Raw genomic sequence first — 131,801 nt, 5'->3', positions numbered from 1 at the left:
GGGGGACCCCTGAACTATGGCAGCCCTTCCAACCCTACTCCTTTTCTCCCCTCCCCCCCCATTTCCAGTTTATTTCGGGAGGGTGTGAAAGTTAAAACAAATACACTCATCCTGACACCACATACCAGAGAGAACCTCAACCCGTTCCCCCAAAAAAGCCAACGCAGGCACACATTGAGGTTTCTTAAATACATGGTCCGCTGCCCTCCTCCCCACCCTTTCCACTCTGGGCAACACAGCACCTGACCGGCCAGCGCATGTTCCACTTGCACGTATTTTAAGAACTAGAGTGTCCAACAGACCAAATTCCAGAGTTGTTTTTCGACTTCTTTGCCCGCAAAAATCGGGCCCTCTGTGGCCTGACCAGCATCCTCCCCTATCCCCGGGTGCCAACTCACTGGCGGGAAGATGGTTAGATTGGTTTTGCTCCTGGGAGGGCCTTCCCTGCTGAGGACTGTCGTCTCCTTAGAAACCCCCTCCTCCTGGCCCAGGTTTGGTAGGTCCCCACTGACAGGGCGCTCAGGCCAGACTGAGGGGAGTCTGAAGCTCGGTCCCTCGGCTGTGCTCCGTGGACAGTCTGTGCAGGGCCCACAGCAGCTGTGGGTACAGAGGACAGTGGCCACCTTTCAGCCTCTGGGAAGACAGGTGTGGGGGTGTCCGGTCTGGTCTGAGGAGGGAATGGTGGACCCCATTCTCAAGAGTATCTCAATCTTGTCTGGTGACACATGGGAGCACGGCTTACCACTGGGCTTGGGGCAGCCCCCCACAGACCTGGACCCTCAGCCTTGGTTGGAGGATATGGTGGTCCTTAGGCAAAGGGGAGGAGATGGTGCCACATCTCGGCTTGTGAAAGGTGAGAGGCAGAATGTACCTGGTCTGTAAAGCCAGGGACCTACCTCCCTGGGGGAGTAAGGGTCAGAGCTTGAGAAGCAGGGAAACACTGGGGCCCAGCAAGGCGGCAGAGGGAGAGGGAGGCGGACAGGAGGCGTCAGTCCTCACCTCACCCATTTTGGGTCCTCTGACCCCAACCTCTCCATCCAGAGAGAGGTAAAAATGGTCTTTTTAAATTTAGCTATTGAGGAGCTAATGGCGACACCTGGATGGCCAGGGGCAAATTTCCCGGATCTTCTGAATAAAGGGTGGTTTGGGGGTGTGGGCATATGTGTTTATAATAAACCAGAGAAGCGGAAGACTGCTGAGCCAGCCTGGGAGCTAGGTGTCAAAGATAAGCACATTAAAGGGGTGAAAACAGATTTTATTCCGTAACCACTGACAGTGGGGGGAAGAGCTGAGCTTCTTTCGACCTGCGCAGAGGTGACTGGGTTTTTCGAGGGAGGAGGGAAGGGCGAGTGGTGGGGTGGCTGGGGCGGGGTGGTGTCCAGTGGTCAGAGAAGTGCAAAATGAAAGGATTGGCCAGGGTAAATGCAATTAGGCCAGGGTTGCCTGCTAGCTGGCGATGATCAAAGTCCAGATTATATCCTCCCACAGAGACTGGGAGCCAGGCCCTGTCCTTCCCTACGATCACATTTCAAAGGAATGGCTTTCAGATCCTTGAGAAAGACACTCCTGCATTGCAGGAGATACAGATATACCTCAAGGGGATAGAGGAAGGAGCCATAATTGTAAGCCCTTTTAGGGAAATGCTCTAAGAAAGGCAAATGGAGGCCTATCAGCAGGTGTTTGCCAGAGCAAACACTGGATTCTTCGACAGGCACTTTAAAGAGGGGCTGGGGTCATCCTAGGGACTTTGAGGGATCCAGCCCTATGCTTCTAGAAGCTGTGCTAGAATTCGGTGCACGGGGCTCAATACATTTATTAGATGCTGGGTTCTGCTGTTCTTATGAGCACCTCACATCCCCTCCTTGAGATCAGGATGAGGGCCTGGTCCCTCTGAAGCTGGAGCGGGTGTTCACGGAGGCGGAAGGAAGCCAACAGGCCAGCACTCACCTCCCTGCTTTGCCTGAGGGCATGTGTCTAAGACGGATGGCCTGGCGTCTCCCTCCCCCACACTCTGCAGCAGAAGAAAGGTAAGCCATGGGAGCAGTGGTGGGCACCCACAGCTCCTGACCAATGCCATGGTACAAAATCCTCAGTGTTGGGGCATCTGGGTGGCTCAGTTGTTAAGCGTCTGCCTTCAGCTCAGGTCATGATCCCAGGATCCTGGGATCGAGCCCCACATCAGGCTCCCTGCTCAGCGGGAAGCCTGCTTCTCCCTCTCCCACTCCCCTTGCCTGTGCTCCCTCTCTCACTGTGTCTCTCTCTGTCGAAAAAATAAATAAAATCTTTTTAAAAAATCCTCAGTGTACAGTGTACAGAAAGGACTCCCTCCTTACACAGTAGGGAGCTGGAAGCATCTTCAGCAACCGCAGGTAAGTCCCAACCATTGTCACTTTGCCCCATGATACCAGGACCCTGAGGATGCTGGGTCCTCCTGGTTCCCAATAGGAGGGGGCCTCTCAAAATGCTGGGTGGGTCGGGTCATGGGAAAGGTGTAGGTGGAAGAGGAAATCGGAAGATCAGGCAGGAGCAGGAAAGGGAGGGAATGGGACTGAGAGTTGACTTCTGTTAGCCCAGGACCAAGATGGTGAAATTCTTCAAGCATCCTCAAGAGGGCGCCTGGGTCTCTTGAAAGGACCAATTCAGGCACAACCTGAGCTCACCCCGCAGAAGGCTGTACCCACTGTCCGCTCAGAGCATAGCCCACCCCCCCCTCCCAAGAATCTGGCAGTGGCCAGCGGCATGGGTCAGCAGTGATAAATGACTCGCCAGTGTAGAAAGAACGCGCTCTTGGCTAATGGCTGATCCCCACAACTGTCATGCATTAGAATGGGGTAAACGCAGTGGTAAACCCAGTGTAGAGCCGTCCTGCCCACATTCCCGCAGACTGCCGGTGCACTCGATCACTGGCCTCCTAGGCTTTTCGGAAAACACAGAGTCAGGAAACCCCTTCTTTAGGAGACCCAGGTGTCCCCAACCACTCCTAGCCACTGCCCAGGTGGGCTGGGGGGAGCGGTCAGGCCCCCTTTGCTTCCTCCCTGCCAGGTAACTGCCGGCGGAGGACAGCTGGTGCAGGACCCCCTTTCCCCTCCCCATAGCCATGAGAAGGGAACTTTCCCCTGGGTCTCCACTAACACCCGTCCTGCTTCTGCAGCCCCCAGAACTATCACACACCGGAGCGGGAACCATGACTGTACTTCACGGGACTAGGATCCGAGGGGCTGAGGGAATGAGCTATGGACTTCTCACAGATAACATTCTGGGTACCTGGGACCCTGGAATTCCTAATCAGCTTCTAGATCTTTCCCAGGTACACCCTGTCAAGGATGGACTGTGCCCACCACTGCATTTACCCCATTCTAGTGCATGACAGATGTGGGGATCAGCCATTAGCCAAGAGCCCGTTCTTTCTACACTGGCGAGGAGCTCAAGGGAGTGTGAGAATCCTAAATTCCAACTAGCCTTTTCCGGTCATAATGAAGTTATATTCTGTGAAGGCTGGAAGACAGACCATATTTTAAGCTGTTAGGTCTGCTTGTCATCGTATTTAGTATACGATTTATGGGCCCATTTTCTACTCCCGTCCTGGGCCATCCAAATGTTAAGGACAGGCCTGTGTAGTGCTCCTGAAGGGTATGGCAGGGAGAGTCCTCTTGTGGCCTCCTGGGAGGGATGAGATTTGGGATGAGATTGGGGACAAGAAGGAAGCTGGGCCAGGGCCAGCTTGTCTGGTGTGGGAAGGCGACTCACCAAGGACCCCTGGGGAGAGCTAGCGAAGGCAGGAGGTGGGGAAGACAAGTATCATTGGTCCTGTCTCCCTTCTCTGTCCTTCAGCACGGCATTCAGGCACAGGGTAGGCTCTCTCCTCCTAGCTGGGCCACCAGAGGCCACCACACTTCCCTTCTGCCACCTGCCAGGCAGGGTGGGCAGGGAAGAGCACTGGACTAAGAGCCAGGAGACCTGAGATCAGGGCCTGGCTCTGCAGTTTCTTCCCTTCCCATTTCCCCTTTGCAGAGTGAGCATCATAACAACAGCCCAGCTCCTTCTTGGGTTTTTCTCTCCTTTGTCAAAGGAGACCGTGGGACTCAGCATTGTCCCAGCAGTGGAGCACCAGGCAACTCTGGCTTGTGTCACCAGTGGCTCTGGGGCCCCCACTCCCAGAGCCCAACCCCCACCCCCTTGCAACGGCAGATGCTCCCTGAGAGAAGGGAGCAGAGTTGAGTGGGAGTGCACGGACTCCAGTTGCTGCACTGTTTCCCAATACTTTTGCCAAGAAAAGATGCAAAGCATCTCTCCAAATAGTGAGGGGGTTCACACATTGGTCAAGGGAGGGGGGCAAACCCCCAACTCTGTGGTGCCCTCACTGTCAGCCTCTAAGACAGAACGCAGCATCCTTTTGTCCTCGAGCTGATGGATCCCCTCCCCAGTTAGGGAGCCCCCCGGGGCCGTGGGAACTGCTGTCCCCCTAACACACGACCCGGGAAACCTGCCCAAACCGGCCAGACAGTCCTCAAGGCCGGGAAGCCAGGGCGGACAAAGGGGAAGGTCGAGGGGGCAGAAATGGGCAGGTGCTCCCGGGCATCCTATTGAGCGCGTGCGCTGGCACGGACACCGGGTGGCCGCGGCCGGCGGGTGGCCGGGGCGCGTGCTGGCCTCCGGCGTCATGGGAGCCCTTGGGAACTAGAGCCGTGCCGCCCAGCCCGGCGATCGGCTGCAGCCCGCACGGTGGCCGCGGGGCGGAGCCCGAGGACCGGAGACGCCCGAGCACCTGGCCTCCGCCGCGGGGAAGGAGCGGGCGCACCGCGTCCTGGGTCGCCCCTGGCCGCAGCGCCGCAGGGGCCCCGGTTGCCCCAGAGCGGGGCTGCGGGGCTGCGGGGCTGCGGGGCTGCGGGGCTGCGGGGCTGCGGGGCTGCGGGGCTGCGGGGCTGCGGCGCTGCGGCGCTGCGGCGCTGCGGCGCTGCGGCGCTCGGGACCCGCGGGGTGGCGGGGAGGCCGTCCTCGGACCCTGTGGCCCGCGGCGGGGAAGCCTGGCTGGGACGCGGGACGGAGGGCGCGGGGAGCCCCGACTCCCGGGCAGGACCGAGGAGGGCGGAGGCGCCGCGCACACTAAAGCGGGTCCCCTCCCCGACACGGGCACACGGGGACCGCGTCTCCCAGACGACACGCCGGGCAGAGAGAGCTGGCACTGCAATCCTGGACGGCCTCCCTGGGCACAACACCCTCTACTCCTCGCCCCCTCCTCCATCTCAGTGGGTTTGGGGTGTGTCAGGGGGTGACTTCTCTGAAGAAGAGTGTCAGGACTCTGGGGAGGATGGAAAAGGGAGGAACGAAGGGCCGAGGAGGTACAAGGGGTGAGAACAAGAGGCGTGGAGGCGGGATGTCTGAGGCAGATTAATTTAGGGCCCCGTGTCTGGAAAGGAGATGGTGACCAAGTTCTTTTTCTAGGTTGACGGTTTCACTTTGTAGTTCTTTTCTCTTCTTTTATTTTTTCTTTTCTTTCTCTTCTCTTTTTTCTTTTATTTTTCTTTTGACTATTACAAAAGTTTATTTAAACTAAAACTTTGGGTAGAAAATGCACATGACCTGATTTTTATGTTGTGGTGGAACAGGTGTTATGGAGCGGGGACATGTGGAAGGAGTTGGTTTTTCTGCTGAATACACTCATGGTTTATGTTCCGTTCAAGGCTTCTAACGTGATAAGACTATTTCTTCATATTCCCACCATTCCAATATTATTCTGCTGCTCACTAGCTCCCATCTCCCCACACTCATCTGGCACAGGATTCATAAAGGTATCAAACCCCCGACACCATTCAATGTTCATGATAATTTCTTGTCCATATATGTTTTCAACTCGGGAAGGGGAGCTTGGTTCATGGTGTTTATTTGGGAGCCCAAAGATGTCGCCAAAAGGAATTCATGGCATCCGTCATGGTCTCCTTGTATTTCTTAAAAGGACTGCATAGGGGTTCCTGGGTGGTGCCCAGTGGGTTAAGTATCTGACTCTTGATTTCCGTGGAGGTCATGATCTCAGGGAGCTGGGGCTGGTTTCGGAGGGAGGCTTCACCCTGAGCGGGGAATCTGCTTGAGATTCTCTCTCTCCCTCTGCCCCTCCCCCTACCCCCCATGTTATATATAGATAGGTAGATAAATAAATAAATAAAATCTTCTAAAAAACCACAAAACTCTGACAACATAGCACAAGTTTTTTTGTTTTACCATTTCTCACCCTTGTTAAAAGTAATGCATGTTCATTGTCAGACCATTAGAAAATAATGAAAAAGAGAAAAGCAAAAATACAAATAGTTCACCATCTCATATCCCAGGGACTATCTTTCTTTCTTTCTCTCTCTTTTTTTAAAAGATTTTATTTATTTATTTGACAGAGAGAGAGAGCGAGCACGCACAGCACAACCAGGGGGGAGGAGCAGAGGGAGAAAGAGAAGCAGACTCTCCACTGAGCGGAAGCCCACTGTGTTGGCCCCATCCCATGACCCCAGGATCATGATCCTAGCCAAATGCAGACCCTTAACCTACTGAACCACGTAAGCACCCTATCTGTTTCCTTTTTAAAGGTTTTAACATTTTTTATTTTTTATTTATTTATTTTTTTAAAGATTTGTTTTTTAAGTACTCTCTATACCCAATGGGAGCTTGAACCCACAACCCCGATATCAAGAGTCGCGGACTTCACCAGCCAGCCAGGCGCCTCCAGGGACTTTGAATCGTTCACATTTTCTGCTATAAATATTACACGATCACACCATACATGGTTTTCCATCCTAGTCTTCAAAACATGATTTTTAAAGTATGTGGAGTATTCCATTGGAGAACAAGAGGCTTGGGTTTATATCCTTTAAAATATATCATAATAATATGGTAATCAAAGTCCTTGAATCTTTGTCCTCGTCTGACTTTTTAGGCTAAGTTACTAAAAATGGAATTATTAGATCTAATTCAGTGGTTTCAAGCTTGGCTGCACATTCCATTGCTCTGGGGAGTTTTACAGAAGGCCATGGGTGGGGTCTGGGCCTTGTGTGGGGTTTTGTGTTGTTTCATTTATTTTAAATTTTTTTGAGTAAGGAAGCTCACCACCGGGAGATCAAGAGTCACATGCTCTCCTGACAGCCACCCAGGTGCTCCTGGGTCTTACTATTCCTGTGTGCAGTCCCAGTTTGCAGAGTAGGGATTTACGGGTAGAAACATTTATCTTAGTTTACTTTTATCCTGAAAGAAATATGTACTTCTAGAAAGATATTCAAACAGAAAGGAAGGAATAAAAGGCCTCAGACATAATACCTCAGACAAGATAACCAACCCAACCCACTTTCTCTCCTACTCCTAGGGGATCCCCGTTAGTTGTTTTGGGCTGGTGGCCCTGCCTTTTCGTGTGCATGTATATGTGTATAAATATACGTATATGTTTGAAAACAAATATGTATGTGATGGGTACACGGCAGATCAGGCAAATAACAGCACCCCCTTTAAACAAATAAATAAAATAATATCTACTCATTATTAAAAACAAGTCAAACAATATAGTAGTATAATATAATAGTGTACTCCAAAAAAAAAAAAATAGTTTCAGACAGCTGGCAATCTGAGTCCAGTACCACTGAAACTAAACCACAGTTCCCACCATTATCAGCATTGCATTTCGAACACTGGGTTTTGTGAAAAGATGGAATGAAGGGGACCCACAAATGTTTTGGGGAGAGTGGCAAAGAGCAAACTGTTCTGCTTCCTGCATAAGCTAGCACTCACTTAGCTAGTGCTATAAACCGAATGTTTGGGGCGCCTGGGTGGCTCAGTGGGTTAAAGCCTCTGCCTTCAGCTCGGGTCCTGATCCCAAGGTCCTGGGATTGGGTCCCACATCGGGCTCTCTGCTTAGCGGGGAGCCTGCTTCCCCCCTCTCTCTCTGCCTGCCTCTCTGTCTACTTGTGATCTCTCTCTCTCTCTGTTAAATAAAATCTTTTTATAAAATAAAATAAACTGAATGTTTGTGCCCCTTTCACCAAAATTCATATGTTGAAACCCAATCCCCAGTGAGATGGGATTAGGAAGTGGGGGGATGCCAGGCTGGTTCAGTTGGTGGAGAATGCAACTCTTGAGTTCAAGCCCCACATTGGGTTTAGAGATTACTTTAAAAAAAAAAAAAAAAAAAAGCAAGTGTGGCCTTTGAGAGGTAATTAGGTCATGAGGGTAGAGTCCTCATAAATGGGATTAGTGCCCTTATAAAAGAAACCCCAAAGAGTTGGCTTCCCCATCCCCCAGTGAGAGCTCCCGGCAAGATGGCAGTCTGTGAACCAGGAAGTGGGCTCTCACCAGACACCAAGTCTGCTGCTGCCTTGATCCTGGACTTCGGAGCATCCAGAACGGGTGAGAATTAAACTTCTGTGGTTGAGGGGCGCCTGGGTGGCTCAGTGGGTTAAAGCCTCTACCTTCGGCTCAGGTCATGATCCCAGGGTCCTGGGATAGAGCCCTGCGTTGGGCTCTCTGCTCAGCAGGGAACCTGCTTCCCTTCCTCTCTCTCTGCCTGCCTCTCTGCCTACTTGTGATTTCTGTCTGTCAAATAAATAAATAAAATCTTAAAAAAAAAACAAAAAACAAAAAACTTCTGTGGTTAATAATACACCCAGTCTATGGTACTCTGTTATGGCACCTGAAGGACTGAGTGGAGGTGGTGGCACTGTCACCAAGCCCATACACACCTGGTTCCCTCTCAGTTCCTAGACTCCACATTCACTGATCCGTCCAAGCCTCCCTCTAAACCCCTCTACTTGCTAGTCCCTCTCTTTCCTGCTGCCCTCCAACCTTGGATCTTCCCATAGTCTGCTCCTGCATGTGGAGCATGAGTATATGATAATTATATTTCAACTAATATTGTTGAAATAAATTCATTTGACAAAGAAAAAGTCTGGGTATATATTCCATCTGCAGTCATTATCTGAAAACCACTCCATACACATTTTAAAAATAACTTTATAATTTCTTTATTTTTCTTCCTTTTTTTTTTTTTTTTAAGATCTTATTTATTTATTTGACACACAGAGAGAGAGAGAGAGTACAAGCAGCGGGAGAGGGAGAGGGAGAAGCAGGCTCCCTGTAGAGCAGGGGAAACCTGGTGCGGGGCTCGATCCCAGGACTCCAGGATCATGACCGGAGCTGAAGGCAGTGGCTCAACCAACTGAGTCACCCAGGCGCCCCAAAATAACTTTATAATTTCTATTGTTATTTATTTTTTCATTTGTTCTGTGGTTGGACACTAAGTTGTTGCTATTAAAACCAATACTGCAGGGATACCTAGATGCTCAGTGGTTTAAAGCCTCGGTCTTCAGCTCAGGTCATGATCCCAGTGTCCTGGGATCGAGCCCCGAATGGTCTCTCTGCTCAGCAGGAAGCCTGCTTCCCCCTCTGTCTCTCTGCCTGCCTCTCTGCCTACTTGTGATCTCTGTCTGTCAAATAAACAAATAAGATCTTTTAAAAAAAAAAAAACAAAACCAATACCGCAATAAATATTCTTTGTTTGTGTTGTTGTTGTTTTTAAGATTTTATTTATTTATTTGACAGGAGAGAGAGCTCAAGTAGGCAGAGCAGCCAGCAGAGGGAGAGAGAGAAGCAGGATTTCCACTGAGCTGGAGCCTGATGCAGGACTCGATCCCAGGACCCTGGGATCATGATTCAAGCCAAAAGTGGCTGCTTAACCGACTGAGCCACCCAAGTGCCCTGGTTTGTGCTTTTATATGGGATGGTTTCAAGATCCAGGTGTCAGGGTCAAAGAGCACTTCTCTCCATGAGTGAGTGAGTCCAGGGGGTGAAGCTCTAAAGCCTGAGGGCCCGGGCAGGAGTGAGCGCTGCTCAAGACCACAGCAAAACTCTCCATTGTCACCCCTCAGCCCACACCACCCCAACCCCCAGCCTTGTAGAAATCAAGATGCTTCCCTATTGCCTGCCAGCCTTACCCTACTCAGGCTCAGACGCTTTAACAACGCTGACAATTAGTACACCACAGCAATTAAAGTAACATTCATAAAGCTTTAGTAATGCCTGAAACTTCCTGTGGAATATAAAATTTTACATCAGTATGACCACAGCAAGGAAAAGGGAATGCACTAAATAGAAAGAAATTATCTTAGAAGGCAGTATTTGTCATGGTTTTCAGTGGCGGAAACATGAAGGATTATTTTCTCCTCCTTGCATTTCCACATTTTTCTGTGCATGAAGAGGACCAGGTTATTTTTAAATGGTATGGTATAAATGAAAAGTTGGTGGGCGTCTTTTATAACGGAGGCTTCAGGTGATTACCAACCAGAGCCACAGATCAGTATTGGCATCACTAAGAATGGAACAACCTGACGGTATGTGACTTCCAAGGACATGAGATGTGAAGTACTTAGCACCGCCACTAAGCACCCCTGAAAGGTTCAATAGGAAACTTAAACCTGAATCTAATCAAGACTTTAGACCTAACTTTGTGTTCACAGGAAATACTGAGGATAAAGGAACAAGTTCAGTGCCATCGCAAAGGCACAAAACAGACAAATCTGGAATAGAGGACGTTGTACAGGATAACTGGGCTGTTTTCTTCAAAAAGGTAATAGTATGAAGAAGGGTGAGAGCAAGGAATGCTCTAGATTAAGAGAGCGTGGACTTGGGGTGCCTGGCTGACTCACCAAAGGAAAACGAGACGCTTGATCTCAGGGTTGTGAGTTTGAGCCCCATGCTGGGTGTAGAGATTACTTAAACAAGTAAACAAATACATAAAGAAATAAACTTTTAAAAAAGAATATCCAGGGGTGCCTGGGTGGCTCAGTCGTTAAGCGCCTGTCTTCGGTTCAGGTCATGATCCCAGGGTCCTGGGATTGAGCCCTGAGTGGGGTTCCCTGCTCAGCGGGGTGTCTGCTTTGCCCTCTCCCTCTGCCCCTCTTGGTCCCCCCACCCCCACCCCATGCTCTCTCTCGTTTACTCTCTTTCAAAAAAAAAAAAAGTGTGTGGACTTAACCAGATCCAGATTCAAATGAGGCAACTGTATAAAAAGACATTCTTGGAACACTTGGAAAATCTGGAAAGCAATGGACTAGATGTCAGACAACACCAAAGAATATTATTATTATTATTATTTTAGGCATCATAACGGCAGTGTGGTTTTGAATAAAAAATCCATATGTTAGAAATGTAGAGTTGAAGAGATGTGAATTCTGGAGTTTCAAACACTTAATAACAAAAAAGAATAGATTAGGCAAGTGTGCCAAAAGCTTGATAATTGCTAATTTTGAGGGACGGGAATATGGAGTTTCCTTGTATTTCCTCTCTACATTGTCCGTTTTATATTTTCATAGAAAAATTAATAATTTACATAGCAGGTGAAGGTCACAAATAGCTGGTGGGCTTCTGGGAGTGACATTTCCAGGGGGAGCATCTTGCATGATGCAAACAAATGACTTGTTTTCAAGTAGCTCTGATGAAAGTCCTCAACAGTCCCAGCAGTAAAAACAAGAATAATGATACCAAAGGAGCAATTTGGATCAAATAGTTTCATAAAATGAGAGAGCGACAAAGCAGTATTTCTAAATTCTATGATTCATCGTATTATTCCATATAATGCCTTTTAATAGAAAAGTGTAGTAAAACTAACTAGAGGTTATGAAAGAACTTTCAAAATTGCATAACGAGAGGCGCCTGGGTGGTTCAGTTGTTAAGCGCCTTGCCTTCAGCTCAGGTCATGATCCCAGGGTCCTCTCCCACTGCCCCCCTGCTTTTGTGTTCCCTCTCTCGCCGAGTCTCTGTCAAATAAATAAATAAAATCTTTAAAAAAAAATAAAAATAAAAATAAATAAATAAAATGCATATGGAATGTTTTCAGGTAGACTACCGAATGAGCTCGGGTACATACTTTTTCTCCCTGCCAAAGCACCAGTAAATAAAATGAAATACATTTAGTCGAAGTATAATTATCATGCAATAAAGTTTATCCTTTATGGAATGCAGTTCTTTTACTTTTTTTTTTAACAAATTTTAAGATTTTATTTATTTATTTGACAGAGAGAAATCACAAGTAGACGGAGAGGCAGGCAGAGAGAGAGGAAGGGAAGCAGGCTCCCTGCTGAGCAGAAAGCCCGATGCGGGACTTGATCCCAGGACCCTGAGATCATGACCCGAGCCAAAGGCAGCGGCTTAACCCACCGAGCCACCCAGGCGCCCCAGTTCTATAACTTTTGACAAATACATACAACGGGGAGACCACCACCACAATCACCTCCCAGAATTTGCTTTGTGTTGCCAACTCCTGCCCCTACCCCCAGCCCCCCACAATCATGGATAGGTTTGCCTAGTCCCCTAGTCCTGAATGGCCTATACGTGGGATGATATAATACTTAGCTTTTCAGTCTGGCTTCTTTCGCTTAACCATAATGCATTTGAGATTCTCGCGATTGTACATATCCACAGTTCACTTCCTTGTGTCACTGGGGAGTTTCCCCTTGTAAGGATGTACCGTAATTTATCTGTTCACCAGCTGAAGGACATTTGGCTTATTTCCAGTTCTTGGCAATTATGAATGAAGCTACAACAGACATCCTTGTACAGATTTTTGTGTGAACTTGAGTTTCCTCTTCGCTTGGATAAATACCGAAGAGTGGAGGGGCGCCTGGGTGCTCTGTTGGTGGAAGCATCTGACCCTTGATTTCATCTTGGAGTCATGAGATAGAGCCCTGCGTTGGCTCTGCCCTGAGCACGGAGCCTGCTTGAGACCATCTCTTTCCCTCTCCCTCTGCCGCTCCCCACATCTCTCTCTTAAGAAATCAATTAAAGGGGCGCCTGGGTGGTCCTGGGATCGAGCCCCACACCAGGCTATCTGCTCAGCGGGGAGCCTGCTTCCTCCTCTCTCTGCCTACTTGTGATCTCTGTCTGTCAAATAAATAAATAAGTAAATCTTTAAATAAACAAATAAATAAATGTATGTATACATGTGTTTGTGTGTATATATCTTCATATATATATATTGAGGAGTGAAATTGCTGAACCTCATGCTAGGAGTACGCTTAACTTTACGAAAAAACTGTTAAGTGTATGTTTAACTTTATTAGAGACTGCCAAACTGGGACGCCTGGGTGGCTCAGTTGGTTTGACGACTGCCTTCGGCTCAGGTCATGATCCCGGAGTCCTGGAATCGAGTCCCGCATCAGGCTCCCAGCTCCACGGGGAGTCTGCTTCTCCCTCTGACCTTCTCCTCGCTCATGCTCTCTCTCACTGCCTCTCTCTCAAATAAATAAATAAAAATCTTTAAAAAATTTTAAAAAAAAAGAAAAGAAAAGAAAAGAAAAGAAACTGCCAAACCGTTTCCCGGAGTGGCTACCCAATCTCTCATGGTGAGATCTGTAACTGCTCCACATCCTCGTCCACCGTGGTCATAGTCGAGAATTTGGTTTTTATGTTTTTAGCTTTTTTTTTTTTTTTGAGATTTCTATTTATTTGTCAGAGAGAGAAAAAGCATGAGAGGAGGTTGGGGGGAAGGGCAGAGGGAGATGCAGGCTGGGCTTTTGGCAATCCTTGCCTGGATTATCGCTTTAAAGTTCCCGTTAAAGCACTTCCGTTCTAATGCTGACTTTTAGGGCGATATTTTGTTTTATTTTTTCAAAGATTTCATTTATTTATTCGACAGAGAAAGCAGGAGCAAGCGGGAAGGAGGGGCAAAGGGAGAGGAAGAAGCAGGCGTCCTATTTTTAGCTATTTTAATAGACCTTGTGGCTTTAATTTGCATTTCACTAAAGAGCAATATCTTAGGATTTTTTCATGTGCTTGTTTACCATGAATAAATCTCCTTTGGGGAAGAAGCTATTGGAGTCTTTTGCCCATTTATTATTGTTTTTTTTTTTTCTTATTACTGAGTTTTAAGACTTCTTCATATATTCTAGGTCCAAATCCTTTATTGGATACATGTTTTGCAAATATTGTCTCCCAAACTATGGCTTGTCCTTTTTTTCTCTTGAGAATGTTATCTGAACAGTGTAAGTTTTTTGTTTTTTAAGATTTTATTTATTCATTTCAAAGAGAGAGAGAGAGCACAAGCACGGGGAGCCGTACAGGGCGAGGGAGAAGCTGGACCCCACTGAGCAGGGAGCCCGATGTGGGGCTTGATCCCAGGACCTGGGGATGGTGATCTGAGCAGAAGGCAGATGCTTAACCAACTGAGTCACCCAGGCACCCCCAGTGTAAGTTTTTAAGTTTGATGGAATCCAGTTTTTTCTCTGAGGGATCATGATTTTGGTGTGGTGTTTAATAGATTTCTGCCTAACCTAAAGTCAAAAATATTGTCTCCTGTATTTTCTTCTAGACATTTTTATAGTTTAACGCTTAGGTCTGTGATCCATTTTGGACTAATCTTTATAGTAAATGTTATTTAGAAGGATTAAAAATAAGGAAAAATGAATCTTACTGTCATTTGAATTTTTATGATTTCCACCACACTTCATTTTTTTTTAGGCGGAGCCAAATTTCTGTCTGTTTTTGACATCTACGGCATTGTTTTTAAAAGACATTTACAGGGGCGCCTGGGTGGCTCAGAGGGTTAAGCCTCTGCCTTCGGCCCAGGTCTTGATCTCAGGGTCTTGGGATCAAGCCCCACATTGGGCTCTCTGCTCAGCAGGGAGCCTGCTTCCTCCTCTCTCTCTGCCTGCCTCTCTGCCTATTTGTGATCTCTCTCTGTCAAATAAATAAATAAAATCTTTAAAAAAAAAGAAAGACATTACCGACATTAAAGACGAGCATAGTGATTGAGATGGGAGACAGGATCCATGACATTTTGGAAGCTGAAAACCAACAGTTAGTGATAGCCAACCCAAGAAAGCTGCCTGTGGACCTGGCAGGGGGAAAAGCCTGGGGTGACCCTGATTTTTACATGGTTCCCAAAGGCTCTGGCATGGAAGGTGCCAGGTACTTCTAGAAATGGGGTGAAAGAGAAGATTGGAAAAAATGGGGAGGGAGGATTATTTAAGAGAATATTTAAGAAACAGTTATATCCTCTGGGCACCTGCGGGGCAGTTAAGCGACTGACTTCAGCTCAGGTCATAGTTCTAGGGTCCTGGGATGGAGCCCAGCATCAGGCTCCCCACTCAGCAGGGAGTCTGATTCTCCCTCTGCCCCTTCTCTACTGCTTGTGTGCTTGCTCTCTCTCTCTAGCAAAGATAAATGAAGTCATGGTTTTTTAAGATTTTATTTATTTATTTGACAGAGATCACAAGTAGAGGGGGTGGAAGCAGGCTCACTGCCGAGCAAAGAGCCCAATGCAGGGCTCAACCCCAGGACCCCAAGACCACAACCTGAGCCAAAGTCAGAGACTCAACCCACTGAGCCACCCAGGGATCCCTAAATAAAATGTTTAAAAAAAAAAAAAAAAGAAACAGCTATATCCTCAGATTCTCTTCATACTCAACACGGCTTAACAACCTTCCCTTCCAATTCCCCAAAGAAAACTGGGAGCTTACTGTGTGGAGAGATTAGAATAAATGGTCTCTGAGCCGGCTGCTAGAGGCCAGATGTAGCAGAGGGCAGGACCTCCCTTCAAGAACCAGAAAGATAATCAGGACGCCTGGGTGGCTCAGTTGGTTGAGCGGCTGCCTCGACTGGGGTCATGATTCCAGCATCCTGGGATTGAGTCCCGCATCCGGCTCTTTGCTCAGTGGGAAACCTGCTTCTCCCTCTGCCTCTGCCTGCCACTCTGTCTGCCTGTGCTCACTCTCTCCAACAAATAAAAAAATTAAAAAAAAAAAAAAAAAGAACCAGAAGGATAAGTGATGTTTACATGTTAGATGTTGAGACCTTCTTCTCAAACCTCTTCTTTCATTTAGTGCCCAGGGTCTGGCCATGAGGCTTCAGCCTCATGGGCGAGGGGTCAAAGGGTCCTTTTTAGAGACTCTGACTAGCTCATGAGGATAGACCCAAAAGGGTTCCCCACAAAAGATCCAGCCTGACCTCTACACAAGTCCGCTGTGGATAAACCCACTCATGAACTCAGCTCTTCCAATATGTGTTTAGTGCCCCATTCTCAAACAGAAGCAGACAAAAGAGTCACTCAGTCTGCAAACCTGGTGGCAAGACTTTTCCAAGCGTTAGCCCATCCCCAAATGTGGATTTTTGACCCTCATATGTTGGAGCTAGCGGAAAGCTTTCAGAAGAGATTTCTTCAGCGAAGATAAAATAGATTCATATCAAAGCACATCATCACAAAACACACAGGCTAGTGATCTGGAGAAGAACCTACAAGCTTCCTGGGAGAGAGCAAAAAAGAGTTCACAGGTGAAAGATCAAAAATCAGAGAGGCTTTGGACCCCTCAAGAGTAACACTGGATGTTAGAAGGCAATGAACCATAACGTCTCTGAGGGAAAATTATTTCTTTGAATTTTGTACCCAGAAAAACTAGTAATTTCGTGTGAACTGAATGAAAAACTTTTGGGATGTGCAAATTCCGAAAATACTTACCTGTCACATAGGCCTTCTCAGGAAGCTGCTGGGGCATATACTCTACCAAAATGAGGGCAAAAACCAAGAAAGAAAAGACACGGGACAGAGGAATCAGGACTCCAGCTCAAGAGAAAAGCAACAGGACTCGCTAGGGTGATGATGGGTGGCAGTGTGGACAGGAATCAGCCCAGATCAGAGCAAGAGGGAAGATTTAGTTCAGGAAAGATACTTCCATCAGACAAAATGGATGAAAATTCTCGATGTCTCCAAGAGTATTGAGAAGAGATTTAGATAATTGGCAAAGTGTTTGGGATTGAGTAGTGATATATTCATAGAACAGGAAAACAAAAGCAATTACTAACTTCAAAGGAAAAAAAGAAAAGCTGTTTCAGGGCACCTGGCTGGCTCAGTTGGTGGAGCTTGTGACTATTGATCTCTGGGTTGGGAGTTTGATCTTCACATTGGGCACAGAGATTACTTGTAAAAATTTGTTCAGGAAAGTAATTCTATGAGTTTCAGTTATGAACAGGGTATTACATGGTCCCAATAATGTAAATATGGAATATTGATCTAGTGTATCACATTTCCAGCCATGTTTAGGATATAATTATATTGAGATTGTGTGGGGAAGCGAGCATATTCATGAGATAAGGATTGGAGATGAGGACAGTAAATCCTTATCTTCCATACTGGGAAGTAAATAGATCCTGTCTCCAGGCAACTGAGTGGCTCAGCTGGTTAAGCATCTGCCTTCTGTTCAGGTCATGATCTTGGAGTCCTGGGATAGTGTCCTACATCTGGCTACCTGCTCAACAGGGAGACGGCTTCCCTATTTCCCTCTGCCCCTCCCCACTGTCATTCTTTCTCTGTCTTTCAAATGAGTAAATAAAAACTTTAAAAAATAAATAGATATTGTCTCCAATGTTCATACTTATGTGAATAAGTAGCTATATAAACATGTTATTTTGAGCTAAAGGAATCAAGGGAGGTTGCCTCGAGAACAACAGAGCTTTTCACAAGCCTTCCAGAATAACTGAGCTCTTTAAACTACCGTATGATGAGAGTTAGAAAGAAAAAATAAATTTTAAAAATTAAATGATGAAGAATATTTATATTTATTGACCAGGAAGGAAGCATTTTTATGATTGACTCTTGAACAAGAAAAGCAAATTTCATAGTAATGTCAACCATATGATCCCATATTCATTATTTTAAAGTGAAAAGAAAAAAATCATGATCCCATGTATATGTTTCCATGTTTCTAGAAGCAAAAAGAATGGTCTGTAAGGATAACACTAAACTCTATAAACAGTGGTTGTCAGGGGGATGGAATAGAGTGGGAAGCGAGAGAAATTATTATAATCAGCTTTATGCCTTTTGCATTATTTGGCTTGTTATTACGAATATATACATATATTACTTCTGTAACAAAAAAGTTTAATGGCATGCTCTTTACAACTTGACAATGTGATTCTAAATGTTACTGGTAGTCTAGAAGAATAAACACAGGAGACCACTTAAGAAAAAAAATTGAGGGCGCCTGGGTGGCTCAATGGGTTAAGCCGCTGCCTTCAGCTCAGGTCACGATCTCAGGATCCTGGGATCAAGTCCCACATCGGGCTCTCTGCTCAGCAGGGAGCCTGCTAGCCTGCTTCCCTTCCTCTCTCTCTGCCTGCCTCTCTGCCTACTTGTGATCTCTCTCTGTCAAATAAATAAATAAAAATCTTTAAAAATTTAAAAAAAAAATTGAAACACAGTCCCCCCGCCCAACAATCAAATGTTTAATTTTCAGGACTTGTGCATGTGTGTGTGATGTTATCTTGCATTCTGTTTCAGTTATTTCCTGCTGTTTAACCAACTGCCCCAAACTGTGGCTTCAAACAACTATTTGCTCGTGGTTCTGTACCCTTGGCAGGCTCGGTGGGAGCTCTCTGGGTCTTGCCATTGGCCCATATAGCTGTATTCAGCTGGCCGGTCAGTTGGGCGGGGTAGTGATCAGCCGGGACAGTCAGGCTTCTCTCTCTCCGTGTAGCCTGGGGGACTTTCTGTTCCATCTCTACTTCATCTCCCCAGTGGGGGGTATCTGGACTTCTTAAATGGTGACTCAGGGCTGCCAAGAGCACAAACACAGAACACAAGATTGACACCCGGAGCTGGCACACTTCTGCCAAAGCGCACTGATTCAAGCAGGTCAGAGGCTAGCCCAGGGCCAGCGCGAAAGGGGGACTACCAAGGATGGGGACATCAGGAGCTCTGGTTCACTGGGGACTGCCCATGTGTCTCACTGCCAGTCAGCCTCCTGGAGGTACTAACTGTACTTCTAGACGCATCTCTTGTTTGCTCACTTAACTCTCAGGATGTGAGACCGTCCATTGGCAGCAAATGTGCTGCCAGGAGGGATGAGCTGGGAGTTCGTCTTCTGCACACGAGGACATCTAGATCCTGCCTTTTCCATCGTGGGGCTCACAGTCTGTTTCCACAGCTCTGCAGGTGGCACTCACGCGCGGGCCTCTCAGCAGCAGTGATGGGGGGGGGGGCGGTGCTGCCTTCCCCCTCATCGCTGCTGCTCCCGGCTCCAGAGGCAGCACTGCCAGCTACCCTGACTCACGCTCCACCCAGAGCGGTCTTCTCCAAAAATGTGTGTAGTGAGCTGCTTCCTTAGGAAGGCTGATTTCCATATTTTAGAACTTCTTCAGCATTTCCAGTTTGCAGGCACTATCCCTGCACTCCTGCCTCTCTCCTGTCCTTCCCTGAGATTTGGTGTGAAAGGTGCAGAGGTGTGCCTCCTCTACGCTGCCAATGCAACTCCAATGCACATTTGCCATAACCTATGCGACAGTTTCTTCCATAAAGCCCTGGCCATGGGTACTCCTAGGACAGTCGTTTTCTCAGCCCTGCCTGGCCCAGCCTTGAATCCTGATCCCTCCTCCCACTGTCATCCACCACCACCACCACTAACCCCCCCCCCCAAACTTGCGAAGCTGACAGACACGTCTAAGAGGGTGGTGATACTGAGCAGAATATAAACTATGGGGTGGGGGGCAAGCAAGCAGCAAGTGCACTTCAGAAGGCAATAGACTAGAAATGTTATCAGCCTGGACAGTCCTCCCTTCTGCTCCTAACTACGTGTCCCGGTCAAGTTTCCAGTCCCTCTGGTGGTCAGGCAGGAATACCAGATCCCGGCTTCAACACAATGCAATCCACGGAGAAAACAGGTCCTTTACGTCTAGTATCTTCTGTCGGATCCCCTCCCCAGTTAGGGAGCCCCACCCACCTCACACGCCCGGGGAAACCTGACCCAAACCCGCCAGACAGTCTTCAAGGCCAGGAAACGCGGGCGGACAAAAGGGGAAGGTCGAGGGGGTTAGAAATGGGCAGGTGCTCCCGGACATCCCCTTGAGCACGTGCTCTGGCACGGACACCAGGTGGCCGCGGCTGGCGGGTGGTCCGGCGCGTGCGGGCCACCGGTGTCGCGAGAGCCCGGGGTGGGGGCGAAGGTACCAGAGCCGCGCCGCCCAGCCCGGCTATCGGCTGCAGCCCGCACTGTGGCCGCGGGGCGGAGCCCGAGGACCGGAGGAACGGGCGCGCCGCGTCCTCGGTAGCCTCTGGCCGCAGCGGCGCGGGGAGCCCCCCCCCCCCCCGATTGCCCTGGCGGTGGGCTGCGGGGCTGGGGGGCTGCGGGGCTGGGGGGCTGCGGGGCTGCGGGGCTGCGGCGCTCGGGTCGCGCGGGATGGCGGGGCGGCCGTCCTCGGACCCTGTGGCCCGCGGCGGGGAAGCCCGGCTGCGACGCGGGACGGAGAGCACAGGGAACCTCGACTCCCGGGCGGGACCCCCGACTCCCGGGCGGGACCGAGGGGGCCGGAGGCTCTGCGCACACGAAGGCGCGTCCCCTCCCCGACACCGGCACACGGGGACCGCGCCCCACCCAGACGGCATCCCCGGCAGAGAGAGCTGCCCACCGCACCCCGGCCACTGAGAGTTACTGACGGGACGGAAAAGGCACCTCGGGTCCCACACATTAAAGGACTGAGGGTCGAGAGGCGGTTGGATTGGGGGAGGGGGCACTTTGGAAGAAAAAGGCTGTGTGCACGCGCGGGGTAGGTCGGGGGGGGGGTGCGGTGGGAGGTGTGGGAGGCACGAGCCACTGCCATCAGCATCTTACACCGTTTATACAGGGTCTGTCGACCCTTTCCAGGCTGAAATGCTCTTCGCATGTATTTGATTAAGTCGCTGCTGGCTTCTTTCTTGCAGATAAAAGCGATGCAAATCGATTGCAGAAAATTTGTGACAAGATTCAGAAAATTATAAGCTGCTCTTAATCTTACCACCCAGAGACAGTCATTGGTAAGCAAACTGTATTTAAATCCCTTTCCTGCTTTCAAGCTGTAACATGATCTCAAGATCACTTTCCCATATCATCAAATAATCGGTGAAGGCATGCTTTTTGAAGTTGTTCCCTATTTACGTGGAAGGCTATATGACCACTTGTTCAGCCGGAGTCTCTATTTGCTGGCTGGTGAGGCTGTCAATCTCTAAATAGTGTCTTGGAACCGCAGCCCAGGTCCTCCCACAGGGATCTGAGCCCACCGGGGAGCTTAGTCTTTTAAGCATGAGAACTAAGAGTAGGATCATTGAGTGACTATACAAATGCTCTTTCTCAAATTTATTTGAATTCTAAAAGAAGTACCAGCTCCTTGGGAAATAAAAAAGCCAAAGAAAATACAAATTCCCTGTAGACAGCAACAACTCATCAAATAACATTAGGAAAGAAAGCAGAGTCAGAACTGAGAGCATCTTCCTGACTCACACTGTCCCCATATCTGCTTTCATGGTCATGGTGGTAAATCGAGGCCCACTCTCTGTGAGGGTCTAGAGGAAAGGCCCTCAGACCCTTGAACCTGGGGTGCTGGTGGGGAGACCCCAGAGTGGGTTAGTGCAGGTTGGATGGAAGCTATGATGCCAGTGCCATTAGGACCCATGGTTCTAGAGGACAGGGTGCTGTGCTTTGAGTGTCAGTGGTGGTGGTGGTGGGGCTTTCAACAGGGAAGTCTGGGTTTCTCATGTGCTCCGGGGTGTCGATCTGTGTCTGTGCAAGAAATGCCCATCCTCTCCCAACCCTCGTTGCATATAGGACTGGCCCCTCCCATAGCCCTTTCGCAGGGCCTGGCTTTGGACAGGTTCGGAGGTGAGCCTAGGAGGGTTCCCTGGATCTCACTCCTGGTGCCAGGACTGAGCCAGTGTCCTATGAAGTCCTCTCACCTGGCTCTGAGCATACCCTAACCTGTCCTTCTGGCCAGAAATCCTCTTAGAAGCTTATGTTGTATCTCCTTATCCACCATATTCTAGGTGCCCCTGCCTGGGCCTGGCTGTGCCCTGCCACTCAGGGCTTATGTTCTGGTGAGGTGCCAAGGTAGATAATGATACTGAAAGATGTTGAGGGGTGTGGGGAGAATTTGGCCTTGATTTTGTACTTTTTCTGTGTAAAATGGGGCAATAGTATTCACCAAGTAGATTGGTACAAGGATTAGAAATAAAAAGGCATGTGAGGTACTTTGGATCCTCCCAACTGTGTTCCTTCCCTTTCTGGAATGTCTTTCCACCTCCTACTTAAGGGACTTTGAGATGACGCCTATGACGCTGTTTGCAGAGATCTGAGTTTTTCACACTGCCTGTTGACAGTGGCGGGTCTGATGTAGTGGGCTCCGTCCTGCCCTTTAGCTCTGAAGGCAGAGTTGACATCCCCCAGGGAACCTCTAGGGTGGGGTTACCCCCCCCCCCCAACAAGGCAGGTGAAAGGGGAAGAGAGTACAAGTCTCAACTTGGCTAGTTCCTAATTAAGTTCTCAGATGTTCATCATTATCACAACAATTACGTTCTTTCTTTCCTAATGTTATTTGATGAGTTGTTGCTGTCTACAGGGAATTTATATTTTTCTTACAATGATTAATTTAATTTCAAATAACTCTGACTTTTGGTTGTGTGATCTGCTGTTGCCTCATCATACACACATACACAGCTTAGGTGTGTCTCTCTCTCAGTGTCTACGGGAAAATCTTGAACCCTCTCTACAAAAGCTTCAACAGTGAGTGGCAACCCAGGGTAGTTAGACAAAGAGGGAAGGGGTAGGTATTTGGTGGTCTCTTTTGGCCCCTTAGGATGGCTTTTATATTTCCCAAGGAGCTGGTACTTCTTTTAGAATTCAAATAAATTTGAGAAAGAGCATTTGTATAGTCATTCAATGATCCTACTCTTAGTTCTCATGCTTAAAAGACTAAGCTCCCCGGTGGGCTCAGATCCCTGTGGGAGGACCTGGGCTGCGGTTCCAAGACACTATTTAGAGATTGACAGCCTCACCAGCCAGCAAATAGAGACTCCGGCTGAACAAGTGGTCATATAGCCTTCCACGTAAATAGGGAACAACTTCAAAAAGCATGCCTTCACCGATTATTTGATGATATGGGAAAGTGATCTTGAGATCATGTTACAGCTTGAAAGCAGGAAAGGGATTTAAATACAGTTTGCTTACCAATGACTGTCTCTGGGTGGTAAGATTAAGAGCAGCTTATAATTTTCTGAATCTTGTCACAAATTTTCTGCAATCGATTTGCATCGCTTTTATCTGCAAGAAAGAAGCCAGCAGCGACTTAATCAAATACATGCGAAGAGCATTTCAGCCTGGAAAGGGTCGACAGACCCTGTATAAACGGTGTAAGATGCTGATGGCAGTGGCTCGTGCCTCCCACACCTCCCACCGCACCCCCCCCCGACCTACCCCGCGCGTGCACACAGCCTTTTTCTTCCAAAGTGCCCCCTCCCCCAATCCAACCGCCTCTCGACCCTCAGTCCTTTAATGTGTGGGACCCGAGGTGCCTTTTCCGTCCCGTCAGTAACTCTCAGTGGCCGGGGTGCGGTGGGCAGCTCTCTCTGCCGGGGATGCCGTCTGGGTGGGGCGCGGTCCCCGTGTGCCGGTGTCGGGGAGGGGACGCGCCTTCGTGTGCGCAGAGCCTCCGGCCCCCTCGGTCCCGCCCGGGAGTCGGGGGTCCCGCCCGGGAGTCGAGGTTCCCTGTGCTCTCCGTCCCGCGTCGCAGCCGGGCTTCCCCGCCGCGGGCCACAGGGTCCGAGGACGGCCGCCCCGCCATCCCGCGCGACCCGAGCGCCGCAGCCCCGCAGCCCCGCAGCCCCCCAGCCCCGCAGCCCCCCAGCCCCGCAGCCCACCGCCAGGGCAATCGGGGGGGGGTGGCTCCCCGCGCCGCTGCGGCCAGAGGCTACCGAGGACGCGGCGCGCCCGTTCCTCCGGTCCTCGGGCTCCGCCCCGCGGCCACCGTGCCGGCTGCAGCGGATCGCCGGGCTGGGCGGCGCGCCTCTGGTTCCCCAGGGCTCCGGCGACGCCGGCGACCCGCACGGGTCCCAGCCACCGGGTGTCCATGCCAGCGCGCGCGCTCAAGGGGATGCCCGGGAGCACCTGCCTCCTCAACCTTCCTCGGGCTTCCTGGCCTTGAGGGCTGTCTGGCGGGTTTGGGTCAGGTTTCCCGGGGCGTGTGAGGTGGGGGAACAGCAGCTCCCAGGGCCCCGGGGGCTCCCTAACTGGGGAGGGGGTCCGTCAGCTCACGGACAGGAGGATGCTGCGTTCTGTCTCAGAGACTGACAGTGAGGGCACCACAGAGATGGGGGACCCCGCCATCGTTTGAGAGGGAACTTAAGTCTCTAGTCTTCTCTGTTCCGCCCCCAACTAAACTGTTTTTTTAGGAACTCTTTCTGAGTTCCACCTCTGGTTGGCAGGATTCCTATTCCTCTCCTCCTTCTGAGAGGGATTCCATCTCCTGCAGGAACCAGACTGCCACTGCATTGCCTGAGCTGGGAGATGTTGTTATCCCTCCCCACTCCCCCACCCAGACTTACAGAGGAAGAGACAGGCTCAGGGAGGTGACAGTGGCCATGTGTGGAAGCTGGGTCTGTTCTAGAGCCCGGTGTCTTTTCCTCTGCCCCCCCCCCCCCCCCACTCGCTCTGTTCTGAGCAGCAGGGCTGCATCCTGGCCTTGCTGGCTGCTGGAAAGGTGGCCTTGGGCTGGATTGTGGGGAGGAAGGGAGAGGAGGAGAGAGTTTGGGCTAGACCTCCCTTCCCTAACCTCCACCTTCCCTTTGTGACCCAGGGGCAGTGATGTCTCTAGTCAGTCAGGAGTTCTGTACAGAATCAGGGCCTGGGCTTGTTCTCCCCACCTCAGCCATCACCCTCTCAGCGGGCAGACAGAAATCTCCATCTCACCACCTCTTCATCCCCTCCTTACAGCTCTCTCTGAGAAACCATAGATGAGGACCAGAGCTGGATACAGCTTACCCAGCTCAGACTCAGACACTCGGGTAGCTAGGGGAGGGGTAGGAGAAGAATCTGTGATGGTGTGTTAGGACCATTTGAGGACCCAGCGGGTCTGATTCCTCCAGGGGAGGGGCATCAGAGTGAGGGGACAAGCATATCTAGGCATGGAGACACCTGATGCTCTTTTTCCTAAATATCCAGTCAGTCCTCAGGAAAACAGGTTCAGGAACAGTGTCTAAGGTTGGGGATATCTAGGTCTCTGAGTAGTGAGTGTATTGGGGTGCACACAGCCTGAATTTGGAGGTTTCCATATGAGTCATTTCTCATGACTGGGTAGCACTGTCACCCATTGCCACCCACTTGTGGTCTGGGTCTGACTGACCTGCCTTGGAACAGATACTCCAGTAGAAGTAAATGAAGGCCTTAAGGCCCATGGGCTCTCCATTATGAAGTGGACTCTTTTGCGCAATTGGGTGCCCTCTTGTGGATACTTGAGAAATTTCACTCTCTTCCCCCCCAACCCCCCATGCCGCGTAGTTCAGGGACCCTTTCTACCACCACCACCTCCACTACAGGCCTATCCAGGGGTCTCTTTATTAAGGGCAAAAAGTCTTCTGGTATCCCCAAATTGGATCTCCATGCATGAAATCCTAATATAGTCTGAACAAGCATTTGCATAGCACTTATTATAGACTTCACAAATAATAGCTCCTTTATTCCCTACAGCTAGCCTGTGAGGTAAGTAAGTACTATTATCATCCTTACTTTACAGATGAGGAAATTGTGGCCCAGAGAAGTTAAGTGGCTTACCTGAGGTCACACAGCCACTCTGGATTCTAGACTGTCGCCATGCTGCCTCTCACTGGTGTGGGAGGCCTCACAGAGCAATGCAGAGTCACACTCAGAAGACAGCTGTGTGTACACCAGAAAGAATTTCCCCAACTTCCCAGGCTTCTTCTCTGACTCCCCCAGAGCTCACCCCACACACCCCGGGGAGGAGTCTGTCCTACCACGTGAATAGAGGATTGGGAGATTTACAAGAACCCCTCTTTTGGGACCTTTTTGGTTCTTTCTACCACTGCTGGGTGGTAGAACGTGAGGGAGGAAGCAGGGCTGCTCAAAATTCAGAATCTCAGGGAGCATCAGAATTCCCTAAGACGATATGGTGCCATCACTAACTGAACCAGAAGCCAGTGTAGACACGGGCCAGTCAGGAGGCATCCACACTCTCTTTCCACTCTCGACCCTCTTGGCATGAACCGGGTCCTGGTGAATGATCACAGGACTTGCCTCTCTTCTGAAACTTGAAACATGGGGGTGTGTGGGCTCAGAAGAACTCCATTTCTACCATGTACAGATAAGGAAATGAAGCCTCTTCCTAAGACCTCCACTCACTCACCACATGTTAGCTGACAACCCACTGTGGGTGCTGGGAGACGGGGACACAGAACAGGGTGAAGAGCAGCTCTCTGCCTTTGAGGAACTCTGTCTAGCAAGCAAGAGACAAATGAGGAAACCATAATTGCAGTCAGGGTGCTGGTGTACAGGAAGCTGACTGCTACAGCAAAGGAGACTAGACCCTGTTTAGGCGGGGGCAGGGAGGCTGTGAAGGAGGTAGCCTTCGCGATTGGTCTTAGAGGGTAGATTGGGCTTCATGGAGGGGAGGGAGAGTACTCCTGGTTGAGGCTCCTTCATACATGCAACGTTCTGGAACAACAAGGCAAGTGCACGCAGTAGTGAGCTTTACCTGGCTCCCACAGAGGCTGCCTAGGAAGAGGACAGGACATTGGCTGGCAGTTGGGGTCAGCTGGCAAAAGTCTCACTTGCCAGGCTGAGAAGTTCCGACTCAACACAGTAAGTGCAGGCAAGGGCCGGTATTGTCCTCTCCAAAGAGCCTGGCTGAAGGGGTGTCCTGCCATGCTCAGAGGGGGTGAGGGTCAGGGAGACAGGCACTGGGGACAGTTCGTCCAGTCAGGTTTTCATTAAACTGTTATGGAGTTCTCTATTAGAACCCTTTCCCTTACAAGTGTTAAAAACCCACTCAAAGCAGTTTAAACAAAAAGGGAATTTGTTGGTTCGCATACCCGGGGGAGGTCCTGTGAGAGAAGGAGTGAGGAAAGGAGCCCAGGAGCCAACGGAGCTGGAACTCAGGAGTCAAGGCCATCAGAACTCCTTCCCTGCCCATGTCTTTTCTCCGCTCATCTCTGCCTGGCTGTGTTCTGCAGAGACTCCTTTCATGCGGAGGCACTGTTGGCTAAGCATCCGACTCTTGGTTTTGGCTCAGGTCGTGATCTCAGGGTCGTGAGATGCAGCCCCTTGTTGGGCTCCAGGTTCAACAGGGAATCTGCTTGTCCCTCTTCCTCTCCCCCCCCCCCCACCGCCCTTTCTCTCTCAAATTTATTTATTTATTTTAAGATTTTTTATTTTTTATTTATTTGACAGAGAGAGAGAAAGATCACAAGTAGGCAGAGAGGTAGGCAGAGAGAGAGGGGGAAGCAGGCTCCCTGCCAAGCAGAGAGCCTGATGTGGGGCTCGATCCCAGGACCCTGGGATCATGACCTGAGCCAAAGGCAGAGGCTTAACCCACTGAGCCACCCAGACGCCCCTCTCTCTCAAATTAAAAAAAATAAAATAAAAAATTAGCCAAGGGAAGAAAGGAAGAAGGAAGTTAAAAAAAAAAAAGAGGACTATATAGAGGTATGGACCACACAGAAAAGGCAGGTTTCTGTCATGGACAAAAAGGCAAAACGTTTCGTGGTTCCTCGAAAGACGGACGCAGAAGAATGTTCTGTTCAGTGAGAGGAAGTGGCGAGTTCAGATGGCACGTTTGGTGGGGAGTGGGGGGGGGCAGCCATGGGTCAGTCGGGTCAGTAGATGACTGAATGCTTTGGATCCAGAGGTTGAAGGAAAAGATGAAGCTGCGGAGATCATTTGGATTCATCCCAGTGGATGGCAGCCGGAGCCAGGGGAGGAGGCGTCACCCAGCGAGAGTGAGAGGAGAGCTGCAGACGCACAGCTGGTGAACACCCACACGGGCTGAAGGGGTGAACACAGAGGGCACAGGAAGGAAGACGTCTGCGAAAGGAACAAGTGCAGGTTAGTAACACATTGTGAGCAGATGCTCTGTCCTCCGCAGATGCACTTGTCTCTCATTTGAAACCATCCAGGGGATGATTACAGATTATCTTCAAAGGAACAAACATCAGATTGTCATCAGACATCTCATCAGCAACCTCAGTGCAAGAAGACAGTAGTACAAAGCCTGCAGACGGCAAAGGGAATGGCAAGACTACTAGTTGTCCCCAGTCTCTGTTCCCCCAGAGGCAGGCCAATAGGAGGGCGGGTAGATGCTCCAGCACGCGTGTAATTCTACTTCAGAAATACAACTTTGGGGGGTTGCCTGAGTGGCTCAGTGGGTTAAAGCCTCTGCCTTCAGCTCAGGTCATGATCCCGGGGTCCTGGGATCGAGCCCCACGTCGGGCTCTCTGCTCGACAGGGAGCCTGCTTCCTCCTCTCTCTGCCTGTCTCTCTGCCTGCTTGTGATCTCTGTCTGTCAAATACATAAATAAAATCTTTAAAAAAAAAAAAAAGAAAGAAAGAAATACAACTTTGGGTTTTTAGCTGGTCACGTCGCCTTCCAGAACCGAGGGTACATTTCCCGCCTCCCTCGAAGCTAAGTGTGTCCATGTGACTAAGTTGTGGCTGTCCCTTTTTCCTTCTTCGGACCTTCTCCCATGCATCCTGCTACCTGGAAAGTTAATATGAGGCCATCGTCTTGGACCATGAGAACAAGGACCACAGCTTGCATGAGTCAGAGTAGAAAACTGGGAGACGCCTAGCCCCCAGAAGTCTTTTACATGAGAAAAAAATAAACTTCAGCTTGTTGGAGCCACTGCTATTTTGGGTCTCTTATTTATAGATAATCCTAACTGATATTAGGGGGACATTATACCCAGCCAAAATATCAGCCATAGATGGGAATAAAATAAAGTTATTTTCACACAGGTAACAATCCAAAAAGAAGTTAGGAAATAGACATTTAAATATGTTATTTATAATATATATGTTATAATGTATATTATCTGGGAAACAGACAAAGGTCTCACTTAATAACCTTTTATTTTTTTATTTGATGTTATAAAAATGAGCACTTGTTTTTTGTTAAAAATTTTTAACATATATATGTTTATTTATACATATACATGTACATGTATATATGTATATTTAAATATATATATAAAATTTAAACATATATATATTTATTTGACAGAGAGAGAGACAGCGAGAGAGGGAACACAAGCAGGGGAGTGGGAGAGGGAGAAGCAGGCTTCCAACTGAGCAGGGAGCCCCGATGCAGGGCTCGATCCCAGGACCCTGGGGGTCATGACCTGCGAGGAAGGCAGACACTTAACAACTGAGCCACCCAGGCACCCTAAACATATATTTTTTTTTAAAGAGAATGAGGAAGGGAAAATAACAGAGGTTTACAGTCTAGAAAATACCACAAGCAGAAGGACAGGACCAGCAAGGACTCGCTTCCCTGGCAGTGAAATCAGGTGTCTCTTAGCAAGTCTGATTGCCCCTGATTTTGGCTGCTGTCTGGATTTATCTCATCGGTTGTCCTCCATGGCCAGTTTAAGAGAATTCCCCTCTCGGGAGGTGTCCTGCTCAAGTGCCCCATTTCCTGCTGGCATAGTTAGAGTTGGAATTATCTCAGGGCTGAGCAATCAGAGGCCCCCATTTGCCAGGCTTGGGATTTCTCTAGTGATACAACTCCCTTAAATCCTAGTTGGCTGTCTGCCATTTCAATTCCTAGGGATGCCATGTGCAAGTAACCAATGCCAGAAATCTTGCCCAGTCATGAAACTTGATTCTGAGCCCGTCTCTTGTGGTTCGTCTCTTAGCAACAGGCTCTGACTATCCATCTAGGCCTTAAGTTAAGGTTCTTCCTTGGTGTATGGACTTCTGGGGTTTATAGCATCCAAGGATGTTTATAGCATCCCTTCTGGACTGAGATCTTGAATTTCCTTTGGGAACCATCTCTGCCCATCTCCATCCTTTTCCAAGAGATTTAATCTGGGATTGCTTTCTGCCCCCACATCTAGAGGTATGTCAATCAGTATGTTCCCATGGACCCAGCCGAAATGATCGTTCAGGGAGGGACACATGATCTACAGTAGCCCCAATCAGAATAAATCACAGGACTGACTTTTGCTGAAAATGCTGGGACTTTTCTTGCTCTTTCTTCATGATATTGAATAAGGAAGCTTGTAGCTGTAGGAGCTGCTGTCAGCCAAGACGGCTGTGGAGACTGTGAGTTAAGTTACCCAAAGTGGCATAAGAGGTATGAGGTAGGATAAGACAAAGATAGGGAAGATAGGGGGAAAAAAATAAACAGATTATGATTATGATTACAATGGATTGTTTGCTCTCCCTCCTCCTAATTTTAGCATAGAAATAAAATTCAACTTTTGCAATTACATGTAGTACAGAATTATCTCTCGGTGGTCTTAGATCACTGATCACGAAGAAACTAGATGATCTTTCTTAACAAAGCAAAATTTCCAGTCTCCTTTGATGGTCCAGTTTAAAAAAAGGTTTTTGTCATCTTGTAGCACCATACTGAAGACTGCCAGTTGTATATCGCATTCAATATCTGTTATTTTTCTATCAAATCCCCAGTGACTTCAATACCACTGGGCAGTATCCACTTTATGAGAGCCCAACAGTACAGTAAAAACGGTAGCCTAAATCCCACACAGGTCAGCAAACACCGAGTGGGGAGTCTAGACTTCCAACCTTGCCAGGCTATAAAGAGGTGACTGACTCTTCCGTTCTTCAGCCCACTGGACTGGTGTCAAGGCAAGGCTAAATATAAAGTCAGAAATTTCATCCCCACTGAGGGCAATCCCCACCCCCAACATACACAGTGTCAACAGGAATGATGTACAGAACCTGGACATTCACCTCCACCTGAAAGTAAGGAAGGGATTCCACCTCTTTCTTTGCCTGAGCAGTGTCAGAGGAAGCCAGATAAAACAGAAAGATTAAATAAGATCCAGCATATCAGAACATAATACCCAAATGTAGAAATTTCAGTCGAAAGTCACTTGTCCTATCAAGAACAAGGTAGTTGTGAAACTTAATGGAAAAAGAAAATCGGAGTGCCTGGGTGGCTCAGTGGGTTAGGCCTCTGCCTTTGGCTGAGGTCATGATCTCAGGGTCCTGGGATTGAGCCCCACTTTGGGCTCTCTGCTCGGTCGGGAGCCTGCTTCCCCCCTCCCCCGCCTGCCTCTCTGTCTACTTGTGATCTCTCTCTCTCTCACTCTCTCTCTGTAATAAATAAATAAATAAAATCTTTAAAAAAAAAAAAGAAGAAAATCAATAGATGACAACACAGTTGACAGACATGTTACTATCATCCGACAAAGATTTTTTTTTAAGATTTTTATTTATTTATTTGACAGACAGAGATCACAAGTAGGCAGAGAGGCAGGCAGAGAGAGAGAGAGAGAGAGGGAAGCAGGCTCCCCGCTGAGCAGAGAGCCCAACTTGGGGCTCGATCCCAGGACCCCAGGATCATGACTCGAGCTGAAGGCAGAGGCTTTAGCCCACTGAGCCACCCAGGCACCCAGGCCGACAAAGATTTTAAAGCAGCCATGATAAAAAGAGCTCAACAAACACACTTGAGACAAATAAAAAAATACATAAGTTCATTAAAGAAATAGAAATGATTATTTTCTCTCTTTTTTTATTTTTGAGAAAAAGAGGGAGGGAAGGAGGGGCAGAGGGAGAGAGAGAAAATTTTAATCAGGCTCTGCCCTCAGTGCTGAGCCTAATGTGGGGCTCAGCCTCACAGCCCTGAGATCCTGACCTAAGCTGAAATCAAGAGTCAGACACTCAACAAACTGAGCCACTTAGGCTCCCAAAGGAATAGTAAGTTTTAGCAAGAAATAGAAGATATTAAGAAGAACCAGATGGAAGTTTTAGAACTGAGAAGTATAATAACAGAAATTTTTAAAACTCAGTGAAGGCAGGGCACCTGGGTGGCTCAGTTGGTTAAGTGGCTGGTTACTGATTTCAGCTCAGGTCATGATCTCAGTCTCCTGGGATTGAGCACCATGTGGGGTTCTGCTTTTGATGGGGAGTCTGAGGATCCTTTCTCTCCTTTTGCTCCTCCTCCTGCTCACACATATTATTTCTCTAAAATATATATAAATAAATCTTTTTTAAAAATAAGGAAAAATTAGGGGTATCTGGGTGGCCCAGTAGGTTAAGCATCAGCCTTTGGCTCAGGTCATGACCTCAGGGTCCTGGGACTGAGCCCTGCACTGGGGTCCCTGCTCATAGGGGGGGTCTGCTTCTTCCTCTGCCTCTCCCTCTGGCTGTGAGCTCTCTCTCTCTTTCACTTAATCTCTCTCTCAAATAAATTAATAAAATCATTTAAAAATAAGAAAAAGTTAAAACAACAACAACAACAACCCACAACTGAATGGATGCATTCAATAGCAAACTAGAAGGGATAGAGGAAAAATCAGTGAACTGAAAGATAGAGAAATAGAAATTACCCAGCTGTACAACAGAAAGAAAATAGACTAAAAACAAAAAACAAACAGAACCTCAGAGACCTGTGGGACTATAACAAAAGATCTAACACTCCTGTAATTGAAGTCTCACCAAAAGAGGAGTAAAAAGGCAGGAATAACTGAGGGACGCCTGCATGGCTCAGTTGGTTAAGCAGCTGCCTTCAGCTCAGGTCATGATCCCAGCATCCTGGGATCGAGTCCCACATCAGGCTCCTTGCTTGGCGGGGAGCCCGCTTCTCCCTCTGCCTCCATCTGCCAGTGCTCACGCGCACTCTCTCTCTCTCTCTGACAAATAAATAAATAAAATTTAAAAAAAAAAAAAAAGAAAGAATAACTGAAAATGTCCTAAATTTGGCAAAAGCCATACACCTACAGATTCAAGAAGCTGAGGGAACTCCAAATAGGGAAACTGAAAGGAATCCACACCATGACACGTCACAGTCAAACTTCTAAAAACTAGACAAAGAAAAAGTCTTGAAAGCAGCGAGAAGGAAATGACATCTTTCCTACAGGGGAAAAACAATTCAAATGGCAGCGGATTTCCCATCAGGAGCCATAAAGTCCAAAAGGAAATGTTACATTTTCCAAGTGCTGGAAAAAGATCTGTCAGCCCAGAAACTTATTAGTCAGCAAAAATATCCTTTAAGAATAAAGAGGAACTGGGCACCTGGGTGGCTCAGTGGGTTAAAGCCTCTGCCTTCAGCTCAGGTCATGATCCCAGGGTCCTGGGATCGAGCCCCACGTCGGGCTCTCTGCTCAGCAGGGAGCCTGCTTCTTCCTATCTCTCTGCCTGCCTCTCAACCTACTTGTGATATCTGTCTGTCAAATAAATAAATAAATAAATCTAAAAAAAAAAAGAAGAATAAGGAGGAACTCAAAACATTCTCAGATTTAAAAAACTAAGAGAATTTGTTACCAGCAGACCTACCTAAAAAACACAACAAAACAAACAAACAAACAAACAAAACACTAAGAGTTCTCTAAATAGAAAACTCTAAAAGAAGTAATTTTGGAACATCAAGAAGTAAGAAGATAATTTTAAAAATATGAATAAATTCAATAAGCTTTTCTTCTCTGCTTGAGTTTTCTAAATTATGTTTGATTGTTGAAGCAAAAATTATAACACTATCTGATGTGGTTTTAAACACACATAAAGGAGGGACACCTGTTGGCTCATTTGGTTAAGCATTCAACTCTTTTACTACTGGTCATGAAGGCCAGTGCAGGGCTTAATCCCAGGACCCTGAGATCATGACCTGAGCCAAAACCAAGAGCTGGCCACTCAACTGACTGAGCCACCCAGGTGCCCCTAAGCACTCAAGCACCCCCTAAGCACTCTTGATCTCAGCTCAGTTCTTCATTTCAGGGTTGTGAATTTAAGCCCTGTGTTGGGCTCCATGCTGGGTGTGGAGCCTACTTCAAATAAACAAACAAACAAGCAAACATAGAAGAAATGTTTCTGACAGTTATACTAAAAATGGGGAGAGTAAAAGGACATAAGGGTAGATAAGGTTTCCATATTTCATTCTAACTGGTAAAATAACACTGATTTTAAGACCATGAAAAGATAAACATAATGTGTGGACACCTGGGTGGCTCAGTCAGTTAAGCATCTGCCTTCAGATGAGGTCATGATCCCAGGGTCCTGAGATTGAGTACCACATCAGTCTTCTTGCTCAGCAAGGAGCCTGCTTCTCCCTCTGCCTGGCTCTCTCTCTGACAGATAAATAAATAAAATATTTTTTAAAAAAGATATACATAATGTATAATGTAATAATTAGAGCAACTACAAAAATAAACTATACAAACTGATATGCTTAAAAATACAATAGATGAGGTGGCTCAGTCAGTTAGGTGTCTGCCTTTGGCTCAGGTCATGATCTCTGGGTCCTGGGAATGAGCCCCACATCAGGCTTCCTGCTCGGTGGGGAGTCTGTTTCTCCCTCACCCTGTGCTCCTCTCCCTGCTCATTCTCTCTCTCAAATGAGTAAATAAAATCCTTAAAAAAATAGCTTATTAATGGGATTCCTGGGTGGCTCAGTTGGTTAAGCTGCTGTCTTCAACTCAGGTCATGATCCTGGGGTCCTGGGATCGAGTCCACATCGGGCTCCAAGCTTGGCAGGGAGCCTGCTTCTCTCTCCACCTCTGCCAGTCAATCTACCTGCTTGTGTGCTTGTTTTCTCTCTCTGACAAATAAATAAATAAATAAATACTTTAAAAAAATAGTTTATTAAAAAAACCACTATAGAGAAATCAAAATGGATTTTTTTTTTAAAGATTTTGTTTATTTATTTGACAGACATAGATCACAAATAGGCAGAGAGAGGGGAGGGGGAGAAGGAGGCTCCCTGCTGAGCAGAGAGCCTAATGCGGGGCTCAATCGCAGGACCCTGGAATCATGACCTGAGCCTAAGGCAGAGGATTTAACCCACTGAGCCACCTAGGCACCCCTCAAAATGGAATTCTAAAAATATTTTCAAGTAACCTCCAGGAAAGCAGAAAAAAGAAAATAGGAATGAAAAACAGAAAGAACAATCCTCCAACAAAAAATAAAATGGGAGATTTAATCCACAACATAGCAGTAATTATATTAAAAAAAATGGCATAAATACACCAATTTAAAGACAGAGATTGGCAGGGTGGATGAAAAAAATATGACCCAACTATATACTGTCTACAAGAAATTCACTTAAAATATATTATTATTGGCAGGTTGAAAATAAAAGGGTGGAAAAATATAAATCATGCGAACATGAGGGGCACCTGGGTGGCTCGGTTGGTTGGGCGACTGCCTTTGGCTCAGGTTGTGATCCAAGAGTCCCAGGATCGAGTCCAACATTGGGCTCCTGGCTCCACTGGAGTCTGCTTCTCCCTCTGACCTTCTCCCTTCTCATGCTCTCTCTTACTCACTCTCTCTCTCAAATAAATAAATAAATAAAATCTCTTAAAAGTCATGCGAACATTAAAAGAAATCAGAAGTGGCTACTTTAATATCTTAAAATAGACTTCATTTTTAAAAAAGATTTTATTTATTGGGGCGCCTGGGTGGCTCAGTGGGCACCCAGATCATAGTCTCAGGGTCCTGGGATCGAGCCCCGCATCGGGCTATCTGCTCGGCAGGGAGTCTGCCTCCCCCTCTCTCTCTGCCTGCCTCTCTACCTGCTTGTGATCTGTCTGTCAAATAAATAAATAAATAAACTTTTTAAAAAATATATTTTATTTATTTATTTGACAAAGAGAGCATGAGAGCACAGTCAGAGGGAGTGGCAGAGGGAGAGGTAAAAGCAGGCCCCCTGCTGAGTGGGGATCTGGATGGGGGCTTGATCCTAGGATCCTGGGATCATGTCCTGAGACAAAGGCAGATGCTCAACCAACTGAGTCATCCAGGTACCCCAGAACTGGTTCTCTGAAAAGATAAATAAAATTAACAAAACTCTAGCAAGAGGAAAAAAAACCCCTCAAATTGTCAATATTAGGAACAAAACAGAGGATATCACTGTAGACAATGCAGACATTAAAAGTATAATACAGAATACTATGAATAACTCTACACACATAAATTTGATAACATAGGTAAACTGGACCAATTCCTAAAAAAAAAAAAAACACTACAACTATCCCCATATAAAATAGGAAATTTAAACTGACCTACAACAATTAAGTTAAATGTATAAGATTAAAATGTCCAAAAATGAAATCTCCAAGCCAGATCATTTCACTGGACAATTCTATCAAAAATTCAAAGAATAATATAAATTTCATACAATCTCTTCCAGAACATAGGAGGAAACATTTTTCAATTCATTTTAAGCAAATATATCAGTAATTACACTAAATTTAAATGGCCTACATACGTCAATTAAAAAACAGAGATTACTAAAAGAGACTGAAAAAATATGATCCATTTATATGCTGTCTCCTAGAGATTCATGTTAGATATAAGGACAGAAAGAGGTTGACATGAAAGGATGGAAAAAAACATTCCATGCAAATGGTAAGCAAAAGAGAGCTATATTATTGTCAAAGTAGATTTTAAACTGTTTTATAAGTTTATAAGAGACAAAGAACATTATATACTGATAAAAGTTTCATTGATGATAATAAATATATACACACAGAGGTGCCTGGGTGGTGGCTCAGCCATTAAATATCTGACTTTGGCTCAGATCATGATCCCAGGGTCCTAGGATGGAGCCCCGATTTAGGCTCCCTGCTCAGCCAGAAGCCTGCTTCTCCCTCTCCCACTTCCCTTGCTTGTGTTCCCTCCTCCACTGTCTCTCTCTCTCTGTCAAATAAGTAAAATATTTAAAAATAAATAAACATATGCACACCTAATAACAGAGCTCTCCAAATATATGAAGGAAAATTGACAGCAATAGTTCTCTGGGTAATGCTCAGGGGTTAAGGAGGTAGTGGTATCTGGAAAGGAGTGAATAGGTCTATAAAAGGGCATCATGAGGGATCCTTGTGGTCATGGAAATGTTCTGTCATTTGAACTGCATTAATGTTGATATTCAAGCTGTAATATTGTATTATAGTTTTGCCAGTGTGCCAGTACAAGAACTGGGAGAAGAGTATATGAAATCTCTCTATGATTTCTTACAATGGCATATGAATCTATAATGATTTCAAAGTAAAGTATTTCCTTTTTAAAGTGTATTATTGGCATAGTAATAGGCAAATAGATGAACAAAAGGGAGAAAATATCTAGAAAGATATGTATGTATACCTTGGAATTTAACATATGATGATGATGACATTCAAGTGGGGAACTAGTGGACTAGTTAGGTAAATGTGAATAGGGACTTAATATGGGAACATATTGGGAATTACTGTTGATTTTGTTAGGTTTGATAATGACACTGTGACTATGTAAGGAAATGTCATTCTTTTTAAAGATTTTATTTTTAAATAATCTTTAACTGAATGTGGGGCTCAAACTTACAACCCTAAGACCAAGAGTTGCATGTTCTACCAACTGATCCAGACAGGTTCCCCCCCACACACAAAATTCTTATTTGTAAGAGATGTAGACCACAATTTTTGGAGATGAAATATCACGAAGTCTTAATTAACTTTACAATACAACTAACTGGTGGTAGTCCTCACCACCAAGCTAGAAGCTTCACTTTCTCTCATCTTTAACTCTCTGATCAGGAATTGGCCATAAGAGATGCTTTACAAGCTTTTGCTACTCATAAGGAGCCTGCACTTTAATACTTCACTAAGACCTAGGAATGACAGGATCAACCATCTCACAGATCAGAAAATAATTTCCACAGGGGCAAAAGGAGGATGTGGTCTCTGTCTCCCCACCCTAACCCACTTCCACATCCTTTCACCTTGTTTCCTAATCATCTGATATTACTTTGGGATGAGCTGGATGTACATCCCCCAACTATAGGAACAGAATGGGCAGCATTTTCTTCATCCTTTTACTCACAATGATGTGATTCGCTTATTACGACTGGGATTGGATGTCTTAATCAAAGTTTCCTTAGTAGTCTCAGACTCCCACTCCAAACTAAAGGAAAACTGTTAACACGTGGTTGTGGCTCAGCCTACAAAGAGAGGAAGTTTAGTAGGAACTTAAGAGGAACTGGAACCAGGAAGTTCTTCCTCACTCACACTCTCGCTCTTGCTCTCACTCTCACTCCCTCCCTCTCTTCTATTTTATTAATTTTTCTCTTCGCACATCTTTTGCTCCTGTCCCCACACACTCATTCTCTGCATCTTCATATATTTGGCTGCCCGGTTGCACCACAGTTTATACAACCCAAACTCAAGTGATATCCCAAACTAATGACTCTTTTTTTAAAGCTTCTTTTTAAAAATTTATTTATTTATTTATTTATTGGGGGGGGGGTGGCGGCACTACAAGATCCGAAAGAAAATTCCAGGGAATTATCACCATCAAAGAGATTTTAAAAAATAAAAGAAATCCTTAGGAGAGATACAAAAATATAGGCCAGGATGAAGGGGAGGTAGATGAGATAATGTGGGGTTGAAAAGAAAACTAAAATTCAGTAGAAGAATTTAAACTCTCAATGAAGGCTCTAAAGAAAACCAAGTCAGTGTAGCGAAAAGACCATTCTGATCTGGTGTGTTTAGATATGATTCTGCCACATATCTATGCCACAATTCCTCTTTCATCACAGAAGGATACTTGCCATAGGGGGCACCTGGCTGGCTCAGTTGGAAAAGCATGTGACTCTTGGGATGCCTGGGTGGCTCAGTGGGTTAAAGCCTCTGCCTTCAGCTTAGGTCACATCTCAGGGTCCTGGGATCGAGTCCCACATCGGGCTCTCTGATCGGTGGGGAGCCTGCTTCCCTTCCTCTCTCTCTGCTTGCCTCTCTGCCTGCCTCTCTGCCTACTTGTGATATCTGTCTGTCAAGTAAATAAATAAAAATCTTTAAAAAAGAGAAAAGAAAAGCATGTGACTCTTAATCTCAGCATAGTGAGTTCAAGCCTCACATTGGGTGTAGAGATTACTTAAATAAACAAAACTTTAAAAAAAAAGGATACTTGTCATATAAGGATATGAACATAGGCAGCTGTGTTTTCTTAGATATTTCCTGAAATAATTTTTGTGTCCCACTTTCCTACTTAGAAAAACCATTGGTAATTTAAGTAAAGTAACTCATACAAGCTGGGTTTGGCTGAGTCCGAGAAAAGATTAAACTAGTGCTTAATCTAGTTTTACATCTTAACCCTAGTAGTTACTTTTAAACCCAACTATTTTTAACTCCTGTTATTATTAGTTCTTATAATACAACTTTTAAGACATAGTTATAACCATTGACACTCACAAGGCATTCATATAAGTCATAAGTACAGGCATTTAAACTTCTGGATCACTGTCTCCTCAGAAATTAGTCTTCAGTCATCCCCAAGTTAATATTCCATTACTAAGATAAATTTGAAATTCTTTCTAGAGCACAGAATATAATTTTTATATATATTTTTAAAAGATGAAAGGAAAGAAATAGAAAAAGAACAAAGGGTGGAGATCAAGCCAAAGAATTACATATGTCCCTGAAAAATAAATACTAACTGGATAAGAGGTAATCAGAGGAAAAATTAAACAAAATTTTCCTAAAATGGGGAGGGAGGAAGGCCAACTTCTGAAGGCTGAAAAATTTACAAGCTTTCTCATTCAAAATCAATGAAGAGTATTTCGTTTAAATTTTGTATATTGCTTGCAAACATAATAATATAGCGATTTTCTTAATATATGGAACCACAGAAAAAAGGAGGAAAAAAGAAGCAGACAACAGATTTCAACAAATTTTTGGACTATAGGAAGCAGATAGAGGAGTAGTATCTGATTAAGAAAGATGGAACAACTTAAAATGTACACCCAGAAATGCCTACAATCAGAACTAGCAATAGGTAATTTATCACTAATTAACTCATAAGAAGCACAGGACTCAGGAGTGTCAGGCACAGTAGCAGGTGGAGTCAAGGCATGGTGCTGAAAATTCGTGGGTTGGCTAAACATCTGAAATTATGGTGCCCATGACCATTTCCTACCCTGAAGAAGCACATATGTCCTAAAAGAACAGTATTATTCTCTAAAGAAAATGAGAACAGATACGGGACTTGTGTATGCCAAAGACAGTGGCTAAGAAAGTGAGTCAAAGCTAAACACAAAAATTGTGTAAAAGAAAAAATTGGACCCCCAATTTCTCTTTCCACATCTCATTCTTAGAATGCTATCAGCTGGGGGCACCTGGGTGGCTCAGTGGGTTAAGCCTCTGCCTTCAGCTCAGGTCATGATCTCAGGGTCTTGGGATTGAGCCCCACATCAGGCTCTCTGCTCAGCGGGGAGCGGGCTTCCTCTTCTCTCTCTGCCTGCCTCTCTGCCTAGTTGTGATCTCTCTCTCTCTGTCAAATAAATAAATAAAATATTTAAAAAAAAAGAAGAATGCTATCAGCCAGGTTGATAAGTTGAAAGAGAATTTAGGAGATGTGAATAATATCTTAGGAGAAAAGACTTCTGTACAGCAGTCTTAGGCTTCATGGCGAGGGCCTCAACCTAATAAACCAGCTCCCAGTGTAGTGGCAATAAATGTTTAACAACCAGCAATCTGGGAGGAAGTGTGCCCTCACTTGTAGCATTTGCTAATGTGCATCAAAATGTCCATGGACAATGTCAATCTACCAATAGGATGTCACTGAATGCAGAACTGGGAGACAGGTGCACATTTAGCTTTTGCAAGCTGGTGTTAGCCAGCTCCAGCCCACCATTGACAGTTCCCCCATCTGATCATCCTTTCATGTTATCTGAAGTGAAGTTCACTGTTGATTAATCCCTCCCCCCTAGACACATACAAGAGTTTTCATGTAAGCTCTAGTGCCTTGTTCATTTTAATAATAATAATATATGATAATTACATTATTATATTATTTAATTTATTATATTTATAAATTTATAATTTATTTGATTTATTATATTTTATTATATATTTAATTAATTATATATTTCTTCTTCTTCTCCTTCTCCTTCTTCTTCTTCTTCTTCTTCTTCTTATTATTATTATTTTTATGTTTTTGTTCTGAAACATGAACAGTCAAGGATCACCAAATATTTGAGCAAGACCTCCAATATGAAAGAATCTAAATAAGCAGAAAAATAATTTGGAAAACAGAGATACTGAAAGAAGCAGAAGAAAAACTCCCTTTTCCAATGAATATACTTTGAGATATGAGAAGATCTTTCATCCATGAACATTTGGAGAGGGGCGCCTGGGTGGCTCAGTGGTTTAAAGCCTCTGCCTTCGGCTCAGGTCATGATCCCAGTGTTCTGGGATAGAGCCCCACATCAGGCTTTCTGCTCAGCAGGGAGCCTGCTTCCTCCTCTTTCTCTTGCTGCTTCTCTGCCTACTTGTGATCTCCGTCTGTCAAAAAAAAAAAAAAAAAAGAAGAAGAAGAACATTTGGAGAACAAGAAAGAATTCTTGGAATTGAAGGCAAAATAAGAGAAATTTAAAAGTCAATAACAGAACCAAAAGAATCAGCAAAAGGTATCTACTGTGTGATTAAAAAGAGTTGCCTAGTTCAGTTGATAAAGCATGTGATTCTTAATCTCAGGGGCTTGAGTTCAAGCCCCATGTTGGGCATGGAGTCTATTAAAAAAAAAAAAGACTTGAGGGAAAAAAGAATGAATGAATGAAAGGGAAACTTTCTATGAATGAAGAACAGAGTCTCTGAATTGATAGATCTCATTCAGTGCCCCAGAATTATAGATGGGGGAAAAGTATTTCAGACCAAGTCATATAATCAAAAATGTCCAAAATACTAGAGTTAAGGAGAGGATCCAAAAATATAACACAAAGAAACATTAATCACCATGATATCAGACTTTTTAAGTGCAATACTGAAAACTAAAATGGGGAAATGGACAAAGGAGAAATGCCTTGAAAATTCCACCCACCAAAAAAAAAAAAAAAAAAAAAAAAGATTTCCAACCAAAGTTTTATACCCAGTCAAGCTATGAATCAAATGTAGAAGTGAAATATAGACATTTTCGGACATGTTAAAAACTCAGAAATTTTACCTCCTGTGTACCAGAAAGCTCCTTCAGAAAAATAAAAGAATAGGGCCATCTGGGTGGCTCAGTTGGTTAAGTGACTACTTTCTGCACAGGTCATGGTCCTGGAGTCCCAGGATGGAGTCCTGCATCGGGCTCCCTGCTCAGCATGGAATCTGCTTCTCCCTCTGAACTTCCCTTCTCATGCTCTCTCTCTCTCTCATTCTCTCTCTCTCTCAGATAAAGAAATTTAAAAATCTTTTAAAAAAATAAAGAAAATAAAAGAACAAACAAATAAAAATATATGTATTCCAGGACACAGGAGATACAACACAAGAGAGACATGAAGGGAATCCCCAGATTGATGGTGAAGGAAAAAATCCTAGGATAATGGCTAGTCAATACATCCCATGGCTATCATCTAGCAGAAAAATTATTTCCCCTCTTCTTGTTTATGTGCTGGTTTTGACCAATAGAATGTGGTAAGAGTGATGCAGTTTCAGTTCCAGACCTACCCTTGGAGGCCTGGAAGCTTCACTCTCACTCTTTTGGAGCCCTGAGCCAAGAAGTTTGACTACAGTGCTAGAGGGGTAAGTCCAGTCATAATTTGGTGTTCTCCATCTGTTCAATTAAACAAAAGGAGGAAGTGGAAGAAAGTTTCCCCAAGTTAGTCTTACTAACTTAAAACTAACAACTTACTAACTTCAAACTCAAACGTGACCCTAGAAAGACCACCAAGTATGCAAGAAAACAAATCCACTATGAGTGATAGTCAGAAAAATCAACATATTAGAGAACACTCCTACCACACCCTCCACAAATATCCTTCATTATTATCTGGAATTGTCAAATACAAATACAAAATCATTATGTAAAGAATTTTTACAGAAATAAAGAATGCACTTATAAGGGAAAACATGCAACAGGAAATCATCAGGATCATATAATTTGCAAAAATAGAACTCATAGAAATGTAAAGCATGGGGCACCTGGCTGACTCAGTCAGAAGAGCATGCAACTCTTGATCTCAGGGTTGTGAGTTTAAGACCCACATTGGATGTAGAGATTACTTAAAAATAATAAAAAAAATTAAAAACTAAAAAATAAGTGTGAAGCATAACATTAAAAAAACTTAATGGAGATATACAAAATAACGATGAGAAATACCTTGTAAACTATGAAAAGAAATTTCAAGTGAGTGGGCTAATCAGCATATTAGATACCATTGAAAGTAGAATTAAACAAAGAGATATATCTCAAGAATTTATTCAGGAGGCGCCTGAGTGTCTTAGCAGGTTAAAACCTCTGTCTTTGGCTCAGGTCATGACCCCAGAATTCTGGGATCGAGCCCCACATAGGGCTCTCTGCTCAGTGGGGAGCCTGCTTCCCCCTCTCTCTCTCTACCTGCCTCTCTGCCTACTTGTGATCTCTGTCTGTTAAATGAATAAATAAAATCTTTAAAAAAATAAGAACCTATTCAGAATGCAGTGGAGAGGCAAGAAGAAAAAACCTAAGAGAGTTGTGAGACATGAATAATAAGAGAATGAGAATGTCTGACATCCATCTGATTGGAGTCCCAAAAGGTTAAATTGGAGAGAATGGAAAGAAGTAATGTTTAAAGATGGGGTGCCTGGGTGGCTCAGTGGGTTAAGAGTCTGCCTTTGGGTTGGGTCATGGTCTCAGGGTCCTGGGATCAAGCCCCACATTAAGATTTCTGCTCAGTGGGGAGCCTGCTTCCCCCTCTCTCTCTGCCTATCTCTCTGCCTACTCATGATCTCTCTCTCTCTGTGTCAAATAAATAAAATCTTTAAAAAAAAAAGAAAATAAAGAAATAATGATTGGGAAATTTCAGAATTAATGAAAACCATGAATACACAGATTCAGGAAGCAAAACATATCCCAAATATAATCAAGAACAAATAAATTCATACCTTGTCACATCATAACAAATCTGTTGCACATCAAATATATCTAGATCTGGAAAGCAGAAATAAAAAAACAGATGACCTACAAAAGAATGATAATTAGAGTAACAGCAGATTTCACAACAACAGAAGCCAGAAAATGGTGGAATAGCTTCTATAAAATAAGACAAAACTACTATCCACTTAAAATTTTTTGCTCAGCAAAATACTATCCAATAACAAGGGGAAAAATAATACTTTTTGTAAGAAACAAGCTTACAAGGAATTTACAAAGAGACCATCTCATAAAAAGTTACAAAATATTTAGTTTAAGATGTAGGAAAGTGATCCCAGAAAAAAACAGAGGTAGAAATTCAAAAAGGAATAGTGAACAAAGAGAATGATGCTATAAAGTTAAAGCCAAGCAACTACTAACTAAACAAAGTAATACAGGAGTATAACTTGTGGGGATTAAAGAAGAACTGAAGGGGTGCCCGACTGGCTCAGTCAGTAGAGCATGCAGCTATTGATCTCAAGGTAGTGAGTTTGAGTCCCGTGATTGGCATAGAGTTTACTTTAAAAATATAGAGAGTGGTGCGCCTGGGTGGCTCAGTGGGTTGAGACTCTGCCTTCGGTTCAGATCATGATCTCAGGGTCCTGGGATGGAGCCCCGCATCGGGGTCTCTGCTCAGTGGGGAGCTTGCCCCCCCCTCTGCCTACCTATGCCTACTTGTGATCTCTGTTTGTCAAATAAATACATAAAATCTTTTAAAATATCTGTATATATATTTTAATATTTTGTATTTTACCTTTTGAGTAAACGGTACATTGAATATTGGACAAGTAATAGTAATGAACCTTCATGAGTCAAATAACAAAGCATCAAAACATATGCCCCCCACACTTCTGGAAAAAGTGAAGTGTGTAAGGACAATTCCCTTCACTTATAGCTAATGAAGGGAACCAAAACCATTTAAAGACAGTGGGGAATGGGGTGCCAGGTGGGCTGGCCCAGTTGGAAGAGCACAGAACTCTTTTTTTTTTTTTTAATTTAAGATTTTATTTATTTATTTGGCAGAGAGAGAGAGAGATCACAAGTAGGCAGAGAGAGAGGGAGGGGAAGCAGGCTCCCTGCTGAGCAGAGAGCCTGATGTGGGGCTCTATCCCAGGACCCCAGGATCATGACCTGAGCCGAAGGCAGTGGTTTTACCCACTGAGCCACCCAGGCACCCCAAGCATGGAATTCTTGATCTCAGGGTCAGACTCGAACTCATTCGAGCCCCACTTGGGTATTGGGTATAGAGATGACTAAAGATAAGTAAATAAATAAACTTAAAAAATCAAAAATAAAACAGAGGGAGAGAGGAGTGCTGTGATTACAGACAACAGTTCCCAAGGTCTAATTTAAAACCAATACTTATAACCCTAGAGAGTGACCGCCAAAGGCCAAAGGCTTGGGGCTGGGAGGAATTACTGCATTCACAGAGCGCAGCCAGGGGGTATAGCTCAGTGGAAGAGCATTTGACTGCACAGAGCGCAGCTTAACAGAACTCCTAATGTTTACAACATATGAGCTTCCAAATCCAGGGAGGGTGGAACCAAATATGGCTTCCTATCTTTTCCTTCTTCTGACTTGAAAGTGATGAAAATGGCCTCTGGAGAGAGACCAAGAAAGGAGGGGTTGTGAACTGTGATAGAAATGAAGTTTTCCAAGCTCCAGCAGAAGTGAGAAAATACCCCAGGGCCCATGAGGACAAGCCCCCCTTAGAATGGGGTATGCCCTGAACTGGCCCGAGGCAAAGGGAGTAATTCCAACCTCTCAAGAGGGGAGGGAGTGACAAACAAACCAAAAACCCCAACTTATCTCTGAGTTCTGCGATCCCTTTGCTCACCTGAGAGTTTTTCATTATTGGACGGTTTGCTTGTTGAGGTTTTTATTTTTGTATTATTCAATCCTGTAAACTAAAATTCTATAGTTTTCCTGAAGAAAAAGCATTTTCAGGGGCACCCACCTGGCCCAGTCAGTGGAGCACGCAACTCTTGATTTTGGGGTTGGGAGTTCCAGCCCCACATTGGGTGTAGAGATTACTTAAAAATAAAATCTTTTAAAAAAAAGTATTTTCCATATGACCATATGATTCCAATGTTATAAAAACATATTTCTGTCTATCTATTTAACCCATTTAACATTTAGTGATAATTTTGGATGGGTGGTAAGATTTGGGAAAATTTATTGCTGTCTTTTTACTTTCCTGCCTGGCTTAACGTTCTTTAAGAGAAGCAGGTGTCATTTTAAAAACATAATTTAGCAGCCGCGTAAAAAGAGAGAAAAACAGAGCTAGAGAATTATAGCAACAATCACGTACAGGCTGAGGGCTTACTGTTTACCAGGCGCTGTTCTAAACCCTTTACAGACATTAGTTTGAATCACGAAATTGTCAATATTAGGCTGTTCTTGACCGACGGAAACAGCAATTTCATAGGGTTCAACTTGTATTTACTCCTCTAACTTTTGAACACCCCTAAGATGAAGATGGAAAACCAAAGCTGCTAGACATGTAGAGAGAAATCAAGGCTCTTCTTCCTCGCAGAATCCCCAGTTCCCTCACCCCCAGGGCCCGGTCTTCTGATCTTGCCGTCCATTGCCTCCTCCACAGGTCAGGTGCTACCCAGACAGAGGGATCGCTCTCTGTCCCCAAGATGCCTTATGAGGTGGAATCAGCCATCAGCCTGAGTGCCAAAGGTAGCACGTGTGGCCTTGCTTTGACTCTGTCTGTCCCCGGAATGAAGCCACTCAGGATTTCTAGGCAGCTCCCATTCTTGGAAACTTCTGCTGCAGCCGGGGATGGATGGTGTTCTCACAATTCCCAGTGGAGCCCCCAACCATGTCCCCTTTCAGGGCACTGAAGCAGGACACATTCTACAGTTTCACGTTTATTTTCAGAAAGTGATGAAAACAAAGAAATAGATCCAAACACCACTCTCTGTACAATAAATAGCCTCCCCGTTCAAAAAGGAAAAAAAAAAGAAAAAGAAAGAAAGAAAGAAAGCGTGCGCGCACACAACTAATCCCCACCGCAAGACTTTGCGGTGTGCACCAACCCCGCCCCCCTTTCCAGCCTCTTCCTCAGGACCCCACTGTCTCTGAGCAGATGGGGCCCAGGCCAGCTGCCCCAAAGTCATCTGAGTCCCCTCGCCGACACTGGCTGGCTGTCTGTCATTAAACCCTCAGCATCTTTATTTTCACACACCTGACCCCTCACCCCACCCCCCCACAGAAGCGAGGAAGCTCCTTTGTGTCCAAGACTTTCTTGTTCTGTTTTCTGTTCTCCAGCTGGGAACCCACAGCCAGAAGCAGCACCAGGTAAATGACCGTAGTTAGGGCAAAGGAGGGGGCAGGGAACACGTCTCTCAGGTTTCGCTTTGGGCCCAAAGCAGCAAGTGAACCCCAGAAGCCTACTTGGCACCCCTCTTCCTCAACCAACTACAAAAGGAGAAAGGACAGAGGGAGCAGGGGGCCTACCAGTCCTGAGTCACCTGTCTGCGGTATTTGGTGTCTTCCAACCTGATGACATTGTTCCTGTCATGTCATCTGTTCAATTGGGAAAGTAGCTATAAAACTGACCTTCAGTTTCCTTATCAAAAGGAGAAGGGGCCCCAGCAGGGGAGGAGCTGTCACCACTGGAAGGATAGGGGGACACACGCCTCCTCTTAGAGTCTCCTTCACCCAGTCCTGAGTCACTGGACTCTGGCCGGATGGGGGTGATCTCAGTCCACACCGAAGGGGAGCCCTGGTCCTCTGGCCCCCGTCCCTCAGAAGCTCCAGGACCAGGTTCCATGGGCAGAGTCCGCATGGGGCGGAACCAGCTGCCTGGGCCCATCTTGGGAGGGTACTGGGGGGCCATCGGCCAGCCAGCTCCAGGCGCCAGGACATCCTGGCCTCGGTAGTAGGACATGGTGGGTCCAGGGGCGGAGGGCAGGAAGGCAGGCTTCATGCTGACTGCTCGAAACTCGGCCTCATAGCTGTGGTCCCGGGGGGCCCCCAACCAGTACGGCTGGGAAGCCACATCCTTGGCCTGCCCAGGAAGGTCGGGGTAGAAGCGGCTAGGAACGGGATACTGGTTCGGTAGGAGAGGAGAGTAGTGGTCTCCGCCGAGCAATTGACAGTTGGGTCCGGGCGGGGAGGGCACGCTCGTGTCAACAGATGCATACATGCTAAAAAAAAAAAAAGGCAAGAAAACAGTGGTCACAAACAGAACCCATTGTCTGCGAGCCTGCCTGCTGCCTACTCCTCCCTGGACCTTCTTTCCCTGGCCTCACTGCCCTCCAAGCATCTGTCCCATCTCTTCCCACCCGCTCCCACCCCCAGGAGCAGAGAGGAGACAGGCTCTGCGCATGTCTGGAGTCAGGCCTCCGGAGGGACCAAGAGGAGGCCCTTGGTGAGCTGAACCCAGCAGCACTTACGACTCAAAGTTCTCCCGGAATCCTTTGGCAAAAGGGTTGTTATCAATTTTCAGCTGAGTAATCTAGAGAGAGGGGAAATAGAGGCACCTGAGTCCCGAGTCTGGGGCTAGGGAACTCCTGAATTTCCCGCCGAGGAAGACGGTGAGCCCCACTCTCCCCCTCCTGCCCCACGCAGCTCGGGCAGGCCGAAGGCCCTCACCTCCGCATTCTGGTAGGCGGTCACGGCGATGAACTGGGTCTCTTGGAAGGTGAAAACGTGCGTGTTGGAAGCGCTGCAGGCTGCCTCCGGCTCCCCGTCGTTCACCTCGACGATGTGCAGCCGAGGTTGGTACTTATGGAGGGACTGGAGCACGATCATCTAAGAGAGAACCAGATGCTTGTGGGGGTCGACGGCTCCTCTACCCCCACCCTGGCTGACCGATGGCCAGGCTAGAAGCGACCCTGAGGCCATCATGTCCACTGCCCCGCCCTGCTACCATGCAACTTCCTCCAGGCGCTCTAGCTCGGGTCCCCAGCCTCTCTAGGGCATCAGCTCTGCCCTCTTACCCCCTGTCCTACCCCCCAGATGCGCATTGCGACTGGGGTATTAGTACAAGCAGGGTTTTTCAGGGAGGGGGCTCTGTTAACAGTATTGCTCAACTCAGAGAGATTCTGCATCCATTGCCCGGGGCCACTGGCACCAAATCTATGCCCAGCATGGTGCACAGGTGATGGCAGCTTGGGGCTCGGTGAAGAAACCCCCAGGGCTGGTTTGGCGCATGTCATCCCGGACGCGAGCCCACATCTGCCCGTGAGAGTTAGCCACCTCCCACCTCATCTTCCCCCCCTGCCCAGGCGTGTGGAAAAGAACGAGTCAGAGAAGAAGGAAGGTGACTTTAACAGAACTGAATCAGCCAGGAGGGGTGGGGGTTGGCAAGGAGTCCCACCTGGGTCACATTGTTAGAGGCCCCTTTGTTGTTCGTGAGCTTTAGTTTCCCGAATGAAACTTCCTGGCGCATCCAGTGGGCCCCGGTATTGGGGGAGTCTGGGTGGACGTAGAGGCGGTTTCCTGTGGACAGTGAACCTCCTTGGCACGCAACCCCCTGGGGACCAGACCCCATAGTGATGTGGGGCTTCTTTGCCTGTTCTGAGGGGGATGTCAGAAAGGCTGCAGGGGAAAGGCCAGATGGGGCAGGGCAAGGGGAGGTGGGGGCAGAGGACTGAGCAGAAGGCACGCTAACGCAGAGCAGAGAAGGGAAGACAAACCCAACCGGAGTGAGAAGTGGGAGGGGATAAGGGTGGAATGGGGAACTCAGGTGTAGGGGGCAAGGGCTTGGGGGTTCCTCCTGGATCCACCAGGGGGCGCCCAGCCTCAGAGGAAAAGCGTGCCCACCGCTCTGCCGAGCGCTCCTACCTGGCATGCTGCCCTCAGCCTTTCCACACTGCACCCACTTGCCGCTCTGATACCGCCAGTGGTGCTGGTCCACCAAGACCACGTCCACGAACATCCGGTAATGGCTGGTGGGCTCCAGTCCCGCCACAGTAAATGACAAGAATGGGAACATCCGCCTGGGGAGAACAGAGAGACCCGCCGACATCCGTCAGCCCCCCAACCTCGCAGACGCATCCTCGCAACCTCCCCCATGCGGAGGCTTTCATTTCGGTGGTGTGCTGGCATCGGCTGGCAACCCGCGAGACAGCCGACTGGAAATGACCAGGACGTGTGCCAGGCAATTGTTATGTACCGGCAATATTTTAAAATTAAATTATGTAAACTTACAATTAAGTATACTGCCTTATAAGCCAAGGTAATAACTACTCAAAAATCATCACTTCTCAGTTCCTTTACCATATTTCACTATTATCTCTGCTTTTGAAGTGACTTATTGCTCTTGTTCCTGCAAGATGGAAATACTAGACACCACACGAATGCCCAACTCTTCCTGACTTTGCATTCAGTGATTCCGTGTGCACAGCTCAAAATCAGGCACCACAGGAGTCTTCACACCACGGAAATCAGCAAACACTATGAATCAGGGCTTTTTCAGTGTTTTTCGTCCTGAGGATCAGTTTCTAGACATTAGCTACACGGCACTGTCTCTAATCTTCGTTTGCTTCCTAGTGGAGAGCAAAGCCACAAGCCAGCCCCGCACAGGCACTTCCCAGTAGGCCCTCATGCCTCAGCTCCCCAAGCCCTGGGGTGGTCTCAGGTCCTGACACATCCTCTCCACTGCAGCCCTCACGGTGCTTACGCATTCCCGGCCCCGCGGTGCCCAGGCTTTCCCTGCCCCATCCTCCTGGGCCTGATGTCTATGGTATGGCCTGTCCCAGGCCTGAGCCTCAGAGAAGTACCTAAAATCCCAGCTGAAACTTTCCATCCACCTGAAAAAGAACTCTATTAAGCACAATTCTCATGCTCAAAGTCTTGCTTCCAGGGGAAAGCAGAGGAAGTCAAGGTTGGGATGCTGCATTATCCTCCCTTGTGCCAGAGTAATAGATCAAGAGAAAGAAATACTTCCCTACCCAACCATCTCTGCCACTTCCACCATCACCACTCCCACCTGTACCATCACTACAACCACCAGTGCACCAACACTCCCATCACCACCATCACTACAACCACTACCTCCACCAATACCCCATCACCACCATCACTATGACCACCACCTGCACCAATATCCCCATCACCACCATCACTATGACCACCACCTGCACCAATACCCCCATGAACACTATCACTACAACCACTACCTACAGCAAGAGCCCCATTACCACCATCACTACAACCACACCTCCACCATCACTGCTCCCATCACCAAACCGTCACCTCCATTATCACCATCACTACAATGGTCCCCTCCACCATTACTGCCCCTACTACAACCACCACCTCTACCAGCACCAGGCTAATGGCCTAGCTTTTCTTTCTTAACCCAAACAGGAAGAGCAGAATTTGCAGGATGGCAGAATCAAACTCTCATCAGAATGACTTTGCATTCCCACATATCTCTCCCCTCCTCCTACAAGAAGTCATACCAGATGGGAATAAAAACACCAGCCCATGTGTCAGGAAACCTGGAGAAGGGAGAGTTCCAGAGGCCTGGGAACACTTTTGGGTGCACCCTAGACCCCAGAAGATCCCAGAGCAACACCCTCGATAACGTTGGGAAGGTGTCTCCACCTTCTTGTCTTCTCCAGACTCTCCCATGCTGAGAAAAAAAAGGAGAGACTTACTGGCCCCATCCCCTTGCTGGCCTGGAGTAAGTGAAATCCCAAACCAAACCTCAGTTTCTTCACCCATAAATGGGAACAATAACTCCTAACCATTTTTCCTCTAAGAGCTGCGAGAAAGTTTGAAAGATGTGAAACTCAGCTCATCCGGTCCCTCCCCCACTATACCCTCTCGCTGGCCCAGAGCGATCAAAGCCCGCTGGGTCTGCGGAAGGACCCCTCCGCCAGGGTCCTGAGCTCAGCCTCAGGCTCCAGGTCCCAGGGGCTCAGGGGGCAGCTGACTTGAGAAATCAAAGGTTAGGAAGGAGACCTTAAATATTTAAGGCTGAAACAATATTTTCAACACGTCTCTACCAACATCTCATCGTATGACAGCGGTCGGGCTGTCCACATTTTCTGTATTATAACCAGTTGTTGCCTAAACCTGCAGGTTTAAAGGAAGGGAAGGACTATATTCATTGTGTCTCTACTTAGAAGCATCCAGTTCGCCCGAAATGTAACACAGTATTTCCGATTTTATACTTGAAGGAACCAAGGAGCAGAGAGTCGAGCTGACAGCGCCCTGGTGAGAGGGCAGAGTCAGGGTCTGCCCGGCTGTGCGTCCATCTCTCCACCCCGCGTATCTCTGCTGGAGGGACATGAAGGAGATGCCGAAGAGGATGGGGGAACGGGAGAGGAGTAAGGAGGTCTCATTTCACCCTAAAAGTCTAGAATCACCACCAGCTGGAATCCCAAAATAGCCCCTGATTTACATGACACTTTGCTGGGAAGCAACAGGGTCTGGTGCCAACCTCAACTCTCTCCAAAAAGACCAGCCTGCCCTCAGAGGACAGGGCCCAAGACCCTAAATTCCTCCACTGCCCCATAGGACTAACCCATCTCGAAATGATCTGCAGGGTCATCATACCCGTCCAACCTTGAGCACTTTTTTTTTTTTTAAGATTTTATTTATTTATTTATTTGACAAAGAGAGACACAGCAAGAGACGGAACACAAACAGGGGGCGTGGGCGAGAGAGAAGCAGGCTTCCCGCTGAGCAGGGAGCCCAATGCAAGTCTCTATCCCAGGACCTCCAGGATCATGACCTAAGCCAAAGGCAGACACTTAAAAACTGAGCCACCTAGGTGCCCCTGAACACTTCTGATAGGTTCCAACTCACCATCGTGACAAACAAATTACAAGGAGGTAGTTTTGGGTCTGTCGTGTTGGCAGGATGTTTTAAAATTAATCTCTAGGGGCGCCTGGGTGGCTCAGTGGGTTGAGGACTCTGCCTTCAGCTCAGGTCATGATCTCAGGGTCCTAGGATAGAGCCCTGCATTGAACTCTCTGCCCAGCGGAGATCCTGCTTCTTCCTCCCTCTCTCTCTCTATATATATCTCTCTCTGCCTGACTCTCTGCCTACTTGTGATCTCTGTCTGTCAAATAAATTTAAAAATCTTAAAAATAAATAAATAAATAAAATTAATCTCTAATGCTGATGAGTCTGTGGGGAAATGGGTCCTCTTACATTTTATTCGTTATTTGTGGGGGTATTAATTAGCAGCACCTTTTAGAACATTCCAGCAGTGCCTTGGACCCATGGAAACGCAAATGGTGCTCAGGCATCAAAGATCTCCTCCACCCACCAACCTCAGACCCAGCTTTGTGGAAATCGAACAGCCACTAGCAAACGGGCCAACAAAAAGTAAAGCTGTTTTCACCTGCCCTGAGAGAAATGAAGCCAGTGAATCCAAATTCAAGTGCCCCCTGCCCCACAACAAAAGAAAAAAAATAAAAGAAAATTGTTTTAAAGATCTACAAAGTTTGGGATGCCTGGGTGGCTCGGTTGAGCAGCTGCCTTCGGAATCAGGTCATGATCCCAGCCTCCTGGGATCTAGTCCCCCATCGGGCTCCTTGCTCAGCAGGGAGCCTGCCTTTCCCTCTGCCTCTGCCTGCCACTCTATCTGCCTGTGCTCACTCTCTGTCAAATAAATAAATAAAATCTTTTTAAAAAAAAAATAAAAATTAAAATAAAATAAAGATCTACAAAGTTCTAGGAGTCGGGATTGTAGGGAAGGCCACAATGGCTGTGAGACCAGTGATCCAAGATCTAGCGGCACTGAAATTGTTTCCTCCAATGCTAAATTCACACACACACACACACACACACACACACACACATACACACGCAAATTGAGCTACTTAACAACAGAACTACCCAAAGTTATCTTAATTATAATAATCAACTAATCACACCCAGAAAAGTGGGGACTGCCAGCCACGAATGCACTCCCACACACCCACACACGCAGACACCCGCCTCTCCCTTCCTCTGCTGAGAATGTCTACCATCAGCTAGTCCATGCCCACCAACACATTCACAGTACACACACAGTGCCACCCAGAAATACAGCACAAGTCCGCGGTGGGCACCCCGAATTTCCACAAACGCGCCAAATTTGAACTCCAACCTCTCCAGTTGGCCAGTCCAACATTTTACCTCACTTTCCCCTCCCCGCCCCACCTGAGTTGCCGGGATCAGTTGCTGGTGCTGGGAATCGCCACCCCCGCCCCCGCGCCCCACCCTGTTGCTGCCCATGGAGGAGAGAGTGATGGTGTGACTTGTCCATACTGAGGGATGGGTCTAGGGTGGGTGGGAGAGGAAGGATCTGGGAGAGAGTGAGTCAGCCCAAGGCAAAAGGCCGTGGAGCTGTGGGTGGGCCTGGCTTGGGAGGATTTTTTCAAAAAGGAAGAAGGCCGTGGGTGATGTGGTGATGACGGGCAGGTCACTGGAACCCACGGAGGGACGGGCCAGCCCTCCACACAGGAGAGAAAGGGTGCTGTTCTCTGAGCCCAAGCCGTGCTCTTTAGAAGCCAGTAGCGTAAGGAAATGGCCGCCAAGTTCCCAGATCACTGGAGCCTGAGCTCAGTGCCCGGTGATGAGGGCTGGTAGGACTGAATGGGGGACAGTGTTTTCTGTCCCCTCTACCCCACCATGGGGACGCTGAGGTCTGATTCAAGGGAAGGCATCAAAGAAAATGGTGAGGGGCTACTGCACCTTTCCAACGGGGACCCCATGGTGTCTGAAGCAGTTCCTCAGGATGGATGGAAAGCCTGAGGATAATCACACACTCACGTGCATGCACAGGCGATTACAAAGTGGTCAAGGAAATTTTTATGATATTTATGAATTTTTCCTCAGGTTTGTTAATGATATTGTGTTTACTTATCAAAAGCCATTTTTAGGGACACCTGGTGGCTCAGTCAGTTGAGCCTCCAACTCTTGATTTTGGCTCAGATCATAATCTTAGAGTCGTAAGATTGAGTCCCATTTCAAACACTGTGCTGGGCATGGAGCCTGCTTAGGATTCTCTCTCCCCCCCCCAACCCCCAGTAAATAAATACATAAACAAATAAATGAATAATTTTGATAATCATTTTAAGGGACACCTGGGTGGCTCAGTGGGTTAAGCCTCTGCTTTTGGCTCAGGTCATGATCTCAGGATCCTGGGATAGAGCCCCACATGGGGCTCTCTGCTCGGCAGGGGCCTGCTTCCCCTTCTCCTTCTGTCTGCCTCTTTGCCTACTTGTGATCTCCCTCTCTCTCTCTGTCAAATAAATGAATAAATAATTAAAAAAAAAAACCACTTTTAGATGTGCATAGAGAAATTTTCAGGATGCAAGAATATAGTGCCTAGGATTTACTTACTACATACTTGCTGCCGTCACTAATATAACTGCAGATTAGGGGGTGGGAGGCAGAAGCGAGGTGAGTGAGGATATGAAGAAACGAGATTGGGGGGGCGCCTGGGTGGCTCAGTGGGTTAAGCCGCTGCCTTCGGCTCGGGTCATGATCTGAGGGTCCTGGGATCGAGTCCCGCATCGGGCTCTCTGCTCAGCGGGGAGCCTGCTTCCCTCTCTCTCTCTCTCTGCCTGCCTCTCCATCTACTTGTGATTTCTCTCTGTCAAATAAATAAATAAAATCTTTAAAAAAAAAAAAAAAAGAAACGAGATTGGAACAAGCAGTAACAACTGTTGAAACTGGGTGATGGATAGGTTGGAGATTTTTCCTGCACTTTTGTATATATTGGAATTTTTCATATTAAAAGAAAGTAGTTTGGGGTGCCTGGGTGGCTCAGTGGGTTAAGCCTCTGCCTTTGGCTCAGGTCATGATCTCAGGGTCCTGGGATCGAGCCCCACATCGGGCTCTCTACTCAGCGGGGAGCCTGCTTCCCCCTCTCTCTCTCTGCCTGCCTCTCTGCCTGCTTGTGATCTCTCTCTCTGTCAAATAAATAAATAAAATCTTTTAAAAAAAAGGAAAGTAGTTTTATGGATCTGAAAGGGAGACAGCAAGACTTGTCAAGAGAGTATTATTCAGCAAGAATCTAAAGGAAGAAGGAAGCCACAGGGGTAGTGACGGCGACCTCACTGAGATGCATGCCCGCATCCCCCTGAGACACCCACCCAACCAGGTTGCAGGTGGCCCACAGCCAGCCCCGCACCCACCACCGGATCTCCGAAGTGCTGGCCAAGGCTCTGGGCAGGCCGGCCGCCCTTCGAGACTGAAAGGGCAGAGGCCTGGCAGCAGGTGGCAGGGAGACCCAGGCCAGTCCCCCGGGTGGGAGAGCTTCCTGAGCACCTGAGAGCAGAGGTCTGGGTTCAGGTCAGTTGTGCGACTAAGGACAAGCCACCAGCCGTCCTGTGCTACGGTGCCACTAGCTGTGAATGGGGAGATCTCTTGGCCTACGTAGTAGCACACAGTGGAAGAATGGAAGTGAAAGCACTCTGAACGCATCAAGGCCTTTGGACAGTGTAGGTGGCTCTTCTCACTCCCAGCCGTGACGGGCTGGAGAAAGAAGCCCAGGCAGATACCATCTGGGTTCAGGTGCCCGTTCTGCCTGCAACAGGTGGGCTGTGAAACCTCAGAGAGTCTCCTTCTGTCACTGAGCCCATTTCCCTGTCTGTGCAGGAAGGGGCCTGGAAAGGATCTTCTGGGTCACCTCCAATTCAGATCTGAGGCCTGGGCTGTGTCTGGGAGCACTCAGAGGGGACTGGGTTTGGGGGACGCAGAGAGGAATTCTCAGAAGGCTTAAGGGATAAAGGCCACACCTTTAAAAAAAAAAATGCCAACTTTCCTGGGCCCATCCCAGAGAAAGAGGTACAACTCAGCAACTTGAAGCTATTCGTTGTTGGTGGACAGGTCCCTCAATCCCATGCTACCCCACAGAACTCCCTGGAAAGGAAGAATGTCCTAGCTATCCCTAGACTGAATGCCAACACCCCTGGGGCCAGCATGGCCTCCCCCACCCCCGCCCCTGCTCCCTCCCCAAGCCGCACCCTGGGCGTCTGCCCTTTGACACCTCCTGGATGTGCTGATGACAGAGCCTGAGAGAGGTCCTCCCTGGTCCCCAGCAGGCCCCCACAGGGAAGGGTGGGTGCACACTCTCCCAGGCCAGACCCAAGCAGGGCCCACTCAGCATTGCTTACTAAACAAATACCAGTGGCAAGTTTCTCTTCCTTTCCCCACGCATGAGGCTCTCCCCGGAAGCAGCACCCTTGGCCCCAAACCCTACCCCGCATGCACTGGGCTTCAGGGTCCCCAGACGCATAGAAGCCATGGGTTCCCCAGGCTGGATCTTACACTGGAGAGTATCTGGCCAAGGGTGAGGCAGACTCTCGGGGTACAGAGGCAGGAAGGAGCAGAGTGGGACTGGCTGCCCGCTGGGACCCATAAGTTAGCTTCACCTGCTCAGGCCCACGGGCATGTGGGCTCTCCGGCGGGGCCTAAGCCTGGAAGCGATCTGAGCCCCCCATACACTTTACCACTCCCCCTAAAACACACTCACAGGAGACATACGATCTCAAAGTACTACCGGAAAGGAAACTTGGCGACAGCTTCTCCATGTCACCAAATCCCAGGCTTACCCACCTCCCAAAACTGACCTGTGCACAACAGCAGCAAAGAGGCTTGGAGAGGTGGGTGGTGGGAGGGTAGAGGTAGCAGAAGTTGGGGGGTGGGTTGTTGTGCTGGGTTGTTGTCTGGGGTACCAAGACCCTGCCTTCTTCTCCATTTCTCCGCATAGGGGCTAAGAGGGGTCCTGCCCTGTTAAATCCAAAACACAGTCCCTCTCTGCCCAGAGATCCCCATGGAGGCAGACAGTGAGGTAAGGGCACACCCCTAAACCACGATAGCTTCTCACCGCACCCATTCTCTTCCATCTCCCTTCTGAGTTCTGCCTGTTGGTGTAATGTCCTGGGAGAAAACAACCCCCAGAACTTTTCTGTCCTCGCTACAACTCCGTCCCCGCTTCCCCCAAAGCCTAAGCCAAACGGTGATGGGCGCCGTCTAGACAGGAGAAAAAAAAAAAAAAAAAAAAACCACGTCCTTGTTCCGGGCCCGCTCGCCTCGCGGGGCGCGCGTCTCACTCACCGTCCCTGCTTGGTGATGATCATCTCCGTCTGGTGCTGATTAAACTTGGACCACAACAGGTGGTTGTTGAGCGCTACTCTCAGCTTTCCGGACACTTCCAGCCCCGCGGGCAGCGCGTAGTCCTCGCGCGGCCCCGGGTACAGTCCCGAGCGCGGGTCCGGGGCCGCGTAGCCGTCCCCAGGCTGGTAGCCCTCCGCGCTTGCCGTCGGCGGGAAGGGCTCGCCCACCCCGGGGAAGCCGGTGGCCTGGGGCCGGGGCGGGTAGGCGTAGGCTCCGAGGAAGCGGCCTGGCGGAGCGGGCACCAGGGCGCCCCCTGCGTAGGGCGCCCCCAGGGTGGCGCCCCCGCGACGGTCGGCCGCGTCCTGGGCGCCGGGATCCGGGTAGAAGTAGCGGTTCTGCGGGTCGGCGCCAGGCGCCCGGCCCTCGTCGCTCGCCGGCATCGGCTCGGTACCCGTCAGCATGTCTCCGCAGCCCCGCGCCACGATGCCCATCCGGGGCGGGCTGGCACCTGCCCGCTGCCGTCGGTGACCGGCCCCTCTCCGCGCGGGGGGCAGGCGCGGGGGGTCGCGAGGGGCGGGGCCCCGGGGGCGGGAACGCGGGTGGGGGGGCCCCACCCGAGCCCGGCCTCGGACGCCTGGGTCCTGCGCCCGCGTTTGGCGGGCGCGCGGCAGCTCCTGGGCTCCCTCTCCAGCGGGCCGCTGTCACTAGCGGCGCGGCGCCTTTGCTGTGGCTTTATGAAGCTCTCCGGACTCCCCCCACCCCACCACCTCGGCGCCGCCCCGCTTTACCCCGCCCCCTCGTGGCTAATACTCTGCAAATTCTATGCAGTCGCCGAGGACTGGAGGCCCCCACGGTGTGGCGAGTCCCCAGGCGCCGCGAAATTCGCGCTTCAAGACTACCTTCTGGAAGAGTCCATCCGTCCACCTGAAAACGCCAGCCTGTTTCTCTCCTCTGGACCCTCGTGGAAATTCCACCCATCCTTCAGGGCTCAGCTCTAAGGTCCCCTCCTACAGGAAGCCCTCGGTGATGGCGTTGGCCCGGATGGGACTCACAGAGCCTTCTGGCAGCACTCTCGGAGCAACTAGCAGGGTCTGCACTCAGTCTGAGCTGCTCAGACGGGAAACATTCAACAGATCCACTGCTGCCCACTGTGCGCCCAGGCTCTGTGCTAAGTGACTTTGCCTGAAGTGTCTGTGTTCTTCCTCCAGGCCAGAGACCCAGGTGGGCTGTGTCCTATGCATCTTGTTCCTCCAGCCCCAAGGCAGACCTGGCAGCAGGTGGGCAGGGGGCAGAGATCCCCAAAGGGGACTGCATCACTCCAGTTGCAGATTTGCAGGGCCCTGGGCGTCCTGGGGGTTAGCGAAGGCTCTGGAAGCAGCACTGATATGTCTCTCCTCTGGGTCTTGGCACTGACTCTGCCTGTCGCTCAGGTACGTGTGACCTGGACAAGACGCTTCCCTTGCCTGAAAGTCAGCCTCACGTGCCTCCTCGTTAGAATGGGGAAAACTCACTGATCCACTTTTCCGAGGGGCTGTGCGTCTCACCTGGGAGGTGGAAGTGTGCAGGGCTTTACCCCTTTACCCCTGCTGCCCGGAACGATTCAGAGCTGGCTGACAGGAAGGACACCCACCTGTTCTGGGGGACTGCCTGCACAAGAGGACGACCACACCAGAGCTTTTCTTTCTCTATTTTCCTTTTCTGTTAACTAACACAGTCTTCTTATGATGAAAACAGTCCCCCTCCCCCAGTTGAAAATAGCACCTTCGGAAGTTTTCCTGCATACAAAGGTAAAATACACTCAGAAAAAAATTTAAGCAGTAAAAGTAAAAATGGGACTATATAAACCACCCCAAATTCCACTCCCCACCAGAGGCAAATTGGATTGACATTTTGGTGAATACCCCTCCAGATATTACCCCTCCAGACATCACTCCTTGTGCACAGCCTTTCTGTCTTTTGTGTACGTGCCCACACACACACACACACACACACACACACACACAAAATTTTATATAAACACCACATGTGCTGCTTTGTAATGTGTATTTTTTTTTCATTCAACAAGGTGTCATGGAATTTTTTACATGTCAATATATAGATAAAGATTTACATTTTTAAGAGTGTTTTGAAAAATACTTTCAATTTTCATCCTGGTAAAGGTTAACATCTCCTCTCACAGCACCCTCCCAGACCTCCTCACTTCTCCCCTGGGGGCTGGCCCCATCTCCCATCTCTGTCCCAGCGCAACAGGGCTTCACCCTTAGGGGTCCGTGGGGACTCTCTGTTCCCAACTAGAGCTGAACCAAGAGGCAGGTTGGCAGGAGAAGGCGAAGCTGGGGACCCCAGGAGGCGGGCATGACCCAGGAAGGGTAGGGGAAGAGAGAATCAGTACATCCCCCAGTGGAGACCAGATGCGGGACAACACCAGAATTGGGAACAGCCCCTCCCACCCCTTTACCAGCCATTTCTCCTCCCCCTCACCCCCCTCACCCCCCCCCCCCAATGCCTTAGGGAGGTGGGAAGTTTCTGCCTGCTCTTCCAAGTGAGGCAGCCTTGCCTGAAAGAGATGGGACCTTGAGATCCTTGGCTACTTTTTGAGAAACACGAGAGATTTCAGTATGACTCCCCTGAATTACTAATTTCCCCAAGAGACTTGAGTGCTGACATCTCTTCTGGGGGACATTTTTGCTAAGCATTTGGCTGTGGAAAGCCAAGTAGAGTCTTGTTCCTCCCTCTCGCCCCCCTTTTTTCCGCATTAATCCTCAGGTCTAGAGATGGAGACATTATCCCTCTGCCTCTGAACAGGATGACCGGAGCTCCCACCCAGGTTTCCAGGGGAGGCGGGATTTTGAATCCCCGACTCAGGTGGACCCGGAGACATGTCCCCGGAGGAACAGGGTGCCTGGGGGCAGTCCCTCTCTAATCCGATGGCCTGTCAGGGGACCATCAACTCCAGATTCCTCACCCCCTCACTCCAATTTCTTCCACCCAAAAAAGAAAGTGCTTGTGAAAAGCGGGGGCTGAGTGGCCCTAGTGTCACCACTGCCAGTCCCGCCCCTCCGCCAGCTCGGGTGAGAAGAAGAACCCTGGCAGTGACAGCTCCTCCTTCTGTTGCAGCATCACCCTCTTCCCAGGCCCCAGGGCTGGAGGGGTGGGGAAGGAGGAGCAGGAGACCAGGCCCCCTGGGATCCTCTCACTTCTCCATCACTGCCCCTCCCAGCCCCTCTCCCATCCCATCGGCCTGCTGAGCGTCCAGAAGGCTGTTCCACCAGGAGAAGCTACACAGGGTGTGAGTCCGGGATTTGAGAGGCACTGTCTCCTACACATATCACATGTGATGACACAAGCTGGATGGTGACCCCGGGAAACCCAGTGACCTGCCAAACTCACAACCCCACTCGTGGCCAAGCCAGGGCTGGAACCCTGGTCTCCGGACTCCTGATCCAGTGTTCTCGAGACTGTCTGCCTTCCCATTTCAAGTCAGAACAATAATATTAAATGAAAAGTCATGTAATCCCGTTGGAAGAGGTGTGGAAAACAGGAGAGAAAATTGCCCCTAACCCACCAGCTTAGACCCTGGTTTTCTTCACCCTGGGGTCCCACGCATGTTTTCAATGCTCCTTTTTCAAACTGTTCCAAGACTCAAAATGAGGGAGGCCACCCTGATGGCACTCAGCCCCTGCCACACCTGGGGGTCACAGACTGTGCCAGAAGGCTCTGACAGTGTGCATTCCTGGGACCTGCTTCTGGAGATTCTGATTCCCAGGCCTGTGGCAGGTTCCCAGAATCTGTGTGTTCCAGGAGGACGCCAGGTGACACTGGGCTCCGGGGAGTCCGCACAGCCCCCTCCCGTCTCCCCTCCCCCTCCACTCTTCCAGCCCCAAGCCCAGCACCATAGAAGGACATTCTGTGTGCCTGCTCCAGCTTGCATGTGCCTCCCTGTGGTGGATGGAAGGGCTTCGATGCCGGAGGATGGCTGCCCCCAGCATAAAGGCTTCCTTATCAGCTACAGGATCACATAATTCCTTCCTCACCACAGAATCCAACAGCCACCCCGGACCCTCTCCTTAAAATATGTGGAGGGACAGGGCACCTGGGTGGCTCAGTCAGTCAAGCATCTGCCTTCAGCTCAGGTTGTGATCTCAAGGTCCTGGGATCAAGCCCCGCCTTGGGCTCCCCGCTCAGCGAGGAGTCTGCTTCTCCCCCTCTCTCTGCCCATGGACTGTCCCCATGTTCTCTCTCACCCTTTCTCTCTCTAAATAAATTTTTTAAAAATGTGTGGACTGTTGAGCTCCCCCAGGACCCAGAAGGCTCCTGAATGGGCTCACACTGCAGGTGCAGGGAGGGTGGGGCAGCCAGCTGGGGCCCGGGGCGGGTGGGGGTAGGGGGGAACGGGAGTGGGGTTGGGGGGGAACTGTGGAGACTCAGAGGTACCAGGACCCAGGATGACTCCCCTCCACCCTGCTGGACCCAACCTGAGCGGGTAGCTGGGTGAAAGAGAGGGGATCAGCATGTCGGGGATGAGGCAGGAAAGGAAGGAGAGCCACTGTGAGACTTGGGCCGTTCTGCAAAAAGCATTGAGAGATGGAGAGGGGCAGCAGCCTCAGTGAGGAAGTCTCAGGTTGGGTCACAGGGGGTGTGGGGGCGCCTGGGTGTCTCGGTGAGTTGCAGGGTCCTGGGATGGAGCCCTACATGATCAGGCTTCTTGCTCAGTGGGGAGCCTGCTTCTCCCTCTCCTACTGCTGCTCCCCGTGCTTGTGTTCCCTCTCTGTGTCCATCCAATAAATAAATAAAATCTTTTTTAAAAATGAGGGGGTACAAGACAGAAGAGAGGGAGACAGAATAGGGAGAGGGTGAGGGAGAGCTACAGAGGCAGAGCAGCCTTGAGAGCTGGAGATAGGGCAGAGGGAGATGGGTAGGCTTGGAGCCCCAATTCCAACCCTCGCTGGCTGTGTGACCTGTTCCAGTAGCTTAACCTCTCTGGTTTCCTAGTCAGCAAAAAGAGCCGGTAGACCTTCTGCAAGGACAAACTGGGTGAACTGGATCCCAAGGGAGCTGTGAGGTCCTGTAAAGGGGAGGGGTTTTGTCCCAAGACAGGCATGGATCAGAAGTGCCTCTTCTTCCCTCTCTTCTGAGCCGTCCACATCCTACTCTCCTCCCTCCAGTGTCTGTGGGTCCCTCACTCAGGGTCCCTGAGGCCAGCCCCCAGCCTTTCACTAACGGCCCTGGGCCTAATGAGAGCTTCTCTGTAAGACTCCACCTCAGAAAGGACAGGCTTCCCCTCCTGAGATGCCCATCCACCATTCCCTAGAGGATCTTGTCGCTGAGATGGGCCAGCCGTCCCCACCCCTGGGACTCTGGGGTCACAGAGATCAATCTCAGTCCCAGCTCCTGCCCCTAAACAGCTCCTAGCCGCCTGAGGCCAGGGCCAGAGCTCTTGAGTCCCTCGGCACCCTTGTCCCCGAAAACCCACCAGCCTGCGAGTGTCCATCACCCACGTCTGTGCACATACAACCCACAGAGCTCCACTGGACAAACCTGTGAGCTGTCCCCACGGCCGCACCCCTTCTCTCATCCTACATCCAGCCTCAGCCTCCCCGGGGCTCTTGGGCATCTACCTCAGCTCACCCCTCCCCCGCCCTCACTGCCCTACCCCCTGGGGCCCAGATTGCCAGGCCTTCAGAAGAGCGGCCGGAACCACGGGATTAACAGGCAGGGAGGGAAGGAGGGGAGTGACAAGCACCTGTAGGATCCCCTCCCCCCATGACAGCTGCAGGAGTTCCATGTCCCCAGCAGACCGGTGGTCAGTATGGGCTCATCTCAAGGTCAAAGGCTCTGGGTTCTCACCCCTTGGCTGGTTCAGTGTTCCCCACTCCACACTCCTCAAGGTTGGACAGCCCTTACCCTTTGGCTCCAGGCCATGCCTGGGTCTGTCTGCATTTCGGTCCTTCACTCTCTGTGGGCACCTATCAGGGACCATCTCTTCTCTTGGTCGCTAACTCTTCTCACCCCCGCCCCAGCTCTTCACACAAGACCCACACCCCACACACCCCACATGCTACCACACAGCACCCCGCCCCCAGGCCAGGGTGCCCGTGCCCTCCTAAAGGGACCCTAAGATGTTGGGGCCGATCTGAGATCCGGGGGGCATGCCAGGTTGTGGATGGGCAAGCCCGAGCTTCAGGGAAGAGAGGCTGTGTGCGCCCCGCCCCCCTTCCTGGGGAATCTCAGCAGACAGGCCCTTAATCTCAGGCAGGAAGCAGGGTCTGGTTACCAGGAGGTGAGGGGAATACCCTGGGCTTTGGGTAAAGGGAGCTTGTTGGGGGGGGGGGTGCATTGAGGGTTGATGAGGGAAGAAAAGAAGGGTGAGTGGGGTCTAATCAAGTTAACCCCTTCACAGCCAGGCTTCTGTGCTCTTAGAGACGGTGTGACTCCTGGTCACAGTGAGGCTTGGCCAGCTGGGGGTGGGGAGGGCCTCTCTGGGCCTCTGGCCACAGGACAGCAGACTCCCTGCTCAGCTGCCATCTCTCCAAGGCCGGCTTCTGGCTTCCCGGGAGCCCGGAGGCACCCCTGCTTGTCCGGTGCCTCTATTAGCCTCTAAAGCTTCCGAGTCTCTGGTGCTCTGCTGTGGTTGTCTGCTGCTCGGCCCCTCAGGTCTAAAGCTTCCGAGTCTCTGGTGCTCTGCTGTGGTTGTCTGCTGCTCGGCCTCTCAGGTCCCTGTGTCTCTGCCAGCCTGGTCGTGTGTCTTCTTTACATCCAGCCGTCTCTGGGATCTGTGTGCTGGGCCTGAGGGCAGGCTCCGTACCAACCGCATCTCCTCCCTCTGAGCCTCCGTGTCTGCTTGTCTCTACATCTCTACATCTCTCTTTATCAATCTCTTGAGGTCTATCTCCATCGCGATGTGGCTGCTGTCTGGCGGTCTGGCTGTCTGTCTGGGACGGGGGGCCTCCATCGGTGAGTCTGCCCTGGGCCTGTTGTCTCTGGCCTGAGGCACTTTGGCTTGGCCCTCCGGTTAATGTTGTGGGGTGGAGATGAGATGGGGCGGGCTTATGGACTAGACCAGGGATGGCTGAAGGAGGGAGGGAAAAGGGGGCCATGGGGGAGGCAATGGAGTGGGATGTGATGGGGGAGATGAAGGGGCAAATCTCATTCCTAACCGGTGCCTAAAGCAAGCCGCGAGAGGAGTGCCAGATAAAGCTCCGCGGGCCAAGGGCGTGCACAAGGGAGAGAAAGACAGGGCAAGGAGTACCCGTGGCTGGGGCCGGGAGTGGAACTGCACAGAAACTGAAACAGACATCAATGGGGAGGACCGGGAAGCAAATAGACAGGCGGGGTGCTCTGGGTTCTGATCCTGACTCCACCAGCGGTCCCTAATAACCCTCTCTGTGCAGGGAGTGCGGGGAAGGGGGCAGAAGCCTTCCCCAAACCCAGGACAGGAGACTGCTTGGCCCCTTCTGTCCCTCAAGGGGTATCCCAAAGTCCCATCCAATCCCAATGTCCTCTGTGTCTGTGATTGGGCCAGGCGGCAGGTCAGAGAGAAGAATGGAGGTTAGATAGCAGGAAGGACTTCCTGCCATGCAGCAGGAGGGTGAGGAGGCCCAGCTTCTCCCCGCCGCCCCCCCCCCAGCGGTCCTGGGCCCCTCCATTGGGGCTGGGGGTGGGGCTCAACAGCTGGGTAATTAGCCCTCGCTCTCAGGCCCTGGGGGAGGGGCTGGCTGGACTGAGAAACCAACGCAAAGTGACAGGGGCAGTTTTGACACGCCGTGGAGCTGACGGGCCCAGGGGGCCGGGGCTTTGGTTTGGTGGGGGGTGAAATCCCATCAGATGATTAAAAAATAGGTCAGAGGGAAGAAGCGCAGCCGGCACTGGGTCCGTGGTGAGAACGCCATGTAGCTTCCCCGGGGGCTTTGGGCCAAAATGGGGCGGGGAAGCTGGGGAGCATTGGCAGGGGCGGGGGAGCTAGCAGTGAGGACAGGAAGGCTTCGGGGCCCAGAAGCTGGCCCTCTGTCTCCCTCAGCCCTGTCTCACGGGAACACTTTGAAATCCTATCTGCAATCCACCTTCTGGCCTTCCTGGGGTACCCGCTTCCTTCTCAAAGGCAGGAAGGTGCCGCTCTTCCTCTGTCCAGCCCTACCCTGCCAGATCTGATGCCCCCCCTGTCCCGCCCCCACAAGACCTTCTTACCTTCTCGCCCCAGACCTCCTGCTGCAAAGGCAGCCCTTTGACTTCCCCAGCATTTCTTGACCAGCTAAAAAATTCACTTACCCCCACACCCTCTTCATCACCTTGACGACTCTACGTCCTGCTTGGGGTCCACTTGGCCCTCCAGCTTTTTCTCAGAGCTTCCATTTCCCTCTTTCCCTCCTACTTCTCCTTCTCAACTCTTGCCATAAAACAAAACAGGGACCTGGGAAATGCATACGACAAAGAAAGGGCAAGGAGGAGCTAGGGCGGGGGCCCACGAATCTGGCCCAGGCTGCTGATCTCCACACACTTCATAGATAGAAGTGACTGTCTGGGTTGTACAGACCTCAGAGACACCTGGGAGTGTCCTGTCCCTTGAAGCAGCATAGAACCACCTCCCACTTCATCTACCTAAGGTTGGGAAGTTCTTTCCATTGTCTTCCCACAGCCCCTCATGCTGCAGCTATGATCCCCAGAGCCTATGCAGACGGAAGCACCTGCTCAGTGTTCGGGGAATGGCAGCTTGACAGCCGGTGCCCTGTTCCTCATCAATCTCAGGTGCACACAGAAGGCGGGCAGGCAACAGTGTCTGAGCAGCGGGACAAACCTGGCATGAGCCGCTTCATCTTCAGCGAGGGGGGCACCAGGGTCCCTCTCACAGCAGTGGAGGACACCCAAGGCCATGTTGGCATGAAAATGGATTTGGCTGGGTCTGACCTTGAGTTTAACCCCACTTACCAACCCAGACATAGATCCACTCTGACACGCAAGTCTAAGATTTCCCCGGGAGCCTGTCTTCGGCTGCCCACCCCACTCAGTCACCCACAAAGCGTCACGAGGCGTCCTGCCCACCTCCTTCCACCAGGGCCACAGGCAGGCGGCACTCCCCGCAGGGTCCTGAGATAAACCCTGGACCCATGGCTCCAGCCACAGGGGGCATGAAGCTGGGCAACCCTGCCCCCTCCCATTGCCTGCTTCCATTTCTTTTCAATCACTGGACCAGAACCTGACGAGTCCAGTGGGTTGGGGAGGGATTGCTGTGGTCAGGAAAGTCCTTTGCCTTGGGACGAGTGGCTGCAAATCAAGGTACTGAGCCCATGGTCTTCACACCTCTGCACCCCTCCCCCAAGCACCCTGACCTGAGGCTACCACCAAAGCTCAGAGCCCCCTGAATGGGCTGCGCACCAGGGTTCCCCAGCTCTCACTACCCCAGACACACGGCTGCTGAGTCTAACTTGTATTTTGTCTCATCCCTGGATTCCCAGCAAGCTTGGAAATTAGAAAAACCCAAATCCTGTCTGATTACCCAATTCTTCTCACTGCTGCTGGGGGTGGGGAGGAAGAGACAAAAGAGCACCCCAAGCCACTCATACCCTCGACTTCACTAGACACTCCAGGGCTGTGAGGTCAGCTGGGCAGGGGTCCATGGTCCTCGTTCCGCAGACAGGGAAACTGAGGTAGAAGTTAAGTACCTGGTTAAGGTCACAGAGTTAGAGACCCAATGCCAAGCTCTGCGCTTTCCCATGAGAGCAGTTGCAAAGAAGAAATTATTGTTCTTCCCATTTTGCAGATGAGGAATCTGATGCTTAAATTTCCCCAGGCTCTCTGTTGTTTTGTTCCCCTCTCCTTCTCTCCTTCCAAGGTAGCCTGCCCAACCCAATTCTGGCTCAGAGTCCTTCCCCCTCCTTTGGAGAAGGGCAAAACCCTAAGGTCTCCCCAGTCACCCTAGTGAGCGCCCCCCCTGTACTTTGGGAAGTCATTCCTTATGTCCTTTTCCATCTGATGAGCCTACAGAACTGAACCCCATTATGCAGCAAATCCCACCCCGCTTAGAGGCAGGAGCGGTGGGATGTAGAACTTAGGAACTGGAAGGGACAGGGAGAGGCTCAGATGCACGGCCACGGTTGGATGGGGCATGGCAGCAGCGGAGGAAAGCAGGACCCAAAGAATCTGGGAAGAATCTGGGAGTCCTGGTATCCAAGTGCAGGGGTGGGGGGGCAGGGGCATTCCTCACTTCTCTGAACTCCCTACCCCTTGAGACTGGGCTCCCTTCCAGACATCCAAGCTGTTAGGTGCTTGTCTGTGTTGGAGGGGACCTGGGCAGCTCTTAGAAGTGGGAGGAGGGCGCCACTGGTCATGCTGCCTGTCGTTCCTGCTCTCTGTCCACTCCGAGTTTCATCACACCTTCAGCTCTGCCCTTCTGCTAACAGAACCCGCACTCAATCTCCCTCCCGCTCTCACCTTGGGACCTGTGAGCCAGTGGCCAAGAGGGGGGCAGCAGAGCCAGCTGGAGAAGCCAGCTGCCCCCTCCCCTCCCCTGCCAACCCGACGGTCTGTGAGCCTAGGGAGCCCTGCCTGCCCCAGGCTCAGCCTCTGCGGTGGCTCTGAAGACAGCAAGCAGGACGTAAGAACTCCTGATCTAGGCTGAAAGTGAGGAGGGGGCTTTCTTTGACTACTTATGCGGGGAACTCGAGGGTCCCATCCTCTGGCCCCAGATCATCTCAGGATCTAAAACCACCTGAAGCTGCCATTCTTCTTTCACAAACCCAGGGAAGATTTCCAAAAGGATAATCTGAGGCAGAGTCCCATCCTTGCCTGGGCTGTAAGTTCTTCTTCGAGTCTAACCTTGGTCCCTTGCAGAGGGGTGGAAGGGGGCAGAGATGAATCGTAGTTTCTTATAAACCTGGTGGCTTCTTGTTCCCCGACGACAACATAGCGGAGGAGCTCTGTGGTTCTGGCTCTGAGTCAGGCCCCCTCGCCTGGGCGTCCCCAGTGCCATCTCTCTCCGCCCCGCCCCAGACTGGAAAATCAGGCTCATGCCTCTGCCCGAGTCAGTGCTTCCCCTCACGAATCTCGCTTTCCCCTAAAGGGAGGTATTTCCTCGAAGCTGGGAAAAGTTAAGGGGGCAGAGGACTTGCCAGCTATGGGGAGATGGGGAGATGGGGAGGCGGATGGTGGGCATGGGGCAGGGGGCAGGGGTGGGGCTACGCTGCCTTCCCTGTCCTCCCCCTCCCCCACTGTGCCCAGCTCCCCAGTCCAGCTCTTCTAGCTCAGGATGTGTGCACCAGAGCGCAGAGCTTGGTGTGTGTGTGTTCACACACTTAACACACATATATGGTTGGTATTGGGGGTCGGCCCCCCCAGCCCCCAACAGTGAGGAGGGGGAGAAGGCTGGGACGTGTCATGCTTCTGGTATGCCTGTGAATGGTCCATATTTTTCCTAAATGCATGTTCTTTATATGTTCTGTGTCCACACGTGCTCTGCTTCCCTCCCAGAATCATTAAATCTGGTCAGTACCCACCTCCCTACCTTACAGCCTCAGTCAGTAAAAGGATTCCCTCCCCCTCCTTAAACGAGAAGAAGCCCCCTGGCTTGGCCCGCCCCAAAGGTTGGGGGACTCGGGGATCAAAGAGGAGGTAGGCATTTCCCTTCTCAGAAAACCGACTCTTCCTCTGCCTACGGACCAGGGGACCCCCCAGCCCTCAGCTGCTGGGGGCTGTTCACAGAGACAGGGTCCGTGTGCAGACCCGCCAACTTCCCACCTGCACGAAGGCTCAAAGGGACAAGAATCCCATCCTGGTGGGTCCCAGACCCCAGGTGAGGGGAGTTTGGGGAAAGCGAATCCTGGGGAGAGTGTGGTTAGATGGCCTGAGTCAGCAATCTAGAACTCACGTGTGCCCACCCCCAGCCTGGGGCACGCAGGGGTAATGCGGGCACCGAAACAGAAAGGAAGATGGGGAGACAGAATGAGAACAGGAGAGAGAGAAACCGAGACGATGGCCAGTCAGAAAGAGAGTAAGGGGCCGAACGGGGACAGGGTCGAGGCTGGGCACTGGGGGCTGCAAGAACACCAGTGATGAGGGAGCCGGCAGGAGGGTCAAGCGCCCCTTTGCCCTTCTCTTTCTTCGCTAACCGCGCTGAGCCACCGAAGGTCAGCACTAGAAGAATCCGAGAATCCAAGTTTTTCATCTCAAGAAGGGGAAATGAGGCTTAATGATAAAGTCACCAAAAGGGAAAACCGGGCAGGGGTAGGACCCACCCTGTGCCCCAAATGGAATCGGGAGGACAGGCAGGGGGAATGTTCGGTCTCAGCCTTCTGGATAGGTGATGCTGAGGGTGGGGGTTGGGGAGAACTGGAGATTTGTCTTGACACGTACTTGCTTACCAAGTGCACTTCTTCCTTAGAGACGTTGCAGATCAATAAAAATAGCTAAACTTTTTAAAGGATGCTTTAACCCCACTTTACATAACATTGAGATGAAGGGAGGCGACCTCTTCCCTTGCGGATGCCCAGGAAGGAGGAGGGAAAAAAAGGGGCCCAGAGTGTTTGATCCAAAAGAAAAACAAAAACAAAAACAGTCCCTCTCTTACCCGACCCACCTCCCCCCGGAACTCAGGATCACCTGGGTTCTCTCTTCCTGACTCAGGTAAGGATGGAGAGATAGACCCTGTCAGCTCTAGAACTATCTGTTTAAATCACACGGACTGCGGGCCTGGGGCTGGGCATTCCCATTCACAGCCTGGCTTCTCCCATCCCCCGCCCGCCCTCCCCCACCCGAAAGACCACCAGCAGAACTTGGCCCGGATAGCAGAGGGGACCTGTCTCCAGGTCACATGGCCACCAGGTGTGGGGGAGAAGAGGGGAATTCCCAGCAAGCACTCTGGTCCCAGGCCCAGGCACCAGCTGGGCTGCCAAGCTGATACCCAGGCCTGCCCAGGGGACCTGCCAGTGCCCAGTCCGGCCCTCAGCAGCAGGCAGCTTGGCTCCTGGCTCCCTGGAGACTGGGAGCTGGAAAAGACAGATTGAGAGGAGACCCTCTGGGAGACCTGAGTGTCCTCATCCTCGGCCCCTCCCTGTTCCAAACTGTTGGATAAGGACAGTCCAGGAATGATATTACCCTCCACCTGGGTGACCTCCCCGCCAAGCCCCCAGGAGCCCACAGACACAGTGCCTGCCGCCCAACATGGGGCAGCTCAGATCTCATCCAAAGCAAACTACTTTTCCATCTCTGCCTCTGACTCCTCCGAAAATTTGGGGGGCTATTAAGAGGGGCTTCCAAACCCTTTAGTCATCCTAAGAAGCCAAGCTGAATAGCAGTGACTGATAGTCACCTAACCACAAGCCAATTCTGTGGTTTGAGTTGTTTTCAGGGGAGCAGCAATGCACCAGCAGAAGGCCCCGGGCAGGGGGGAGGTGCCTCCTGGACCCCTGCCCTTGCCCTTGCCCTTGCCCTTGCGCAGGGCTCCACACCCACCTCCCAGCTGCACAGAGAAGGCTCTGAAACCACCAGGAAACCCTCGCTCTCCCCTCTTGCCTCCATGTCCGCCTGGCACCGTGACTGGTTAGGGGAGCTGCTTTCTACGTCCACGACACACATTTTTCATCTCTTCTTTTCATTTCATTTCATCCATGGTTTTCCCCCTTTGCTTTCATTTCCTTTCCTTTTCCGTTCTTCCCTCCCGGCCTCCCTCCCTTCCTTTCCTACCCTCTTTCCTCTTACGTGTGTGTGGCAGAAATAATTTAGGAGCTGTAGTGAAGACAGCAGAGGCTGCTGGAAGGCTCCCAAATGTACATGGCCTGCCAGGCCCCAAAACCAAACCTACAGATACCCAGGCCCAGTCTCCATCTCCTTCAGCTATGGTACCCGCTGCCCCCCAGTCACAGAGCACATCTGTTCACCTCCCTCACAGGCTGGGAAAAGATCAGGATTAGCAACAAGGGATACTCGCCACAGAACAGATTTTAGAAGACTTTCCGAAATATAGAATGCCAAAATGTCAGAGCCAAGAAGGAAATTAAAGCCACCTGGTCCAGAACCACCTTTTTTTTTTCTCAAATTGAGAAGCGGAAGCTCTGAGAAGTGATGCAATGTTCCCAGAGCATGGTTAGGACCAGAGGTCCTCATTCTCAGAACATACTCTAACCGCCTCCCCTCACTGGGGAGCCGGCAAGCTGCGGGGTTTCTCGTCTTCAGGGAGCAGCATTGATCGGACCCTTTGTCCTGATGACCAGGTAGAAACATAAGCCAACCAGGGAACAGGTCAGGCACAAGGAGGCAGAGAGGCTTATATTTTTTCCAGAAACACACCGCATCCCTTTCCTTGTCCTCTTCCTCCGGGAAGTCTGCCTGGATTAGCTATGGGCCTGTCACCCTCCACACATGGAGGGAGAGAAGGAGGGAGCAAGGCTGAGAGAGATGGGCCTGAGTGCCAAACCCAGCTCAAAGCCCTGAGGGACAGGGAAGGAGGAGAAGTGAGAGGGGCCAGAAGTGGGATCTGGACAGGAGGCGCAGTGGGGAGAGAAGGTAGGGAAAGGAGGCACCCCCAGGGGAGAGAAGCGGCCCAGATGAGTCACGGCTGGTCAGGTGCAGCTCTCCTGGGGGTGCCCATTTTTGGTTAAACTTTATCATGTGATTTCTAGGAGTGGTGTGCTAGAGCTGGCTCCCACCAGCTTGAAAGAGCAGAGTATGCCCCCCTCTTCCCAGGGCTCTGTGCCTTCATCACGGCAGCTGAAACTGGAGAGCCCGTTGTTAGACACTGACCAGCCCAGCACTGGGTAACGGGTGCGACTTCCAAGCCAGGAGCCCATGCGTCGGTGTGCGTGTTGGCCATCATGCACCATTCCCAGGGTCCCCATGGGGTCCTATATGAGTGCGAGATAGTGCACTGTGACACCTGGGCTAGACCCGTGTGGCACTGTGTTCCCGGTGGTGTGAGACTCTGTGTGTGTGTGCCGTGTGTGTGGGAGGAGTGCGGCATCCTTGGGAGCCTGGAATGTGAGGAAGGGTATGATGTGTGTGTGTGTGTGTGTGTGTGTGTGTAACCAGGACTGTCATGTGCCTTGTATCTGGGGCTAAGTGTGACAGGGTGAGTCTGCTGGACAGTGGGGAAGAGACCCGCATGTGCCCACTGTTGGGGATTAGGACAGTGCCTGGGACCAGAGACCCATAAATCCCAGAGCTCTGAGGACTCAGAGTGGGTCGTGGCTGAGGGCCCATCTGTGAAGTCCCACTCAGGCTTCTGTCCCTGTTGGTCCTGGAGGGAGTCGGATGCCAAGGCAGGATCTCCCTGACCCCGGCAAGGATCTCTCTGATCCCAGGGGGAGATAGTCTTCTTCCGTGCCCCTCACCCACGTTTCAGAGTGAACCATCCCCTTCACACCATCTCCAGATCTTCCCTGTCGCCTCCCATCCACACTTGGCTTTTGTTGGGGGAGAAGGACAGCTCGGGGCCTGTAGTACCCACAAGGCCAAGGATGAACGTGATGGACACGCAATCAGCCCCGCCCACTTACCTCCCTTTGCACTGGAAAACTGGGCGGGATGTCCCTCCAGAGCAGGGGGTCCTGGCTGGAATGACGTGGGCTCCCCGCGTCGTCCCTTTGCTGAGCACCTCCACCCAGTCCCTCTGCCTCAGGGAATTTGAGTCCCACTACCTGAGAACCCCTGCAAGGGGTCCTGCCAGCCTTGGGCTCAGGCACTGGGGGAGGGGGCCAGGCTCCTTCACCACAGCCGCTCTCCCTGCCCCTGTCCCTCCCTGGTCCGAGGTTGGAAGAAAAGCAAGACAGGACAGTGGGAAGAGGACTGAGGGAGAGACGGCGTTCCCACTTGTGGCTTCGACCCAAATCCCACACTGCAGTCCGGCTTGGGGCCCTAGGTCTTCTGCCTCACCGTCCTCCCTCCCCCTCCTCCCTGGAGCCTTCAGACCCCCATCACCTGAAGTGGGTGACGGCTCAGCTCCTGCCTCTGGTCTGCACCGGCCCCTGGCAGTCCAGACTCCTGGCCTTGCCTCTGGTCTGCACCGGCCCCTGGCAGTCCAGACTCCTGGCCTTAGAGGGGGAGAGCTGTCTACTGTGGAAAACAACCAAGGAACCAGAGCCGTCCATTCATCCGGGCAACGCGCCAAGTGTTTTCACCAGAAATTCTTCCTAAAGTCAACCCTAACATTCCCTCTATGTGCCCTGCATCAACTGGCTCCAAGCCAGACTTCCTTCCCAGTTCATCCAGCCCTGCTCCTTCTGCTGAAGCGGGACTATCAGGCAGAGCAAGAGCCCAGTTCCAAAGAGGAAAACAAAAGTCTCTGCTCATTCCCAGCGCTCACCTTCTCTGTGCACCGTGTCCACCCCCGGCCACCACAGAAACCCACAGGGCATTGGAGCCTTCATCCCAAAATGAGTCAAGGCCCCTCAGAGGGGGTTGAACCAGGGTACAGGAATTTCCCTTCATGTCAAACAAGGGCTTTACTTGACACCAACTTCTGTCCAGCCTTCTTGGCCCTTGGAGCCAAGATTGGCTTCCCCGCTCAGAGGGGCCAGAGCTCCTGTGGGCAAACCCAGTTGTCCGCTGGAGATGCCTTCCTCCCTGACCTCTGTTAACACCTAACTCACTCCCTAAGTTCGATGTTAAGGTGGGGGGAACCCTAAGTCCTGGCTTGGGGGTGAGAAGCGCTCAGGCCTGCTGAGCTGTACTGCACACCCGCCTCACGTTGTGTCCCACAGTACTCTCCACATCTTCTGTCCAGGGAAGCAATGGAAATAGAAGCTTCTCCCTAGGTCTGAGGCCTCAGGGGGCTCTCAAATGGGGTGTCAAGAGGCCAGCTGCAAATCTCCTAGCTCATTCTTTTTCCCCTTGTGCTCAAGAGAGCAAGAAGATTTTCTTCCAGCAAGGAGGGAAGCGCTTGGAGGCGGGGAGAGGCTCCAGGGCCAGTAGGGATGGCTGGCAGGAGGAGTGGAGGCAGCGGGCCATCCAGCTGACCCCTAGGGGAGCTGGCATACCCCCCCACACACCCTGCCCCCTGCACTGCATATATTCTCTCCCTCCAAAATAGCATCTCTGGAGGGGGGAAGGGGGGGTTCTCAGCTCACTGTTCACTCCTTCCCACATTGTGTTCACAGCTCTCTGGGCTGTCTCTCGCGACCTGGTTTCCCTGCCAGGCCCTTCTGCTGTGCCTCCGCCCTCACCACTTGGCTCTTCCAGGTCCCAGACCCCTCTGGCCGAGAGGGCGCTCCTTCTCCTAGCTTGGCCCGTCTCTGTCCTGCAAGCTGTGCCTGCCACAGTATCCCCTTTGCTCTTTGAGACAGAAGTGAATTCAGTGCACATAAATGGGCACCAAATGCGTTTGTGGGGGGTCTGTGTGGTCGTCACGGGGCAGGGAGGAAATAGGGCACAGTCCTGGTTCTGTTCTCCACAGAGCTTACAAAGGAGAGGTCTGGCACGGGAGCCGCTTCCAAGTAAAGCTGGGCCATAGGCCTCTCCCAGAGCTGGGAGGCCCTCCTCCCGCTCACCCCATAGCCCTCAGGCCAGGGTCGCACACTGGATCCTGGTGCACCTCGCACCACTTCCAGAATCTCCTCACAAGCTCCCCTCCTAGCGTCTGGACTATTTCTCATGCCGAATGTTCCCTTGCACAGCTCCCAGGTGGGACCTGCCCTAGGAAATGCCCAATCTGACAGAGCAGCAGGACCCAGAATGAAGAGAACAAGGTAGGCAGAGCTGGGGCATGAGAGTCGCGAGAGGGTCCCCAGGGAGAGAGTTTCCAGGGGAGGAAAGGCTGAGGGGACACTGCTCCGGAGAAGGACTGCAGCAGGGCTGGGCGTCTGGGGTGTCTGGGCCAAAGGAAGTGGGAGGTCAGGATGGGGTGTCCTCCCGGTCTGAGGAAGGAGGAGCCTGGGGCCAGCTGTGGGTCTGGAAAAGGCCTGACCTCCTGCCTCCCTCCCCGCACAGGGACCAGGCAGAGGGGGGAGGTTGGAGGCAAGGAAAGAGAACCTCCAAGAGCCCCCCAGGGAACCACCTCAACCCCTTGTTATTTCTGGCTCCATTTTCTTGGTCAAGAAGGGTGTCAGTGGTAATGCAAATTAGGAGGTGTTGGCCAACACCCATCCTGTCCCCACTCCCAGCCTCTCCCTCCCTCCCCCCATGCCCACGCTCACACAGCCAACTGGAACATCTGTGAGGCATGCCTGGTGCCCTTGACCTTGGCTCAGTTGGTATGGAGGGTGAGTGAAGCGGTGGGTTCTCTGGCGCACCAGCCCCTGCCCCACGGACAGGACAGCCGTCTGATACCCAGGTCCTCCCCCTCACCGTGGCCCCCTCCGGCCCTTGACCTGGCCAGGCCTCCCTGGGTCATTACCATCCGCAGAGACAGCCAATGCCCAGACCAAAGCCTTCTCTCCAGGCAGCCATGGGAGCAGCAGAGACTGCAGCACTGTCCCCGGCACTCCCTGGCCCTACAGTTTTGGTTAGATCTCAAAGGCACTTGGGCAACCCCAGGGCACAGTCCTGAGAACCCCTAGTTTCTCTGGAATCAATACAGAGAGAAGGCAGGAAGAGAGCAGGGCTCTGGGAGGATCTCTCACACTCTCCCCCAGGAGCTGGCCTCTGCCCAGACACCTTGTCCCCCTCCTTCCCAGTTAGAATCCACCTTGTCCTTGATGGTTCATCCATGCGTCTGACCTCAGTTCTTCCTGGGGAAGCCGAAGTGGCTCTGTTCTTGTTCTTGCTGAGGGAGAAGTGGGACTGGGGGAGCGGCCCTGCTCCCCCCACCCTATATAAAGATGTCACCCCCTCTGTTCTTGTTCATTAGTCCTAATCAGCGGGGTGAGTTGTTTCTCATTAACACGGCTGACTCACCCACACACCCCTCCTCTTTGTTAGCGATCAGCTTCTCCCCTGACACACACACACACACACACACACACACACACACACGGTGTGTGTGTGCCCCACGCACGTGAACACACGCACACACCAACTTCTAGAAGGAGCTGACAGCCTGTACAGGGACCCAGAAGAGGGGCAGGGGTCTCCCAGAGAAGGGCAGCGGTGTAGGGTCCCCAGAGATGAGGCAGCTTGTGGTGAAGGAGAGACCGAAGGCAGAGGGGCCAGAGCCGGAGAGAACGTTACTGGGCGCCGGCCCTTCACGGAGCCCTTGGAGATAGACCTGTGCCGGCTTTGGTCCCTGTGCATCTTCCCGATCCCTACTAAGTCTGGCTTTGGGTCTGCGCTGGCAGGAGCCAGTGGGTCCCTTGGATGTCTTCTCCAGCCTCAACAGCGGTCTCCTCTCCATTCTGCCCCTGGGAAAGCTGTTGCAGCCTTCTCATCCTTCCAGAAGCCTCATGATCTGGATCCTTTTGTCCCCACACTCTCTCAGGCCCTAGAGAGCCCCTACGTTACTCCCACAGACTACCCAGAGTAGCCAAGGCCCTGTCTGATCCCCATTCTACTTGAGAAGAGAGGGAAGAGTGTTGGCAGGTTCCCCAGCCCTCCCCCAGCTCCCCGACCTCTCATGTCCTCTCCTTTTGGGGGGCATTAAATGAAAGCCTGCAGTTCTGGAGGACATGGGCTGGGGACACACTGGCTTTCCCCTTTTTCTCCCTTCCCTCCCAGCCCTCAGCAACTTTCTGCCTTGCACCTGAGCCCCTTCCCAGGTCCCTAGAAATCAAAGACAGAATATGCACCCTAGGGGCGCCTGGGTGCCTCAGTGGGTTAAAGCCTCTGCCTTCAGCTCAGGGTCCTGGGATCAAGCCTCACATCAGGCTCTCTGCTCAGCATGGAGCCTGCTTCCTCCTCTCTCTGCCTGCCTCTCTGCCTACTTGTGATCTCTGTCTGTCAAATAAATAAATAAAATCTTAAAAAAAAAAAAAAAGAATAGGCACCCTATGTCCCCATGCCCTCCTCACACCGGTGACCACAAAGATGTCCAGGCTATGGGATACCTGGGTTCCCTCTTACCTTCAGACATGCCAAGGACCAGAAGTGGTTCTCCAGGTCATGCCCCAGCCTATATAGTTCATTCCCAGGTCATCCTTTGCCTTTTTTCTCTCAACGACTGGGATTTTTCTTTGCCTCATGTCCTTGTACCAACCCTAATTCATTCAAATTGCTAGCAAATGTTTCCAGAGATGCAAGAAGGATCCGACCCAGAAACCTGGGTGCTGCCTTCTTCCATGGGAGTTGTCTGAGGTGGAAGAATAGCAGGGTACACTGAGTGCCCATGTTCCATAAGTCTTCAGAACCTTCTTTCCCACGGTTTATGAAGCCATGTCCCATAGGAATGGCTATTCTCACCTTTCTTTGCACTCAGGATTTGGCTGCAGACGGAGTCAAGTTTGGAAGAACTTTTAGAAGCCAGCTGTAGTTGTTAACTGCAACAGAGGAGCAGAGAAAGCTGGGACATCTCCCCACTGGGTTTGAACCTGGGCACTGTTATGGGGAGGGATGTTTGCCCTGGATCTGGAGCTGAACCTCAGCCTTCTATGAGCAATTGCCCCAGCCTTTTAAGTGAATTCTTGGCCTGCAGGGGTCATGAGGACATGAAAGAAACCAAGAGTTGGTGAATAGAGCTCAGACCTTTTCTGCAGACAGAAAGTCACAGGATTATGACCTGGCTTTGACAGCCCCCGTTGTGGGGCTTTCAAGGCAGCTGCTGAGCCTGGAGCCCAGCCCCTCCCCCACTCTCAGAACCATAAGGATGTGGAACATGGGTTCTTCCTTTTTGAGGCCAAGCCTGGTTCCTGGGATGCAGAAATCACTAGGTGAAGACATAGTGGGTCCCAAACCCCCAAGGCTTTGGAACGTCCACCTGCTGGGAGGGAAAATTCAAGAGTTCCCAACACCTGCTCAGGGATAGGCTGGCTGCTTTGTCACAAAGACATCCTCTACTGGGGTGCCTGGATGGCTCAGGGGGTGTAGCATCCTCCTTTGGCTCAGGTCATGATCCCAAAGTCCCGGGATCCAGCCCTCCCTCCAGCTCCCTCTCCCTCTGCTCCTCCCCCTGCTTGTGCTCTCTCTCTGTCTGAAACAAATAAATAAAATCTTTTAGAAAGAAGCAGTTTAAATAAACTCCATGTCACAAGTCAACTGTGCCCACCTCCATATGCATGTCTCCAGAATCACCCTAAAACACCGATGCCCCACGCATCCCGTTGTCCAGTGCAACCCTGCATGGTTGCGGTTCCTCGAGACAGTCTGCAAAACCTCCTGCTACCCAGGCTTTTCTCCCCGCCCCAGCCAGGGACAGCACAGACCAAGAGCAGATGGAACAGGTAAGTTTTATTTGGACTTTCAACTTGTTCAGAGAGCTCAGGGGCCCCCACCTCCCTCTCCAGGCCCCCTTCTCCATTTCCCCTCCCCACGGGAACCCTCAAGGTACAGTGCCATGTGTCTCTGGAGTCCTTGGTCCCTTCCTGCCTGACACACCTCTTCACTCCCCTGCACTGAGGGGGAGGAGAGGGGTGTGAGGAGGTGGGGGGGGGCGGCTGGAAGTGTTGGATCAGAATGGGACATGCACTGACAGGTAGCGCCCACTGCCCTGGGCTAAGACCTGGGAGAGGCTCGCAGCGGGGAGCGGTGGGGGGGAGTTGGATTCATCGTGGGGCAGCAGGCTCTTGCCTTAGGAAGCTCCCCACCTCAGCCCTAGGGACCCCCTGGCCTCCTGCTTACCCATCCTTCTGAGGGTACGACTCTGAGGTAGATTTCACAGAGGGAATGTGGGTCGCTGGGTATGGGAAGGGGGGTTAGCTCTTTTGAAGTTGATCTCCAACAGCACCCTGGGCCCAGCCGCAGCTTCTGGCCTGGGAGGCAGGGCTGATGACACCCACCCAGCTAACAGAGGCCGAGTCGCACACAGGCTCCAGGGCACCTGTGTGGTCAGGGACTCGAGTAGTGTAAGGGTGGAGGGGAGCATCTGTCTTAACCATCTGTGTCTTGGTGCGAGGGGCTCTGGGGGGGTTGCAGGGGCCTGGGAGGCTAGCACAGACACTCCCCTGGCCTGGGGGTCATGGTGCAGGGTGTCCCCCTCACCCCTCCCCCTGCCCTCAGGGCAGCCTTTTTAGGCTGAATCCTCCCAGTCCTGCAGGGTCCTCCCTCTCCTCTCTCACCCCCAGGGGGGCAGAGGAGAACAAGACTGGCCGCAGGGAATGGCAAGAAATGAGATGCCTCCTTCCCCTAAGGCGGTGGGGGGGACCATGCCAAGAGCCCAGAGCTGGCTATGGGATGGAGGAACCAGTATCATTGTGCAAGGCAGGCTCTGGGACCCCACCAAGAGGTGCTCCCTGGACAGAGCACAGCCTGAGAAAGATGGACATCTGGGGAGAAGCTAGGGGAGCTCCCAGAATTCTCTGATACCTTCCCCCTCCCCCAGGCCCAAGCACTAGACACTTCCTTGGATCCAACCCTGTCTTGAGAACAGAAGGGCAGAGGGAGAGGCTGGGCGGGGGATGCCCCTCCCCATCCCAGCCCAGATCCTCACCCCCAACCCCCTGGCAGAAACCAGGGAGCTGGGGAGAGCTTCGGCTGGCCTTTCGGAAAGAGCCAGGGCTGAGTGGTGCCTAGACCAGGGAAGACGGCACACACGTTGACTCGGTAGCTAGTGGAGGTATCTGGGGGTCGCAAGGGGCAGGGGCCCCCCACGAGATTCATGCAGCATTCAAAGTGAGTGAGTGTTTGGGGGTGATGAGAGAAGATGGAGAAACAGCCAGTGGGTGGGGAGGCACCCTAGATCTTGCTGTTCTCCAGGTGGGAGTCAATGTGTTTGATGAGGGCATCATCCGGGTACCCAACAGGGAAACCTAGTTGGCAGAGGGGGCAGCTGCGGATATCAGAGCCCACTGTCTCCATGAGAAGCTGTGGAAAGAGAGGGGAGTCAGGTAAGGTCCCCAACCCTCTCTCATGGTCCCCACAGCCCAGCCTGCCCTTTCCTGAGACCCAGGGTAGAGAGGACTGTAACACGCAGAGAAGGCCTGGTTACTCCTTGTAAGCACCATCCCTCCTCCCCTGCCCTCCCTGCCCACCTTCCACCGGTTTAGCATCCACTGCCCCAACCCAGGGCATAGGACCCCAGGAGGCCTGTATGCTCAGCCTGCCAGGGTATATGCAGTAATGAGGCATAATGCAGAAGCCGAGACCCAGACATGCCCCCAGAGTGACTAAGACACGGTTCCCACATAATTCAAAGCAATGGATAATCCCAAACAATGTACAACCCAAAAATAATTTTCTTTCTGGCTTTGGAATATATTTTGGTCCTTCCAGGTGGCAAGGGTTGGCTCTGACATTCAGGAAACTCATTATTTCAGTGAAATGCTAGAGCCCTAAGACAGGCTGCCTTCTAGGACAACCGGTAAAGAGCAGGGGCTCTGAGGCCAGATGGGGGGCACTGGATGCGCAGGCCCGACCCTCGTGTGGGCGGAGACCTGCAGCGGTCATCACGGCCCCCACCACTAGTGTCGCAACAGAAGGCTTTAGGCTCCCTGCCTCCCTCTCGGGAACCCTCTAACGGAATTAGATAAGAAAACTGAGGAGCTTGTCCGAGGTCTCCCGGAGGCTAAGCGCTGAGCTCTGGAATCAATCCCAGGCTGTCACTCTCAAGCCAGGCCCTTAACCTCGGCAATGGACGCGCCCCAGCCAGCCGTCAGGGGCCGCCAGGGTCCATGCAAGCCAAAGGCGGAGAGAGAGAAGTGAAGGGCGGGGGCAGTCCAGGGAGGCAGGGGGGCCGGTGCCCAGGGTGGGAGCCTACCACCACCCTCCCAGCCTGCGGGCGCCCCACTCACGTTGATGGACGGCCAAGACTGTGCGTGCTCCGCGTGGGCATAGGCAGCAGGCGACTCCGGGATGGGGAAGCCCGCGCAGAACGAGGCGCAGCGGATGGCGCCCGCTTCGGGGCTGGGCGGGCTGGTGGGCACGGCCCACTCCTCCTCCTCCGACGGCTGCTTCTCAAAGCGCAGCCGGAGGCCGTCGAAGGCGCGCCGCGGGCTGAGCGGCCGGCCGGGCCCATAGAGCTCGCCGCCGTAGGCCCGCGGCTTGGGCAGCGTGGCCGCCTCCGCCTGCAGCCAGGGCGGGGAGGCGCCCGCGTAGCCCGCGCCCTCGGCCATCTCCGAGTAGCTGCGGCGGCCCTGGAAGCCGGCCTTCACGTGGTGGCTGGGCGGCTTGGCGTAGGCGCGCTCGGCCGCCGTCCTCTCGCCTGGCGGCGGGGGCGGTGGGGGCCGGGGCTGCGGGGCCGGGCAGGCGGGGGGCCCCGGGGAGCGGCGCTGCGGGCTGGGGGACTGGCACGGCGGCGGCGGAGGCACCGGCGAGCGGCGCTGCGGGACGGGCGACGGGCAGGAGGGCGAGGCCGGCGAGCGGCGCTGCTGGGGCGAGGGGCACGGGGGCCCAGGAGAGCGCCGCTGGGGGGCGGGGGACTGGCACGGGGGTCCAGGGGGAGCCGCCCGGGCGGGCGGGGACGGTGAGGGGCACTGGGGGGCCGGGGAGTGGCGCTGCGACAGCGGCGAGTGTCTTTGGCCTGGAAGAGAAGCAGGAGAAGGAGAAGGAAGGACGGGGTGGGTGAGAGAGGGCTTCGGAACCGGGGGTGGGGGGGGGCGGCGGGGGGGAGAGCCACGGCGGCCCCCCAGCTCTCCTCGCAACGGGGGGAGGCAAGACCCAGCGGGGAAAAGCAAGGCAACCGTGGCCCCAGGACGCAGGACGGGAGCCAAAGCTGCCCTCCCGCCTCCCTGCGGACCCAGCTTCCAGGACCCATCTCACCGCCACTCCGGGCCTGCTCCTGCAGCAGCGTCCTCAGGATCCTCCCCTGCAGGGCACTCAACTCCCGGAGCCGGCCCAGCTCCTCTGTCAGCTCCGTGTAAGCCAAAGCCAAGTTCACCCTAAAGGACACCCCAGCCACCACCCCCCCGCCAAGACAAGGCTTGACTCCAGCCTGCTCCTGACCCTGAGGTCAGAGGGCATGGAGTGAGGAGGAGGTTAGCAGGTTTACGGTCACAGCTGTGGACAGAGAACTGCCCGTGCCCAGCCGCTGGCTCTCCCTTCCCTCCAGGGCCCTCCTACCCCAGCTGCATAAATGCTCTTGGGCTTTAAGGTCTACCTCAAACACCACCTCTTCCAAGGAGCCTCCCTCTCTTCCCAGTGAGCCTTACCTGGGGCTAGGGCAGTGGCTCCCCAACTAGGGGCTTGGGCTGGGGAGCTCAGTGACGCCAAGGGATCCCTAAATCCATGTGTTCACCAAGCACTGTCTACGGCCTGAGCACATCTGATACAGGTGTGTGCGAATGTTTTTCTAAGCTGAGCAGAAGCTGCGGTGACAAATAAAACAGATTCATCAAAAAAACGGCCCTGAGTTGAAAGTTTTCTCTATGTGTGAGTTTTCTCTAAGAGTGATTAATAAAAGCATAAGTACAACCTGTGTGTTGGGGGCAGGGGTTCACGGGGAGGCCTCCCCCTTTGTAGGACTGGGGACCAGTGCTGTACAGTTTTGTAGGTGAGGACGCGGCCTCCTGGCTTGCCAGAGGAGCCAACTGATAAACTGGAACCCGGGTCGGCCAAGTGCCATGTCCACTGCCCTCCTTCCACCTCAGCGCTGCCCCTGAGCTTCCAGTCCCGCACCTCCTGGGATCTCCAGGAAGCCCTTTCCAGGGGCAGCTGTGGAAACAGCTGTCCTGCACCACACACCCCCAGAGGGCGCCACCCATGAGACGCACTCAGCAGAAGTCGCCTTGCTCTGGAACTGCACGGGGAGTTCTTCAAAAGGGAGGATTGTGTTGCTGTATTTCTATTCCCAGCACCCTGTCCAGGCCTGGCCCCCAGGAGATGTTCCGGAAGTGAAGAATGAATTGAGCCTCCCCATCCATTTGCCTTTCTTCTTCCCTTTCTTCCTCCCACTTCCTCCTAGGCACCCACCTGCATGGAGCTGGAAGGGCTCTGAACTTAGCAAAGACTTCACCCACTTCCTTTTCTCTTCCTTTCTCTTTGGGTCACTTTGACCCAGCCCCGCGGAAGGTTCTCTCTCTCACATCTGCCCCTCCCCTCTCCCAGCCTGGGCTGCACCCCTCCAGGGAGCCCTTCCTGACCTCACAGGCGGCTCTGCGGTTGCCTTGGGTCACTGCTTTCATCTCTGTTCGGGCTTGGACACAGCCTGGGAGGCAGGAGCCTGGGAGGCGCGCGCGGGGGGGGGGGGGGGACAGGGGGGGGGTTGGTTTCCTTAGATGTCCCCACCCCCTTCCCAAGTCCAGAAGGGACTGTGGAGCTTCCCGGAAGTTGGAGCTGAAGGGAGGTGGCAGAGAGAGGCTCAGCCACTTCAGGTCGATCTGCTCTCAGGGGAAGCCCTCTTGCTCTAGGATCTGTAAGGTGCTGGGCATGAATAAGGTTGGGGAGGGGTGTCTTCAGGCCCTGAGGCCCTGTGCCCATCCCAAGGTCATGGTCATGGCAGAGAGGATCCCTGTAGAGGGGAGGGAGTGAAGACAGGAGTGAGGCCACTTGACTGTGAGGAACGGTGTGAGTGTGTGTGTGTGTGTGTGTGTGTACGCACATATGTGTGTGTGTCTGACCCTAGAGGAGAGAAGGGGAAGTCTTGAGGTTAGGGCTTCAGAGGGCAGGAAAAGCCGAGGTGCAAAGAGGGCAGATGATGACTGAGCTTCACTCTATGCTCACTGCTCACCGGCTGGTTCTCTCTCGCTAATCCTGGGGCTAGCTGGGTGATGGGGGAGCCAGATGCCCCTCCCATGACAAAATTATTTTTAACCCATCTGGGCCAAAGCCAAATTATTGCCAAGAGGCTGGATTCTGGGGGACAAGCCCACTTCCTAGGGAGAGAGAGTGCCCACTACCCATTTGAGGGTGCACAGGGATAGAGGGGAGCAAAGAGGAGGGAGTCCTTCGGGGAGCCCTGGCTGAGGTGCTGGAACCTTAATTCTACCCCGTCTCAGGCCTTACGTGATGTGTCCCGTGTTCCCCGACCTTCATCTCAGGGGTCTGTGGGAAGAAATGGCCTCTCTCCCAACAGACCGGAAGGTCCAGCCTGGGTGTCCCATATTTAATTGAGGACTCCCCAGTGACAGCTCCCCTCTTCCCTCTGAGTGCAGGAGTGAGGTCTCCCCCATCAGACTGGGGGTTTTGGAGGCTCCCGCTGACGGCTCTGTGGCAGGAGCAGGAGGGGGCTCTGAGCAGGGCACGGATGGAGCGTCCCCCTCTGACAGAGCAGGGAGCAGCTGCTAGTCTCGCTCCCCATCCGCCTTCACGGCCGTATCTCAGGTGACAGATACAGGTCGTCGCCTTCACACCCCGGCTTGGAGATCTCACCTGCCACACTCAGTTCCCAGGCCCCTATCTTTTCCCTACTTGCCTTCCTCTCCTTGTCAGGAGCTACCCCAGTTTCCAGCGCCCTGCTCCTGGCACCCTCCTCACGGATAAACAGATGGGCCAGCAGAAAACGGAAGAAGCCCCTAGTCCAGAACACCCCAGCTCTGACCAGGTGCAGGGAAGGGGGGAACTTGGGGAGGCCCATGAGTATGAATATCCTACAGCCCCAGGCGGCCTCACAAAGACCTCTGAGACCCCGGGCGAGGTGCTGGGGCCTGATCTGATGTCCTACGGCCCTTTCGGGCCGCCCCTTACATCAAGCCTCTCTTCCCACCTCAAGATGCACAGGCCCCAGGCAGCCAAAGATGCTGACAACTGAATGACTCACATTAGAACACACTGCCAATTCAGTGGAAAAAAATCTCAACTTCACAACACAACCAAGGCTTGCACACGTGCACCTGAACACACCTTCCGTTTCCTGGCTTCCCTGCCCACACCTGAATGGTAGTTCCCACGACGCAACTGTCTGGGAAGCATGGGTCAGGTAAACGCAGCAGATGGCTGCTCTGGGCAACTTCTTTATGGCTTAAATTATGGGAGAAAGGGGCGCCTGGGGGGCTCAGTCATTAAGCGTCTGCCTCTGGCTCAGGTCGTGATCCCAGGGTCCTGGGATGGAGCCCCGCATCGGGTTCCCTGCTCTGTGGGGAGCCTGCTTCTCCCTCTCCCACTCCCTCTGCTGTGTTCCCTCTCTCTGTGTGTCTCTCTGCGTCCAATAAGTAAATAAAATCTTAAAAAAAAAAAAGTTATGGGAGAAAGTTCTGTCTGCATCTCTCAGAACCTGGGATGGACCCCAGGTTGAAAAGAATGGATGAGGGGTTACCATGGGGCCGGGCATGATGCTAAAGAACGTTCCTGAATCCCCAGAGCAACCCCATCACATGGCTACTCCTCTCTCAGTGCTACAGATGACACAACCAAGGCTTACAGAGTCCTCAAGCCGAGGAGCAGGGCAGGTGCTGAAATGGAGCTCTGGTTCCCCAGACTCTAAGGTCCAGGCTGCTGACCACTAAGCTATATACCGCCTTCCAAGAGGAGCAGGAAAGCGGGGAGCTGGGGGGAGGGGCAGAAGGGAAAGAGGAGCAGGAGGAGGCTGGGGAGCTCCGCAGTAGCCGGAGCATCACCGACCCTGCCCTGGGAGGGGAGAGGAAGGTGCAAGACATACGTGGAAGATGAGAGCTGTTAAGAAGCTGGCTCAAGGTCACAGAGCAGCAGTGGCACAGAGCAGGGACTCAAACCTGCTCTTGGCTCCTCAGCCCGCTGAGCTGGCACCTTCGGGGGAGCCAGAGTGCAAACGGCAGAGCTGGCAGGAAGGAGGACTCCCTCCGCTGCAAATCTTTCCACCCTTCATTGACTTATCCTCCCATTCATTCTTTCCACGAATAAGTCAGGAGATCTCAAAATTCCATCTGGAAGCAATAATCTTCACTGCGACTGATAAAGCAACTGAGAGGAGGAAGGTCAGGGACCGCAGCCTCCTCCTCCTCCTCCGTAAAGGGGCTCTTTCTACCTCAAACCAGCTGGGAGGTACACGGACTCTGATGCACCTTCCCCAGGGAAGCTCACTGGGGGCCCACCCTGGGCCAGGTCACAGGAACGGGTCACAGGGACAACCAGCGCTGCACTATGGCACTGGAACTAGGGATGGACATAAGGTCGGGATTAAGGATGGGGTCAGGGTCACATTAGGGCTGGGGTTGACAGCTCATTTTCCATCAGGATTGTGGACACAGTTGGGGTCAGGAGGAGGGGTAGGGTTAAAACCGGGGACGCGATCAGTAGTATTAGGGTAGGATTGGGGTCAGGATCAGACAGCTGGTCAAATCAGCAGCTGACTCAGAATCAGGAGGAAAAACCAAAAGCCAGCATTCCCGGCCCTTCCATCTCTGCCCAGAGCTGCCCCCAGCTGCCCTTAGCCCCCTCACCCTTGTGGGGGAATTGAGGGACCAAACTTTCCACCACCCACGGGCACACCCAGCATCAGTCTTCCCGCCCGGCCCTCGGGGAGGGAACCACAGGCACCGGGCCGTGGAGCGGACTTGAGGCTGCGGGCCGGGGGGAGGAGGAAGTCACTTTGCAACAACCCAGTGCTCTACCACTTCCTTTCAAGCGCCTTGAGCCCCTTCACTCTCCTCGACCAGCTATGACTTGCGGTCCACAGAGCCTGGCTCCTCATGGCAGCCCTGCCGGGGTCCCAGCACAGCTAGACGCTGGCTGCATCTGGAAGGCCTCCTTGGAGACGGCCACATTGAGCAGCTGATGCCAGGGCTGGGAACCAGTACTCCTGTATGGGTGGGTAGCCACGCATGCCAGTGTGCCCAGGGCTGTCCTGGTTCCCCCGAGTGGCCCCCGCAGAATGGTGAGGGTTTCTGAAGTGTTCACATATTGAGATTTTTTACTTGCAACCCTGACCTGGTTACCGCAACAAATTATCCGATCATCCCTCACAGCAGAGCCGCCCACCTGAGGAAGAACCCAAACCAGACAACCACCAGAGAGACCATCGCCCCACCGGCTCAGGACCCGCTGGGTATTCACACTTAACTTGTCACTTAACTTCGCCAGTCACTAAACTTCTTTGCTCCACAGTAGAAAGGGGACAAGACCTTTGCCGTATCTTTGGTGAGAACAAGAGTCTGCAGGTAAACGGCCTCACACAGTGTGTGGCCTGGACGAAGGCCCAGGAGTGCCCAGGAGATGGGTCGAGAAAGAAAGAACCTCATGCTGATCCTTTCTTGGAGACACCATCCAGCTCACTGACCTTGGTTTAGGAATGATGGGAGGATGTGCAATTTCCCATCTAGGGAGACAGAGCTGCTCTCTGCCTTCCTGGCAAGGAAAGAGTCAGAGACAGATTCAAAGACCACCACCCCACCCCCGCCGGTCCCTTAGACCACAATGAGGTGGGAGTGCTGGGCACCGACTTCAGAGCTGCTCCCCCCACTCGGGGACTCCCAAGGCTGCAAGTGCTCAGGGTTAATTCCTGTGAGTGCCCCTGCCATGGCTGGAGGAGATTTGAAAGAAAGGAAGTAGGGAGGGTGAGAAGCGTGAAGGGGGAGGCCCTGGGCCTGCTGGTTCTGGGGCATGAGGCTCAGTTCAGGGTACACGGGGGTCTCCGACTTCCGTCCTGACCCACCCCACACTGCCCTTGACCTCTGTGCAGAGTTTCCATCCTCTCTCTCCGAGTTCACACTTCTCCCCCACCACTAACCGCAGCCCACGCAGAGGCTTGTGGGCGGAGAGAGGGGTGTGGGGAGGGGGGCGGAAAAGGGCCAGGGCTGCAACACTGAGCCCCCCACGTTGGGAAAAAAGCAAGCCCTATGGTTCTCTTCCTCATCACTCATACTGAGCCCCCATTTTCTCACAGGGGGCTCCCCTCTCTCACTGCACCCTCACTCCCTTCACTGAGCCTGCCCACCCAAGCCCTCAGCCCCCTCAAAGAACCCCCCACTCCACAATTTCCCCTCCACCCTCAGCACTAGCCACACCCTCAGAAAGGCCACACTCTGAACTGGGCTTCGAGGGGAGGGGTCTATGGGTTCCACAAACCGCTGCCCCCCCACCTCAGCTGAGACACTCTGGGGTCCTGACCTCCCTGTGCTTCCTAAGAAGCAGGTGGGTCTCCACTCCCACCCTCCCTCACCATTGCCTCTGGCCCTTGACTGACCTCCAACAGCTCTCCTCTGGGACAACCTGTCCCTGTGCCCTGGGCAGCAGCCACCAAGTGCTGGGGCTGACCAAACAGCAGGGCAACCTTGCCCAGAGGTCAGACCTGGAGGGTGGCAAAGAGGCCCAGTCTGGAAGGCGGCTTTCAGAGGAACACTGCCGCTGAGCACAGCTGGTGGGCTGGGGGCTCCAATGAGAAAGACTGGGAATCCTTGGGGCCAGGGCTGCCTCGAAGGCCTGTCTCCTCTGCATGGGTAGACCCACTGGCGGGAGTGGGGGGCCACGTAGGGTTAGCAGAGGCAGTTATGGGGGGGTCTATTTTAACAGTCAGGACTCCCATAATAAAACTGGCTGGCCTGGAGGTGTCCGAACAGAGACAGGTAAGCGCCTTTCAGGAACACACGAGACCTGCAAGGGGGTAAATCAGCCTCGCAGTCCTCTCCTGGGAGACCCCACAGGCAAAATTCCCACTAGCCTGGAGGGTCTGGACAAAGTGGAAGGAAGAGGAGGGGCTGGGGGGGGGAGTGAGCTGAGAGCAGGTGACTGAGGCCTCAGGTGGGAGGGCAGGGGAGGGAGCCCTCGGGAAGCAATTACCAAAAGGAGCTGAGTTTATAAGAAAATAAAACTGCCGGGGGAGTGAGGACTTCCTCTGAGAATTAACTCTTGCCAAGCTGGGGCTGTCCAGAGACGCTCCATTTGAAAAAAAGCATGAGGCTGGGCGAGACAGAGCCCCGCCGGCTCCGGGGTGAGAGATCCAGGAGGCGCCCGAAGCTGAGTCCCAACCTTCTAGGACAGAGGGGAGGAACTGGAGGTCACCCCAGGTAAGAGTGGCCCGGCCAGCCTCTGGGCGAAGCGTAACTTCCTCTGGCCAAAGGGACTAGGGTGGCATGTGCCCCGGGTGGGAAGGGAAGGGGAGGGGCTGTCCTGCCCACGGGGGCAGCATGGACCCTCGTCCTCCACAAGCCCCTTCTGGGAGTTCTCCTTTCCTGGCTCACTCACAGCCTTGGCCCCTTGCGGCCCACCAGTCCTTCTCCGGCCTCCCATCCTTACTGCCTTCCTCCCACACCTCTCGGTAACGACTGACCTCTGAGCCCAGGACGGAAACCTGGGGCTGCAGAGCCGAAGCCAGTAAAGCAAAGCACTCGGCATCCCTGGAAGGATTGACAGCCTGGCTGTTCAGATTCTGGCCCTGCCAAAAAGTCGTCTCCCTGGATGCACCCAGTTGGAGGGAGCCGTCACTGCTGGGCTGCTAAGAGAGGCTGGGACTCAGTGAGCCCTAGAGGCCCCTATGCTGTAATGCCTGAGGCAAGCTAGGCTTCTAGAAAGTGTGTGTGTGTTCGGGATGGTACGCATGGGTTCGCATGTGCCCAGACCCACAAGCTAGGGCGCACCTAACACCCCCCCCACCAGAAGCCAAGCTGAGGGATCCCACCCACCAGTCCCACAAACTGGGTTCTCACCCCCCAGATATCACAGCTCCACCCAGGCCCTCACCCCAGGGTGCAGAGGGAAGTGAGGGGTATCCCCAACTGGCCAGAAGCCTGGAGGAAGGTGAGAAGGAAGCCCACTGGAAGGAGGACCCCTAGGGTCCCATCGCTGGGTAGACAGCATGATGGAGAGGGGGTCTCTGCCCCTCTCCGGGCCTCGGTCTTCCCTCCCATGAAAGTAGGGAGTCTGTGCCACACGACTGGTTTCAGGGGAGAAGACTTAGGCGGAAGGAGGTTTGCGCTTTGTTTCTCAGAAAGCGGGAGAGGGTGAGTTCAGGGTGCGGATGTGAAAAGCGTCAGGCTCGCCGCTGTCAGGCTGCCGCTCGCCCTCTCCCTTGCTGCCCAACGCTGCCCCAGAGGCCCCCAGCCCTAGACTCCCCACTACTCCCTCCCTACTTCCTGCAGCCCTTCCTTCCCAGCGCAAGTCCCAAGGGACACCCCAGCAGAACAGGTTCTAATTCCCCTCCCTGCTGCCCCAGAACTCCAGGATGCCCCTCTTCTCAGCCTCAGCTTTCTCCTGAGACAGGAAACAAGGCACCACAAATCCTGGAAGAGACCACCTCCTTCCTCCTCACCAGGAAGGGGACAGCTAACCCAACTAGCTGGCCCTCTTACTGGGACAGAAAATGGGGCCCCAGAGAGGCCCAGGAACTCACCAGGGGACACAGAACAGAGCAGCAAAGCTGCTGAGATGTCTCAACTCGACACCACAAGGAGGTATGAGCTCGGGTGCCAGAAGCAAAAAGGACATCCTAGAAGGCCACCTCCTTTCTGTGAAGCATGTGGAGCCACTTGAGCACACCAAACCCTGCAACCCTGATGCTGGAAGAGAGGTCCTCCGAGCAACACAGAGCAGGAGAAGTGAACCGAAGGGGGGGGGGACCCAGGAAATGCCACCCCTAGGGCACAGAGGCAAAGAAAGAGAGGATTTCGGATGCGACTTACTGATCATCCCCGACTCTTTTCACCCACGCCATGTCCCTCTCTGACTGGTTGGAGGCGAGATCCTAGGGAAGAAGACTGAGGTCAGATGCCAATGGTCACCTTACCCAGACCCCCCAACCCCCACACACCCCTTAACACTCCCAGGGCCAGTCTATACCTAGGAAGAAAGTCCTGGGCCTCTAAAGGCTCCTTCCAGCAGCCCCCGGCCTCCATGGAGCTCTGGGCAGGGTTCTGGCCTCCAGTGTCCCTGCCCCTTACCTGGGCCCGGCTCTCCTGTAGCTGCTTCAGCTCCCCCTGCAGCCGCTCGCACTCAGCCTGGAGCTGCTCCTCCCGAAGCTGAGCCCCCCGGGCCTCGCCCTGGGCAGCCTCCAGAGCCTCTTCCAACCTCCGCCGCTCCAGCTCACTCACACTGGCTGTGGGGCCCGGCCAGCCTGCTGGCAGGACAGAGGATAATGTCAGGCTGGGTCTGGCTGCCAGGCACCCTCCACTGACTGACTCCCAGACCAGCAGAGACTGAAACAGGTGAGCCCCGCAGCATGAGAGATCCGAAAGGGCCGGCCACAGGCCGAGTGTCCCGAGAAGCCGCTACTGAGGGCTGTGAGGAAGGACGGTCTGAGCTGCTGCTTCTAATCTTCTTGGAAGCCAGGGACAAAGTAAGATGGCCTCATGAAGGACTTCCCTGGCCACATTCAAATCTCCCAGAGTCCTTTGGCCTCTGCTCCTCACCACCTGGGACAGGCCTTGGGGGGTGGGGGGGATCTGAGTGGAGGTGCCCTCTGCTGACACATATGGGAACTGCATGCAGCGGCCACCTGGGGCAAACAGGCAGTAAGCGGGGAGTGTCGATGGGAGAAACTGGGTAAGGGAACAGGTGGTAAAGAGGGATAGGGTAACTATGGGAGAAATTTAAGACATTATAATGGGGTGTTGACCCCCAATCCCAAAAGGGAGAGCTGTCCGGTGATGCTGAAACGGGGGTTAGGCTTGGGGACTTCGGGGTAGAGACATCGGGGGTCGCAGAGATCTCACCGTGACTCAAACCAGATCCCCCTCGCAGGGCCAAGTAGTGCAGGTCCAGATCAGCACATGGTGGGGCAGGGGTGGGCGGGGGGCTGGGGCTGGAGAAGGCGGCGTCCCGGAGGCCTTGCTGCTGCCGCAGCTGCTGTTCCAGGCCGCAGATCTGCCGCAGGTGGGTCTCTACCAGGGCCCGCTGCCAGGAGACACAAAGGGAAGGGTCTGCCCAGCACCAGGGAACCCTTGAGGGCTCCCCAGACCCAGGACTCCCACATGTCTGGGACGCCACCTCCCCACAATGAGCTGAGGCCCCAAGTCCCACATCCCAGCTGCAATCTCAGTGGCTGTGAGTGTGCGGTCCCGTCTCTCAGTAACTGCAATGCAGGTGTTTCTGGCTGTTGCCCTGTGCAAGGTCAGGGTTAAGGCCTCTTCCCTGCCCTAAACACACGGGACACTCATACAGACCACACCGTCTCATCGGTCCAGACACAGCCACCCCCTCAGAAGCATCACAACTTCTCTTTGCCTATAGGATAACCACTCTGGGCTTCACCCATCTCATCTCCAACACAGGGACAGCCACGCTTACCTTGTACACTTGTTCAAAGGATTAAAATCAGTAAATATATCTAAAGAGACCACAGCAGTGCCTGGCACACAATAAGGGCCATCTAAGTGTTTACAGTGATGAAGGCAAAGCATTTTTACACAAATGCCCCACCACAACACAGCACTGCGGTTCTTGTGAGCCCTTTCCAGAGGAGGGCCAAGGCTAAGTGACGTGACCCAGGGAGGAGCTGGCAGAAACCACGTCTCCTGACTCTGACGCCAGCCCCCCTACTCCCGCATGGCCATACCCCTGAATCACACACTTGCCGGACTCATCCCAGCAGCCACGGGGACCTGATCCCCTCTGCCCTTGCCCACGCCACCTTCCAGGCACAGGTCCACAGGCACAGAGTCGACCCAGCCGAGACCCAAACACACGCATGGAGACACAGCGTCGGCGGGGACACTGAGTGGCCAGGGGTGTGCCAGGAATCACTCACAACTGGTACGACACACTCAGCTACACTCTAAAGGGCGACAGCCACTCAAAGACACACAGGAACCCACTGGGTTCCACACTACAGACACACACGTGGGATCACACGCCATCAAGCCACAAGGGTCACACGCTCAAGCACCCCCGGCTCCCTGGGCCTCACCATCTCCCCCAGCTCTGTCTCCAGGTCGCTCTTCTCCACGCAAAGTTTCTCATAAGCCTGGATCATCTCCCCAAGCTGTTCTTCCTGCTCCTTATTCTTCTGCAACTAGATGGGGCCCGGAGGGAGTGGAGGGCACGCCACAGTCAGGCCCACCCTTGATGTGGGGGCCAAGCAGCTCCCCGTGCCTCCCCCATCACATCCAGCACCCAGTGGAGGGGTGGGGGAGGCTGCAGCCCATTCCAGGGAGGACCGCAGCCATCTCTGATCAAGGAGACAGAGGCGGGGGGCGGGGGGGGACAGGAGGTGTTGGAATTCTGCTGGAGCAAGGAGCTCAGGGAGCCCAGCCTGGGCTGAGAGGCCAGCAAGGGGCTCACCTCATGCTGGAACTGATTGAGCCTCTGCTGCAGGCTGACCTTCTCCATCTCCAGCAGGGACCCATCCTTGATTTCATACAGAGAGAAGCCGTGCTCCTCTCCAAAGTCATTGATCAGCGGGTACTGTGGGCAGGCAGGCGTTCAGGAGAGCTGGTGCCCAACTCCCTGCCCAGGCTTCAGCCTCTCTTAGGCCCCCCACAACCTGCCTCAAAGTCCTGGTCCCTCCATCCCCCTGCTCAACTGCGACCCACACCACCTGGAGGCATCTCTCACCAACCAGATCTTGTTTAGCTCCAAGGTCCCATCACTTTGGCCCTCCGGATCCCTTCCTGACCCTTCCTGACCCTTCCATCCAGAGCACCCACATCCGTCACAAGAGATCCTCAAGTTCCCAAGAGCACGGATCTGGATCCTTCTTTGGGATTCCTGGGATCCCCAGTTCCTGCCCCTCAGCAACCCCCACCCCAAGACACACAGAGCCAGACCCCTATCTTTTCCAAGTTCTGACCTTGATCTCGTAGACTTTGAGACGGCGGCGGAGGGTGGCATTCTCCCTCTCCAGGCCTCCCAGTCGCTCTTTGATGTCCCCATAGGCTGTGATGAGGGCAAAGTGGGAGGCGGAGCACATGTCCCCACCAAGTGAGGGGTCTCCTGGGGCATCCAGCCACACCTCACTGGGCCCCAGTGCCTCTTGGGTCAGGATGCTGATGTCATCTTCAAACATGGACTCCATGGCAAGGGCCTGGGCCTGGGTCCCCACTGGGCCTCCTGGGAGAGCAGGAGCAACAGTGGAGAGGACAGCTTGGAGGCTGTCCCTGATACCCCTTGACCTGGCTTGAGGAACACTGTTGCCAGCCAAGAGGCAGCTTGGAAGCTGCACCCACCCCTGGTTCCCCCCAAGGGCTGTCTTCTCTTCTCTGCTGCCTTTGGCTGAAGGGGCTGGAACCAGCTGAAAACTTGAGTGGGGGACAGGGAAGAAGTAGGGACAAGTAAATCAGGCCAGCAGCAGGGAAGAATTCCTTTCAGAACCCAGGGAGACCTGTGGACAGGAAAGGGCTGCCTTCCCAAGTTAGGACCCAGCCAGGCCTGCCTTGACACTCCTCAGCCCCTCTCCAGCCCCCCGCCCCGCTTCCCCAAGTACCTCTCTGCCAAGCTGCTCATCCCAGGCCTCTGGCACCCCAGCTCCTCCCTAAGGCCCAGTGCGCTGGGAGAGTCAGCCCCTCGCTGTCAGGACGTCCTCTGCGGGGGCCCCCGCCCAACTTCCCAGCTTCTTCCTGCAGGATCCCGGAGTTCAGGAAAAGGAAGTGCCTCCCCCACTCACACCAGGGCTGTGGCAACCCTCCAGGACCTCCTCGCCCCTGACCTGGGACCCACAGGAAGTCCTCCCAGAGTGTCAGAGGGAACACACAGCCGGGAGGGGCGGCCCTGGGAAGGGAGGGCCAGAGAATTCCCTAGCCCGCCCATGCCCATGTGCAGGCACACAGGGAAATGGGGAGTCCTGGGAGGGGGCAGGAATGACTCAGGGCTCCCAGAGAGTAGGCGAGGGGGTGCGTGTGTACTTCTCCTGGCCCTGTTTATGAATGTGTGTCTGTGGTTGGCATGTGTGGGGGGGAGTGTGTGTGTCTGTGAATGAATGTAGGTGTGTCACAGTCAATGAGTGCCTTTGCAGGGCTGCGGCTGGGGGTCAGGGATGGAGCTGGGAAGTGGCCCAGAGGCCGTGTGTGTTTGTGTGTGCGCGTGTGTGCATGCGTGCGTGAGCGTGTGTGAAGGGTGGGCACGTTCGGGGCCGTGTGTCACGTGAGGCACTATGGGAATGTCCGAGGTGTGTGTGTGTGCGCGCGCGCGCCGGATCGTGTGTGCGCGTAGAAGAGGGGGCTCGGCGTGCGGTGTGAGTTGAGACAGTGGGGTCCTCGACCTCCCAAAGCCGGGCGGCAGGAGCCTAGAGTGGAGAGGGTTCAGGCCCGGGGCCCAACACCCTCCCGCCCCAAGGCCCCATTAAGTGCCAGGGAAAGGCGTGTGACCGGGTCTGAGTAGGGAGTGTGTGCGCGTGTTTGTAGGGCTGGCCCCACCTTTAACCCCTTCCTCTCCAGGCGCATCCCCTCCCCCCCAACTCCGACCGCCAGCGCTCACCACACGCCCCCCGGGCCCCCCAGCCCGCCACCTCGGGCCCAGCCCCGCCTGCAGGGGCTCTGTCCCCTGGGCCGCCCCGACAGACGCTCCTTTCCTCCGCATCCCCCGCCGGCCCAGCGGCCCCGGGTGAGAGCCGCGGAGGGCGGATGGGGAGGCGGGGGTGCCTCCTCGGCCCCGGGCCCCTACTGCGGCCCCTTTAAGAGCCGCCCTTTAAACCCCTTCAGTTCGGCGGACAGAAATTGTCGCCCCTCCCCTCTCGGGGGCCGAGACCACGCAGCCCCCTCCCCCACCGCTGGCCGAGCCCCGGGCCCCCAGTCGCCAGTCACCGGGCCGGGGAAGGGGGCTCCCGAGGCGGTGCGGCCTGAGGAGCGGCGGCGGAGGGGGAAAGGGAGTGGTGAACGCGGGCGGCCGGCGCCGGACCCTTCCCCTCCCCGGCCCGCCCGGGCCAACTGCCGGCCCACCTCCCGCCCCCCTCCCCCGGCCCACCCTGCGACCCCGGGGAGCGGCCCCCGGGCGCTGCTCCCCTCCCCCCGCCCCAGCCCCGCCGGGGACTCACAGCTGCTGCCGGTTCCTGCTTGTAATCGCAGCTTACCCCCTCCGCCTGCTCCCTCCCCAGACGGGCACCGGTGCCCCCACCCCCCTGGCACCGCGCTCCGCTCTCGCCCTGTCGCCGCCGCCGGGTCTCTCCCCACCCCCCACCCCTCCCCCCAGCCCCCCTCCCTCCCGCCCGCCCCGCTCCTCCTCCGCCGCCGCCGCCGCTGCCTCCTCCTCCTCCCCGGCTGCTCCGGGTTTCTCCAGCTGGGAAGGCGCCCGGGACCCCGCCGCTGCCACCACCACGTGGCGAGGGGCGGCCAGCCCCCGCGGTGCGGCGCGGCGCGGCCTGGCAGCGCGCCCGGCGCCCCCCGGCTCCCCGCCGCGCCCGGCCCGCGCTCCGCGCCCCCTCCCCGACGCGTCCCTAACGCAGTGTGGCGTGGCGTGGCGTGTGTCGGGGGCGCCTGCGGCCGCGCAAGGGCTCGGGGGCGCTTTGGGCTTTGCTTGCGGGCTGTATGTTTCAGGGGAAAGAGAAGCTGTGTATTTGGATTTGGGTTTTGGTTTTGGTCTTTGCCCTCTTGTGAAGGAAAATATTAGACTTACTCTTCATTGCTCTAGGGGGTGGGAGCCTTGCTCTGATAAAAGACACTGACCATGGGATCTAGGCGGAGAGATTAGAGTTAAACTGGTTAACTTCTTTGGAAGTGAAAGTGAACTAAGGAGGTCAGAGTTTCATTTAGAAGGTAAACCACTTTGAGCCCCCCCAACACAATCCCCTCACCCCCCCCCCCCCAGGCCAATGACACGAAGAAACAGCATGTCTTGGCCTTCCACAAAGATTATTTGAGCACCTGCCAAACTACTGGGCAAGGGACACAAGTTGTTTTTGTTTATGTTTTTGTTTTGCTATTTTTCCCACTGTGTGACCTTGGACAAGTTACTTAACCTTTCTGAGTAAAGTTGGAGATCATTCCCAACCCAGGCAACCATGGGAGGAAGAATGGGGAATCAGAACTAAAGGCGCTCTGAATTCTCAGGAGGTGTTAATGAGTCATTTCGATGATGATTCCTTGATGGATTAAAACGTGGGCGGAGGCATGGTCAGCCTGGCGGCTCGGGGGGGAAACTCTGAAGGGCTCTGGCTGACTCCAGACAGGCCAACCCTGAAAGCAAGGTGGAAGCTTTTGGTAGGCTCAGCATTTAGCCTCCCATCTGGAGGAAGGTTCAGGCTGCTGGGAACCGGAGCCTACTCTTCTGGCCCTTGGAGGGAGGAGGGATGAATCTGGAAAGGGGAGAAGAGGAAAGAAAATGCTTCTTCCTTGTGAGCTTTGAGAAGCAGCAGGAGCAGCTTGGATCTTGCCCCACTGTAGGGAGAAAATTGGATTTAGGGGTGAGCTTCCTCCTGGAAGAGCCAGCAGGGGCTGTGGACTCTTTCTCTGCAAAGAGGGGGATTCTTAACTGGCTTCCTTCCTCCTGCTCCTGCTGGGTTCCTTTTTATAGTCTAGAACAGGAAGGCAGGTCAGCCACTTGCTCTCTGAGGCACAAGCTTTCTCAGAGCCAAATGGGACAATCCACCTGTCCTCTAGATAGGAAGGCTCCTGGGCTGGGACATGCATCGCCGCCCTAATCCCAAGGGGCATGCAGGTGTTACCTTCCTTGGTGCTGCACAAGGTTCTCTTCTGAAACAGAAGACCAGGCAAAAGATCAGAGGCTAGGCTAGAAGGTGCGGGGTTGGCCACCACTGGACCTGTGAACCCCACAAGCCCTCCCTCACCGGAAAGGGTAAGGGCTCCAGGTAGCCATCTGAGCACTTACTCCACAGAGGAAGCCGTTCACCCTTGCTGCTGTTGGGCTGCTCAGGGTATGGGCCTAAATCACAGCTAAATGGTTTATTCTGGGTTCTAGGTAGTTGGTGGCCAAAGCCCCACAAGGATTACACTGGGGTTTTATGATCCTAAAATGCCATACACACCCCGCCCCCCCAATCTGGACCTGATCTCATTGCATTCTCCCTGTTTCTGACTCTGCTGCTCCAAACAGTTCTGAGAGCAGGGACTGTCTTCTACGCATCTTCATCTCCCCAGTGCCCTGATGGTACCTGCTCGTTATTCATTAATTTAGCAATGACTTAAAAAAAAAAATCAAAAAAAAAATATATATATATTAGGTTCTGCTGCTCATTTTTTTTTCTTGAGATTTTATTTTTAAGGACTCTCCACACCCAACAGGGGGCTCACACTCATGACCCTGGGATCAAGTCCCACTCTCCAGCCAGGTGCCCCAAGAGTCTGGTTTTTATGGTTTGCCTCTTTCCCTCCCCCCCCTTTTTTTTTTATTTTTTGTTTGTTCGTTTGTTTTGTTTCTTAAATTCCAATATGAGTGAAATACCTGGGTATTTGTATTTCCCTGACTGGCTTTTATTTTACTTAGCATTATACTCTTTAAATCCATCCATGTTGTTGCAAATGGCAGAATTTCATTCCTCTTTAATGGCTGAATAATATGTGTGTGTGTGTGTGTGTGTGTCTTTATCCATTCATCCATCGATGGATGCTTGGGCTGTCAAGCTGAATCTTTAAGGGTAAGAAGGAGTGCTGTCAGCTGAATGAATGAATGAATGAATGAAGCAGTTTGACTTTGGATTAGTTAACCAACCCCCAGTCCTCCTTCATCTGAGAAAGCTAGAAATTGGTTTGAAAGCCTTCTAAGCACCCACGAAATTATCAGGGCTCATCATAACCAAGACAGGAATAGGTAAAAACCTTTGGTGGAAGGGGAGGTGAGAGCAAAGAAGGGGGAGTGGTGGGCAGCTGGCCAGGCCCCGAGTGGTGAAATATTTCTAACTGGCATCCACAGGCCCAGTAAGAGAGGACTGCAAAAGCAGGACTGAGCTACCCTTGCTTATTTCCTCCTTGTAAACTAAGGGAGAGCCTGTCTCCTGCTCTCAGGACTCTCGCTCTGGAGAAAAACTTTGTCATTCCTGTCCTGGCCTTGTCTAAAAAGAATAGGAGGTGGGGGGTGCCTGGGTGGCTCAGTGGGTTAAAGCCTCTGCCTTCAGCTCAGGTCCTGATCCCAGGGTCCTGGGATAGAGCCTGGGATTGAGCCTGCTCAGCAAAGAGCCTGCTTCCTCCTCTCTCTCTGCCTGCCTCTCTGCCTGCTTGTGATCTCCGTCTCTCAAATAAATAAATAAAATCTTTAAAAAAAAAAAAAAAAGAATAGGAGTTGGTATTAGTAGCTGGCAAGGAGACTGAATCAAAGTAAAACCCTAATGACTTAAATAGAAGCAGGCGGGCAGGAAAATTGACTAGACACATGTGATAATGCAGGATCCGGGTGCCACTTTAGCCCTCCAGTTCTGAGCCCTAGAAAATTAGGGTTTGCTGTGGAACCGTCCTGAGTCTCCACCTGCACCTGCTGGTCTTTCTGTCACATCAGAGGTCTGGGTGGTGATGGAAAGACTCACCCCTTCAACCAATTCCCAAGTTCCTGTGGGGGTGGGTCCTACACATCCTCTAATCAAGTGAGCAAGACTTGGGGGTAATAGTTTTTCTTTTTTTTGTTCGAATAACTACTTTTCCTTCGTATTGTCCATGACCATGTTCATTGCTGCTGTTTCCCAGATTTCTTTTTCAGGATTTTAAAAAATGATTACACTGAATTTTTGAATACTACTGTTTGTTATTATTCATTAGCCTGTGGGCTCCATCGGAAGGATTCACTGCTATATCCCCAGCGCCTTGAACAGTGCCTGGCACATATGCAGTAATAGTTGTGCATCAGTTAATGAGATGAGTGCCTGGTGAGGTGCAGTGCTAAGAACTTTACATGGGTTCTGTTCCCCTGGGATCTCTGTCTTACACATGACGAACCTGAGGATCAGGAAAAGGGAAGGCTTTGCCCAAGGTCAGACTCAAAAAAAGCTGTACAATATTTTGAAGGGCACCACTCATTGCTCCAGGGAGCTTTGAGTCATTTCTTAATTCTCCTTCCCTCTGGATGGTGACAGGCTGCCCCTTGCATCCAGAGCACAGGCCAGGTGCCAAGGTGGAGATATACTTTCCTTTCACACCAGGTACATTTCACACTGAGGAGAGCTCAGCTCAGGAACTTCTGGCCACGGAGCCACTGGGAGAGGGAGCAGCTCAGGCTGTGCGACCAGCGCCAGCTGACAGGCCAGTATTCGGCCCTGTGGCCACCAGGCGCCACCACCGCCCCTCCCCCAGCCCTGGTTCCCAAAAAGCTTTGAGCTCAGTGGGTGAATGCAAGGAGATGGTTCAAACTCCATGGGGGAGGAAAGTTGACTTTAGGGAAAAACGCCACTCCCCACACACACCTAAATTAAGAGTTTGACCATCATCGAAAGGTGTAGAGTGGGTCTCATTATTGAATTAAGGCAAAATGGCTCTGCTGTTTAATTCCAAGAACGCTTCATCCAGTGCTTTGCCTGCTCAAGCAGCGGAAATTTGCTGGGAGCAGAGGCTCATGGGCTCATCCTCTAACCCGCATCCCACATGGTTACCCTGCGGGACAAGCACAGCCTGTGGGGTCAGCAATGGTTGGCAGCCGTGTGACTTTCGGCAAGGTTGTCGGCCCCCTTGTGCTTGTTTCTCCACCTGTAAAATGGGACTGAAGTGGTACCTCTGTTAGTGTTGATGAGAATTATTTTGACCTCTCCATGTGAGATGCTTAATTACAAGCCTGGCATTGGGTCAGTGGATGAAATAGATGTCACTGGAACAATTAACTCTTGACTAATCCTGTTCCCATTCCTCCAATGAACCCAAGGCTAAGAGGCTAGCCAGAAGTCGTCCAGCAAATGAGGAGGGGGGGAAGAGCTAGGAGCCCAGATGTCCCGAGGCCCCGCCACTCTGAGGTTCCTGTGTACCCTGCCTTTCAAAGGCTAAGTGATACTATTCCAGATACCCCCTGTACTGACACCAAATATTTATTGAAGGTCTACTCTATGGCAGGCACTGCTCTAGACTGGGGGGAAAGCCAGCCAGCCAGCCAGCCAAGGTAACTGCATCAGGGCACTTACGTTATAGTTGGGAAAACTGACAGTAACAGTTTAAAATACTTTTCGATACTGCTCTGAAAGAGATGGATGGCGCATCATAAATATGGACAGCGCAGACCCTCGTTTTCTCTAAGATGCTGACATCTGTCTAGGGCAAGTGTGAGAAAAGTGTGGGTTCTGGTTATCTGACAGACCTGGGTTTGAATTTGAGCTCCATGTGATCTTGGTCTGACAAATCAGTCTGTGAGTGCCTCCTTTCTCATCAGTAAAACCAGGAACAGAGATTAAGGTTCCCGTGAGAATGGATACATACATTTTCCCAGTGTTAATGCTTTTCACTTCCCACAAGTCAAGCTGGAACGCTTGATGGGGCCAGGTGAACTGTAACCTCGTGTTGTGTGTTCTTTTTATTTGTTGGGGAAGGGGTAAATGGGAATGGGGAGTTACCTTGAGAACTACAGAAAAGGATAAAAAAAGCTTCTGGGAGAAGCAGCCCCTCCCTGCGTCATGAACTGACGGCATTCTTTTCTCTCCCTGTGCACCTTCAGTGGAGAAATGTTCTTGGCCCATTGCCATCACTCAGGATTTAATGCAGTCTTAGAAGAATTACAAGTTACCCTTTATAACCCAGTCAGCTCCGAAATTGGGCATAGGAAGAAAATATTAGAACTTCTATTTGTATTTATTTTCATACAATCGCTTTTTAATATCTATTTTTGTGTCTTATGTTACACAATATATGGGTACAGTAGTACAGGTTTATAATTTATAAACACAGGGGGGTATGCATGATCAAAAATTTCTGACGGGGGGCAATCAGAAAAGTGAAAGGCCACGTGGAGGCTAAGGGAGGAAAATTATGGTCAGCCCTCATTGTACTTGCCCAACATAAACGAAGAAAGTGCATTATTTCCAGACAGTAGCCTGCAGGCGCCACTAGGCTAATAAGCAACAGAGTGAAGGAACGGACCTAGTTCTTAAATCCCAAGTTAGTATTCTCTCTGCTACAAATTTCTGGGGGAAAAAAGTGGAAGTAGAAATTAAATACACACTGCAAGCTACGTAAAAAGCCAATTTTGGATGAGCCATTAAACAAACCAGATTAGCCTGAAAAATATGCACAAGACAGAAGACGATCTCCAGCAGTTGCAGCAGCGTTGGGAGCAGAAGCCGCCTCCACACCGCGCGCTCACGGCTGCACCGGAGGCCAGCCGCTCGCTCACTGCCCAGCGCGCCGTGCGGAGTCCGTGGTTCAGACAGACGTGTCTTTCCTCTCCCCAACTCACACGCACACCGGCCGCGCACACTCCAGCTCCTTTCAAACCATTCATTTCACCTCCAAGGTGACACCATGTGGAACCAAAAATGAAGCGGCAAAATGTTGAAAATAAAAATAAAGCGGACTTTATTTAGAAGATAAAGGTGGTGGTATCAGTTTTGGTTAATAAAGTTGGGCTCAAGTGTTTTAACAGGTCTTTAATGCCATCACAGACTGGCATGCCAAGGGCATTCTGAATGCCAAGTACAGACCGAAGTTGTTTCGAAACCAAGATGCTATCGAAAGCTGATGGAGTTGAGAGTTCTCATAAAAGTCGGACTAACACACTTCTTAAATATCAGAGTGACTAGATTACTTGGTTCTGAAAGTGAAAACACTACACTGAGCAATCCCCCTCCCTTTCTCCACAAATCCCTAAGGCAGTATTACTGTTGCCTGACAGTCAAAATTTCAACATTTCAACAGAGGGGAGCTGAGGGGAACTGGGAAAATGAAAAGCAAAATTAATAAGTGTAATTGTAATTGATATAGGCAGCTGCCACTTGTGGCAAACCAAAGCCTAGTCTGATGCCCCTTTTCCTCACATTTGCACTGACATCTTCCCGAGTGGATGGTAACTACATTCCAGAAGGAATGTGCCAAGACTAGGATGGGGAAGGCCCAGACACTGAGTGGACAGAATGCATTTTGGATCCAGTTGCCTTAGGTGATACAATTAAGGACAAATACCCTGACGCTGGAAAGCCCACTAGCCAAAGGTAACTGGGAGAGAGGATTAAATGCATAACCAGTGTAGAACGCCTGCAAGGCACCAAGACCACAGTCCAACCAGCCCACTTTCGTCCTCCATCACTGAATGGATCTGGGAGAAAGCGTTTAACAACAGCACTTGTCAACTGCTTCCCTGGAACAAAACATGACAAAACACACGGAAGGTTTTGTTTCCATTATGGTTCTCGGTGTACTTTATTCTCCTGCTGTCTAGCTAAGCAGCCCACACAGGACAGAAACGGGTAGCACTGAGGAATGATCAGATTTTTTTTTCTCCCCAATATTCCTGTCCCCTCCCTAAGCCCCAGCCAACCCTCACCTAACAGGAATGGTTAGTGTATCACCCTCTCCTTCAAGAAACAACTAGGATTTAAACAAGGAATTAGAGGGTCAGGTCTCTTCTTAGTAGGGCTTAGGAGGTGGTGCAAAATCTATTCACAATGGAGTCTTTCCTTCAAACACCTGTTTGTTTTTGTTTTTTTTTGTACACTGGTTCATAGATCGGCACTTGACTTTGAACCTGGCACCAAAAGGCACAATATCTGATACCCTGTACAAGAGCTATTAGAGATGCTGCCATATGGATGAGCAAAACTGAGCCAATCCCACTTATCAATGGAAGGCTTAGATAGGGAAGGGAAAATGGCAAAGAGAAAAACATAAGCCCACATTTTTTTTGCTAGAATGGACATGAAAGTGGGAATTTAAGGTCTTGTGTTTTAATCCTTCAAATACCAGGAAGCAATGAAAAATCTTCCTTGGGGTTTTTGAAAGCAGCATATTCAAAATGCCAGCAAAAACTCCTAGTAACTGCAAAACCAAAAGGGGATCAAAGCTCACTGACATCCCTCCTTATTGCTGAGATTCTAAAACCAAAATTCAGGGTGCCTGTTCCCTTGTAAGAGGGAAAATAACTTAGTCTGATTTATGGTTCTCAGAGCACATCACACTTTAAAAAAAAATATCAGTGTGTGTGACCAGGGGAATGTTTGACACCACTTTATTAATCTTCACCTTCAGTGGAAAAATAAAACCCTTTCCAAGTGCCATTCTCATCACAAGAATTCTAGTATATATATATATATGCATATATATACTTTTTTGTATTTTGTTGATTAGTTCGTTTGGAAGTGCAGCAAGAGACCAATACCGCATTGTAGTCAATCAAATAAAAGAGAACAGAAGGCCAAGCAGTTTCCAAATGGTTATTTTATCAGATTGTTTGAACATTAAATTTATCCTCGTTTGCAATCCAAAATAGTTACCTGAAGTTTGCTGTGTGTGTTTGTGTGTGCATGTGTGTACTTTTATTGTATATTTGTTTTCTAAACTCTTTGGCACAATTTTCTGGGGGTGTTCAGACTACGACGATACATGTCAGGAGAGAACGAATTCTTTTGTGCTGCCAATTCTGAGCATCTAAATTTTGGTTTGTTTGGGCTGTGGCTTTCTTTTGTTTTTGAAGTTTGCACTCTTTATTTGTAACAACTGTATTTTAATTTGTTCTAGATCCTCTAACTCCGAGTTTTTTTTTCTCCCCCCTCCCCCCCACTTCTACATTCACAGTTGAACCATATTATTTAGGAAAGGCGCTTTGATGAAAAGATCAGGATACGGGAGCTCTGACCATTCGTCAGTGTTTTCCCTAGAAGATAATTAAAAACAAAACAAAAAAAAAAAGAAAACAAAACAAAACCTAAACAGCGTCTTTCCTTTTTTTTTTTTTTTTTTTTTTTTAAACACATCTCTTGTGCTGCATCAGTAGACAGAACTTCGGTTAGTTTTATGAAATGCAACATCTAACCCCTTTTTTTCTGGGAAAAAGAAACTGCAATGACTTGAAGTTGAGAATGTGGATACCGCCTCACTCACACACACTCATTCTCAGACTGTAAAGAATCCCTCACCCTCCTTTTAGCCGGCACGCGAACAGTACCGTGTGGCAAAGGTACACCAAAGGTGGGCTTGAGACCCAGGCTCCATCTTCCTTATCAGTAGCAAAGGCCAGGCTGCCTTTTACAACAAAGCACCACAGCTGAACCCAGTCCCTCCTCCTCTCCCAAACCAGTCACTCCACTCGGCACCGGCCAAAAGACAGAAAAGCTAGTTCTAGCCTCTCCTGGGAAGAGATAACTTTCTTTTTTTTTCCCCCTAAGCAAGTAAATCCATCGTTTTTCTCTTTTCCAAGATGGCCGACGTTATGGTTTTCTACGAAGTCAGTGCTTACTTAGCTCACTAACAGCGCTGCTGTTGGCGGCTGCGGCTGCTGCTGCGGCAGGATTTTCAATGTGGTGTGTTTTCAAGCCTCACTCACTCATCCTCTCATTCCCAAACATTCAGCATCCGTGCACACTCCTCACTTCCGGGTTTTTCAAAAGATTGGAGATTTCCAGTGGGGGTCTCAGGTTATCATCCCAATGGTAACAGATCTAAAAACACAGATGGAAAACAGGTCAACTGTGAGATCAGACAGCCAGGAGAGCCAAACGCTTCTCTGACTCCCACAATTAAGTGCTCATAAACCCGAAAACAATCTATCAACTTCTCGGGGATTTTTTTTCTTGTTTTCCTATGCGCCAGCTACCTGTTCTCATTAGCACCTACATTAGAGGGTGGCAGGGACACTAAAAAGATAAAACTGAAAATAACCAGTTCTACTGAGGTCTTTGGAGTAAGACAATAAGCACGTGAGAGGAAAATAAAACTACATTTGAAAGCAGGGGTCAGGGACGCCTGGGTGGCTCAGTTGGTTAAGCAGCTGCCTTCGGCTCAGGTCATGATCCCAGCGTCCTGGGATCGAGTCCCACATCAGGCTCCTTGCTCGGCAGGGAGTCTGCTTCTCCCTCTGCCTGCCATTCTGTCTGCCTGTGTTCACTCTCTCTCTCTCTGACAAATAAATAAAAAAATAAAATAAAAGGGAACAGGAAGCAGAAAAGAGAATTCTGGGAAAATACCATTACTAATGATTTTATTAGGGCCCAAAATCATTTGGGGACTTCACTGAATTCTAGTTACATAAGTTCTGTTCTTCATCACCCCAAGTAATCGAACATTGGCTCAAGGAAAGATTGAGGTTGCCCGGCCCTTCCACTAGTACAAGCCTGAGGAACAAAGGCACTTATATGGGAAAGAGTACAAAACAAAATACCAAGAGAAAGGCAGCCCTTGTGGGAACCCTCTGAAGAAACTGCTTCCTCCCCAAGAAAGGAAAAATAGAGCAGTAGAGATAAGCTCTTACCAAGCTTGGTTCTTCAATTTCCTCAGTTCTTTTGTTGCCCATGTAGCAAGGGTTTTTGCTTTGTTAGTCTTCGATCTCCGTCCTTCCGTTAACAGTTCATGGATCATTGGCCTAGCTTCTACTAACTTCAGTACATCCTTCCCAAATGCTGTACACAAGTCCCTGTGCAAAACACACACACCTGAGAACGTGCTCCCAGCCTCATCCCCCTATCCTGTTTTGAGCCAGTGCTAAGCTAGTTGTGGGTCCCTTGGAATTCACCTACTTTTTAAAGCTGAAAGAAATTTTTGGGTTAAGTTCAGCACCTGCCCTGAACAGATACAAGAAATGAGGTCTGAAGAATCAGGACGACTGACCCGGAGTTCCAACTAATTCATGGTTCTTTCTTCTAGTCATGCCTCAAACTTTCAATAGAGGAGGCTAAAACATAGAAACTGTTGAATAACCTCAGAATACGGGATGGACAAAGATCTGATGATGCTTTACACCTGAGACCTCCACAGACTTTAGCGAAGAGAAATTACAAGTCTGGAGGGTCTGGAATGAGACCAGAGCTAAGGTCTGGAATGAATGATCATCTGTGAGAACTTTTAACAGGACACCATGGGTTCTATTAAAGAATTATCCATATCAAAGAAGTGGATAAGGGCGCCTGGGTGGCTCAGTAGGTTAAAGCCTATGCCTTTGGCTTGGGTCATGATCCCAGGGTCCTGGGATCAAGCTCCACGTTGCACTTTCTGCTCAGCAGGGAGCCTGCTTCCTCCTCTCTCTCTGCCTGCCACTCTGTCTACTTGTGATCTCTGTCTGTTGAATAAATAAATAAAATCTTTAAAAAAAGAAAAAGAAAAAAGAAGTGGATAACTACCATCCAGGCTACCCTCAAAGTTCTTCACCACAGGTCTTCTCACTTCCCATGAGAAGTTTTATTCAGCTGTTGGAAACAGGATTTAACCTACCCTATCAGTCCAGCAGCACAAGCTACTACTCCGTCTGTATGATCCTCATCTCCAGCAATGTGGTCAATGAAAGACAGAATAAATTCTACTCTGGGTTGTACCAGCATGACATCCGCTATAATAGAAACAGAAGGTCTGATGAAGCTGTCCCACCTTTGGCAGGACTACACCCCATTTCGAAATTTCCAAATATACTACCCCGCACCCCGCCCCCAATCAGGCAGGTTTCAGGAGGGAGAATTAGTTGCATATAATTCTACTGAACTGTTCTTCCTCAAATTAAGAAGTCATTCTTCACACCAACAGGAGAGGCAGCTGTTCTTCCTGTTACAAGCAGAAATAATAGAGAAGGAATGGAGCCCTTCCTCTTAAGCCCATGATAGCAGAAAGAGATAAAAGACAAATATTTCCCCAGTCAATTACAGGAACATCAGGTGGGAGAGAAAATGTTATCTCCCGGTCTTTTAACACAATTGCCCCGGAGGTGTGCATATGCTCAACAGCTGCCCCCACCTTGGGGTGGGTGTAGACCAGCACCAACAGCCCTGCTGGGTCCCATCCATTACGAGGCTCAAGAAAGGTGAGACAAAGAACTAAGTGGCGGGGCAGGAAGGAGAAATCGGAAAGACTGTCTCTTCTTCAAAAGCTACTCTCTTAATGAGGGTACTATTCCTTCTCCCCTTCCTTTAAGCAACAGGTGCTAGTTCACAAGCTATAGAACCAAAGACACAGCCCATTTGGCTACATGAACTCTGGACTAAGTTCACTGGGTTTTATACTCAACGGTGCACGTTCTCCTGGTCTCCCTTCAGTCCCTGGACAATTCCGGTGTAGGCCTCCAAGCAGCCTTCTCTTAGCTCATTCAGATAATCCACCATGTCATAGTCTGACTGTAAGAGACAAACAGAATTTCCATCAAACCCAGAGCCTTTAGTTGTAGGACTGTCACAAGTCCCACTCATCCAATCAGGGCTGGACTTAAAAGACAGCTGGAAGCTCACCTTGTCCACCTGGGCTTGGGAGGCCTGCTGAAGAGTATTCAAGACAACCTCTAGATATTTTTTAAATTCTCCACCAATAGCAAGGGCAATATCACCAAACACTGACAGAATCTGTGGCTTCACAGACCTGTGGACATTTTCATTCTGACCAGGGAAAAAGAGAGAGAAGAGCAAATCAATAAAAGTCAGAATATTTGGTCCAAAGATTAGAGAAACATTTTTTATAATAAATAATTGCTAATATGCTTTGTACTGACCTTAAGTATATACACAAAAATTGTTAGTGGCTCTCTCTGGACAGAGGGATTACACATACACTTTACTAGCCTCCCACCCCCCCATTTCATTGAGTATGCCTTCTTTTAATTAACTTTATAACCTTACTTTACAGAATCATCTTGTGAAAATGAACAATTCCCTTCTTTATGAGCCTACTGCCAATATTCTGGCAACTGATAACTCCTTCTCACTTAAATTTTTAAACATCTTTCCAGATTTCAAATACATAAATTAGACTATGTGTATGGATACTCACCCCCAGGTTCTCCAGCAGGAGCTGCATCACCTCATCACAGAAAGGTAAGATGTTGGACTGCAGAGCACGGCACAAGTCTCCCACTAAGCCCACAGCTGCCAAACAAACCTGAAAAGAATCAAGGAAATGATCTTCCAAACGGAACAGGCCACCTGCAGGGTAAGGCATTATTTTTATTTAGCCACTGGTTCTTTATCATTTGGGCCTAGAGTCAAAGAAGAAAACATCCAACATCCTCCCTCTCTGAGATGAGTTCAGGTTTGTTTTTGGGTTTTTTTTTGTTTTTAAAAGTAGGCTCCATGCATAGCATAGAACCCAGTGCAGGGCTTGAACTTAAAACTCTGAGATCAAGACCTGAGCTGAGATCAAGAGTTGGACACATAACCAACTGAGCCACCCAGGTGCCCCCAAGATTAGTTCATTTTAACAATCCACATGGCAAGGAAAGAGCTAAGACTCTCCAAGATATTAAGAAAGGACGGAAATGACAATATCCATGGGAATGATGGTGGCAAGAGCCCGGTGGTTAAAAAAAAAAAAACAGAGAAGGAAAAAGCCCTGCTGTCAGGTGCTATTCTGGGCCATCAACTACCCTGATTTTTTCACTGACTGCTTCAGTTCCACACTCTCAGACAATACAGAGACCAACTGGACTTTGCAACATGAATTAGTTATCAGGGATAAATGAGAATATAAATGTATTCTTTTGGAAAGCACAGATTACCTGGTACTCAGCATAATTTTTCAATCCAATGCCCAGGAAGGGTTTAAAGGCCTCCATGTACTTTAGGAATTCACCACCTAACACTGCAGAGAAACAAAATGTGAGCACCACAGGATATCACAAAAATGAGCAAAAATAACCATGCCAACTCTCCCAAAATGTATTCACTCCAATCAACAGGTTGGGTGCAGTGTGAGTTAATTACTGACTCTATCACAAAAACAGTAAGGTTGTCTCAGACAAGCCAAATTCTTAAGTGCTGAAAAAGGCCTAACTCATGCCCTAAAGATGATGTGAAATCTCCAGAGTGGGATTTCACTATGGCTACACCCAACAAACCAGCAGTCTTTTTTCAAGGGTTAATTTTCCTTGGATGAGCTAACGATACTGCCTCCTGGCCACCTCTTCATCTGATTATAACATGTCTTCTCTGGCAGCCAGCTTTAAAACAGGGTCCATCCCTGAGGAATTCCATCAAGGACATATTTTATAAGCTCGCCAGGGAAAGCAGACTGGGCTTCCTTCTGAATTAGCCACTACAGGGGCCAAAGTGAACCTCCTGATGCTAGTAATAGGTATGGTCCTCAGGAGTGGTCCTTGCCTAGCAGCCTTGGTCAGTGTATACACCACACAGGCCAACCCCAAAGCAGCATTCCAGGTTTCTTAAGTGCCCTTTAATGTGCTTTTAATGGCCCTTCAACGAGTCTTAAGCAAGCATGGCTTCTTCAAAGCAATTTTGTATAGTCAGACATGTAACAACCAGAAAACCAATTAACTCCTAGAACTCTCAGTGTTTCGCTCCATCCTATTCTGAGCACCATGACGTGTCAAGCTAGAGTCCAAAACATTACAACCCAAACTAGGAGGTGCCAAGTGCCAGGGAAGAAAATGGAAACCTTTGTGTCCTCGATCCTTGAAAGGAGCCAAACCTCAAGCAAGTGAGTAGACTTTCAGAGGAAAAAGGAACCTGCCAATGTGAGTTGCAGCTGGCTCCTCTTCATTTCAAGAGCAGCGGTAAGGCACTTATGGACAAATTTACTCTTATATTCAATCCAACTTTGCACTCAAATCATGCCCCAGTAAATGAGAAGACAAGACTATGCTTTCTGTGGTCAAAAAAATTCCCCATGGCTACTGCAACACTTGCATCCTTAAGATAGTCCCTGCCTGATTCTGGCTCACTGACCTTCCACCAGTGTGCTGACTGCCATTAGGGCATCCTCTTGCACTCCCCCAGACCCAGCTGTGCTTTGGAACATCCTTAACAGGGAGGCCATGACCACATCAGAGATCTGCAAAGCATCCTGATGTTGCACTTTTCGGAGAACATTCTGTGAAATGAAAAAGAGTTCAGGTTGTGTTGATTACAAACCTGCCAATCAGAACACTATATCCACCTTTTTATAAAATCACCTGAGCCCTGTGGCTTTTTTTTGGAAAGACTAAACACACTCCTTGGGCTCAAAAGCTTTAACAGTATAAATCATCTGCAACAAAACATACATTTTAACATCCCTATTTTCCAACTCTGAACAAACACAAGATGATCTTCCATGGTACACGAAGTCATCTCTTCCCCAATTCATTTACCCCTGACAAAACCCATCAGCAGCCTCCATAGTCCAATCTTTCTGGAACAGCAGTTGCTGTTTATTTCAGCTTTTAAGTAGGACAGATTACATTTCAGTTCTTACCCATAAAGCAAGAAAGCAATACTTCTGATATCCTATTCACTAATGATGAGCAAGTAGTTCTGATAAAATAAATTCAACCTGAATTCTCCTAATTCAATATTCCTCAAACCTCCCTCCTTACCCTTTCATTTGTTTCAACTAATGTCACCAGATCATTCCTCTATTTGTCTGATGACTAAAGAAAGATCTTAACAGTCAAAATTTTTAAAAAGCAAACAGGTTTTTTAAGTTTGAGCAAGAAAGAGAAGGGAGTTCAGAGAGAAGATGACCTAGTTAGCATCACTCAATACTAAAGCCTAGTATCCACCTGAGCCTTATGACAAGTTCTAGGGTTTTCCTGATTTTTGGTAAAAGAGGGAATAGCACCTCAGTTACTTCAAGAGTCCAGTCATGAATGAGGAGTGATTTTAATCTTTCTGGTCTCCCCTCAAAAAAAAAAATCTACTCTGAACAACTGGTACAATAAATGATTCGAATTATAATAAGGCTTCCAATAGGAACTGTTGTTTCACAAGGCGATGGCAGAAACTCAAGGCTGTATTTTTAGCAGAGTGAACCATAGCTGGGAGCCAAATCTCACTGAGCTACCTTTGGACAACCCAATAAAAACCAAAGACTAGGGCGCCTGGGTGGCTCAGTGGGTTAAGCCGCTGCCTTCGGCTCAGGTCATGATCTCAGGGTCCTGAGATCGAGGCCCGCATCGGGCTCTCTGCTCAGCGGGGAGCCTGCTTCCTCCTCTCTCTCTGCCTGCCTCTCTGCCTGCTTGTGATCTCTCTGTCAAATAAATAAATAAAATCTTTAAAAAAAAAAAAAACAAAAACCAAAGACTAGAAGCTGTCCGCACAAAATCATTGTACAGCTGGAAGCAACACCACCAACCAAGTAGTTTCTTAGCCTACACTGTGCAAAAGACACATTCTGTCTAGAGAAGAAAATGGAAAATCACTCTCCCAATCAACCACCGATGAAGGTCTTTGGAGAAGAATTTCTGATCAGCATCAGAATGGGTGATAAAACGCCGTCCTCATACCTGAAGAGTTGCACAGAGCAAAGACTGAAGGTCATTGAACTGGATCCTATCGGATGTGCTCTGGATATGTGACTGCAAAGAAAAGAACATCATCAAACTCTGAATAAACAGCTTCTAAAAGAGCTCTGCACTCTCTCCATGCTTCTGTTTTTGCTGGGTTTGCCAGGACCATTAAACAATCTTTGTTGATACTAATGCAGGAAATCAACAAAAAACTTATATTAAGTACACATTGTGATACACTTATAAGTAAACTTGGATGAGCAATGCAGATTTTAAGTGGCAACAGTTTTTGTATAAGCATTCTACCTTTCTGAGAAAAACACACTTTCACGTAAACGTGAACACAAACCACCTACAGAGGACGTGGCCCCGCCTTGCCCCACGGTACCAGCCTGGCCCAGACTCACCTCCATCTGGAGCACCTGCTGCAGTCGTTCCATGATAACCAGAGTAGTTTTCTGAACTGCAGGATAACAATCCTTGGCACTATTTTTCACAATTTCCATCAGAGATTCATACGCAGAACTCCTCAGGTTGTTCTGGTGTCCATCAGGTCTGTAAGGAACACACAACAATCCGAAAGTCTTACCCGAGACAGAAGAGAGCTGTAATAACCTAGACCTTGTCTCACGAAAAATAAGGAATCCAGAAACCGCTATGATTGTGAATGTGCTTTGAGTCTGGCAACACAATACAACCAGGAACCAAATTTCTAACTGTTGAGCCAATGGCTATGTTCACTAGGGGTTTTCAGACCTGGCCTGGTTACACTTCAGAATGGTGTCTATGGAAATGGGCTAAGTTATAGGAAAAAAACTAGTTTAAAATGCTGAAGAACCCAACTGACAAGGTCACCTAAATAAGAGAAAAAGAGCTCAGTTTTCTTCATTTGTCTGCAAGAGATGGTATTATACATAATTTTGGTCATAGCAGAGATGGAATTAGTTTAGCATGGCAGAGTTTACACCCTGCCTCCTTCCTCATGATGTCTTTTAAGCATGGCTTTCGGTATAGCTCACATAAAACCAAAATAATTAAAGGTTGTCCCAACTTATATCCCATTGAAACTACATTTCAGGGATCCCTGGCTAACTCAGTCAGTGGAACATGTGACTCTTGATCTTGGGGATGAGTTCGAGCTTCACACTGGGAGTAGAGATTACTTAAAAATTTCAAAAACTCATTTATAACTATTTTATGCCAAGTTCTTCATCTATTATCAGAAATAGTAATTAATGATCTGGCATGGCAACTAAATCCATGATGAGAGCTATTTGCCTTATACAGAAATTACAAATTCCTGTTAAATGTAGATACTACAAAATGAAGGGACCTCTCTAGATCAATTCCTTTTTTTTTTTTTAAAGAGAGAGAGAAGGGCGCCTCAGTGGCTCCCTCAGGTTGAGCATCTGCTTTCTGCTCAGGTCGTGATCCTGGGGTCCTGGGATGGAGCCCTGAATTAGGCTCCCTGCTCTACTCTTCCCGCTCCTCTCTCTCTCATGGATGAATAAAATCTCAAGAAGAGGGAGAGAGAGAGGGAGGGAGAATGGGGGGAGGGGAGAGGGTGAGGGAAAACTGAGCAGACTCCACACTCAGCCCGCAGTCAGATGCAGGGTTTAATCCCACAACCCTGAGATCATGACCTAAGCCGAAATCAAGAGTTGGGACACTGAACCACTCAACCAAGCCACCCAGGTGCCCCAGATCAATTCCTCTATATAGGAGACTATTTTCTGACTTTACTTGTAACCTGAACGTTCTAAGGTAGACAGAGTCAACATTTTCTTCTCTCTTTTTTTATGTAAAAGTAATCTCTAAGCCCAAAGTGGGGCTTGAACTCACAACCCCCAAATCAAGAGCCGTATGCTCTAACGACTGAGCCGCCAGGTGCCCCTTTCTCTTACCTAAACAAATCATCTACTATATGATTTTTTCAATGCTTCCTGTTACTATGTTCCTATGATTAGGCTAGATGCCCCTCACCCAGGGAAAGGAGTTGGATGCAAAGACACCACCCGGTTCTGTGTAGTCACCTGTCTGTGGTCTCCAGGAGCTTCTGAACTATGAGTTCAAAGGAAGAAGATAGGCAATAGGTAGCTGGTTCTTCCTGATCATCAGCCACATCTGCAGCTTCATAAGCAGCTTCAGCCAGACTGGAGAAAGCCTTAAGATCAGACAGAGTTTTAATATTAGTTCTATAAAGAACCCTACCCCAAGATAACCTCATTTTCCCTTAACATACCATGGACAGTATTCCTTTCTAAATGATCTAAGAATAAATCAATGCTAATGAATCCTTAACTTTTTCTGTCAAGGTCGTCTCAAGACAATCTCCTTACAGACACCCTTAAAATTCCAAATTTATTTATTTATACTGTTTGTCCCACCCCAAATTCTCTCAGCAGCAGCAGAGTACTTTCATCTACCACAAACACCCACCACTACTTCTTTCTCCACTTACAGAAAAGCAAAAGCCCCACTCCTTCCTATCTGATCTCCACCCCCCAACCCCCACCCCCAAAGGGCTCTAATGAACTAACTTCAGCCTGTACTGACTCAGCACTTGGGCCGCCTACCTTCCTTCCTTTTTGCCCCTTCTCAGTAATGATACTTTTTGTAGCCAGCAGCTCTCTACCTTAACCAAAATTTCTTGTCCCCAAGCAACTGAGAAAAAGAAAACCAGGTCCAGATAGTTTTCCCACTGGGTTAGCATGACTATTCTAAACGGTTTGGGAACTAGTCACCATGAGTCAACAGCTCCCACTGGCTCATGCAATTGGCATCCCCCACATTTTAACTGAAGAAATTAGGAAGGAGAAGCTATTCAGAAAAGGCCTTCCAGTGAGGTAGACCCATTTCTCTCCCACACCTCCTACCTCCTCGAGAATGGCTCAGCCCTGCTGCTTATCTCAGTTGGAAGAAAAACCCTTACCCAGCACACATTTGAAGCCACTCTGGGTTCAGCACTGAGGCCCTCAATCAGACACTGCAGCAGGGGAGTCAAGTAGACATCATTGATGGCAGCTTCAGGGAGCAGTTCACAAATCCGGCCCACAGTCCATGCAGTTGTATCTCGAACAACTACACTGGGGTCTTTCATTAATTCTATTAGCGTGGGCATAGCCTGCAAATAACAGCAGTTGTTAGCAGAGCCAAGCAAAAATTAAAATTCATGTTGGCTGAAGAGAAAATACTGATGGTTGGGATTTCTTTCAAGTTTTATGCAAATAATCTCTACACCCAACATGGGGCTCGAACTCTTGATCCCTAGACCAAGAGTCGCACACTCTCCCAAATGAGCCAGCCAGGTGCCCCCCGATGAGTGGGTTTTAACCTGAAGCATCAAGATAGTTTGTCATTTTAAGATACATCTGTCACATGTCCAAGAGTATAATAAAATTAAAGTGAAAGATGAAATAGTCCGCTCTTCACCAAATCCCAGTGCAGAGCCTAGTACGGATCCTTCCACCAGCCTTTTACTGACTCACTCAGGTGATGCGCCTAGAGGAGCCGTGACGGCATCTGCCTACATTCCAAAAGGCTCAGTTCCATATGCATGAAACTCAATTACAATGGACTCTTCTATCACTTATAACAGTAAAACAAAGTATTTCCACAAAACTTTTCATTACAATAGATACCATTTTGTCCTAAGGACGGAATCACCACATCGCTAAGTGCATCACAGGGAAGGTTTATGATACAGCAGTAAGTGAAAAGACAAGTTCTAAGGCTACTGCCCAGTAAGAACTCCATCCTGTTGCACAAACATACATGCATACAGAAGAATGTCACACAGGTAAACACTAAGAATTAACAAAGTTTATCCCTGGGCAGTGGGATTAAAGATGACTTTTTCTTTTTTTTTTCTTTTTTTTTTTTTTTTTTTTAAAGGATTTTATTTATTTATTTGACAGAGAGATCACAAGCAGGCAGAGAGGCAGGCAGAGAGAGAGGAGGAAGCAGGCTCCCCGCTGAGCAGAGAGCCTGATGCGGGCCTCGATCTCAGGACCCTGAGATCATGACCTGAGCCGAAGGCAGCGGCTTAACCCACTGAGCCACCCAGGCGCCCAAAGATGACTTTTTCTTTTGGGCCTTTTCTGCATTTTTTTTCAAATCATGACTTTTGTTAAAAAAAAAAAGGTCAAGAAATACAGTTTCTCCTTCCTTCACTGACAGCAAACAGCAATCCAGAATAACCTGTTTGGATGACTATGCACAGTTTTGTTTTGAAAATATGGGCACACTTTCAAGGAAAACATTCAAACAATGAATATCCCCCTTACCACTCCTCCCAAACTCCCTCAGCTCACCTGGATGACAAGTGGTTTGAGTTGATTAGGCTCCGGTCCCTCCAAGATGCAGCCAAACGCCATCACTGCCGCGTCCCGGTACCGCCAGTCAGGGTTCTTGATGTGTTCTTTGATGAAGGGGAGGACGTGTGGGACGATGTCATCTTCACAGCACGTGGCCAGGAGCATGAGGCACACGCCTGCCGCTTTGCAGGGGTTCCAGTCATCGTCGTCATCATTCTCATCCTGACGAGGGTATAGCAATGGTCATCGTTTTGTTCAAGGAACACTTTAACTAAAAAAACCTAGAATTACTAACTCAAAAGGTCTTCAGACTACTCCCAAATGTCACTGGAATTTAAGTTAGGGGGATGTAAATAAAATATAAAACCTTTATATTTTCATTTCTTCCACAAAGAATCATCACACGTAACCTCTGTTAAATGAGATGCAGACGGAGCTTAGTCCTACCGGGTACTATATAGTGGGATGGGCCAGCTTCCACTACACACAACCACGGGGATGGAACTCGAACAGATAGAGAGCAAAAGACAGAACAAGAGGATATGCTGTAGGATTCTAGTTATATGAAGTCCAAACTCAATCAAAATTAACCTCTAGCACTCAGAGGGAGACAATGAATGACTAGGAAGAAGGCATGAGGTGGCTTCTGGTATGCCACTAATTATATGTAGTTCAATGAGAAGTTAAACAAAAAAAAGATTCCATGCAGACAGATCTCCCCTGAAAGTAGAATTCAAGGTTTTTCTTCCTTACTGTGACTATTCCTACCACACAGTAATTTAAGGTAGGCTGCCTTCTGCAGCTTCAGAATATTACATACTCAAAGAATGACTTGTTCCCATAACAAAATATAACAAAAATACACAAAATATACAAAAGCTAGGAAAAATACTAAGGCCAAAAGACACAGAAGTAACTGTTAGATTGGATAAAGAGACAAAAATTTGAGAGAACACCCCGTCCATTTCAGACCAAATACATCTCTAGTTATCTTTTATGACTGTTATACTAAAAGAGTCATGTACTTTCCTAAACACAAATGACATTCCTGGGTACAGGGAATCTCTCCAATGCTCCAAGTCATAGCAGTGTTCCCTCGGAACAACACTGGCTCTCTGGGAACGCTCCACATGCAGCAGAGAGGAGGGACAGAAAGAATCTTTCCAAACACCATACCAAAAAAAGCCGTGATGCCTAAAGTCAAAAGGGGACAATGACAACCAAGATATACTTCTTATGAAAGAATTTCTTTATTTACTCATTAGGCCCACATCTTCGTGAAGTCTTGTTGCTTTTATTTTGTCCTGAATGTTACTGATGTTAATAATCATGAATGATCAATTTTTTTTTTTTTTTTTTTTTGAGAGAGAGAGAGAGAGAGAGAAACAGAGTGCAGGCAGGGGGGTACAGAAGGAGAGGGAAAGGGAGAATCTCAAGCTGGCTCTACACCAAACAAGGAGCCCAACGTGGGGCTTTAATGATCTCACCACCCTGAGATCATGATCTGAGCCAAAATCAAGAGTAGGGACCCTTAACAGACTGAGCCACCCAGGCGCCCCCAGAATAATTCTTCTCCAACCTCATCAGCATTTTACTTCATTTAAGATTTTGTATTTTATTTGACAAAGAGAGAGAGAGAGAGCACAAGCAAAGCGAGTGGCAGGCAGAGGGAGAGGGAGAAGCAGGTTCCCCACCAAGCAGGGAGCCAGATGTAGGGCTTGATCCCAGGACCTTGGGATCATGACCTGAACGAAAGGCAGATGTCCAACCCACTGAGCCACCCAGGCGCCCTTCATGAGCACTTTAAATGTATGTACATACTGTGAACTCCTGAAAATAACTCAAATGTTAGAAGGTATTCAAGTGGCCTGAAACTAGTCCATCTCTCTTGTCAACCTTTCTTTACTGCAACTTTAGTACTGCGTGTGTCTTGCATTACTTTGGACAAGGTATAGCACTCGGGAATCTGTGTAGCCTGTGTCCGATCGAGGCCGAAATGTTCAGACCCAGCTCTCCTTCACAAACAACTCAGAGCCTAAAGGATTTTAGAGATTGAGTTCAGCTATTCCCAGTCACCTATAACAGAGCATCAACCAGCTAAAGAGTTGCCAAGTCTTTTCACAGAAACTGTTCCAGAGCAAACCAACCCTCGACAAAGTCTCACAGCTTAACCAGTTCGATCTGCAAGGTTAACTCACCTGTTTCGTGAGTGTCTGTGTGAGGATTGGAACCAGGTACTGTAGTGCTCCCTTGGCATAAAACTTGCTGGTGTGCTCAGGGGGTCGTCCTTGTTCTGCTGCCTGAGGAGAAACATAAAAGCAAATTCTGGACGGCAGCAAACAGGCTCCTATAGAGGCCTACAATGCGAGCTGCCCAGGGGTTTGTACAGAAATACACAGAGCAAAGGTAACATCCTCTGTGATCTTTTGGAGGTCCTCGTTTCTTTGGTCTACTTCAATGGGATTCTTTGAGGCCATACATATAATCCACCTTAAAGGGCCAAGGCAACCTTAAGAACTACCTTTCTTTTTCACAAGCCCAATTTATATTAACAAGCTGTCATCTAACTAACCTTCGGATCAAGAGATGTACTAAGTTTACGTAATGATGTCAAAAATAAATCTGTGTTTCTTGAAGTGTGCAAGACAAGGCTGGAAACAAAGCTTGAGTTCAAAGATTGCAAAGTGCAGAACTAGCCCCCTTGTCTCTATGGAATTTCTTCACCAAAGTTAGTAAGCTATCAATTATGCATCCCATGTGTTTGTTAGGACTTCCAAAAGGAAGTAATTCAGCACTGCACGTCACCTTGTTAAACTGTGACTGCCTGCTGCCCCCTTGTGTTCATTGTACTAATATCAACATTTATAACATCACGTCTGGCTGATCGGTAAAGCATGAAATGCCTCATTACAGGTCTGTCTCCCTCCTAAGGGGCTCTGGCTAGCAGAGAAAGCAAAATCTCTACAAATGGAGATGCCCTCTAAGCCCAGTCAGAATGAGGCTTTCCCAGAGGAGACTAATGTCCACAAAGGAACTATGTCAGAGAAACAACTCTCCCCGCTCCGACTCTCTCCCAGGCTCACCTCGGAAGCCTCAATGGCCAAGTCCATTTCTTCATCACACACATTGGACCAGAATTCTATCCCTTGTAGGGCCACCTCATCAATGTCACTTTTCATTGCTTCAATTGTGATCTTAAGAGGGAGGGAAGAAAAAAGACAACATCCCAGACCCCAAGTAAGTGCTGGTTCGAGTTAGACCCCTCCCACTTCCAACCGCAAACATTCAAGTGTCAAAAATGTAGATTTATGAAAGCTGGGTCTGAAATGAAGGGTAGAAACAGGAAAAAGACTTTTAAAATACACTCTTTCCCAGCACAAAGACAGTACAAGTCTTTCTGGCACATTACTGATGGCTTAAACATAACACTCCGACTCAAGGAATTTTCTTAATTTCATAATATTAAGGAAAAAAATTACAGAAATGACAAAACAGCAAGAACGAGGAGTTTTACAACCAGTTACATGCTCACATACATAAAACAGAAATACTTACAGCAAAAAGAGCGGGACCCATATACGTCTCCATGTACTGATAATACAAGGACATTATCTTTACCAGATTCTGTAAGGCAGCCACTCGTACCTTTCACAAAAAAAGATTAGTTTGCTATTTAGTTTAACAACGTAGTTTGAAAAAGGTAAGTCACATAAATGGGTTAGTAATATAAAGGGTCAACTGAGTAATGTCATCTGGGTAATGTCAACATTTCCCCCCAAATCAATCTCTTCTCTTCCCTTTTTTCCATCATTGTTATTATTTCTTTTTCCTCTTTTTCCCCACTACTTTAAAGGTGCCTGAGGAACCTACAGAGGACTAAGCTCAGGAATGCCACTCAGACTGGATGATACTCCCACCTGTTTCAAGGGTCAAGGTTTAGGTTACAGCAACAGCAAAGCTGTTTGAATGGCTACAATGAAAATCAATCACTTGTGTAACTTACAGCAATTAAGTAGCAATGGTGATCAAAAACCATTTCTTCCTTAAACGTTTTAAGAGGATGGCAACTTCCATTATGTTAACTTTCCAAGAACTGTTTTTCCCTCTTTTATTAAGAATAGCATCAGCCAAACCTTATTTCTGAAGCACCTGATTCTCAACATTACAAACCACTATCTAGAGATGGCGTTTCCCAGGAAAGACAAAGCTAGGTTTTTCACCGGAGCTTCCACTCACCCTTGTATCTGGACACTGTGTGGCTTCGCAGACCACCTGCATGATGAAGTGCCTCTCGGACTGCGAGAAGAACAAAGATCAAGAGAGTAAATAGAGTACCAACTGCATATATGGAGACTGCTAGACTAGCTCTTTGGAGAAAACCCTGTACCCCCCTCAGGGACCCCATATCCCTGAACCAATCAAGCAGCTTTTTCCTGACACAGCAATGGCATCAGGAAGGCTATCAAGAGTCTGCCTCCCGTATCTACTGCATGACCCGCCCTCGAAAGAGGTCCCTAATCTTTTAATCCCCAAAATGACCTTCACAAACAAGACTCCAAGGAGTAAGTAAATAGGAAAATGTAGGTCACAGGGTTTAAATAAAAATGGTTAAAAAACCCCCCAAAACCATACATTAGGAAAACCCATTTTTTTGTATTTAAAATTTAAGAGAATTCAAAACATCTGCTTTACTTCAACATAAATTTGTTTTCTGGGAGATGGCAAACCCCCATCAAATATAGTAAGATACAAGAGAAGAGAGCAATGAAATAATTTGCTACTATTCCAAGTCTTCTGAAATCTTAAAGGAGGGAGTCTATCTAGAAAAATTGCAATTAGAACTGCAATTTGCTTTGGCTTCTTAGACCTCCCTACTTTGTCCACAATAGGATCAAGAAATGGCAAAAGGCACAGCTCAAGTGTCAACAAACAAATATACTTGCAGACCATATAATTGCTGATTCTCAGCATAGATCTAAAAGAACTGAAAGCAGGGCCTCAAAGACCTATTTGTATACCTGTGTTCATAGCTGCATTATTCACAATAGTCAGATGAACAGAAGCAACCCAAATGTCCACTGACAGATGAATGGATAAACAAAATGTTATCTATGGTATATACATCTAACAGAACAGTATTCAGCCTGAAAAAGGAAATTCTGACACAGGCTATAATGTGTATGAACCCAAGACATTATGCTAAGTGAAATAAGGCAGTCATAAAAGACAAATTCAAACACTGTATGACTGATTCCACTTAAATAAAGTATCTGGTGCAATCAAATTCATCAAAACAGAAAGTAAAAAAGTGGTTGCTAGGGCCTGGCAAGGGGAGAATGGGGAGTTGTTCAATGCAGAGTTTCAGTTTTGCAAAATGAGAAAGTTCTGCCAACTGGCTGTAAAACAATAGGAATATACTTAACACTATTGAACTGTACACTTAAAAATGCTTAAAATGATAAACTTTATGTTACTGTATATTTTTTACACAACTTGAGCGATGGGAGAAATACTTTCAGGCAAAATAAACTTTGTTTATATATTAATTTTCTCAAAAGTACCTTCCAAGGAGTTATGAAATAGACCAACTCACGTAATTTTTTTAGGGGTGCCTGGGTGGCTCAGTTGGTTAAGCATCTGCCTTCAGCTCAGGTCATGATCCCAGCGTCCTGGGATTAAGTCCCATGTCAGTTCCCTGCACAGGGAGGAGCATGCTTCTCCCTCTGCCTCCACTCCCCCTGCTGGTGCACACTCGCTTGCTCTCTCTGAAAAATTTTTTTTTTTTTTTTAATTAAACTCTATACCCAACAAGGGGCTCAACTTCAAGACCCCGAGATCAAGAGTTAGATGCGCCACCAACTAAGCCAGACAGCTGCCAGGTTTTTGGGTTTTCTTTTTTGGTTTTGTTTTTTTTAAAAGAGTGAACGTTATAAACTCCCGTGTTTTTTAAATTTTATTTTTTATCTAAGAGAAAGAGAATCTCAAGTAGACTCTGTGCTGAGTGCAGAGCCAGGCATGGGGTTCAATATCAGGACCCTGAGTTCATGACCTGAGCCGAAATCAAGAGTCAGAGGCTCAACTGCCTGAGCAACCTGGGTGCCTTTAAAAAAAAAAAAAAAAAAAAAAAAATTTTTTTTTTTAAAATCCCAGAGCATACACACACTTTGATCTGTAAAAGGAGAAACCTAAGCTTAGAAACAATTCAGATCACACTTTTCCCAAAAGCAAAAACATACTCCGTGGCCATTTCTCACATAACACAAATCTTCACTAGAATGGAAATGAGTGCACCTAAACAAGATGGTTCTTTCATTTAACTCTTACTTCTTCCCTTCTGAACATACACCTTTTTGTCATAAAAGACTCACCTCTTTGTCAAAGTTTGCTTTGGTGAACTCCAATGAGTTCAGGAGTGCATTTGTCGCCGCCAGCTTCACATTATTACTGGGCTCTTCTTTCCTCATCCCCTGGATTATAGCAGTCAGAATCTCATTGGATTTATCCTGTAGTTGCTCTGGGTCCTGAAACAAGCAGAGAAGTGCAGTGAGTAAAATAATAAGCTCATGACTAATCAGCAGTCCTTTTAACTGTGAAATCCACTCGAGTGAGTATCCTGACTTTCTCTGATCTTTTCCCACACATTTCCATTTAGGGACAAACCACCTGCAAAATATCCCGGGGCCTAGTAGTCCAAAATTGAACTAAAACAAGTTAAATCCATCAACTTCATCTGATTTCTTAGCATAATGTTTCTGGGTATGAAGTAATGCCGTTTTTTTCCTTCCCCCTTCTGTACAAAGGGACATGGCAGTCTGGTGTTCTTCCCAGGCCATCTGTATCAACTGCCCGGGCACAACACCTAGGCAGTCTAAGTCCAGGTCAAGTGCGGACTTCCCGTTTCATCAAGTTTGTATATGGAAACAGACACCCAGGTGGTGGCCTTGGCAGCAGCCACAGTCTCAGGAGCGCTACATTTCACAAACTGCTGTGCCTTCGGTGGCTAAGCCAACCACAGCAAGCGCTGGCAAAGTGTTTCTGTGAAATAGTACATGCAGAGTAACACAGCATGCTGAGGTACACTAAGGGATCCGAGTCAGGGATGCTCCACAACCAGTATATCCTCTTTTAAAAGTCTAGAAGCCCCACCTCTCCAAGCATACAGATTTCTACTCTGAGCTTGGGATCCTCAATTCTCTTTACTTTAGGGCATGATTAGCAATGTGAGGATAAATCAGCTATCCAAACACAGAAGTCTAGATTAAATAAAGCAGTACTACTTGCAAAACATTCTGTAGCAGCTTGGCTTTCTCCATCATGTAAGAACAATTCTAATACCACGCATGTCACAACTAGAGGGAATCAGATCTATGTGAAGTTGGATACAGAAGGCTGTACTTACTATATCTTGGCAAATGTAACCAATAGCTTCCAATGTTGACTCTTTCATGTGCTCTGTGCTGTTTGGGTTTGTGACATTGGCCACCAGCTGAGGAATGAGTTCTGGCCACTGGTTCACTGGGATCTCTGCACAAGCAATACCAGCCACACATTGTGAGGCAGAACTAGGCCGGTAAGTTTCTGTGCCCAAAGTCTGCAAAACCTGCACACACATACACAAAACGAAAGATATCAATTTCTAAAACTATTTGAACACATTTTGCCTACCACGCTTCTTACATCAGTCTGAATTTTCTGTAACACACGAAAGTAGAAAAAGGCATATACAGTATAGTCAGCCGTCAAAACAAACAACCAGCCTCACTAACACCAACACAATCAACATTGCTCCAGAGCCTAGAAATGAAACCAATCGTTCCCTACTTCTAAAAGGACTTCTCCAAAGCCAGACACCTCATGTCAATGTTCAATGCAAGGTAAGAAAGTGATAGTCAGTAGGGAGACAATGTTAGAAGGCAAAGGAGACGACAAAATTCACCTTCTAGACTCCTTGCAGGAGATACAATGTTAGGATGCTAATAGTCTTGTTTTGTGGACAGAAAATGTGAAAACTTCAGAAAGAACCCAATTCTGGGCATTCAAATGGTTCTAATTCACAGATCGTGGTTTAGTCTGATCTAAGGAAGAGATCTTCCAGCTCATGAGATGTAGAACAAGCTTCCTTTCCTCTCGTCAATGACAATTTAACACCTGGGGTGACTTTCATAGAAAGGTCTTGGTCAGGGGACATCACTAGATGCAGATACAAAGTTACTTGATGTCACCAACACCTAAGAATGAATCCTTACTTAACTTCCAGTCTGGAAGGATTTGTTGTTTGCCCAGGAATCCGAGAACTCTTCTCTCCACCATCAACAGATAGGAAGAACTAGTTAGATATGCCAATTAAAATGGGATCCGCGGGGCGCCTGGGTGGCTCAGTGGGTTAAGCCGCTGCCTTCGGCTCGGGTCATGATCTCAGGGTCCTGGGATCGAGTCCCGCATAGGGCTCTCTGCTCAGCAGGGAGCCTGCTTCCTCCTCTCTCTCTCTGCCTGCCTCTCTGCCTACTTGTGATCTCTCTCTGCCAAATAAATAAAATAAATCTTTAGAAAAAAAAAATAAAATGGGATCCGCTTATCATTAAATGGGTCTTGTTTGAAATGATTATCATACAAAGATTTATGTAAAGCATAAAGGCACAGGTACAGATAAAGGATGAAGCCACAACTGACCCAAGGTTAATCATTACCACCATCAGCTAATTCAGTCAATGAACTCACTAAGAATCACCCGTCCACTCAAAAGGCAAACAGTTAACTGTTCCTGACATGAACACAGGACAAAGCGTAGCTGCCAGATATTCAGGCCAGCTCTGCTGACTGGGTCAGGTCACTTAGTATCCTGCTTTGTAGCTAATAATAATGAACTCCCCATCTTTCCCCCATACATTATACCATCATCCCTGCCTGCCCCACTGCCAACAGCTCTCCCAGTAACAACTGTTCTGACTGATTCTAAATCAAGGTTTTGCTCTCTAGGGCTACCAGGGCGAGAATGGACTTTAAGAAAACCTGTATGTCAAAGACATGAAGCGGAGAGGCAGGGATGAGATGACCGGTCGAAAACAGCAGGGGCTGAACAGGTACCAACCCAAGTGATGAAGGGTTCCAGTTCAGGGTGCCTTTATACTACACCACACCATAGCCTGGTACAAGATGAGAGCAGCGACTCCCACCATACCTTTATCTTTCTTCCTTTAAATGGCTTTTCGAAGACCCCTAGTTAATATTGCTTGAGGTGATTTAGAGACCATAAAAGTCCAACTCCTAATGGCAGAAAGGTTGTTTTTTTTTTTTTTAAAACCTAGGGGGTAACCCTAATAATAACAGCCAATTATCAGAAAGAAGAGGGATAAAGGAGGGACCCCCAAATGTGTCCAAGACCCACACTGCAAAAAAATAACTATCGGGCGCCTGGGTGGCTCAGTGGGTTAAGCCGCTGCTTTCGGCTCAGGTCATGATCTCAGAGTCCTGGGATCGAGTCCCGCATCAGGCTCTCAGCAGGGAGCCTGCTTCCCTCTCTCTCTCTCTCTGCCTGCCTCTCTATCTACTTGTGATTTCTCTCTGTCAAATAAATAAATAAAATCTTTAAAAAAAAAAAAAAAAAACTATCAACACTGAGAAAGTATTCTTTACCACAGGTGCTATGAAAGGGAAAAAGGGCCATGATTAAATAATTTTCTTTCATGCAGAAGGGTTCAACAACACATATAATATACAAAGTCTTAACCAAATTTTAACAAGTGTTAAATGCCCGAAAGAGCCAATTACAGTTCCAATCATGTCTCATTACATTTACTACTGCACGATTCTGCAAGATGAGAAACTGAATGGGCACTATAAGCACCAAGATTTCCAGTGATTGACGGAATAAACTTCAATTATATCAGATTACTGAAGGGAAGATTAAAATGTTATTACATAAGCAGACCCAATGTGGACAGAAATAGCTCCACATACTCCAAAAAAGATTCAAAATAAGTTGGCTTTCATAACCTAGTTCCCACAGTCATGAGTACCTTCGTGCAAGACTAGAAAGACAAGGGTATATAACTTAAAAGAGATATTGCTGCCTTAAGGCTCACAAATTTACCTAACGCTGATACCTCAAATCAGGAAATAGCAAATATGACGACATGTGCAAGTACACACTTAGGACCCCCTCCCCCACCGATTTCTCCTCAAATACCAAGGGCTAATTGCATGAATTACCATTTTCTGTGCCTTATCCACATAAGACAAACCACTAAAAAACCTCGTTAACTAGGGGGTGGGAAAGACATCTGTCCGTATATTCTGAGTTAACTTTTGCTGCAGCTAGAATTACGGATTTTAGCTCAACAACAAAGACACAAGACCTCCATGATGCAGAGCAAGGGACATTCAATTTTCCTCAAAACTCATCAATCCACTCCTTAAAGATCCTGATTAAAAGCCAGATGCTTCTAAACGAAGTTTTACATAATTTACTAATTAGATAAAAGCATCATTAACTTCAAATTCTTATTTCACAAACTCTTTGGGCTTAAAAGGCGCAAGAGATTATTTAGTTCCCCTTTGAACTCCACATAGTGCCATGCCTAAACCACCAAACAGTGAATATGATCTATAGCACAAGTTTAGCAAGAGCAAGGACTCTATGACTACAAAAAAAAAAATCACATAGGAATACAGGAACATCTAAAAAATAATTCCTGAGCCTCACTCCAACAAAACAGAATCTCTGAAAGGAGCCTGGAAATATATTATTGTTAGCAAATTCCCTTAGTGAGTCTCAGAGTTCAAGTTTGGGAACCACCAATGTGTATACCATGTCGATTCACCAGATTCTACAAATTCTGGCAACCAGTTAAAGGTGCCCAAACTGCTGTTTACTTTAGTTTCTGAAAAGAAATCCAACACACTCATTAATGGGAAATGACAGCACCGTACACACAAGCTAAACTGAGAAAGAAAATTTAAATCAAATACTACCTTTATCATCAAGTGAAGCTTAAGTCTCAGAAACCTATTACACCATCACCTCTACCCCATGTAATGACCAAAAAACTGACCAAGATGTTTCTTGTAGGGGGGTCCAGGAGGAAAGGATGGGGTGGGTGGGTGGGTGGACGGTGAGGTTTCTTATTCCCAGAGGCTGACATGATCAAAAGGAGATAAAGTTACTTACATAATTCTTGACTTCCCGTCGAGCATTAGCATCAATTGCAAGCCACCTCTGCTGATATTGTGCCTTGATATCTGGATCTTTAGATGTCAAAGAGTTCTTGATTTGTAGACCAGCTGCAACTCTGGCAACCTGACTATTTCCCGGATTTGCCAGCACTCTGGACAGTTCCACAAGGAAAGTGGGCTATTAAGAGAAGATGCATTTGTGAATGAAAGTATCTCCTGGGAATTTTACCAACTGAGGACAGTTTACAGAGCACCAACATACTGGGGGAAACCAAAATTCTTCAGGATATATCATAACATCTCATAAAATGCTAAAATGCCTACTTCAAGACTCCTATAAATGTGTTACATGGTACACAAGTCAGTCACCCATCACCTCACACAGCCTCAGCATTTATTGAGGTACAGATTTTCCTATCAATATCATTCTTAGTGTTCAAATCTTCACATTAGATCACCCTAAAATAAAGCTTGACAATCTAGTAGTCAGAGGAGTCTTCTATTTAACAATGCCTGACACTCAACAAATACTTGTTAAATGAATGAATATGTGAAGACAGGATAGAATGTAAAATTGTTTCCCTAAATTTAAGATATCTCAGTCTAAAAAGATTAATATTCATCAGGGCGACTTTTGATCTCATGCAGGCAGGTAATCTTGGATAACAGAGGTAAATACTTACAAACCTGAAACATGGATTTAGGAAGCTAGTCTTCTCTTTTAGTTTTAAGTGTTCAATGAGAGAGGAACAATGAAAAAAGACTTACTTATAATTTTGATAATATTTAGAAACAGGGGAAAAGTGAAGAGATAAAAATGCCAAGACAAATTTGCCAAGAAAAAAGATTTTACATTTAACAGTCAACAGCTAACACACTAAAGGCTCCTACACATTTTGAACTTGAGCTGTCCACTGAGCATAGTGCATTTCTGAAAACCTTTCTCAACCTTTCATAATGCCCAGGTCCCCAAAACTACTCCCTCTGTTTAAAAATTTTAAGACACATTCCTCTTCCCTGCAGAAAGCTCTGTCCAAACCGAAGTGAACAGGAAAAACCAAAAGCAGACAGTTTCTTACCACTAACAAGTCCTGCAATCACATAAGATAAATCTTAAAAGTTTTATTAATTATGTACCAATAAGGAATGTTAGCAATGCCACAAAGAAGTTAAATGTTAGGAACAGGATAAAAAGCTTCTTGTAAATGAGCAGAAGCAGAAACAGAAATAAACCCCAAATGGAAGTATTATTGGTCTATGTTAGCAGGACAAAATCCTTTCTATGGAAAGTTAAGAATAAAAAGTAGTAAAAGCTAGCACCTAAGAACGCAATAAAAAAGAAAGTCATTTAAGACAGCTTGTATAAAATAAGCAGTGTCATTTTTTGGTTTATATTTCGTCTAGATTACAAAGGGACATGTTGGGTTACAATGTTATTTAGGCTTATTACCTATTACCTTTAAAAGATGTCAAGTATCCTCCACCTTTCCATCTGCTCCCCATCCCCCCCGCATAAGAGGGACATCAAAGGGAAACGTTACTGGCACACGGGCTGTTTCAACCAATCCAGCCCACATTTTATACAGAGGTCCAGTCTAGTGGACTTCTCTTCATTTTTTCTGTACCCCTTAAATATGAAAACGAGGAACTTTCCTTTGTGAATGCATCTGGGAACAGGCCCGATCAAGGATGAGCCTCAGCCTGTTATATGGGTACAACTTCAGTCTCTACCCATCGAAGTAAAAACAAAAAACAAAAAATCCCCAACCAACCCCCACCAAAAAATAAATAACCCGAAGAGGAATACCCAGGAAGGAACGGGAGGAATATTGCCAGAGTGGGATAGGAGGTATTCGGGTGCCAGGCCTGGCCATGAGCTCAGTACCAAGGGGCATAGCAAAGGGTAGACTCTGGGAAGTAGGTGCAGAGGATCACAGGGGCCACGGGACAGGAAGGAAAAGCCGGCCCGGGTCAGAACAGGGCGGGCAGCTGGGCTCCGAGCTTCCACATGGCCCCTAGGCCCGGCTCCCCCACCCCCACCCTTGCTGAACACGCAGCGCCGCGCAACCTAACTTCCCTTCCCTCCCTCTTTCTCCCTCCCGCTGCACCGCCGCCCTCAGGCCGCACGGCGATTGGGCGGCAGTCACCCCGGCGCGCCGCGCCATTGGCTAGCTGCCGGGGCCCGGGGCGGGACACACCCACCGGCTTCCCGACGGCGGGGTTAGGTTGGACCGGGGTGGGGGGGAGGGGGACGGGATGGGGCGGGGTGGGTTCCCGAGGCCTGGGCCTCCAGGAGGGCGGGAAGGCCCGCACGCAGGGGATGGGTGGACGGCGGGATGGGACACGGCGGGGTGGCACGCACCAGGTTTTCCACGGCCGCACGCTCCAAGAACTTCTGCGCCGCTTCCAGTTCCAGCCGATCTAGGGGGAAGGAAAGTGGGAAGGGGACAGGGTCAGAGGGGCCAGGGCTTCCCCTCCCCCCACCCGGTCACCTCAGCCCGACCCCCGGCCCCCGCGTCCTACCGGGAGACACGGTCTTCTCGAGGATGGTGATCAGCTCCATGGCGGAGGTGGTGGCGGGGACTCCTCCTAAGACGACGGTCCGGCCTCTCGGGCGGCGGCTCTAACTGGGGATGGGGGTTGGGGGTCGGGTGGGAAGGGAGGGTGGGGTGGGGGGCGGGGGTCACCACAAGCCCATTCACCGGCTCCCTCTTGGTAGTCGCCCCGGCTCCCTTTCCTTCCTCTTTTCCTTCCTTCCTCCCTCCTAATTTGTTGCTGGCGGCGGCGGCAGCTGCTTCTCTGGCGGCGGGGGAGGGACCCCGGGGGTAGCTCAGAGCGCGGCTGGTGCTCGGGTGGCGGAGGGAGAAAGAAGGAAAGGAGGCGGTAAGTGAACGGCGGCTCGCAGGGAGGGAGAGAGAGGGAGGGAGGAAGGCGGAGGGATATTCGGGCCGGACCTCTCCGCGGCGGCACCGCGCTCCATGTCGATTGGCTGCCGCCGTGGCCACGCGGAATCCTCAATTGGCCAGGCGGTCAGCATTGAAGGGCCGCCCTGCGCCCATTCGCCCGCTGGTTTCAAGGCCCGGGTTGGCTGGGCGGGCAGCAGAAAGAGGCGCGCGGATTGGTCGGGGGGAGGGAGATTGGGGTGGGGCAGGCGGGAGCCGGCCGCTGATTGGGTTGGCCTGGTAAAGGCCTTGAGCGCAGACCGGCTGAGCGCTGGGAGGAGGGTGGACCAAAGGCGAGACTCCGGGCCCGCGTGATTGGCTGGGACACCAGACGTTGATAGGATAGGGCGCCGGGGAGAACTGGGGAGAGGAGTTCGGGGTCGGGGCCGCGGAAAGGCGGGAGGCGCCCCGCCGCTTCAGGAGCCTAGCGCGGGGCACGATGGGACGCCCCCGGGAAGGGGCGGAGCCGTGTTCGGGCTGCGGTTGGGAAAGCGCCGTCACTCCAAGGGGCGTGTTGAGGAGGGTTTCGCGGGCCCTAGCGGGGGAGGGGGGACCGTTAAAGCCTTGCACCGCGCCCACAGGAAGCT

At 50.0% G+C, this 131,801-nt stretch overlaps 3 protein-coding genes, 1 long non-coding RNA gene and 1 pseudogene across 11 annotated transcripts; 1 reads left to right on the top strand and 4 right to left on the bottom strand.

Annotated features, from left to right (window-relative positions):
- Nucleotides 1–5,665: 5,665 nt before the first annotated feature.
- LOC131815610 (small nuclear ribonucleoprotein G-like) lies at nucleotides 5,666–5,874 on the bottom strand (annotated as a pseudogene).
- Nucleotides 5,875–46,710: 40,836 nt separating this feature from the next.
- On the bottom strand, nucleotides 46,711–58,566 carry TBX21 (T-box transcription factor 21). 3 transcript variants are annotated; one of them, XM_059149259.1, is made up of 6 exons: nucleotides 57,876–58,566; nucleotides 49,650–49,804; nucleotides 49,183–49,382; nucleotides 48,456–48,614; nucleotides 48,257–48,318; nucleotides 46,711–48,007 (listed from the first exon to the last, which is right to left on the bottom strand). In XM_059149259.1, the coding sequence occupies exons 1-6, from the start codon at nucleotides 58,364–58,366 to the stop codon at nucleotides 47,389–47,391; spliced, it is 1,686 nt and encodes a 561-aa protein (XP_059005242.1). In that variant the 5' UTR covers nucleotides 58,367–58,566; the 3' UTR covers nucleotides 46,711–47,388. The 3 variants fall into 3 exon arrangements, with proteins under 3 accessions (XP_059005242.1, XP_059005244.1, XP_059005245.1); XM_059149261.1 differs by having other exon boundaries at nucleotides 49,183–49,304; nucleotides 57,876–58,565; XM_059149262.1 differs by lacking the exon at nucleotides 57,876–58,566 and adding an exon at nucleotides 57,389–57,759.
- A 5,455-nt stretch (nucleotides 58,567–64,021) lies between these two features.
- Nucleotides 64,022–79,096, top strand: LOC131815993 (uncharacterized). The gene is made up of 3 exons (XR_009347914.1): nucleotides 64,022–64,155; nucleotides 75,470–75,541; nucleotides 78,142–79,096. It is a non-coding gene; the product is annotated as an uncharacterized LOC131815993 (long non-coding RNA).
- TBKBP1 (TBK1 binding protein 1) lies at nucleotides 79,090–96,698 on the bottom strand. 6 transcript variants are annotated; one of them, XM_059148234.1, is made up of 11 exons: nucleotides 96,562–96,690; nucleotides 95,017–95,149; nucleotides 94,384–94,643; nucleotides 93,876–93,998; nucleotides 93,502–93,606; nucleotides 92,309–92,489; nucleotides 91,538–91,713; nucleotides 91,280–91,341; nucleotides 82,575–82,693; nucleotides 81,608–82,335; nucleotides 79,090–80,681 (listed from the first exon to the last, which is right to left on the bottom strand). In XM_059148234.1, exons 3-11 carry the CDS (start codon nucleotides 94,606–94,608, stop codon nucleotides 80,553–80,555), a joined length of 1,848 nt encoding a protein of 615 aa, XP_059004217.1. In that variant the 5' UTR covers nucleotides 94,609–94,643; nucleotides 95,017–95,149; nucleotides 96,562–96,690; the 3' UTR covers nucleotides 79,090–80,552. The 6 variants fall into 6 exon arrangements, with proteins under 6 accessions (XP_059004217.1, XP_059004216.1, XP_059004220.1 ...); XM_059148233.1 differs by lacking the exon at nucleotides 95,017–95,149 and having other exon boundaries at nucleotides 96,562–96,698; XM_059148237.1 differs by lacking the exon at nucleotides 96,562–96,690 and having other exon boundaries at nucleotides 93,502–93,600; nucleotides 95,017–95,984.
- Nucleotides 96,699–102,934: 6,236 nt separating this feature from the next.
- On the bottom strand, nucleotides 102,935–131,136 carry KPNB1 (karyopherin subunit beta 1). The gene is made up of 22 exons (XM_059149535.1): nucleotides 130,796–131,136; nucleotides 130,635–130,693; nucleotides 128,268–128,450; nucleotides 124,500–124,700; nucleotides 123,469–123,621; nucleotides 121,337–121,396; nucleotides 120,656–120,745; nucleotides 120,184–120,294; nucleotides 119,299–119,400; nucleotides 117,098–117,322; nucleotides 115,717–115,908; nucleotides 114,818–114,948; nucleotides 113,192–113,339; nucleotides 112,782–112,853; nucleotides 111,244–111,388; nucleotides 110,058–110,140; nucleotides 109,334–109,441; nucleotides 108,799–108,942; nucleotides 108,582–108,687; nucleotides 107,798–107,912; nucleotides 106,842–107,003; nucleotides 102,935–106,032 (listed from the first exon to the last, which is right to left on the bottom strand). Coding segments are annotated over exons 1-22 (2,631 nt in total). The 5' UTR covers nucleotides 130,836–131,136; the 3' UTR covers nucleotides 102,935–106,031.
- Between the last annotated feature and the right edge of the window lie 665 nt (nucleotides 131,137–131,801).

This window comes from Mustela lutreola, chromosome 15 (genome assembly GCF_030435805.1).
Source record: "Mustela lutreola isolate mMusLut2 chromosome 15, mMusLut2.pri, whole genome shotgun sequence".
Classification (NCBI taxonomy): Eukaryota; Metazoa; Chordata; class Mammalia; order Carnivora; family Mustelidae; genus Mustela; species Mustela lutreola.
Note: the sequence above shows the minus strand (reverse complement) of the source record. Positions and strands in the feature narration are given on the sequence as shown.

Excerpts from the sequence above, each read along its gene's own strand:
- KPNB1 (XM_059149535.1), bottom strand. The coding sequence starts at position 130,835 with ATGGAGCTGATCACCATCCTCGAGAAGACCGTGTCTCCCG. Across the intron at positions 114,949-115,716 it reads TGGCTTCAAATGTGTGCTGG|GCTTTCTCCAGTCTGGCTGA; the intron begins GTAAGGGTTTTT and ends TCTGATCTTAAG. Across the intron at positions 109,442-110,057 it reads AAAATTATGCTGAGTACCAG|GTTTGTTTGGCAGCTGTGGG; the intron begins GTAATCTGTGCT and ends GATTCTTTTCAG.
- TBKBP1 (XM_059148233.1), bottom strand. The coding sequence starts at position 94,608 with ATGGAGTCCATGTTTGAAGATGACATCAGCATCCTGACCCAAGAGGCA. Across the intron at positions 93,607-93,875 it reads TCAATCAGTTCCAGCATGAG|TTGCAGAAGAATAAGGAGCA; the intron begins GTGAGCCCCTTG and ends GGCCCCATCTAG. Across the intron at positions 92,490-93,501 it reads AGACAGAGCTGGGGGAGATG|CGGGCCCTGGTAGAGACCCA; the intron begins GTGAGGCCCAGG and ends GTCTCCTGGCAG.
- TBX21 (XM_059149259.1), bottom strand. The coding sequence starts at position 58,366 with ATGGGCATCGTGGCGCGGGGCTGCGGAGACATGCTGACGGGTACCGAG. Across the intron at positions 49,805-57,875 it reads ATCATCACCAAGCAGGGACG|GCGGATGTTCCCATTCTTGT; the intron begins GTGAGTGAGACG and ends TGTTCTCCCCAG. Across the intron at positions 49,383-49,649 it reads GGCTGAGGGCAGCATGCCAG|AACAGGCAAAGAAGCCCCAC; the intron begins GTAGGAGCGCTC and ends CATCCCCCTCAG.